This window comes from Maylandia zebra, linkage group LG23 (genome assembly GCF_041146795.1).
Source record: "Maylandia zebra isolate NMK-2024a linkage group LG23, Mzebra_GT3a, whole genome shotgun sequence".
In the NCBI taxonomy this organism is placed as follows: Eukaryota; Metazoa; Chordata; class Actinopteri; order Cichliformes; family Cichlidae; genus Maylandia; species Maylandia zebra.
This window is the reverse complement of record NC_135188.1, coordinates 43077748-43221926: the sequence shown is the minus strand read 5'-3', so window position 1 is coordinate 43221926 and position 144179 is coordinate 43077748. Positions and strand designations below refer to the sequence as shown.

The 144179-nt window shown below is 41.3% G+C and overlaps 5 long non-coding RNA genes and 3 other non-coding genes across 8 annotated transcripts; 3 read left to right on the top strand and 5 right to left on the bottom strand.

Moving 5' to 3' along the window:
- Positions 1-18703: 18703 nt before the first annotated feature.
- On the bottom strand, positions 18704-21074 carry LOC143415016 (uncharacterized). Its single transcript, XR_013095626.1, has 3 exons — positions 21015-21074; positions 19493-19700; positions 18704-18951 (listed from the first exon to the last, which is right to left on the bottom strand). It is a non-coding gene; the product is annotated as an uncharacterized LOC143415016 (long non-coding RNA).
- A 32644-nt stretch (positions 21075-53718) lies between these two features.
- On the bottom strand, positions 53719-55742 carry LOC143414908 (uncharacterized). The gene is made up of 3 exons (XR_013095512.1): positions 55696-55742; positions 55262-55392; positions 53719-53947 (listed from the first exon to the last, which is right to left on the bottom strand). It is a non-coding gene; the product is annotated as an uncharacterized LOC143414908 (long non-coding RNA).
- A 36728-nt stretch (positions 55743-92470) lies between these two features.
- On the top strand, positions 92471-120660 carry LOC143415158 (uncharacterized). Its single transcript, XR_013095784.1, has 4 exons — positions 92471-93260; positions 114377-114480; positions 114623-114701; positions 120411-120660. It is a non-coding gene; the product is annotated as an uncharacterized LOC143415158 (long non-coding RNA).
- On the top strand, positions 94607-94725 carry LOC112430472 (5S ribosomal RNA). Its single transcript, XR_003022074.2, has one exon. It is a non-coding gene; the product is annotated as a 5S ribosomal RNA (ribosomal RNA).
- Positions 105330-112804, bottom strand: LOC143414977 (uncharacterized). Its single transcript, XR_013095586.1, has 2 exons — positions 111111-112804; positions 105330-107954 (listed from the first exon to the last, which is right to left on the bottom strand). It is a non-coding gene; the product is annotated as an uncharacterized LOC143414977 (long non-coding RNA).
- A 7481-nt stretch (positions 120661-128141) lies between the features above and the next one.
- Positions 128142-128260, bottom strand: LOC112430471 (5S ribosomal RNA). The gene has a single exon (XR_003022073.1). It is a non-coding gene; the product is annotated as a 5S ribosomal RNA (ribosomal RNA).
- A 319-nt stretch (positions 128261-128579) lies between these two features.
- LOC111501064 (5S ribosomal RNA) lies at positions 128580-128698 on the top strand. Its single transcript, XR_002721367.1, has one exon. It is a non-coding gene; the product is annotated as a 5S ribosomal RNA (ribosomal RNA).
- A 5006-nt stretch (positions 128699-133704) lies between these two features.
- Positions 133705-138655, bottom strand: LOC112431101 (uncharacterized). The gene is made up of 3 exons (XR_003022345.2): positions 138543-138655; positions 135366-135423; positions 133705-135171 (listed from the first exon to the last, which is right to left on the bottom strand). It is a non-coding gene; the product is annotated as an uncharacterized LOC112431101 (long non-coding RNA).
- Positions 138656-144179: the final 5524 nt, after the last annotated feature.

The window sequence follows — 144179 nt, the reverse complement described above, 5'->3', positions numbered from 1 at the left end:
TCCTTCCCCTTCATTCATATTCTACTGTTACATACACTATGTTGCCAAAAGATTCTGTTCCTCTGCTTTCACACACACATATAAACTTGAATTACATCCTATTTTTAATCCATATGATGTCGACCTCCCTGTAAATGCTTTCCACAGCGTTTAGGAGTGTATGGGGAATTTATGAGGTCAGCCACTGATCTCACACATTAACTTGCAGTCTCTGCTCTATTTATGAGCAGTTCTTTCAGGTTGAGATCAGGACTCTGTGCAGGCCAAACTCGCTCATCCATGTCTTTATGGATCTTGTTTTGTGCACTGGTGTGCAGTGACATTGGAACAGGAAGGGGCCATCCCCAAACTGTTCCCACAGACTATGGAGCATGAACGTATCATAAGTGTTTTGGTGTGTAGAAGCATTAAGAGTATCTTTTACTGGAACTAAGGGGCCGAGTCTTAAATTGCTGTTGAATCTAAATGTCTTATAGTGAGACACATTAGAATTTTGATTTTGTCTTTTCACAAACTGATCGCCAGCCAGAAATCTTTACATCACACAATGAAACAATTTGCAAGAACTTAAACGTCGACTCGGACATGAAATCATCATAAATGTAAACGCTGGAAGCTTTCCTCACATCTCCTCGTGTATTGTGGCTTGGTCTGTAATAACAAATCTGTACTGCACATCTGAAAACGAATAAAACTCAACTCAAGAACCTCACGACCTTTGCTGCACTAAAAGGCATCCAGCATGAGATTACCTTATTTTTGCTTCACTGATGAGTGAATGAGTGGTTGTTGGTTGGTTGGTTGGTTGGTTGGTTGGTTGGTTGGTTGGTTGGTTAACCTGCAGCGGTTCAGGCACAAGTGGGTCGTGTGGAGCAGCAGGTGAAAGGCTCTGAAGCTGGCGAAAGATTACAATAAATCAAATACATGACTGAATAGGCAACATCTGATAGTCAGTGTGAATGAAAATGAAAGATTATCTAACATAAAGACTGGTCTCAAACTGTACATGCATGTAGCTTATGCAGGATTTGTGTGCTCACAGAACCCAGATAATGTCAGCATGTTTTTAAGCCCGTGTCTGGATTGTAAAAGTAGGTAAAGTGTGGCAGGAGCGAGGGTTGTTATACTTCCTTGGAGGTGTAGAACATGAGCCTGTTGAGAATTAAATATTTTTATTGCACAAACAAAACATTCTTACCAAATGAGGAGCGAAGACTCGAGATGAGCAGAGTGTAGCTGAGACACGCTGTTACGTTCAAGTCAGTCAAACTGGAACAAAGAACACTTGGTTCTTGTCACTTTCATTTTTATACATTTCAGCAGCACCGCCTTATGTAATCATTTAAATTATCACCTACATCACCAGTGCACCAGTTCTAAGAAAATGTACCACTTCTCTGTTTGTGTTTCAGAAACTTAATGCAACATGACCACAGCATCATGCAAATGTAGTTTGTCACTCATAGCTGGCTTTTCTACTGTTTTACGAAAAAAAAAATTTTCTTGCATATTTGCAGGCCAAACAATCAGGGTGAACGATCAGGCTTGACGCCTCCATTTCTACCTGTTCGTGTTTCCAAAGTAGAATCACTGTGGCGATCGCTTTAAAGGCTGCATGGCTTTCATTGTTACATTGTGTTCATACCTAAATACTAAGAGAAAGTTCATATGTGTGTCCTCATTAGGACCGGGATTTGTGTTGGTGTGTGGGACTGTTTCCTAAGGTTTATACTGTTACTGGTTATAATGTGACAATGTGTTTCAGCTATTTTACAGAGTAACACAAAAGTAGAATAAAATAGAATAATCCTTTAATTGTCCCACAAGGGGAAATTTGGTTGTAACAGCAGCCAAAAAGACAAATATACAAACAAACAGTACACAGGACACAGAACAGAAACATACACAATTTTTCTTACATATTTACATTAAGGACAATGGTTACTATAAACAGAGAGTACTGTACAGTTATTAAATTAAATAAAAATAATTACAGGTAAGAGGCAAACCAGGTTGTAGTGCGAATTGGTTAATTAACTAACTTATTGCAGTTACAGCATTGATGTAAACATCTATGTTTGTTGGGAGCAGTTCTGATTGTACAGTCTGACAGCTGCAGGGAGGAAGGACCTGCGGAAACGCTCCTTCATGCATCTAGGATGCAGCAGTCTCTCACTGAAGGAGCTCTGCAGTTCAGCAACATCTACATGCATGGGGTGGGAGACTCTGTCCATCAGAGATGTTATTTTGGCCAGAGTCCTTCTGTCTCCCACCACCTGCACTGGGTCCAGGGTGCATCCCAGAACAGAGCTGGCCTTCCTAATGAGTTTATCCAACCTCTTCCTCTCAGCTGCCGATAAACTGCTGCTCCAACATACCACACTGTAAAAAATGACAGATGTAATGTGTAAATAATGCATTGCAATACTTTTAAGAACACTGTTCTGTGTAATGCATTACTTTTTTGACTAGGTTCATGTTTCCCCAGTATTGAACTCTATAAGAACGGGCGATGCCTCCAACATGCACAAACATTTGACCCACAGCATGCAATTCATCTGCATGAATGTAATGCCTTTAATATGCTGCTTAGAGATGGTTGTAGATCTCAACGTGGAGCCAATTACAACCCAATAAGAATCAATAAGAGAATCATATTGATAAGTGATATTGAGAATGCCATCCCTACCTGCTTGTGTGTCACCCTACTTGCTCATAGGGGTTCATATAATTGTTGGGTCTTCTGTTGTCCTTGTATTACTGTAGGGTTTTATCGTACAATATAAAGCACATTTGTGATTTGGTTCTATAAAAATAAAGTTTAATTAAAAATAATATTTTTTCCGCTGTGCCTTGGCTCAGCCGGTTTCTCTTTTTGGTAATAACCTCTCCATCTCTGGAGAAAAACCCTTTCACGTGGTACTAAGTAGGCAGGGGTTTAAGGGTATCCCACAGAAAGCCTGTAAAGATTTGGATAGATGCACCTCTGCTTAGATTATATAGATTAGGTGTTGTTGTACCCCAGTTGCTTGGCACACACACAAAAAGAGGTGAAAAAGGTGAATCTCCAACATGAGCAGAAGAATTTTGCAGGGATCCAATAGCACATACAGTGGTCCCTCACTGTTTCGCTGATTTTTTCTTTTTTGTTGCATTTTTTATTTATTTTTTTAAGTGCATTGTATTCTGCGTCCTGACTGGCTGTAGACAATTAGACCATTGTCAATCAATCTCGTGTTGTGTCTCCTGTACAGTACAGAATGCGTTCAGCTGGTCAAATTTACATAAAGCTTCGATCGCTAGCAGTGTGACTCTGACGTGCTGTACTGTATGTTTGTAAGTTTTCTCCCCAACAAACACAACAATGTCGACAAAACATCGTCACCGGCGGGTGCCTTTGGTTTCCTTCTATAACACTGGACTTATTTTTCTACAAGACTTTGAGAGTGTTCAAACAAGAGAGAAAAGTGTGAAAATGTTCATGCCTGCCTGGGAAAAGTGTATAAAGTGTGTAGTGAGGGGTTTTACAGCCTTAAAACATCTATAATAATTGTAAAAAATAAAGTTGGCTACTTCATGGATTTCATCTATCAGTGACTCCTGCGATAAACCAGGGACCACTGTATATGGTCATTAATCACACCAGCACTCAAACCACTTTCTGAAACAGCAAGACTCTAATAATTTTCTTATCAGAGACATTACTCACTCTTAAATAAGCAAGCCTTGATACGTGCTTCATAAAAAACGTACTGGATTTCTCCACAAATGTTCAGTATGTCCCATCATTATTTATTTTCCTGTGTGCAGATCCCGTGGAGAAAACAATGTTGTGGTGAGCTGTTCAGGATTAATTCTAAAGTGTGTGAAGTGTGAAGTGGTTTGGATCTGTCAATGCCCTGTGGAATATCGCTCGCTATCATAATGAACAATAAGCTCATTTTTAACTTTGTTTCTTGAAAGGATATATTTTGCAAACTCTTGAGTCATGAGTTCTGTAGCTGCGTCTTTGGCTCAGTGAATTTGAATATCTTACTTTCACAGCTGTCTGTTGCTTATCTCTGCTCAGATATAGCGTTCTCATTTCTGGTTTTTTAATCAGTATAAAATGGTTTGTAAGGAACTTACAAAGCAGTTTCACCACTGAGCACCATATATGGTTAGTCTTTCTTTTACAGGCATTTATCAGAAATGCATCATCACTACCAGTATGAAGACAATGACTGCAGCGCTATTTGATCAGAATATGTTGTCTTTATATTGCTTGTTTTATGCTAGCATCTTCTTGCAATTGGGGCCTTCATTTGTTTCTCTATTTGGCTCCAGGAAGGAAACTATAAAATACTACAAGGTCAAATATCAACCATGGCTTTCGCTCTAGCATCCACATCACATAGACTATCTAGTCTTTTTATGCGGTACATGATCCCAGTTGTAGCAGAGTAACAAGCACATTACACATTTTAAGATTACTTTGATGCTTTTTTTTCTGATTTTGAAGTTTTCTCAGGTGTATGTTCAGGACAATTACTGGAAGCCACATTTCCTTACCCTTACCTCTAATGAATCTCTGTAGCCAATAAAGGCCCAAATACAGCTGCCCTCAGTTCTTATAACATACCAAAAGTTTGTCATGGCCTGAGGCATCTCATAGTAACGTGAAAGGTATCTTTCCGCATCCTTATGAGATGCTCCAGATTCCCATTTGAAAACAACCGAACGCTGCTCGCAGCAGTAACACACACTTGGAGCAGAGGCTCCTAACATTAACTCTATCCATAACTTTAACCTTAACCCTATCAGGTCTTGTTTTACAAAGCGATTCATGATCAGAACAATAAACACATTTACACATACCGATGATTTGTCACATAGCATCGTTACCTGTTGGGATGAGAAAATTCCCACCTAGATTGAGTGAGATGAAATAGAAATCGGCTCTCCTCTAACTGACTTTATAGAAATAATTACATCAGCTGCATTTATAACTGTTATTAAATAACAGCAGCACACGAGAACTAAAGTGTAATCCCAGCACATTTCGCTTCACTTGCACTGATTCTTTAGAGATGACGACCGTGGTGGGTAATTAAGGGCAAACAATATACAAGTGGCGTGAAAAATGGAGGCTGCATTACCTTTCCAAAGCTTCCTTTCCCGATGGCCCGCAGTATCTGGAAGTGGTCAAAGTTTACTGTGGAGAAAATGAGAAGCAGTTAGTGAGAACGTGTCAGTTTGAGCTGAGCTATAAAACAGGGAACATGACATGTACAGCACTGTGCAAAAGTCTTGAGCCATCCCTCATTTGCTTCCAGGGATCCGGACTTCCCTGTAATCTTTAAAGTGGTATTAAGGAATAGCTCTCCAGGCTTTTTAAAGTGTTTCTGATTTTTAATCCAGGGCTTGTATTTGACCACTTTTTGTCTGTTAAGACCCTTCACACTAATCTCTGAAACATTCAAACATAAACAGACACCTAAGTCACGGAAAGGACCACAAAACTTAACAAAGAACCAATTTTAAATTGTATCTGTACACATTTACTTGCAGCCTACTGCAAAAAAACAAAAGCCCACATCATTTGTTCTCACTTCTTTAGTTGAAGAATGCAGTTAATAACACCGTTAACACAGACTGACCTGGCAAAACACGAAAAAATAAGGGGGTGGTTCAAGACTTTTGATCGGTACTGTATGACAAATGCAAATGTGCACTTCACAATGTATCGCTGCACTTCGGCAGTACTGTGAAGATTAAATGTTTTTTCCTTCCCGATGCATGTGAAAGGTTAAGACTTACATCTCCAAATGTACTGGAACTGATTTGAACCAGAGGACTCAGCCACACTGTTACTATGTACTGCATAAACACGTTTACCGATGAAGGTAAAGCAGACGCTGTCCTGACTGTGTGGCTAAATTTTGTGCTGAAAGCATCAAATCAATTGAATATGATTAACTTGCTATGAGAGGTTTTTACTCCAAGTGTGACTTTTTCTGGCTTCATACACCTTTCAGGGTCAAATTCAAGCACTTTGTAAGCACGTTTAATGTCCATTTTCAACATTTTCCAGCACATTACCATAAAAAGGATGCATATTTCACTTCGCATCACCTGAGTAAGACCACGTGAAAGGCCAAATGAATAAGTCTTCTCATCAGATATTGATGCTTCTTTCTTATGTGACACAAAAAACAGGAGGAGACAGATCTTTGCTTGTGTTGTTTTTTAAGTTCATTCATTCAAAACTAACTGTAAGACGCTTAACTACATTGCAGTCTGTGTTATTGTTGTAGACCTAATTATCACCTTTAAAGTGTTTGTGCTAATAACATCATGTAGAGTAAGACAGGCATAGAGAACAGCACTGACTGGGAGAGGCTTTGAACACATGACATACTCAGATCAATTCAACACTTTAGACTTTAAAAATGCACAAGCGTCTTTCAAAAACCCATTTATTTAATCTATCATCATTGATATTATTATGTACAGTTAGAATGTACTGTTCATCTCCCTTAAATAAACAGGCAGCCTTAAAGTGTGAAATAGTCACTTGTCTACTGTCTCAGTGGCTGATAGTGCCCCACAGGCCTCAATGTCAGCTCGAAGCCATTATGTTTCAATTGTTTAATGATAAACAGATTTTGAATGAAAGCCAGGAAACTTCGCTAGCACAAAAAAGTGCCTATTCTTTCTTCCCATATGGTTCAGTCATATTACCGTCATTTCCCCCTAAGCTGTTCCCAAAGACACCAGGTTAATACTTGAAAAGGCTGCAGCGATACACAAAAATATCATCAATATTCTGTTTACTTGGTGACAACGTCGCTTTTAGCCTTCAATCAGAAAGCCTGACGTTGGCTAGTTAAGCATCGGGCTAACGTTTAACGCTTTCACTTGAGGGAAGTAACTCGTATTACTGCTACTGCTGTGTAATCTTGGTTCAATTCACAGCATATTCTACAAGTTACCCTGCAATAACTAACTGTTAGAATAGCGCCACCGTATTGTATCGCACTGAGTGCACTTCAATCCTTTGTCCCGCGAGTTTGCTAGCTAGCAAAATAATAATACCAATTTTAAACAAATAACATGTGTAACGTACACACTCGAGAAAATTATTTACTAGTACTTACGCAAACTCCCCCGTTGTGAAAACGTACAAATCCTTCTTGTATTTTTCGTTTTCCAGCAAACACTCATTAAAACGGCCTCCAGGCACATTAGCGCACTCACCCCCGACTGATCAGGGAGGGGGTGGGGGGTCACACACTGAAACAGACTAACGTGCAGAGGTACAGCCCAGGCAGAGAAATGTTGCTTTTAGACTTTGCGACTCGTTTTATTTCTCTATCTGATAAGAAAACTATTCAATCAGATAGTTCTTTGTGGTGAATGAAATACGGTTACAGTTTCAAGAAGTTTTAAGCACCAAATCCGAAATCCAAGCACTGCAATATTAAAATCCAATTCAATTTCTTGTTTGCTCCGAAATCTACGACATGACTATATACAGAAAAGCTTGACGTGGTATGCAAAAAAAAATTCCGAAGACAATACAAATACAAATACATGAACAAAAAATGTTTTAACTGTCAGTTATGTCATTTTAAAATTTTCCAAAACTAACATTTTCTTTGATTGACTGATATTAAATTGATTAGGGTCAAGTTTAGTGTGAACAATATTACACAAACAAGCACGTGTGTGCGCATGCGCACATATTAGAATCCCTTCGATCGCTTCTCATATGTGCGCATGCGCACATATTAGAATCGCTTCGATCGCTTGTGACGTGGTAACTTTGCTTTGATCCTTTCTGACGTCATAACTTTGCTTTGATCCAAAACCTATAAATAGAAGCGCTCACCTGTTACTTTATGCTTAACGGACGTTGACCTGCAGCAACTAAAACCCTTTTGAGAAGCTTTGAGAGCAATTTACGAGAGAAACCAAAACAAGTTCAGTTTTGTTTCTCACCAATTCACAGCGCAAACAGACACATTACACCATGTCAGCCAACCCAGCCTTCGGCTCAGATGAGCTTGGAATATCTAAAGGGACCATTTTGGGAGATCACCACATGGTGGAGGCTTTCCTTGGAGAAGGAAGCTTTGGTGTTGTAACAAAATGTCACGATACAAAAAACAACAAAACTGTTGCTGTTAAAGTCAACAAGAGCGACCCTGAAATTCTGCTCCAGGCAAAACTGGAAATTTTCATCCTGGAGCAGCTACGACGCTTGGATCCAGACAGGTGCAACATCGTCGAATGGAACGGCTATTTCCTCGATGGAGAGCGCATTTGCCTGAATTTTGAACTCCTCGATCAAAGCCTGTCAGACTACATAGGGGACCGGAATAACCAAGGTCTCCCAATGAGAGAAATCAGGCCAATTTTGCATCAGCTTGCAAATGCTCTATTCCACCTGGGTTCTGTGGGAATAGTGCATGCTGACCTCAAACCTGTCAACATCATGGTTGTGAACCGCAGTGAGTCTCAAGTCAGAGTCAAACTTATAGACTTTGGCATCGCATGTAACACCTCTGCAGTGATTCCTGGTGACTGTGTGGGGACAATTGGTTATTGTGCACCTGAGATTATGCTTGGCACTCCATATGATGAAGCAATTGACATGTGGTCTCTAGGGCTGGTAGCTGTGGAGCTTGCTACAGGGGTGCCTCTCTATCCTGGGGAAGACGATTATGACGTTTTGAAATTCATAATTGAAACCCAGGGTCAGCTACCAGATCATCTCCTAGAGTCTGGCTTGTACACTGACAGCTATTTCATCGAGGATAACCACAAGGAACAGCGCTGGACATTTAAGACCCCAGAACAATTTCAATACGAGACAGATTATCGATCCAAGGAAACTCGATCGATAAAACTTAAGTGTCTCGATGACCTCGAACAACTGCTGAAAGTTAGGCGAGGACCGGAAAATGGCCAAACATTATTTGTAAGGCTAATCAAAGAAATGTTGGCCTTGGATGCAAATCAGCGCATAACACCCTCGGAGGTTCTGAAGCATCCCTTTTTCAACCCTGGCCTCTCAAGGAGAACCCCCTGCACTGACATGAATAGTACAGGGGGAGAACTCCTTGTGCTCTCTCAGCAGCCTTCAAGCTGGAAAAGTCATGGATTGCAAAAATTCAGCTGCAGTTTCCAAAACTCAGTTGAATTTCCTCAAAAAGGAGACATCAACACCTCAGCCAACCCATCTGCCTCTGAAGATGATCTTCAAATAACGGAAGGGACCATTTTAGGAGATCACCACGTGGTAGAGGCTTTCCTTGGAGAAGGAGGCTTTGGTTTGGTAACCAGATGTCGCGATACAAAAAACAACAAAACCGTTGCTATTAAAGTCAACAAGAGCGACCCTGAAATTCTGCTCCAGGCAAAACTGGAAATTTTCATCCTGGAGCAGCTACGACGCTTGGATCCAGACAGGTGCAACATTGTGGAATGGAACGACTATTTCCTCGATGGACAGCGCATTTGCTTGAATTTCGAATTGCTCGACCAAAGCCTGTGGGACTACATTGGGGACCGGAATAACCGAGGTCTCCCAATGAGAGAACTCAGGCCAATTTTGCATCAGCTTGCAAATGCTCTGTTCCACCTGGGTTCTGTGGGAATAGTGCATGCTGACCTCAAACCTGGAAACATCATGGTGCTGAACCACAGTGAGTCTCCCGTCAAAGTCAAACTCATAGACTTTGGCCTCGCATGTCCTGCTTCTGCAGTGATTCCTGGTGACTGTGTGGGGACAATTGGTTATTGTGCACCTGAGGTTATGCTTGGCACTCCATACCACGAAGCAATCGACATGTGGTCTCTGGGGCTGGTAGCTGTGGAGCTTGCTACAGGGGTGCCTCTCTATCCTGGGGAAGACGATTATGATGTTTTAAAATTCATAATTGAAACCCAGGGTCAGCTACCAGATCATCTCCTAGAGTCTGGCTTGTACACTGACTGCTACTTCATCGAGGATAACTACAACAAACAGCGCTGGACATTTAAGACCCAAGAACAATTTCAATACGAGACACATTATCGATCAAAGGAAACTCGATATATAAAACTTAAGTGTCTCGATGACCTCGAAAAACTGCTGAAAGTTAGGCGAGGACCGGAAAATGGCCAAACATTATTTGTAAGGCTAATCAAAGAAATGTTGGCCTTGGATGCAAATCTGCGCATAACACCCTCGGAGGTTCTGAAGCATCCCTTTTTCCACCCTGGCCTCTCAAGGAGAACCCCCTGCACTGACATGAATAGTACAGGGGGACAAAACCTTGTGTTCTCTCAGCAGCAATCATCGTTTGGGTGGCCAGAATTCTAGGGGAGCTAGAAATTCTTGTGGAAAAAAAGCCCAAAACAATAACATCAACAAAAAAAAGCAATGAATGTGGTCTTAAACTTGGGCACAATTTGGCTTGAAATCCATCAACTAATCTCTCAATATTCAAAGCGGAGCAGCAGACAACTTACCATCACATCAGTCCTTCAATCAGACCTACAACAAACGTCTTCAGTCTCTCACCCCAACCGGTCGCAGCAGATGGCCGCCCCGACCTGAGCCTGGTTCTGCCGGAGGTTTCTTCCTGTAAAAAGGGAGTTTTTCCTTCCCACTGTCGCCAAAGTGCTTGCTCATAGGGGGTCATATGATTGTTGGGTTCTCTGTATGTATTATTGTAGGGTCTACCTTACAATAATACATACAGCCTTGAAGTGACTGGTGATGTGATTTGCTGCTGAATCAATTCGGAACTAATTGGAAATCTGGATATTAATTAAATAAACCTGCTTTGAGCATCAATTAATTGTTGTTTGAAATTCTTTATAAATATATAAATATAGTGCCACTCTTCTACTGTTTAAATTGCAACTGTTTAAAACTGACTAATTTATTCATACACTTGAGCATAAACACATGCACAGTAAATGGCCTGTATTTGTACAGCGCTTTACTTAGTCCCCAAGGACCCCAAAGAGCTTTACACTACATTCAGTCATTCACACATTCACACACTGGTGATGGCAGCTACATTGTAGCCACAGCTGCCCTGGGGCGCACTGACAGAGGCGAGGCTGCCGGACACTGGCGCCACCGGGCCCTCTGACCACCACCAGTAGGCAACGGGTGAAGTGTCTTGCCCCGGGACACAACGACCGAGACTGTCGGAGGCGGGGCTCAATCTGGCAACCTTCCAATTACAGGATGAACTGCGAACTCTTGAGCCACGATTGACCTATATACACATATACTTTACAGTACTAGTCAGTGCTTACATACTAGTTCTTTTCCCTACTTTTTCATGCTTACTGGTACAAATGCCTGTTACTAGAGTTAAATGCTATCAATGTATTCTCACAGTTATGGAACTGTACAAATGCATACAAAATAACGCTCACGTAAACATAACTGTGCACTAGTTTGCCCTTATTGCTGCAGTTTGTTTCAAGTTGTTCTCTCTCTCTCTCTCTCTCTCTCTCTCACACACACACACACACACACACACACACACACACACACACACACACACACTCACTATGTAACGTTTCAGCAAAAAAATACCGCCCCTCCCCCCCACAGTGACACCACCACCACTAGTCTGCACAGCTGACATAAGGCAGCATGGATCCATCCTTTCATGCTATTTATGCCAAATTCTGACCCGACCATCTGCATGTCAGAGCAGAAATCAAGACTCATCAGACCAGGCAACATTTATCCAATCTTCTCATGTCAAATTTTGAGAACTGTAGCTTCAATTTCCTGTTCTTAGCTGACCAAAACGCTCTTCTGCATTCTTTGGTTGCAACAAATGGTTGTATGAGCTACGTTTGCCTTCCTATCAGACATTTTTCTCTGACCGTTGACATCAATAAGGCAGTTTTTCCAAGAGAACTGCCTTTCACTGGATATTTTCTCTTTTTTGTCACCGAAAAGGGTGTCTGTGTTACTTCTTGTCTTATATATATTGTCTCTGTTTTCCTCTGTCCTTTGTCAGAGTGCCTGTTCACCTACCCCCTGTGTCTCCATATTCCCAGTGTTCAAGGTTTCCGAGTGTTTTCCCAGTTTAGGTTTTCATGGTTGGTTCTGTTTGCTACTCAGCCAGAATAAACAGCTCGCTCTTTTTAAAAGTAGGCTCCAGAATGGATGATTGCATGTTCGCATGTCTTTATGCAACACTGAGTGTGCTGAACTAAAGGTAGGCCTAGTTTCATTTTCATGGTCATTATTATCAAGACAATGATTACGCCTTATTCTGATTATTTCTCCCTTTTGGAGGTGTAACGTTTACATGAGGGGTGTAGGAACATTTCCCCCTAAATATTTTTAGATACATTTTTGTTGAAGTCACAGTTTTTGTCGTATTGATGATGCAGCTAGAATAAGTGCTTTTAAATAAAAGAATAACCATTCAAAGTGCTCAGTGGTGAAACTGTAACTCTTTCAGAGTTTGACAGCTGGACAAGTGATGCCGTATTTAAAGAAACATGAGATGAGTGCAGCATATTATCTGAACAGAGATCATTCAATGAGCAAGAATAAACACTGAAAGAGAAACACTTCACTGTTGATTATCATATGAAGTCTAATGAAAGCTGTTAATCTGTTAATATCCTGTTAATCTGCAAATACAGAACATGCGACTTTAAAGCATCCAGCAAAGTGATAACTGTCCTCTGCCCACTAAGTAGTGACTCTACAAAAGATTATTTTCAATATCATCTTTATATTATATTTAGTTATTCTCCAGCGCAACAATGTAAGGAGCTCTGTGATTGGTTAGGAAAGGACAGACTGGCCACCTGGATTTTTCTTCACTGCACATTGATCCATAGCTTTGCTCTGTAAAGGCTAACAAAGTGCTTTTGCTTTACAAAGACATTCAGCGTCGGTATTCACTCTTTTAAAATGCCACTGAACACTGGAGTGAAATGGAGCCCTGATCCTCAGAGTTTTATTGTTGCTAACATTTCTTATAGATAGCACAGATAGTGCCCCACTGCAGTAATCACTCATGTCTAGATATTCCTGTTAAAACGGAGTTTTTCCTCCCCACTGTTGCATAGCAAACCTAGCAAACACAAACTATTGTATAAAACGATCTAATTTAAACGAACAATCATATTGAAGCTTCAGACAGCCGTCATATGACAGTGAAACACTGCCATCTGCTGGACTCGAATAACAAAGACGCTGCTTTGACGGGTGAGGGAGTTTCAACAAGTCTGCAACGACTCAAGCATCAAACTACAGAACTATTGTAGCGGACATGGTGCTCTAATGACTGCTTCATTAACGCAGGTCAGAAAGGATCAAACATATCAATAAATTGTGAAATACAAAAAATTACTGTTTCACTGCACACACAAACCTTCTCTTATTAGCACAACACTGCCCAGGCCTCAGAGTGTATTCCATATAGACTATTAAACCTTAGCATGTTATTTTAATGTCTTACAGGTAAAACAGCCAAAAAGTAAAGTTAACTGTAATTTAAAATATTCAGCTGCAAAAATGCTTTTAGCAAATAATTTTTTATGACTGCTGCTAAAATTCAATACTAGATTTTTGCTGGTCTGATTAAAAGGTTAAATGTAGAAGTTTTGGGATAATATATTAATACTTCCAAAACAATAAAGTTGTTGTAGAGAATCTATGTTCATTATTGTTGCTCATCATGGAAAGACAAAGACATTACACCCTCCTACTCTCTGCACACAGTGGTCTGAGGGATCTTCCAGGATCGGGGATTTTATTTATTTTGTTCTTTTTCGGTCTTACTGGTTAGTAGGTGGTGATTTTCTACCTGTTGATCTCACATTTGGAACATGATTTGCTCTGGAGCAGATTAGGTTCAAAGCATGAGTTGACCTGGCATTATGTCTTGGATTACAAAAAAATCCCACATTAAATCTTGAAGTTAACCGGATAAGACAGCGTTGTGTTTCACAGTAAAGGCCTCAGAGAGTTGTTGCTAACCAAATTCCATCTTGTATGGCTACTCAGCATCTTATGATGTTTTGTAACCTGCCACTACAAAGAAGCAGTGAAACAGTTTCTGTTTTAGCGCACATACACTGTGTGCTGAACAGTATAAGGGCAATAAAGTGATGGTACAGAAATCTGCATCTGGTCAGAAGGAAAAGCACGCACACTTGGAAGACTTGGCCAGATTTTTATAAAATTATTGGCTGACAGTGGACAGATGAAAGGATGTGGATGGTCACACCCTCGTGCAGTAAAGACGGCGTTCGGTTCATTGAATACACAAAACCAAACACACAAAAGACACAATAAGACAGCTGATCAGTTTGCTTCACTGACTCATCTTTTTTTTTTTTTTTTTGCCTGTCCCGTTTGGATCTTTAGCCATCAGAATTGTTGTCTGAAGGCCAAGAAAGATGCCAAGCGGCTTTACTTTACCAATTGGATCATCACGGTCTTGCGTTTGGGCCATTTGATTGACCTTTATTATAATTATATATTTATTTGATTTGATTTTTGGTTGTTACAGATGGGACAGACATGACTGGGGGATAGGACAGGGAGAAAGAATGAAAGAAAGAGAGGGGGAGAAAAAAAAATAGAGGGGAGAAGAGACGGTGAGAAAGGGGGGAAGAAAAAAAGAAAAACAAACAAAACACCTGGATCACCTGTATGGAGATAAGAAAAAACAGAAGAGAAAACAAACAAGAAAGAGCAACATAATAAATATAGCACCATCACAATAAAACAGCTAACAGTAGATAACAGTAGATACCAAATATTAGATGTTATGTTACAGCACGCAAGATCGACAGCGCACAATGTGCTTTCAGGCAGCAGCCAAGAAAGGTGTAGTTTGTGTCTGTGAACACCTGTGTGCACACCTGTGTACACACCTGTGTGGATCAGCACGCTTGTATTCAAAAGGTTTCTCCATGTAACGATCTGCTAGGGAGTGTGGGGAGCCATAGCCCCGTCCCCCAGGGCATGAAGCAGGTATGGAGGAGATCCAGGCCCCAGACATCCAGAGGCCCCAGAGTACGAGGACCCGAGGAGGACCACCAGGGGGCCAACGTGCCACCCTCCTGGGAAGAGCTGAGGAGAGCCCCAAACGAGAGGTCACCCAGCAGCCACGGAGCAGAGGCCAGAGGGGGTTGCAGTGATGTGCCCGCGGGCTCTGCCAGCAGCCAGCTGTGCCAGAGAAGACCGGGTATCAGGCCGAGAGGCCTGAGGGCACCCGACCCCCCGTAAGGGGCCTAGCTGGGCCACAGGTGCCAGGCCCCGCCAATCGGCCACCAGGAGTGAGTCGGTACATACATGAGCGCCCCGCCCCAGACACCAAAACGAATAACAATAATGGATTGCATTTATATAGAGTTTTTCTAGGCACCCAAAGCGCTTTACAATTCCACTATTCATTCACTCTCACATTCATAAGACTGGTGGAGGCAAGCTACAGTTGTAGCCACAGCTGCCCTGGGGCAGACTGACAGAAGCGAGGCTTCCCAAATCCCTGAGCCACAGTCGCCCCCAGAACCACCAACACACCAACACCAGCCACCGGCAGGGAGCGTGCCGAGGGGGGAGAGGTCTCCACACCTCGGAGAGCCCGAGATGTCCCCAGAGAGGTGGAGTCTTACACCCAAGCTCCCCCGCTGACCCCAGTAGGCACCCCCACACTCTGGAACCCACCGGGGCAAGAGGGCCCAGGCCCATCCGGACCGGGACCCACAGCAGCAGCACCACCCGGCCCCACAGAGTCCGGGACAGCCCACCCGACCCCACTGCAGAGAAAAATGCACCCACCCCGTCATCCAATCTTCTCCCAGACTACACAAGACAATAGACACCCAGGTTGAGTCATTCTCCACCTCTCCAATATCTTTCCCCCACCTGCAGAGTCTGCTCCTGTAGAGAGGAGACCTCCTGCAAAGATGTAACAGCCTCCCCACCAGTTAGAGAGCCCTCCATTCAGGCCGATGCACCAGAGGTCCCCCGCTCCGGGGCTGAGCCCCCATGCACCACCCCGGCGACACAACAACCAGGACCCAAGGCCCCAAGGCCCAGCCAGAGCCCCAGCCTGGGGGCGGAGCACCCCCAGACCCCCAAGCCTCCACGCCCATCCCGGACCCACCCAGGGGCAGCCAGGCTACCAGGCCAGTAACCAACGTCCACCAGCACAGACCCTCCCCCATCTCCGCTGTAAGCAGCCACAAGGAAAACACCATCTAAGAGCCACCAGAACCCCTTACCAGGTCATGGCCACAGGGAAAACGTCCCTAGGGAATCCCTAGATGCCCTAAGGCCGTCCCGACCCCCATATCAACCACAATAGCGAAGGCAGAACTAAACCATGACCCCCCACCCCCACTAGGTGATGAAGCCAATCAAAGTAGTCCAGAGGGATTGATCAAATGTGATGGCAGAGGCTGTATCAAGACTAATGTGATCTATTAGATGGTTTTTATATTGGTTAGAATTAAGATTATTTTTATTTTTCCAGTTAATGAGGACCATTTTCTTGGCAATGCATAGGGCCGTAAAAACAACGTGGGCTGTGTTTATTTCTGTAGTGACCTCATCCAAGTTGCCCAGCAAGCATACTAAAGGGGAGGCTGGAATGTTACATTTCAGACACTTTGATAAGTCGTCACATATCTTGCGCCAAAACTTCTGAACTGGTGGACAGAACCAAAGAGCGTGGATATAATTGTCCGGTGTATTTGCTGTGCAGTGTGAGCAGTTGTTGGAAGACGTATAGCCGATCTTGAACATCCTATGACCAGTATAGTGCACTCTGTGTAATATTTTGTATTGTATTAATGGCAAACTGGGATTTCTGATCCATTGAAAGGTTTTTAAGCATATCTGAGACCAAAGGATTTGGTCTAAGCTGATTGATAAATCTGCTTCCCATTTTGCAATCGGAAGGGATATTGATTCATCTACTTTAGAAAGTGTGCTGTATATTTTAGACAATAATTTTGGGGGGGGGGGGGGTTAGATTAAAAAATTGTACCACACTTGGTGGTGTTTGTAATTCAGCTTCACTGGAATTAAATTTCTTTTTTTTACTATGGATTTAATTTGTTGATATTCCAAAAGTATTTTCTTGTTGATCCCATATTGTGTAACTAGTCTGTCAAATAAAATAAAGTCTGTTCCTTCCAATATATGTTCCAAGTTTTTAATTCCTTTATAACTCCAAACTGGAAAGTTTATCATGTTATTGTTTTGTAATATGTCCGGATAGTTCCAGATAGGTGTACGTTTGCATGGGATTAATGAAGACGCCGTCAATTTTAGAAACTCCCACCATGCTGTCAGAGAAGAGCTGATATTGATGCTTTTAAAGCATTCATGTCGTTTGATGTTTGAGCTGATAAATGGTAGGTCTGAAATCTCTAGGTTATTACATAGTGCCTGTTCTACATCTATCCAGGTTTCATCTAAGAAGATGTGTTTAAACCATCTAGAGATGAACTGAAGCCTGTTGGCTAAAAAGTAGTGATTAAAGTTAGGCAGATCTAATCCTCCTTTATCCTTGGTCCTTTGTAGTGTTTTTAAGCTGATACGTGGGGATTTATCTTTCCAAAGGAATTTAGAAATATACGAGTCTAGAGATCTGAACCAATCTTGTGATGGCTTATTTAGGATCATTGAAAATAAATAGTTTATTTTTGGCAAGACCATCATTTTTATAGCGGCGACCCTTCCCATGAGTGATATGGGTAGAGAAATCCATCTAGCCAGGTCGCCTTCTACTGTCTTTAAAAGTGGGATGTGGTTTAATTTAGTTAATTCTGCAAGCTCGGGAGAGATATTACTAACTCATCTACACAAGTCGTGTTGTAGAAGGTACAGTATTTATTGTTGTATTTATTATGTACCAGCTCAGGTAGTATAAAGAAAAATGACGTGTAACCAGATGGTTTTTTTAGTAACTTTTTTTATTGCTCAAACACAAGAAACATGCTTTGAAAAACAAAATTGCTGGGCAGCACACAGCCCTGGAATGCTGCTAAAAACAAAGAAAGAAATTAAAAAGTGGCTAACGCGTGTTCAGGTTGTTTACTAAGCTCCAAAAGAAATGACAGAGTCAAAGGTAAAAAGACAAAAAAGTGACAGTCTTCCTCCTGCTGTGACTGACAGAGAAACTGTCACGGTCCTGGGTCTCCTGACCCAGCGTTTTTAGTTCTTTGTGATTTTTGTATTATTGTACTTGTGTGTGATTTATTCTATGGCTTCTAGTTTTGATCCCTTGCCCTTCATGTCTCTCTGTGTCCCCTCTGTTCTGTGTAATTGTGTGTCTTTGCATGTTTGAGTTTCTTGTTTTCTGTCACTCTGCATTGTGCATTATGTTCTCATGGTTGGTTTTTTGTTACTCTCTCTAGTCTAGTCTCTTGTGTTCCCAGCTGAGTATTTCCCTGTGTATTTTGGTTCTTAGACCTCTGCCTTATGGTTTATGTCTCTGTATTTCTTAGTTGCTGTCTCCACTGTGTCAAGTTCGCGTCTCTGTGTGATACTTCCTGTTTTACTTTGATGGTCCGTGTCTCATGTGAATGCGTCCTGCTTTGCTTGTCTCGTCAGTCCTGATTTCTCCCAGCTGTGCCCTCCTCCTGTGTCTCATTCCCCTCGTTACTTCCCAGTGTATTTAAACCCTGTGTTTCTCTGAGTCAGTGTCGTGTCGTCCCTCATGCTGTGTGGATCTCCCTGTGTGTCTCTCTGTGAGTTTTCCAAGTTCCCAGTTTAGATTAGTTTGTATGTTTTTTTCCCTGCCAGCAAATAAAGCTGAGTTTTGAGTTCACCTCCCTGAGTCTGTGAGTCCTGCACTTTGGGTCCAACTCCTGCCTGCCGCACAGCGATTCATGACAGAAACAGCTCATGTGTGTTCAGTGAAATGTGTGTGATCATGAGACTAGTCATTGACATCGTCCAGACTGTAAAAGTATCACAGAAACACAGTCACCTTTGGCACTGCGTCACAAGCCAGCCATGGCTGATGACAGAATCACTGAACAAGTGGCAGCATGTTACTGTTACGACATGTTAATGCTTTGGACCACAAACTCAAAGCAACACGAGCTTCAGGAATCGTTCGATGTTCTGTGATTACTTTGCAGTTTTAGAGAGATTCAAATTCATTGTGTGTTTAGCTACAGGTTAACAGTCTTCACAGCTAAGTTTTGCTTCCACCAAAGAGAAAAGAAAAAATAATATTAGGGGCTTTCCTGAACATACTTAACACTAGTTGTTAGCCGTCTAAGACCAGAATGTCTCTTGCAAAGTGTACAGGTAAATTATTTTCACAATCAACTGCAACATATCTGTTAGTGAGGAGATTACCAGTATACTGGCATCTGGGTTTTCTGGCTCCCACATTCCTTAGTTCACACTTAACAACTTTGAACATCTTGTGACTTTTTGTCATTTGAAGTGTTTCATCAAATATTCCCTCAACACAAATGTTTTTGATCTCACTTGGATTATCAAGGATGAACGTGTTGGTATCTTTACAGCTGTTGTCAACATTGTAGATCTGTTTCCTTCTTATAACCGTATCACAATCCATTGCAGTCATCTTGGCGTTTATGTGCTGTCTTCTAAACTGGCCATAGCGGGTTTCTTCAAGCGTTGAACTCTCAGAGGCAATGAGCAGCAAACAGATAAACAGGATCCTCATTATTACCTGGTGAAGAAAAAACGGAAACAATATTCTGATTGAGAATTTTATCCAGAAAAAGCACAAATTATTGCAACAAATATGTAATAAATTTGAGTCTACATGCTAACTTGTGGTTCCTAAAGTAGAATGGGAAGTGATAGGTTTGTAGCATAAACCACAGTTTACTACACAGCAAAAATCAAGACACAAGTAGGCAAAGTTCTTTGTGTTACTCATGCATGAGGGAGACCTGCCTGGAGCCAAGTGTCTCTCTGAAGAGGAGTGAACGCACCCCCCTCTTCATGCTACACAGAGTTGTTACAGACCTCCTAGGATGAGACATTCTTTCAATCTACAAATGAATATATACTTCTAAGCATATATAAATATATATTTCTAAGCATAAATGACAATCCAACAATACAAATCTAACAGGAAGCAGAGGCTTCAACTATCACCCAGCCCTCTCCTGTTGAGCCTGCTCCTATTCTGGCTTCAAGCCCAGCAAGAAGCGTCGGATCAGCTGCTGAATGATTGCTTAGTTACTTTGCTTTTGTCTTTGGGTGCTCAGGGACTTCTCATACACTCCTTCCCCTTCATTCATATTCTACTGTTACATACACTATGTTGCCAAAAGATTCTGTTCCTCTGCTTTCACACACACATATAAACTTGAATTACATCCTATTTTTAATCCATATGATGTCGACCTCCCTGTAAATGCTTTCCACAGCGTTTAGGAGTGTATGGGGAATTTATGAGGTCAGCCACTGATCTCACACATTAACTTGCAGTCTCTGCTCTATTTATGAGCAGTTCTGTCAGGTTGAGATCAGGACTCTGTGCAGGCCAAACTCGCTCATCCAGGTCTTTATGGATCTTGTTTTGTGCACTGGTGTGCAGTGACGTTGGAACAGGAAGGGGCCATCCCCAAACTGTTCCCACAGACTATGGAGCATGAACGTATCATAAGTGTTTTGGTGTGTAGAAGCATTAAGAGTATCTTTTACTGGAACTAAGGGGCCGAGTCTTAAATTGCTGTTGAATCTAAATGTCTTATAGTGAGACACATTAGAATTTTGATTTTGTCTTTTCACAAACTGATCGCCAGCCAGAAATCTTTACATCACACAATGAAACAATTTGCAAGAACTTAAACGTCGACTCGGACATGAAATCATCATAAATGTAAACGCTGGAAGCTTTCCTCACATCTCCTCATGTATTGTGGCTTGGTCTGTAATAACAAATCTGCACTGCACATCTGAAAACGAATAAAACTCAACTCAAGAACCTCACGACCTTTGCTGCACTAAAAGGCATCCAGCATGAGATTACCTTATTTTTGCTTCACTGATGAGTGAATGAGTGGTTGTTGGTTGGTTGGTTGGTTGGTTGGTTGGTTGGTTGGTTGTTGGTTGGTTGGTTGGTTAACCTGCAGCGGTTCAGGCACAAGTGGGTCGTGTGGAGCAGCAGGTGAAAGGCTCTGAAGCTGGCGAAAGATTACAATAAATCAAATACATGACTGAATAGGCAACATCTGATAGTCAGTGTGAATGAAAATGAAAGATTATCTAACATAAAGACTGGTCTCAAACTGTACATGCATGTAGCTTATGCAGGATTTGTGTGCTCACAGAACCCAGATAATGTCAGCATGTTTTTAAGCCCGTGTCTGGATTGTAAAAGTAGGTAAAGTGTGGCAGGAGCGAGGGTTGTTATACTTCCTTGGAGGTGTAGAACATGAGCCTGTTGAGAATTAAATATTTTTATTGTACAAACAAAACATTCTTACCAAATGAGGAGCGAAGACTCGAGATGAGCAGAGTGTAGCTGAGACACGCTGTTACGTTCAAGTCAGTCAAACTGGAACAAAGAACACTTGGTTCTTGTCACTTTCATTTTTATACATTTCAGCAGCACCGCCTTATGTAATCATTTAAATTATCACCTACATCACCAGTGCACCAGTTCTAAGAAAATGTACCACTTCTCTGCTTGTGTTTCAGAAACTTAATGCAACATGACCACAGCATCACGCAAATGTAGTTTGTCACTCATAGCTGGCTTTTCTACTGTTTTATGAAAAAAAAAGTTTTCTTGCATATTTGCAGGCCAAACAATCAGGTTGAACGATCAGGCTTGACGCCTCCATTTCTACCTGTTCGTGTTTCCAAAGTAGAATCACTGTGGCGATCGCTTTAAAGGCTGCATGGCTTTCATTGTTACATTGTGTTCATACCTAAATACTAAGAGAAAGTTCATATGTGTGTCCTCATTAGGACCGGGATTTGTGTTGGTGTGTGGGACTGTTTCCTAAGGTTTATACTGTTACTGGTTATAATGTGACAATGTGTTTCAGCTATTTTACAGAGTAACACAAAAGTAGAATAAAATAGAATAATCCTTTAATTGTCCCACAAGGGGAAATTTGGTTGTAACAGCAGCCAAAAAGACAAATATACAAACAAACAGGACACAGGACACAGAACAGAAACATACACAATTTTTCTTACATATTTACATTAAGGACAATGGTTACTATAAACAGAGAGTACTGTACAGTTATTAAATTAAATAAAAATAATTACAGGTAAGAGGCAAACCAGGTTGTAGTGCGAATTGGTTAATTAACTAACTTATTGCAGTTACAGCATTGATGTAAACATCTATGTTTGTTGGGAGCAGTTCTGATTGTACAGTCTGACAGCTGCAGGGAGGAAGGACCTGCGGAAACGCTCCTTCATGCATCTAGGATGCAGCAGTCTCTCACTGAAGGAGCTCTGCAGTTCAGCAACATCTACATGCATGGGGTGGGAGACTCTGTCCATCAGAGATGTTATTTTGGCCAGAGTCCTTCTGTCTCCCACCACCTGCACTGGGTCCAGGGTGCATCCCAGAACAGAGCTGGCCTTCCTGATGAGTTTATCCAACCTCTTCCTCTCAGCTGCCGATGAGTAAATGCATTATTTACTCATTACTCAGATGTAATGAGTAAATAATGCATTGCAATACTTTTAAGAACACTGTTCTGTGTAATGCATTACTTTTTTGACTAGGTTCATGTTTCCCCAGTATTGAACTCTATAAGAACGGGCGATGCCTCCAACATGCACAAACATTTGACCCACAGCATGCAATTCATCTGCATGAATGTAATGCCTTTAATATGCTGCTTAGAGATGGTTGTAGATCTCAACGTGGAGCCAGTTACAACCCAATAAGAATCAATAAGAGAATCATATTGATAAGTGATATTGAGAATGCCATCCCTACCTGCTTGTGTGTCACCCTACTTGCTCATAGGGGTTCATATAATTGTTGGGTCTTCTGTTGTCCTTGTATTACTGTAGGGTTTTATCGTACAATATAAAGCACATTTGTGATTTGGTTCTATAAAAATAAAGTTTAATTAAAAATAATATTTTTTCCGCTGTGCCTTGGCTCAGCCGGTTTCTCTTTTTGGTAATAACCTCTCCATCTCTGGAGAAAAACCCTTTCACGTGGTACTAAGTAGGCAGGGGTTTAAGGGTATCCCACAGAAAGCCTGTAAAGATTTGGATAGATGCACCTCTGCTTAGATTATATAGATTAGGTGTTGTTGTACCCCAGTTGTTTGGCACAACACACAAAAAGAGGTGAAAAAGGTGAATCTCCAACATGAGCAGAAGAATTTTGCAGGGATCCAATAGCACATACAGTGGTCCCTCACTGTTTCGCTGATTTTTTCTTTTTTGTTGCATTTTTTATTTATTTTTTTAAGTGCATTGTATTCTGCGTCCTGACTGGCTGTAGACAATTAGACCATTGTCAATCAATCTCGTGTTGTGTCTCCTGTACAGTACAGAATGCGTTCAGCTGGTCAAATTTACATAAAGCTTCGATCGCTAGCAGTGTGACTCTGACGTGCTGTACTGTATGTTTGTGAGTTTTCTCCCCAACAAACACAACAATGTCGACAAAACATCGTCACCGGCGGGTGCCTTTGGTTTCCTTCTATAACACTGGACTTATTTTTCTACAAGACTTTGAGAGTGTTCAAACAAGAGAGAAAAGTGTGAAAATGTTCATGCCTGCCTGGGAAAAGTGTATAAAGTGTGTAGTGAGGGGTTTTACAGCCTTAAAACATCTATAATAATTGTAAAAAATAAAGTTGGCTACTTCATGGATTTCATCTATCAGTGACTCCTGCGATAAACCAGGGACCACTGTATATGGTCATTAATCACACCAGCACTCAAACCACTTTCTGAAACAGCAAGACTCTAATAATTTTCTTATCAGAGACATTACTCACTCTTAAATAAGCAAGCCTTGATACGTGCTTCATAAAAAACGTACTGGATTTCTCCACAAATGTTCAGTATGTCCCATCATTATTTATTTTCCTGTGTGCAGATCCCGTGGAGAAAACAATGTTGTGGTGAGCTGTTCAGGATTAATTCTAAAGTGTGTGAAGTGTGAAGTGGTTTGGATCTGTCAATGCCCTGTGGAATATCGCTCGCTATCATAATGAACAATAAGCTCATTTTTAACTTTGTTTCTTGAAAGGATATATTTTGCAAACTCTTGAGTCATGAGTTCTGTAGCTGCGTCTTTGGCTCAGTGAATTTGAATATCTTACTTTCACAGCTGTCTGTTGCTTATCTCTGCTCAGATATAGCGTTCTCATTTCTGGTTTTTTAATCAGTATAAAATGGTTTGTAAGGAACTTACAAAGCAGTTTCACCACTGAGCACCATATATGGTTAGTCTTTCTTTTACAGGCATTTATCAGAAATGCATCATCACTACCAGTATGAAGACAATGACTGCAGCGCTATTTGATCAGAATATGTTGTCTTTATATTGCTTGTTTTATGCTAGCATCTTCTTGCAATTGGGGCCTTCATTTGTTTCTCTATTTGGCTCCAGGAAGGAAACTATAAAATACTACAAGGTCAAATATCAACCATGGCTTTCGCTCTAGCATCCACATCACATAGACTATCTAGTCTTTTTATGCGGTACATGATCCCAGTTGTAGCAGAGTAACAAGCACATTACACATTTTAAGATTACTTTGATGCTTTTTTTTCTGATTTTGAAGTTTTCTCAGGTGTATGTTCAGGACAATTACTGGAAGCCACATTTCCTTACCCTTACCTCTAATGAATCTCTGTAGCCAATAAAGGCCCAAATACAGCTGCCCTCAGTTCTTATAACATACCAAAAGTTTGTCATGGCCTGAGGCATCTCATAGTAACGTGAAAGGTATCTTTCCGCATCCTTATGAGATGCTCCAGATTCCCATTTGAAAACAACCGAACGCTGCTCGCAGCAGTAACACACACTTGGAGCAGAGGCTCCTAACATTAACTCTATCCATAACTTTAACCTTAACCCTATCAGGTAGTGTTTTTCAAAGCGATTCATGATTAGAACAAAAAACACATTTACATGTATAGATTCATTCCAAATGGCTCTCATGCCTCCAAACGCATACTGATGATTTGTCACAGCATCGTTACCTGTTGGGATGAGAACGTGTTGTTTCCAAAGCACCATAAATTGGGGTGTCTGTAGCTCAGGTAGGAAACCTACTAATCAGAAAGTTACTGGTTCAATCCCCCTCTGCTCCAGCCTGCATGCCAAATATCCTTGGGCAAGATGCAAACCCCAAGTTGCTCTCCGATGCATCCATCGGGAGGATGAATGTGTATTAATGTTAGATAGAAAGCACTTACAGAGAAAAAAAAGAAGTGATTGGGTGAATGAGGCAAGTTGTAGAGAGTAGAAAGGTTTTATATAAGAATCAGTTCATTTTTATATTTCAGATTTACTTTCAGTTTTCTACTTTTTACATGTAAGATTGATGTACATGTATCACACCTAACTCGGTGACAGCAAATTTGAACAACTGTAATCATTTTTTTCCGGCATCTGAAATATTAGTTTAGTTTGGGGTTGTTGTTGTTTTTGTTTCCTTTTGGCTCCTGATATTAGTCAACTACTATTTGTCAATGTTGAATAATGATAAATGAATTATCTACAGTTGCCTCAAAGCGGTGTATAATGCAATTTCACCAGCTGAGACCGCATCCTCTTTTTAGGTTTGATAGCATTTTTAGTAGATAATGGCAGATGGCTTGAGCATGAATTTAAGCTGCAGTTTGGGGAAGGTCACAGAGGGGACAGCCAGCGACTCCTAAGCTGTGCAGATCCCTGAGTGCTAATGAGAAGTAAACGAATTGGAAAAAGGAGGGAGTGCGGGGCTCAAAAGCAAGAACATACAGCCTGTAGTGCTGAGTGAAAACAAATATGTTCAAATTATACATTTTCACAATTTATTATCAAATGGTCAGAATTTCAAAGTAGTTTTACATGACGCCATGGACCTCCATCTCTCTGGCTCAAAGACAAAGGCCAAGAGCAAGAAAAAAACAAGAGGATGCAATGACAGAAGAAGCTGTGTCAACACACAGCTTCGATGGAAATGATGATGCAGCTTCAATAAGTGGTGCAAAAGTGAACATGAACGGTGCTCTGAGCTGAAACTGCTTTGCAGCTCCCAAAAAAGTTGATTCTGAAAACGTTACATCCAGATGAAGAGAATCAAAGTTTTCGTTACATGGATGATTGAGCAGCGTTTGATTAAATGAACAATAACTGCTCTTATTTGAATAAAGGAAAAAAATGAGTACAACATAATATCTGAACAGAGATATATCGGACCATGAAAGAACTTTCTGCAGCCATTAACAAACACCAGAATAAACACCCCGAGGCTGCTTTTATTGTTGCTGGCGACTTCAACCACACCAACTTAAAGACAGTCCTCCCCAGATTCCACCAACATGTCTCCTGCCACACCAGAGGAGACAAGACTTTAGACCATGTGTATTCCAACCTGGCTGGAGCCGTTTCTGGTCACCACCCAGAAACGGATCACCATGTACCCCAACCAGAAGCCTTGGATGAACCGGGGTGTTCGTCTCCTGCTGAAGGCCCGCAACACCGCCTTTAGGTCAGGAGATGCACACGCCTACAGCACAGCCAGGGCTAATCTAAAGAAGGGCATCAAAAAAGCCAAACACCATTATAAAAAGAAGGTAGAAGAACACTTCTCCAACTCCAACCCCCGACACATGTGGCAAGGACTCCAGACCATTACAGACTACAGGACCACCAAACCCTCCCCCGCATCCTCTGATGTCTCCTTCCTCAACGAGCTCAACAACTTTTATGCTCGTTTTGAGCGAGGGAACCCCACAACCACAACCAAAGCAGACATGACGCCAGACCACCAACCTCTGACTCTCTCCCCCACCGATGTAGGAGCGGTGCTGAGCAGGATCAATGTCCACAAGGCTGCAGGTCCCGATGGCATCCCCGGGTGTGTTCTCAGAGCGTGTTCTGGGGAGCTTGCAGGAGTGCTCACAGACATATTCAATCTGTCCTTGGCCCACGCTGTGGTACCGGCCTGCTTCAAATCCACCTCCATCGTCCCGATACCCAAAAACTCCAACCCATCTTACCTCAATGACTACCGCCCAGTAGCACTCACCCCCATCATCACTAAGTGCTTAGAGCAGCTGGTCCTAGCACACTTCAAATCCTGTCTCCCCCCCACCCTGGACCCCCACCAATTCGCATACCGCCAGAACAGGAGCACAGAGGATGCAGTCTCCATCGCACTGCACTCTGTCCTCTCACACCTGGACAACAACAACACCTACGCCAGAATGCTGTTTATAGACTTCAGTTCAGCATTCAATACAATCCACCCCTCACAACTCATCAAGAAACTGACAGACCTGGGCATCAGTTCCCTCATCTGCAAATGGTTACTGGACTTCCTGACCAACCGCCCCCAACATGTCCGGCTGGATAACCACTGCTCATCTACCATCACAATGAACACCGGTGTACCACAAGGCTGTGTGATGAGCCCTTTCCTCTACTCCCTCTTCACCCACGACTGCAGATCTGCTGATGGTTCCAACACCATCATTAAGTTTGCAGATGACACCACGGTGATTGGCCTCATCAGTGACAACGATGAGGCCGCCTACAGGGAGGAAGTGGATCGTCTGGCTGAGTGGTGCGACAGAAACAACCTGCTGCTTAACACCGAGAAGACCAAGGAGCTCATCGTGGACTACAGGAGGAATGCTGACCCACATCCACCCATCCACATTAAGGGGACGGCTGTGGAGCGTGTGAGCAGCTTCAAGTTCCTGGGAGTCCACATCTCCGAGGATCTCACCTGGACGACCAACTGCTCCAAGCTGGTCAAGAAGGCTCATCAGCGCCTCTTCTTCTTGAGGACTCTGAGGAAGAACCACCTGTCCTCAGACATCCTGGTGAACTTCTATCGCTGCACCATCGAGAGCATCCTGACCAACTGTATAACAGTCTGGTACGGGAACTGCTCTGCCTCGGACCGGAAGGCGTTGCAGAGGGTCGTGAAAACTGCCCAGCGCATCGCCGGAGCACCACTTCCTGCCATAAAAGACATCTACAGGAAGCGGTGTCTGAAAAGGGCTGGGAAAATCATCAAAGACCCCAGTCACCCATCACATGGACTCTTCACCCTCCTGCCCTCTGGGAGGCGCTACAGGAGCCTCCGGACTAAGACCACCAGGTACCGGAACAGCTTCTTCCCCACAGCTGTCAGACTCCTGAACTCTGCCTCCTGACATCTGACCCACGTTAACATATGGACTGAACATACACACACCCACAATGGACAACTGTACCCTCAAACACACAATAATAACATGGACTGAACCACCACTCACAACCACTAGCACTTTATATAGCCTCTGTAGAAACTATCTACACCCTCACTTATCTTAACTGCACTACTGTATAGCTCTGTGTAAATAATCATTCTGTACATTCGATAATCTTTAACCCTACAACTGTTTACAACTTGCATAGTTCCCATTTCTGTATAGCTGTATATCTCAGATTTCTGTAAAGTTATTTATTTCATATTCTGTATAGTTTTTCATATTTATATCCTGTTCATAGCCTGTACATAGCTCGTACTCACTACAGCCTGTACATACTTATAGTTATAGCATATTCACAACATACTTCATACCGTGTACATTATAACATACCATAATAGACCCATTTCTGTAATATACTTACATATCTATACTATTGCTAATATATATTGTAATATATCTATATCACTAAAGCACTTCTGGATGGATGCAAACTGCATTTCGTTGCCCTGTACCTGTGCATGTGCAATGACAATAAAGTTGAATTCTATTCTATTCTATTCTATTCTATATAACATGTGCTAAATTAACATTCACTGAGCCAGCCACTTGTTTGCATGAGATCTGAGACACTGGAAGCAGCAAAACAGCTTGTAACATGTTGTTATGTTTGATTCAGGTGGACTAAAGAGTCTAATATGGGTAAACTATTAATGATATCAATAAATGAAAGACTGCAGTCCACTTTAGCTAACTAAAGATCCAGAGGAGGCAGAGCATTAACAAGAACACTGTCAGTGTCTGTGTGTCATGGTTCTGGGTCTTTGTCCCAGTGTTTTGTGTTGGTGGACTTTTGAATGTTGCTTCATCATTATTGTTGTGTTCTTATACTGACTGAAGTTTCCTAGTTTACTTTTCCTGCATTCGTGAATTTTCTGATTATTGTTTTTTCTGTGTCTCCTGTGGATGTCAGTCTTGTTGTCACGTAATGTCTGTCATAGAGTTCGTCTCTGTGTTCTGTCCTCGGCGTCCCCTTAGTGTCCCCAGCCCGTCTTGTGTCTCCCTCTCTTTGTGTCTTAGTGCTGTCTCTGGGTTTTGTCTCCTTTACCTGTTTCCAGTGTCCCTCTCTTTGTGTGTTGTCCTTGTCTCCTCAGTCCGTCGTGTGTTCCCATGTTTGTTTATTTCCATCCTAGTGTCAAGCTCATGTGTCCTTATCTCAGTCTCTGTGTTCGTGCTACTTCTTGTCTTATTTTGATAATCCTAGTCTGTGTTCCCATGTTTGTCCACTCCCTGATCACCCCTCAGTGTATATACTGTATCTGTTTTCCTCTGTCCTTTGTCAGAGTGTCTGTTCACCTACGCCCTGTGTCTTCATATTCCCAGTGTTCAAGGTTTCCGAGTGTTTTCCCAGTTTAGGTTTTCATGGTTGGTTCTGTTTGCTACTCAGCCAGAATAAACAGCTCGCTCTTTTTAAAAGTAGGCTCCAGAATGGATGATTGCATGTTCGCATGTCTTTATGCAACACTGAGTGTGCTGAACTAAAGGTAGGCCTAGTTTCATTTTCATGGTCATTATTATCAAGACAATGATTACGCCTTATTCTGATTATTTCTCCCTTTTGGAGGTGTAACGTTTACATGAGGGGTGTAGGAACATTTCCCCCTAAATATTTTTAGATAAACTTTTGCTAAAGTCACAGTTTTTGTCGTATTGATGATGCAGCTAGAATAAGTGCTTTTAAATAAAAGAATAACCATTCAAAGTGCTCAGTGGTGAAACTGTAACTCTTTCAGAGTTTGACAGCTGGACAAGTGATGCCGTATTTAAAGAAACATGAGATGAGTGCAGCATATTATCTGAACAGAGATCATTCAATGAGCAAGAATAAACACTGAAAGAGAAACACTTCACTGTTGATTATCATATGAAGTCTAATGAAAGCTGTTAATCTGTTAATATCCTGTTAATCTGCAAATACAGAACATGCGACTTTAAAGCATCCAGCAAAGTGATAACTGTCCTCTGCCCACTAAGTAGTGACTCTACAAAAGATTATTTTCAATATCATCTTTATATTATATTTAGTTATTCTCCAGTGCAACAATGTAAGGAGCTCTGTGATTGGTTAGGAAAGGACAGACTGGCCACCTGGATTTTTCTTCACTGCACATTGATCCATAGCTTTGCTCTGTAAAGGCTAACAAAGTGCTTTTGCTTTACAAAGACATTCAGCGTCGGTATTCACTCTTTTAAAATGCCACTGAACACTGGAGTGAAATGGAGCCCTGATCCTCAGAGTTTTATTGTTGCTAACATTTCTTATAGATAGCACAGATAGTGCCCCACTGCAGTAATCACTCATGTCTAGATATTCCTGTCAAAAAGGAGTTTTTCCTCCCCACTGTAACATGGCAAACATAGCAAACGGATAAACCAGCTGAAGCTTCAGACAGCCGTCAGACAGTGAAACACTGCCATCTGCTGGACTCCAATAACAAAGACGCTGCTTTGACGGGTGAGGGAGTTTCAACAAGTCTGCAACGACTCAAGCATCAAACTACAGAACTATTATAGCGGACATGGTGCTCTAATGACTGCTTCATTAACGCAGGTCAGAAAGGATCAAACATATCAATAAATTATAAAACACAAAACGTCTCTTATTGCCCAGGGCTCAGGAAGTGAGTGTGTTCCTTATAGCCTATTAAACCTTAGCAGGTTATTTTGATGTGTTACAGATGAAACAGCTATCCAGTAACATTCAGCTACAAAAATGCTTTTTTATAATTACTTTTTTACAGCTTCGCACTTTTACACAAGTTTTATCATCAGTGTCACAATGGCTGCTGCTAAAATTGAGTACAAGATATTTGTTGGCCTGATTAAAGGTCTTGATGCGTGCTCAATCATCCAGGGAAGTAAATCTCCAAAAGTTGATCCTGTTCTTCTGGACGTAGCGTTTTCAGTCAGAGAAACCAGCCGACTGAAGGAACAATGGGCTGGGAGGTCAGTTCCTTAATCATGATTATGCAAATTCTCATGACCATTGATCAACAACCACTGATCAATGGTCTTGAGTACCATTCACAGAGAGTTGGAGAACGGCTGCAATCACAGCATTGTAAGATGGTGACAGATGTACCCTTAGGCCCCCTCCTTGATTCAGAGAGGGTCTTTCCCTTTTCACGTAAATGGCCTCCTTGACTCCGCCCTCAAACCAGCGTTCATTGCAGTTATTGTTGACAATCACATTGTATCGTGTAACCATCCAGCTCACATATTCAATGTAAATGATTTGTTGAACTCAAGACATGATGAATGTTCCTGCATTAAAACACATCCAGCCTAGTGTTCTCACTCTCCCTAAATGGATCTGTTACATTAGTGATATGTGGGAGTTGTGTTTCAGTCTTTTCCACATGAGGACATTTACATTTAGTTTTTGCTTTACTGATGAGTGGCTGGTTAACCTGCAGTGGTTGAAGTATGTGTCGGTCGTCTGGAAGAGTAGGTGTAGAAGACGTCTTTAATGAATGTAATGCTCTGAAGGTGTCAGCGATTACTGTGAATTCATTATAAAAGTGGATTTCAGTGAATAAAGACAGGCCCTCATGGTGAAGCTCAGGAGTCCATAAAGTGTAACAGGAGAGCTGTGTCATACTTTCAGATATTTTACATGAGCCAGTCTTTCAAAAATTACATAAATAAATAATTCATTCATTCATCCACAGAAAACACAATGCTCATATCTGAAAGTAAACTCTGATATATATCCCCGACCAGAGTTAGTACTAAATAAAGGATCGCCCCAAAATGACTAAATATATAAAGACACTCTCCAGAAGAAGTTAAAGGGATTTTATTTATTGTACAAGCAATATCTTCATAAGAATTACAAATTCTGCAGACATATTACCTTCTTACTGAACCTGAATAACTCACACACAGACGTGTCTGCTGCTTATCTTTGTTCAAACATGATGTTTTATCTTCTCTTCAAAACACATTACTCATCTTTCTGGCATCGTGTTACATGAAAACACCTGCATTCTACCTGTGTCATTGTACCACAAAGACAATGATTGCAACACTGTGCTTGCAAAATAGAAGAAATAAGACGACCAGCAAATACATAAAAGATGGTAAAAGTGATTCCATCTTTGTGTCTCCTCCCATTGTTTCCCCAGTCTGTCTAGTTCCCATATTCCCAGGACACCGCTGGACAACAAGTGGGTATTCCAAGACTGAGAGACAGCCAGAGTTGGCAAAAGATCAGACATTCTTAAGTAGAAGTAAAAATACTATTGTTCCAGTGAAAGTTAAAGTACCGATTCAACTTCATTACTCAGCTAAAGTAAAAAAGTACAGGCTCGAAGCGCTTACAGAGAAAAGCATACAACAGAATGCTGTTCGCGGCAGTAACACACACTTGGAGGAGAGGCTCCAGCCGTCCATTCCAGCCCTATCCCTAACATTAACTCTAACCATAACTTTAACCTTGACCCTATCAGGTCTTGTTTTACAAAGCGATTCATGATTAGAACAAAAAACACATTTACACATACTGATGATTTGTCACATAGCATCGTTACCTGTTGGGATGAGAACGTGTTGTTTCCAGAGCACCACAAATTGGGGTGTCTGTAGCTCAGGTAGAGCAGGAAACCTACTAATCAGAAAGTTGCTGGTTCAATCCCCGCCTGCTCCAGCCTGCATGCCAAATATCCTTGGGCAAGACGCTAACCCCAAGTTGCTCTCCGATGCATCCATCGGGAGGATGAATGCGTATTAATGTTAGATAGAAAGCACTTACAGAGAAAAAGCATAGAAAAAAGTGAGTGCATGAATGAGGCAAGTTGTAGCGAGTAGAAACGTTTTATACAAGAACCAGTTCATTTACCGTTATATTTTAGTTTTATTTTCAGTTCTGTACTTTTTACATGTAATATTGATTCATTAGATTGACTACATGTATTAGACCTAACTTGCTGACAGCAAATTTAAACGACCGTAATAATTTATTTTCAGCGTCTGAAATATTTATTTAGTTTGTTTTTTGTTTTCTTTTTGGCTCCTGATATTAGTCAACTACTATTTGTCAATGTTGAACTAATAATGAATCTAAGAAAAGGTATTTGTGTCAGGGCTCTGTGTGCGGGCAGGTGGAGATGTGGATCCAAGTGCAGGACTCTCAGACGGAAACATAACTGAAAACTAGAGATGGCACAATACCACTTTTTTATGTCCGATACCGATATCATAAATTTGGATATCTGCCGATACCGATATGAATCCGATATAGTGTTTTTTAATCAACAAAACTGTTTTTTTTTTTTTTTAAATATCTTGCTGCATTTTGTATAAGTTCATACTCAAGTTTAAAACAACAACTACACTAAAGCTATTCTGTTATACCTGTATGCAAAAAAAAAATATTTCATAGTTTCGAAATACTGATCAATCTAATAAACTTAGACCTACACCATCCTCCCTATTCTGGTATTTTAAAGAGTACTTAGCATAAATATTAAGCAACCTAACTAATAGGGTTCCAACTCCCAGCAACAACAAAAATAAATAAATAAAAAATAGGGAACCACCCCTCACGCTCCACCTCATGATGCTTAATCGACGTAATCAACCTTAATTTGATGCAGTGTGAAAAAAAATGCACAGAAATCAATTATTTTTCAAGAAATATTAAATAGATTCAACATCTTTCTTCAACAAAATTGCAGACTGCACAGATGGTACCTTCCCAAAGGAAAGAGTACTATAGCTTACTAGGGTATATTAGACTTAATAGTTACTATATACAGTAATTGACTTCTATTCATTTTACATCAAATTAAAACTTTGGGTGTCAGATAATTATTTATTAAAGCTAGACATTTTAAATGAGAATAAGAAAGAAAAGTATGTCTTTGTGCCCCCTTTTCCCTGTTAATGCCCTATCGGCCCCCCTGGCTAAACTTTGCTAGATCCGCCCCTGCACAGTTACCAGCGTCAGCTACGTAGAAAAAGATCCTCGAGTAGAAAGTAAGATTAAATACATTCTAACAACAGCTGATCAAGCTTAAACGTGCTGCTGTTGTTCAGCCGCTGGTTTCCTCTTTCTGGTGCAAAGTGGGCCAAAAGCAAACCAGAGAGACGGACTCGCGACAGAAAAGCCGATCAGCTGATCATTTAAGCAGTTTCATGATTGAAGTAGCAGCAAGAAGAGGCAGTCGCTTGTTAAGCTTAACGCAGGAATGCTTTACAAACATTCAGAGATGGACTTACACACTTGCTTTACTTCTCTCGGGGATAACTTTGTCGGAGATGAAATGCCGGGTTGCTAGCGAAGCTCCAAATGCTATCCAGACCACCGACAGGTCCCGCATGCCACAGCCGCTCACGTGATGCATACTGCTCCGACGTGCTAACGTTCTGAGGTGAGTTACGGCGTGTTGCAAGTTTTGTGAGGTGCTTTCGTGATATTTAATGGATCGGATTACATTTTTTATTTTTCTCCGATATCCGATCCAGTAATTTAGGTCAGTATCGGACCGATACCGATACGTAATATCGGATCGGTCCATCTCTACTGAAAACCACAGCTTTATTGCTGGCACCAACAAAACAGAAACCAAACATGAAAACACTAACTGGAACAAACAGGCAGGATCTGAGGGTCACGACACCGAGCATGGGAAAACACAGGGCTTAAATACACAGGGTAGTAATGAGGGAATGGGCAACAGAAGGGAGACACAGCTGGGGGAGATCAGGGCTAACGAGACGGGGGAGCTAAGCTGCACACACTAACATAAGACAAAGACTTTCACAATAAAACAGGAAACAAGAATTACTAAACCAGATGCAGACATGACACAGAGAGACTAGACACTGAACAGAAACTGTAATACACATGAGAACCCAAAACCTAAGAACTGATCCCTCACCAAGAATAACAGAAACAGATCTATAATGATAATAATAAACAAAGCACCAGAACATCAGAAAACAATCCGTAATGCAAAAATAAACCAAAACATAATAAACTCAAAATACTGGGTCCAACGGACCCAGAATGGTGACAATTTGTCACGGTTGGCCAGCGTCAACCGTGGGGATGTGAGGAAGGAGGAGCCAGGCACGGAGCTCTGAATGCAAGCAGTGCGTTTATTTACAGTGAATGGAAAATAACAATAAATCCGCAGTGCGTTCCCGACTCCCGTGAAATGTCGTCTTCCCAGTGCTAGTGTTCCTTGTCTCCGCTCCTCAGTGTCTGAGCACCCCGTGCTCGCTGCCCTCTCGTCTCCACGCTTCTCCTGGGGAGATAACAAACAGGCAGCCGTAAGACACATACAATGCGGCAGACTATCCGTACTGACTGGCCGAGAGACTAACGTGAAGTCACGCAATGATCCAGCGTCAGAGAGAGCGCCGCCGCATTCTTAAGTAGCTCCTCCGACAAGGCTTGATCAGCTGTGTGATGGCCTTCAGGTGTGGCCAACCACCTGGCAGGGCCACACCTAGTGCTGGGCGATATGACCCAAAATTCATATCTCGATATTTTTTAGCTGGATGGCGATATAAGATATATATCTCAATACTTTTTTTAAAGCCATAAAGTAAGAACAAAAAGAGAGTTCTTAGTCAAAGCTGTGTCCCAGATGTCACACAGGCACTTTTATTTACATACAGCATAGATGTACATGAAAAAAACAACTCAAAAATAAATTATGAGCATTTATTAAATAATAATGCTCCATAAATAAAAGAAAACTATGTTGTTTTTGTGCATAACAAAGAGCTCACAATTGTGCAGTCAAAATGTAAACTAAAAGACGCTGATCATAATAATATGACAGATTTCACAGCTGCTCTGTTCCCAACTTCTACTGTGTGACTGACAGCCTGGAGTTTGAAATCCGCTTCGTAACCGTGTCTCTTACAGGTGCCATTTATGGTCCTTATACACACACAATACGGTAATATTACGTTGAAGTACAGTACGTATCACTCCGCCAGGCTACAGACTAGGGCTGGGCGATATATCGAGTTTTTAAAAAATATCGATATATTTTTATACGAGATATAAGACGTGACCATATCTTTTATATCGATATATACGTTATAACTATAGCTATAAGTTTGCCTCTCTTTCGTCCACTTTTGTCTCTACACAACGTTACTCCGCCTCGCCTCTCCTTCACTGAACACAACCCCCCCTCCTCCCCCATAGCTTCACCTGCAGGCAGCGACAAGATGAAGACAGCAAATCTCCGTTAACGAGTTACTGCGCATCGCTCCGTGCGTGGGGCTGGACGGCGTCAACGTGTTAGTGAGCTAACCACGCTAACGCCATGCACAGCCTAAAATCCTTTCATTTTCTCAAAAGTTGACAGCGCGCCTTATGTATGAATTCTGGTTGTGCTTGATGACCGCAAACCGATTTTATGTGGAACACGGCGCTCAGCAATCTGTCAAAAAATGTTTTAGTACGACTTTGGTAAGCTACGGAGCTGCACCGCTTGATGGATTGTAGGAGCATTACGGCTACCGAGGAGCTTCGCGGAGTGATACGTACTGTGCTTCAACGTAATAAAACCGTATTGTGTGTGTAAAAGGACCATAAAAACCACCTGAAGCGGATTTCAAACTCCAGGCTGTCAGTCACGCAGTAGAAGTTGGGAACAGAGCAGCTTTGAAATCTGTCTATGTTATTATGCTCAGCGTCTTTTAGTTTACATTTTGACTGCACAATTGTGAGCTTTTTGTTATGGACAAAAACAACATAGTTTTCTTTTATTTATGGAGCATTATTATTTAATAAATGCTCATAATTTATTTTTGAGTAGTTTTTTTCATGTACATCTATGCTCTATGTTATAAAAGTGCCTGTGTGACATCTGGGACACAGCTTTGACTAAGAACTCTCTTTTTGTTCTTACTTTATGGCTTTAAAAAAATATCAAGATATGAATTTTGGGTCATATCGCCCAGCCCTACTCCGGACTACGGTAGCCGTAATGCTCCGACAATACATCAAGCGGTGCAGCTCCGTAGCTTACCAAAGTCGAACTAAAACATTTTTGGACAGATTGCTGAGCGCCGTGTTCCACATGAAATCGGTTTGCGGTCATCAAGCACAACCAGAATTCATACATAAGGCGCGCTGTCAACTTTTGAGAAAATGAAAGGATTTTAGGCTGTGCATGGCGTTAGCGTGTTTAGCTCATTAGCGTGGTTAGCTCGTTAGCACGTTGACGCCGTCCAGCCCCACGCACGGGGCGATGTGCAGTAACTCGTTAACGGAGATTTGCCATGTCCATCTTGTCGCTGCCTGCAGGTGAAGCGATGGGGAAGGAGGGGGAGTTATAATCAGTGAAGGAGAGGCGAGGCGGAGGAACGTTGCGCAAAGACAAAAGTGGATGAAAGAGAGGCAAACTTGTGGCTCCACAACTATAATTATAACGTAACATAGACTATATCGATATAAAAGATATTGTCACATCTTATATCTCGTATAAAAATATATCAATATTTTTAAAAAACTGATATGTGTGATTGTTTTGTGCATTTTATGTTCAATATAGGTATTTGTTGTGCCTGAAAATGAACAAATAAATTAAATGAAATATATCGCCCAGCCCTAGCCACACCCACCAGGCCTGAAAACAGGTGCTCTCAGAAACACCGGCACACACACACACACACACACACACACACACACACACACACACACACACACACACACACACACACACACACACACACACACACCAATGTAAGGAACAAACACCCAGGGTGCATAAAAAATGATGCTTTAAGAGACTGATGGGATCGGGCAGCAGGGAAAACATCCACAAAATGCTACTTTCAGTTTTTAAGTAGAGTCATTACATGCTTGTTAAAAGCAAACTCTCATATAGTTTTTAATGTGCTTCTTTCATTACAATGACTAGATAAAGAATGTGGCACTGTCTCTATTTAACACTGGCTACCCCAAAATGTTTCCAAACCTACAACCGTAACTTTCACTGAGAGATTTTTAGATACGGTTATTGAAGCTGTGGGGTTAATTTTTTAAGTAACACGAGACGAGAGGCAGCAGCATACACACAGAGCATCAGTGATAGAAAGCTAGGCTAACATAGGGTAGCTACCTGTTCAAGGAGAAACATGTATAGGCCCATCTCAAGTGCCAGTGAACATCTAAATGATTCAGGGAAGACTTTGGAGAAAGTGCTGTGGGGAGATGAAACGAAATTATGTGGCTTTAACTGACCTTTTGAAATAGGAGTGTGATGCAAAAAATAGCATCCCTGCAGTCAAGCAGAGAGATGGAAACATTATGATGTGGGCTACAGGACGACTTAGTCGGGGTTCCAAACAGTCAGGAAATGTGACATCGTCAGACTGCAGGCCACGGATTGGCTTTTGTCTTTCACTAAAATCAAAACTGCAGTTTTTTTAAAACCCTGCAACAAGGCAAATAGCTGCACAACACCGTGGTTTCCAAGTGTGACAAAAAGCCACAGATACATCATCGCTGCGACGTCTTCCTTTGTTGTGGCATTCGTGTTGCTCATAAATGACAACATGGACATCGGGCCGCTTTGCTGTAATGACCCCACGCACATTAGGTGGTACTTGATTGTAATGGAAAATGAGTCACAGCAAGCTGATCTGAGTATGTACTAATGGAGAAGTGCTATAAGATCACGGAGTGGTCTAGTCAGTCTCCAGACATCAGTACTGTAGAAAATCTGTGGAGGGAGCTGAAGTTTCAACTTTCCAAGTGGCAGTCAAGAAACTTACAGGATTTAGAGAGTTTCTGTAAGGAGCAAAGGGTTAATGTTTGTGTGTCCTCACTGTAAAGACTGCAGGTTACTGGAGCGTGTCGTGTCATGTTTCCTGTTGCTCTGAGGTGCATCCAACAAATACACAAATCATTTACCACTAATAATAACACCTCCCCCACTTAAGTGTGTTCAACAGGAAGCTAAAGACTGGTGCTGTTAAAGTGTTCAAAAAACAGCAGGAGCTCGGTGTGAGGCCACAGTGGGCCAAAAAACACAAGATGACCTCCAGCAAGGACAAAATGTATCTGGACGTCTCTGTGAGCATCTGTCTCACTGTGTAAGTGTAGCACAGTGTCTGTGTGTGCATGGCTGGGCAAGAGAAACAGCACAACTGAAAGCCAGCACTCAGACGAGGACCCGGTGCATCGTCTGTCTCATCTCAGCCAGTTTACTTACAAACTCTTTAAGTTTGAATTTTAAAGCCAACAATGTGCACAGGGCAGTGATATTTCAAATGAAGGTAAACTATTCCAATCTCTGCAGCCCCAATTGTGTATCACACACACACTAAGTTCTCCTCCTGCCTTCAGCCCAACCGTTGAGCGCGATGACAAATAGAGCCGCAGAATTTTGCTGCTGTGTAATTAAATTGAGACGTGGGGTCAAAATTCCCACCTAGATTGAGTGAGATGAAATAGAAATCGGCTCTCCTCTAACTGACTTTATAGAAATAATTACATCAGCTGCATTTATAACTGTTATTAAATAACAGCAGCACACGAGAACTAAAGTGTAATCCCAGCACATTTCGCTTCGCTTGCACTGATTCTTTAGAGATGACGACCGTGGTGGGTAATTAAGGGCAAACAATATACAAGTGGCGTGAAAAATGGAGGCTGCATTACCTTTCCAAAGCTTCCTTTCCCGATGGCCCGCAGTATCTGGAAGTGGTCAAAGTTTACTGTGGAGAAAATGAGAAGCAGTTAGTGAGAACGTGTCAGTTTGAGCTGAGCTATAAAACAGGGAACATGACATGTACAGCACTGTGCAAAAGTCTTGAGCCATCCCTCATTTGCTTCCAGGGATCCGGACTTCCCTGTAATCTTTAAAGTGGTATTAAGGAATAGCTCTCCAGGCTTTTTAAAGTGTTTCTGATTTTTAATCCAGGGCTTGTATTTGACCACTTTTTGTCTGTTAAGACCCTTCACACTAATCTCTGAAACATTCAAACATAAACAGACACCTAAGTCACGGAAAGGACCAGAAAACTTAACAAAGAACCAATTTTAAATTGTATCTGTACACATTTACTTGCAGCCTATTGCAAAAAAACAAAAGCCCACATCATTTGTTCTCACTTCTTTAGTTGAAGAATGCAGTTAATAACACCGTTAACACAGACTGACCTGGCAAAACACGAAAAAATAAGGGGGTGGTTCAAGACTTTTGCTCGGTACTGTATGACAAATGCAAATGTGCACTTCACAATGTATCGCTGCACTTCGGCAGTACTGTGAAGATTAAATGTTTTTTCCTTCCCGATGCATGTGAAAGGTTAAGACTTACATCTCCAAATGTACTGGAACTGATTTGAACCAGAGGACTCAGCCACACTGTTACTATGTACTGCATAAACACGTTTACCGATGAAGGTAAATCAGACGCTGTCCTGACTGTGTGGCTAAATTTTGTGCTGAAAGCATCAAATCAATTGAATATGATTAACTTGCTATGAGAGGTTTTTACTCCAAGTGTGACTTTTTCTGGCTTCATACACCTTTCAGGGTCAAATTCAAGCACTTTGTAAGCACGTTTAATGTCCATTTTCAACATTTTCCAGCACATTACCATAAAAAGGATGCATATTTCACTTCGCATCACCTGAGTAAGACCACGTGAAAGGCCAAATGAATAAGTCTTCTCATCAGATATTGATGCTTCTTTCTTATGTGACACAAAAAACAGGAGGAGACAGATCTTTGCTTGTGTTGTTTTTTAAGTTCATTCATTCAAAACTAACTGTAAGACGCTTAACTACATTGCAGTCTGTGTTATTGTTGTAGACCTAATTATCACCTTTAAAGTGTTTGTGCTAATAACATCATGTAGAGTAAGACAGGCATAGAGAACAGCACTGACTGGGAGAGGCTTTGAACACATGACATACTCAGATCAATTCAACACTTTAGACTTTAAAAATGCACAAGCGTCTTTCAAAAACCCATTTATTTAATCTATCATCATTGATATTATTATGTACAGTTAGAATGTACTGTTCATCTCCCTTAAATAAACAGGCAGCCTTAAAGTGTGAAATAGTCACTTGTCTACTGTCTCAGTGGCTGATAGTGCCCCACAGGCCTCAATGTCAGCTCGAAGCCATTATGTTTCAATTGTTTAATGATAAACAGATTTTGAATGAAAGCCAGGAAACTTCGCTAGCACAAAAAGTGCCTATTCTTTCTTCCCATATGGTTCAGTCATATTACCGTCATTTCCCCCTAAGCTGTTCCCAAAGACACCAGGTTAATACTTGAAAAGGCTGCAGCGATACACAAAAATATCATCAATATTCTGTTTACTTGGTGACAACGTCGCTTTTAGCCTTCAATCAGAAAGCCTGACGTTGGCTAGTTAAGCATCGGGCTAACGTTTAACGCTTTCACTTGAGGGAAGTAACTCGTATTACTGCTACTGCTGTGTAATCTTGGTTCAATTCACAGCATATTCTACAAGTTACCCTGCAATAACTAACTGTTAGAATAGCGCCACCGTATTGTATCGCACTGAGTGCACTTCAATCCTTTGTCCCGCGAGTTTGCTAGCTAGCAAAATAATAATACCAATTTTAAACAAATAACATGTGTAACGTACACACTCGAGAAAATTATTTACTAGTACTTACGCAACTCCCCCGTTGTGAAAACGTACAAATCCTTCTTGTATTTTTCGTTTTCCAGCAAACACTCATTAAAACGGCCTCCAGGCACATTAGCGCACTCACCCCCGACTGATCAGGGAGGGGGTGGGGGGTCACACACTGAAACAGACTAACGTGCAGAGGTACAGCCCAGGCAGACAAATGTTGCTTTTAGACTTTGCGACTCGTTTTATTTCTCTATCTGATAAGAAAACTATTCAATCAGATAGTTCTTTGTGGTGAATGAAATACGGTTACAGTTTCAAGAAGTTTTAAGCACCAAATCCGAAATCCAAGCACTGCAATATTAAAATCCAATTCAATTTCTTGTTTGCTCCGAAATCTACGACATGACTATATACAGAAAAGCTTGACATGGTATGCAAAAAAAAATTCCGAAGACAATACAAATACAAATACATGAACAAAAAATGTTTTAACTGTCAGTTATGTCATTTTAAAATTTTCCAAAACTAACATTTTCTTTGATTGACTGATATTAAATGGATTAGGGTCAAGTTTAGTGTGAACAATATTACACAAACAAGCACGTGTGTGCGCATGCGCACATATTAGAATCCCTTCGATCGCTTCTCATATGTGCGCATGCGCACATATTAGAATCGCTTCGATCGCTTGTGACGTGATAACTTTGCTTTGATCCTTTCTGACGTCATAACTTTGCTTTGATCCAAAACCTATAAATAGAAGCGCTCACCTGTTACTTTATGCTTAACGGACGTTGACCTGCAGCAACTAAAACCCTTTTGAGAAGCTTTGAGAGCAATTTACGAGAGAAACCAAAACAAGTTCAGTTTTGTTTCTCACCAATTCACAGCGCAAACAGACACATTACACCATGTCAGCCAACCCAGCCTTCGGCTCAGATGAGCTTGGAATATCTAAAGGGACCATTTTGGGAGATCACCACATGGTGGAGGCTTTCCTTGGAGAAGGAAGCTTTGGTGTTGTAACCAGATGTCGCGATACAAAAAACAACAAAACTGTTGCTGTTAAAGTCAACAAGAGCGACCCTGAAATTCTGCTCCAGGCAAAACTGGAAATTTTCATCCTGGAGCAGCTACGACGCTTGGATCCAGACAGGTGCAACATCGTCGAATGGAACGGCTATTTCCTCGATGGAGAGCGCATTTGCCTGAATTTTGAACTCCTCGACCAAAGCCTGTCAGACTACATAGGGGACCGGAATAACCGAGGTCTCCCAATGAGAGAAATCAGGCCAATTTTGAATCAGCTCGCAAATGCTCTATTCCACCTGGGTTCTGTGGGAATAGTGCATGCTGACCTCAAACCTGTCAACATCATGGTTGTGAACCGCAGTGAGTCTCAAGTCAGAGTCAAACTTATAGACTTTGGCATCGCATGTAACACCTCTGCAGTGATTCCTGGTGACTGTGTGGGGACAATTGGTTATTGTGCACCTGAGATTATGCTTGGCACTCCATATGATGAAGCAATTGACATGTGGTCTCTAGGGCTGATAGCTGTGGAGCTTGCTACAGGGGTGCCTCTCTATCCTGGGGAAGACGATTATGACGTTTTGAAATTCATAATTGAAACCCAGGGTCAGCTACCAGATCATCTCCTAGAGTCTGGCTTGTACACTGACAGCTATTTCATCGAGGATAACCACAAGGAACAGCGCTGGACATTTAAGACCCCAGAACAATTTCAATACGAGACAGATTATCGATCCAAGGAAACTCGATCGATAAAACTTAAGTGTCTCGATGACCTCGAACAACTGCTGAAAGTTAGGCGAGGACTGGAAAATGGCCAAACATTATTTGTAAGGCTAATCAAAGAAATGTTGGCCTTGGATGCAAATCAGCGCATAACACCCTCGGAGGTTCTGAAGCATCCCTTTTTCAACCCTGGCCTCTCAAGGAGAACCCCCTGCACTGACATGAATAGTACAGGGGGAGAACTCCTTGTGCTCTCTCAGCAGCCTTCAAGCTGGAAAAGTCATGGATCGCAAAAATTCAGCTGCAGTTTCCAAAACTCAGTTGAATTTCCTCAAAAAGGAGACATCAACACCTCAGCCAACCCATCTGCCTCTGAAGATGATCTTCAAATAACGGAAGGGACCATTTTAGGAGATCACCACGTGGTAGAGGCTTTCCTTGGAGAAGGAGGCTTTGGTTTGGTAACCAGATGTCGCGATACAAAAAACAACAAAACCGTTGCTATTAAAGTCAACAAGAGCGACCCTGAAATTCTGCTCCAGGCAAAACTGGAAATTTTCATCCTGGAGCAGCTACGACGCTTGGATCCAGACAGGTGCAACATTGTGGAATGGAACGACTATTTCCTCGATGGACAGCGCATTTGCTTGAATTTCGAATTGCTTGACCAAAGCCTGTGGGACTACATTGGGGACCGGAATAACCGAGGTCTCCCAATGAGAGAACTCAGGCCAATTTTGCATCAGCTTGCAAATGCTCTGTTCCACCTGGGTTCTGTGGGAATAGTGCATGCTGACCTCAAACCTGGAAACATCATGGTGCTGAACCACAGTGAGTCTCCCGTCAAAGTCAAACTCATAGACTTTGGCCTCGCATGTCCTGCTTCTGCAGTGATTCCTGGTGACCGTGTGGGGACAATTGGTTATTGTGCACCTGAGGTTATGCTTGGCATTCCATACCACGAAGCAATCGACATGTGGTCTCTGGGGCTGGTAGCTGTGGAGCTTGCTACAGGGGTGCCTCTCTATCCTGGGGAAGACGATTATGATGTTTTAAAATTCATAATTGAAACCCAGGGTCAGCTACCAGATCATCTCCTAGAGTCTGGCTTGTACACTGACTGCTACTTCATTGAGGATAACTACAACAAACAGCGCTGGACATTTAAGACCCAAGAACAATTTCAATACGAGACACATTATCGATCAAAGGAAACTCGATATATAAAACTTAAGTGTCTCGATGACCTCGAAAAACTGCTGAAAGTTAGGCGAGGACCGGAAAATGGCCAAACATTATTTGTAAGGCTAATCAAAGAAATGTTGGCCTTGGATGCAAATCTGCGCATAACACCCTCGGAGGTTCTGAAGCATCCCTTTTTCCACCCTGGCCTCTCAAGGAGAACCCCCTGCACTGACATGAATAGTACAGGGGGACAAAACCTTGTGTTCTCTCAGCAGCAATCATCGTTTGGGTGGCCAGAATTCTAGGGGAGCTAGAAATTCTTGTGGAAAAAAAGCCCAAAACAATAACATCAACAAAAAAAAGCAATGAATGTGGTCTTAAACTTGGGCACAATTTGGCTTGAAATCCATCAACTAATCTCTCAATATTCAAAGCGGAGCAGCAGACAACTTACCATCACATCAGTCCTTCAATCAGACCTACAACAAACGTCTTCAGTCTCTCACCCCAACCGGTCGCAGCAGATGGCCGCCCCGACCTGAGCCTGGTTCTGCCGGAGGTTTCTTCCTGTAAAAAGGGAGTTTTTCCTTCCCACTGTCGCCAAAGTGCTTGCTCATAGGGGGTCATATGATTGTTGGGTTCTCTGTATGTATTATTGTAGGGTCTACCTTACAATAATACATACAGCCTTGAAGTGACTGGTGATGTGATTTGCTGCTGAATCAATTCGGAACTAATTGGAAATCTGGATATTAATTAAATAATCCTGCTTTGAGCATCAATTAATTGTTGTTTGAAATTCTTTATAAATATATAAATATAGTGCCACTCTTCTACTGTTTAAATTGCAACTGTTTAAAACTGACTAATTTATTCATACACTTGAGCATAAACACATGCACAGTAAATGGCCTGTACTTGTACAGCGCTTTACTTAGTCCCCAAGGACCCCAAAGAGCTTTACACTACATTCAGTCATTCACACATTCACACACTGGTGATGGCAGCTACATTGTAGCCACAGCTGCCCTGGGGCGCACTGACAGAGGCGAGGCTGCCGGACACTGGCGCCACCGGGCCCTCTGACCACCACCAGTAGGCAACGGGTGAAGTGTCTTGCCCCGGGACACAACGACCGAGACTGTCGGAGGCGGGGCTCAATCTGGCAACCTTCCAATTACAGGATGAACTGCGAACTCTTGAGCCACGATTGACCTATATACACATATACTTTACAGTACTAGTCAGTGCTTACATACTAGTTCTTTTCCCTACTTTTTCATGCTTACTGGTACAAATGCCTGTTACTAGAGTTAAATGCTATCAATGTATTCTCACAGTTATGGAACTGTACAAATGCATACAAAATAACGCTCACGTAAACATAACTGTGCACTAGTTTGCCCTTATTGCTGCAGTTTGTTTCAAGTTGTTCTCTCTCTCTCTCTCTCTCTCTCACTCACACACACACACACACACACACACACACACACACACACACACACACACACACACACACACTCACTATGTAACGTTTCAGCAAAAAAATACCGCCCCTTCCCCCCACAGTGACACCACCACCACTAGTCTGCACAGCTGACATAAGGCAGCATGGATCCATCCTTTCATGCTATTTATGCCAAATTCTGACCCGACCATCTGCATGTCAGAGCAGAAATCAAGACTCATCAGACCAGGCAACATTTATCCAATCTTCTCATGTCAAATTTTGAGAACTGTAGCTTCAATTTCCTGTTCTTAGCTGACCAAAACGCTCTTCTGCATTCTTTGGTTGCAACAAATGGTTGTATGAGCTACGGTTGCCTTCCTATCAGACATTTTTCTCTGACCGTTGACATCAATAAGGCAGTTTTTCCAAGAGAACTGCCTTTCACTGGATATTTTCTCTTTTTTGTCACCGAAAAGGGTGTCTGTGTTACTTCTTGTCTTATATATATTGTCTCTGTTTTCCTCTGTCCTTTGTCAGAGTGTCTGTTCACCTACCCCCTGTGTCTCCATATTCCCAGTGTTCAAGGTTTCCAAGTGTTTTCCCAGTTTAGGTTGTCATGGTTGGTTCTGTTTGCTACTCAGCCAGAATAAACAGCTCGCTCTTTTTAAAAGTAGGCTCCAGAATGGATGATGGCATGTTCGCATGTCTTTATGCAACACTGAGTGTGCTGAACTAAAGGTAGGCCTAGTTTCATTTTCATGGTCATTATTATCAAGACAATGATTACGCCTTATTCTGATTATTTCTCCCTTTTGGAGGTGTAACGTTTACATGAGGGGTGTAGGAACATTTCCCCCTAAATATGTTTAGATAAACTTTTGCTAAAGTCACAGTTTTTGTCGTATTGATGATGCAGCTAGAATAAGTGCTTTTAAATAAAAGAATAACCATTCAAAGTGCTCAGTGGTGAAACTGTAACTCTTTCAGAGTTTGACAGCTGGACAAGTGATGCCGTATTTTAAGAAACATGAGATGAGTGCAGCATATTATCTGAACAGAGACCATTCAATGAGCAAGAATAAACACTGAAAGAGAAACACTTCACTGTTGATTATCATATGAAGTCTAATGAAAGCTGTTAATCTGTTAATATCCTGTTAATCTGCAAATACAGAACATGCGACTTTAAAGCATCCAGCAAAGTGATAACTGTCCTCTGCCCACTAAGTAGTGACTCTACAAAAGATTATTTTCAATATCATCTTTATATTATATTTAGTTATTCTCCAGCGCAACAATGTAAGGAGCTCTGTGATTGGTTAGGAAAGGACAGACTGGCCACCTGGATTTTTCTTCACTGCACATTGATCCATAGCTTTGCTCTGTAAAGGCTAACAAAGTGCTTTTGCTTTACAAAGACATTCAGCGTCGGTATTCACTCTTTTAAAATGCCACTGAACACTGGAGTGAAATGGAGCCCTGATCCTCAGAGTTTTATTGTTGCTAACATTTCTTATAGATAGCACAGATAGTGCCCCACTGCAGTAATCACTCATGTCTAGATATTCCTGTTAAAACGGAGTTTTTCCTCCCCACTGTTGCATAGCAAACCTAGCAAACACAAACTATTGTATAAAACGATCTAATTTAAACGAACAATCATATTGAAGCTTCAGACAGCCGTCATATGACAGTGAAACACTGCCATCTGCTGGACTCGAATAACAAAGACGCTGCTTTGACGGGTGAGGGAGTTTCAACAAGTCTGCAACGACTCAAGCATCAAACTACAGAACTATTGTAGCGGACATGGTGCTCTAATGACTGCTTCATTAACGCAGGTCAGAAAGGATCAAACATATCAATAAATTGTGAAATACAAAAAATTACTGTTTCACTGCACACACAAACCTTCTCTTATTAGCACAACACTGCCCAGGCCTCAGAGTGTATTCCATATAGACTATTAAACCTTAGCATGTTATTTTAATGTCTTACAGGTAAAACAGCCAAAAAGTAAAGTTAACTGTAATTTAAAATATTCAGCTGCAAAAATGCTTTTAGCAAATAATTTTTTATGACTGCTGCTAAAATTCAATACTAGATTTTTGCTGGTCTGATTAAAAGGTTAAATGTAGAAGTTTTGGGATAATATATTAATACTTCCAAAACAATAAAGTTGTTGTAGAGAATCTATGTTCATTATTGTTGCTCATCATGGAAAGACAAAGACATTACACCCTCCTACTCTCTGCACACAGTGGTCTGAGGGATCTTCCAGGATCGGGGATTTTATTTATTTTGTTCTTTTTCGGTCTTACTGGTTAGTAGGTGGTGATTTTCTACCTGTTGATCTCACATTTGGAACATGATTTGCTCTGGAGCAGATTAGGTTCAAAGCATGAGTTGACCTGGCATTATGTCTTGGATTACAAAAAAATCCCACATTAAATCTTGAAGTTAACCGGATAAGACAGCGTTGTGTTTCACAGTAAAGGCCTCAGAGAGTTGTTGCTAACCAAATTCCATCTTGTATGGCTACTCAGCATCTTATGATGTTTTGTAACCTGCCACTACAAAGAAGCAGTGAAACAGTTTCTGTTTTAGCGCACATACACTGTGTGCTGAACAGTATAAGGGCAATAAAGTGATGGTACAGAAATCTGCATCTGGTCAGAAGGAAAAGCTTGGAAGACTTGGCCAGATTTTTATAAAATTATTGGCTGACAGTGGACAGATGAAAGGATGTGGATGGTCACACCCTCGTGCAGTAAAGACGGCGTTCGGTTCATTGAATACACAAAACCAAACACACAAAAGACACAATAAGACAGCTGATCAGTTTGCTTCACTGACTCATCTTTTTTTTTTTTTTTTTGCCTGTCCCGTTTGGATCTTTAGCCATCAGAATTGTTGTCTGAAGGCCAAGAAAGATGCCAAGCGGCTTTACTTTACCAATTGGATCATCACGGTCTTGCGTTTGGGCCATTTGATTGACCTTTATTATAATTATATATTTATTTGATTTGATTTTTGGTTGTTACAGATGGGACAGACATGACTGGGGGATAGGACAGGGAGAAAGAATGAAAGAAAGAGAGGGGGAGAAAAAAAAATAGAGGGGAGAAGAGACGGTGAGAAAGGGGGGAAGAAAAAAAGAAAAACAAACAAAACACCTGGATCACCTGTATGGAGATAAGAAAAAACAGAAGAGAAAACAAACAAGAAAGAGCAACATAATAAATATAGCACCATCACAATAAAACAGCTAACAGTAGATAACAGTAGATACCAAATATTAGATGTTATGTTACAGCACGCAAGATCGACAGCGCACAATGTGCTTTCAGGCAGCAGCCAAGAAAGGTGTAGTTTGTGTCTGTGAACACCTGTGTGCACACCTGTGTACACACCTGTGTGGATCAGCACACTTGTATTCAAAAGGTTTCTCCATGTAACGATCTGCTAGGGAGTGTGGGGAGCCATAGCCCTGTCCCCCAGGGCATGAAGCAGGTATAGAGGAGATCCAGGCCCCAGACATCCAGAGGCCCCAGAGTACGAGGACCCGAGGAGGACCACCAGGGGGCCAACGTGCCACCCTCCTGGGAAGAGCTGAGGAGAGCCCCAAACGAGAGGTCACCCAGCAGCCACGGAGCAGAGGCCAGAGGGGGTTGCAGTGATGTGCCCGCGGGCTCTGCCAGCAGCCAGCTGTGCCAGAGAAGACCGGGTATCAGGCCGAGAGGCCTGAGGGCACCCGACCCCCCGTAAGGGGCCTAGCTGGGCCACAGGTGCCAGGCCCCGCCAATCGGCCACCAGGAGTGAGTCGGTACATACATGAGCGCCCCGCCCCAGACACCAAAACGAATAACAATAATGGATTGCATTTATATAGAGTTTTTCTAGGCACCCAAAGCGCTTTACAATTCCACTATTCATTCACTCTCACATTCATAAGACTGGTGGAGGCAAGCTACAGTTGTAGCCACAGCTGCCCTGGGGCAGACTGACAGAAGCGAGGCTTCCCAAATCCCTGAGCCACAGTCGCCCCCAGAACCACCAACACACCAACACCAGCCACCGGCAGGGAGCGTGCCGAGGGGGGAGAGGTCTCCACACCTCGGAGAGCCCGAGATGTCCCCAGAGAGGTGGAGTCTTACACCCAAGCTCCCCCGCTGACCCCAGTAGGCACCCCCACACTCTGGAACCCACCGGGGCAAGAGGGCCCAGGCCCATCCGGACCGGGACCCACAGCAGCAGCACCACCCGGCCCCACAGAGTCCGGGACAGCCCACCCGACCCCACTGCAGAGAAAAATGCACCCACCCCGTCATCCAATCTTCTCCCAGACTACACAAGACAATAGACACCCAGGTTGAGTCATTCTCCACCTCTCCAATATCTTTCCCCCACCTGCAGAGTCTGCTCCTGTAGAGAGGAGACCTCCTGCAAAGATGTAACAGCCTCCCCACCAGTTAGAGAGCCCTCCATTCAGGCCGATGCACCAGAGGTCCCCCGCTCCGGGGCTGAGCCCCCATGCACCACCCCGGCGACACAACAACCAGGACCCAAGGCCCCAAGGCCCAGCCAGAGCCCCAGCCTGGGGGCGGAGCACCCCCAGACCCCCAAGCCTCCACGCCCATCCCGGACCCACCCAGGGGCAGCCAGGCTACCAGGCCAGTAACCAACGTCCACCAGCACAGACCCTCCCCCATCTCCGCTGTAAGCAGCCACAAGGAAAACACCATCTAAGAGCCACCAGAGCCCCTTACCAGGTCATGGCCACAGGGAAAACGTCCCTAGGGAATCCCTAGATGCCCTAAGGCCGTCCCGACCCCCATATCAACCACAATAGCGAAGGCAGAACTAAACCATGACCCCCCACCCCCACTAGGTGATGAAGCCAATCAAAGTAGTCCAGAGGGATTGATCAAATGTGATGGCAGAGGCTGTATCAAGACTAATGTGATCTATTAGATGGTTTTTATATTGGTTAGAATTAAGATTATTTTTATTTTTCCAGTTAATGAGGACCATTTTCTTGGCAATGCATAGGGCCGTAAAAACAACGTGGGCTGTGTTTATTTCTGTAGTGACCTCATCCAAGTTGCCCAGCAAGCATACTAAAGGGGAGGCTGGAATGTTACATTTCAGACACTTTGATAAGTCGTCACATATCTTGCGCCAAAACTTCTGAACTGGTGGACAGAACCAAAGAGCGTGGATATAATTGTCCGGTGTATTTGCTGTGCAGTGTGAGCAGTTGTTGGAAGACGTATAGCCGATCTTGAACATCCTATGACCAGTATAGTGCACTCTGTGTAATATTTTGTATTGTATTAATGGCAAACTGGGATTTCTGATCCATTGAAAGGTTTTTAAGCATATCTGAGACCAAAGGATTTGGTCTAAGCTGATTGATAAATCTGCTTCCCATTTTGCAATCGGAAGGGATATTGATTCATCTACTTTAGAAAGTGTGCTGTATATTTTAGACAATAATTTTTTTTTTTGGGGGGGGGGGGGGGGGGGGGGGGGGGGTAGATTAAAAAATTGTACCACACTTGGTGGTGTTTGTAATTCAGCTTCACTGGAATTAAATTTCTTTTTTTTACTATGGATTTAATTTGTTGATATTCCAAAAGTATTTTCTTGTTGATCCCATATTGTGTAACTAGTCTGTCAAATAAAATAAAGTCTGTTCCTTCCAATATATGTTCCAAGTTTTTAATTCCTTTATAACTCCAAACTGGAAAGTTTATCATGTTATTGTTTTGTAATATGTCCGGATAGTTCCAGATAGGTGTACGTTTGCATGGGATTAATGAAGACGCCGTCAATTTTAGAAACTCCCACCATGCTGTCAGAGAAGAGCTGATATTGATGCTTTTAAAGCATTCATGTCGTTTGATGTTTGAGCTGATAAATGGTAGGTCTGAAATCTCTAGGTTATTACATAGTGCCTGTTCTACATCTATCCAGGTTTCATCTAAGAAGATGTGTTTAAACCATCTAGAGATGAACTGAAGCCTGTTGGCTAAAAAGTAGTGATTAAAGTTAGGCAGATCTAATCCTCCTTTATCCTTGGTCCTTTGTAGTGTTTTTAAGCTGATACGTGGGGATTTATCTTTCCAAAGGAATTTAGAAATATACGAGTCTAGAGATCTGAACCAATCTTGTGATGGCTTATTTAGGATCATTGAAAATAAATAGTTTATTTTTGGCAAGACCATCATTTTTATAGCGGCGACCCTTCCCATGAGTGATATGGGTAGAGAAATCCATCTAGCCAGGTCGCCTTCTACTGTCTTTAAAAGTGGGATGTGGTTTAATTTAGTTAATTCTGCAAGCTCGGGAGAGATATTACTAACTCATCTACACAAGTCGTGTTGTAGAAGGTACAGTATTTATTGTTGTATTTATTATGTACCAGCTCAGGTAAAGAAAAATGACGTGTAACCAGATGGTTTTTTTAGTAACTTTTTTTATTGCTCAAACACAAGAAACATGCTTTGAAAAACAAAATTGCTGGGCAGCACACAGCCCTGGAATGCTGCTAAAAACAAAGAAAGAAATTAAAAAGTGGCTAACGCGTGTTCAGGTTGTTTACTAAGCTCCAAAAGAAATGACAGAGTCAAAGGTAAAAAGACAAAAAAGTGACAGTCTTCCTCCTGCTGTGACTGACAGAGAAACAGCTCATGTGTGTTCAGTGAAATGTGTGTGATCATGAGACTAGTCATTGACATCGTCCAGACTGTAAAAGTATCACAGAAACACAGTCACCTTTGGCACTGCGTCACAAGCCAGCCATGGCTGATGACAGAATCACTGAACAAGTGGCAGCATGTTACTGTTACGACATGTTAATGCTTTGGACCACAAACTCAAAGCAACACGAGCTTCAGGAATCGTTCGATGTTCTGTGATTACTTTGCAGTTTTAGAGAGATTCAAATTCATTGTGTGTTTAGCTACAGGTTAACAGTCTTCACAGCTAAGTTTTGCTTCCACCAAAGAGAAAAGAAAAAATAATATTAGGGGCTTTCCTGAACATACTTAACACTAGTTGTTAGCCGTCTAAGACCAGAATGTCTCTTGCAAAGTGTACAGGTAAATTATTTTCACAATCAACTGCAACATATCTGTTAGTGAGGAGATTACCAGTATACTGGCATCTGGGTTTTCTGGCTCCCACATTCCTTAGTTCACACTTAACAACTTTGAACATCTTGTGACTTTTTGTCATTTGAAGTGTTTCATCAAATATTCCCTCAACACAAATGTTTTTGATCTCACTTGGATTATCAAGGATGAACGTGTTGGTATCTTTACAGCTGTTGTCAACATTGTAGATCTGTTTCCTTCTTATAACCGTATCACAATCCATTGCAGTCATCTTGGCGTTTATGTGCTGTCTTCTAAACTGGCCATAGCGGGTTTCTTCAAGCGTTGAACTCTCAGTGGCAATGAGCAGCAAACAGATAAACAGGATCCTCATTATTACCTGGTGAAGAAAAAACAGAAACAATATTCTGATTGAGAATTTTATCCAGAAAAAGCACAAATTATTGCAACAAATATGTAATAAATTTGAGTCTACATGCTAACTTGTGGTTCCTAAAGTAGAATGGGAAGTGATAGGTTTGTAGCATAAACCACAGTTTACTACACAGCAAAAATCAAGACACAAGTAGGCAAAGTTCTTTGTGTTACTCATGCATGAGGGAGACCTGCCTGGAGCCAAGTGTCTCTCTGAAGAGGAGTGAACGCACCCCCCTCTTCATGCTACACAGAGTTGTTACAGACCTCCTAGGATGAGACATTCTTTCAATCTACAAATGAATATATACTTCTAAGCATATATAAATATATATTTCTAAGCATAAATGACAATCCAACAATACAAATCTAACAGGAAGCAGAGGCTTCAACTATCACCCAGCCCTCTCCTGTTGAGCCTGCTCCTATTCTGGCTTCAAGCCCAGCAAGAAGCGTCGGATCAGCTGCTGAATGATTGCTTAGTTACTTTGCTTTTGTCTTTGGGTGCTCAGGGACTTCTCATACACTCCTTCCCCTTCATTCATATTCTACTGTTACATACACTATGTTGCCAAAAGATTCTGTTCCTCTGCTTTCACACACACATATAAACTTGAATTACATCCTATTTTTAATCCATATGATGTCGACCTCCCTGTAAATGCTTTCCACAGCGTTTAGGAGTGTATGGGGAATTTATGAGGTCAGCCACTGATCTCACACATTAACTTGCAGTCTCTGCTCTATTTATGAGCAGTTCTTTCAGGTTGAGATCAGGACTCTGTGCAGGCCAAACTCGCTCATCCATGTCTTTATGGATCTTGTTTTGTGCACTGGTGTGCAGTGACGTTGGAACAGGAAGGGGCCATCCCCAAACTGTTCCCACAGACTATGGAGCATGAACGTATCATAAGTGTTTTGGTGTGTAGAAGCATTAAGAGTATCTTTTACTGGAACTAAGGGGCCGAGTCTTAAATTGCTGTTGAATCTAAATGTCTTATAGTGAGACACATTAGAATTTTGATTTTGTCTTTTCACAAACTGATCGCCAGCCAGAAATCTTTACATCACACAATGAAACAATTTGCAAGAACTTAAACGTCGACTCGGACATGAAATCATCATAAATGTAAACGCTGGAAGCTTTCCTCACATCTCCTCGTGTATTGTGGCTTGGTCTGTAATAACAAATCTGCACTGCACATCTGAAAACGAATAAAACTCAACTCAAGAACCTCACGACCTTTGCTGCACTAAAAGGCATCCAGCATGAGATTACCTTATTTTTGCTTCACTGATGAGTGAATGAGTGGTTGTTGGTTGGTTGGTTGGTTGGTTGGTTGGTTGGTTAACCTGCAGCGGTTCAGGCACAAGTGGGTCGTGTGGAGCAGCAGGTGAAAGGCTCTGAAGCTGGCGAAAGATTACAATAAATCAAATACATGACTGAATAGGCAACATCTGATAGTCAGTGTGAATGAAAATGAAAGATTATCTAACATAAAGACTGGTCTCAAACTGTACATGCATGTAGCTTATGCAGGATTTGTGTGCTCACAGAACCCAGATAATGTCAGCATGTTTTTAAGCCCGTGTCTGGATTGTAAAAGTAGGTAAAGTGTGGCAGGAGCGAGGGTTGTTATACTTCCTTGGAGGTGTAGAACATGAGCCTGTTGAGAATTAAATATTTTTATTGTACAAACAAAACATTCTTACCAAATGAGGAGCGAAGACTCGAGATGAGCAGAGTGTAGCTGAGACACACTGTTACGTTCAAGTCAGTCAAACTGGAACAAAGAACACTTGGTTCTTGTCACTTTCATTTTTATACATTTCAGCAGCACCGCCTTATGTAATCATTTAAATTATCACCTACATCACCAGTGCACCAGTTCTAAGAAAATGTACCACTTCTCTGTTTGTGTTTCAGAAACTTAATGCAACATGACCACAGCATCACGCAAATGTAGTTTGTCACTCATAGCTGGCTTTTCTACTGTTTTATGAAAAAAAAAGTTTTCTTGCATATTTGCAGGCCAAACAATCAGGTTGAACGATCAGGCTTGACGCCTCCATTTCTACCTGTTCGTGTTTCCAAAGTAGAATCACTGTGGCGATCGCTTTAAAGGCTGGCTTTCATTGTTACATTGTGTTCATACCTAAATACTAAGAGAAAGTTCATATGTGTGTCCTCATTAGGACCGAGATTTGTGTTGGTGTGTGGGACTGTTTCCTAAGGTTTATACTGTTACTGGTTATAATGTGACAATGTGTTTCAGCTATTTTACAGAGTAACACAAAAGTAGAATAAAATAGAATAATCCTTTAATTGTCCCACAAGGGGAAATTTGGTTGTAACAGCAGCCAAAAAGACAAATATACAAACAAACAGTACACAGGACACAGAACAGAAACATACACAATTTTTCTTACATATTTACATTAAGGACAATGGTTACTATAAACAGAGAGTACTGTACAGTTATTAAATTAAATAAAAATAATTACAGGTAAGAGGCAAACCAGGTTGTAGTGCGAATTGGTTAATTAACTAACTTATTGCAGTTACAGCATTGATGTAAACATCTATGTTTGTTGGGAGCAGTTCTGATTGTACAGTCTGACAGCTGCAGGGAGGAAGGACCTGCGGAAACGCTCCTTCATGCATCTAGGATGCAGCAGTCTGTCACTGAAGGAGCTCTGCAGTTCAGCAACATCTACATGCATGGGGTGGGAGACTCTGTCCATCAGAGATGTTATTTTGGCCAGAGTCCTTCTGTCTCCCACCACCTGCACTGGGTCCAGGGTGCATCCCAGAACAGAGCTGGCCTTCCTGATGAGTTTATCCAACCTCTTCCTCTCAGCTGCCGATAAACTGCTGCTCCAACATACCACACTGTAAAAAATGACAGATGTAATGAGTAAATAATGCATTGCAATACTTTTAAGAACACTGTTCTGTGTAATGCATTACTTTTTTGACTAGGTTCATGTTTCCCCAGTATTGAACTCTATAAGAACGGGCGATGCCTCCAACATGCACAAACATTTGACCCACAGCATGCAATTCATCTGCATGAATGTAATGCCTTTAATATGCTGCTTAGAGATGGTTGTAGATCTCAACGTGGAGCCAATTACAACCCAATAAGAATCAATAAGAGAATCATATTGATAAGTGATATTGAGAATGCCATCCCTACCTGCTTGTGTGTCACCCTACTTGCTCATAGGGGTTCATATAATTGTTGGGTCTTCTGTTGTCCTTGTATTACTGTAGGGTTTTATCGTACAATATAAAGCACATTTGTGATTTGGTTCTATAAAAATAAAGTTTAATTAAAAATAATATTTTTTCCGCTGTGCCTTGGCTCAGCCGGTTTCTCTTTTTGGTAATAACCTCTCCATCTCTGGAGAAAAACCCTTTCACGTGGTACTAAGTAGGCAGGGGTTTAAGGGTATCCCACAGAAAGCCTGTAAAGATTTGGATAGATGCACCTCTGCTTAGATTATATAGATTAGGTGTTGTTGTACCCCAGTTGCTTGGCACACACACAAAAAGAGGTGAAAAAGGTGAATCTCCAACATGAGCAGAAGAATTTTGCAGGGATCCAATAGCACATACAGTGGTCCCTCACTGTTTCGCTGATTTTTTCTTTTTTGTTGCATTTTTTATTTATTTTTTTAAGTGCATTGTATTCTGCGTCCTGACTGGCTGTAGACAATTAGACCATTGTCAATCAATCTCGTGTTGTGTCTCCTGTACAGTACAGAATGCGTTCAGCTGGTCAAATTTACATAAAGCTTCGATCGCTAGCAGTGTGACTCTGACGTGCTGTACTGTATGTTTGTAAGTTTTCTCCCCAACAAACACAACAATGTCGACAAAACATCGTCACCGGCGGGTGCCTTTGGTTTCCTTCTATAACACTGGACTTATTTTTCTACAAGACTTTGAGAGTGTTCAAACAAGAGAGAAAAGTGTGAAAATGTTCATGCCTGCCTGGGAAAAGTGTATAAAGTGTGTAGTGAGGGGTTTTACAGCCTTAAAACATCTATAATAATTGTAAAAAATAAAGTTGGCTACTTCATGGATTTCATCTATCAGTGACTCCTGCGATAAACGAGGGACCACTGTATATGGTCATTAATCACACCAGCACTCAAACCACTTTCTGAAACAGCAAGACTCTAATAATTTTCTTATCAGAGACATTACTCACTCTTAAATAAGCAAGCCTTGATACGTGCTTCATAAAAAACGTACTGGATTTCTCCACAAATGTTCAGTATGTCCCATCATTATTTATTTTCCTGTGTGCAGATCCCGTGGAGAAAACAATGTTGTGGTGAGCTGTTCAGGATTAATTCTAAAGTGTGTGAAGTGTGAAGTGGTTTGGATCTGTCAATGCCCTGTGGAATATCGCTCGCTATCATAATGAACAATAAGCTCATTTTTAACTTTGTTTCTTGAAAGGATATATTTTGCAAACTCTTGAGTCATGAGTTCTGTAGCTGCGTCTTTGGCTCAGTGAATTTGAATATCTTACTTTCACAGCTGTCTGTTGCTTATCTCTGCTCAGATATAGCGTTCTCATTTCTGGTTTTTTAATCAGTATAAAATGGTTTGTAAGGAACTTACAAAGCAGTTTCACCACTGAGCACCATATATGGTTAGTCTTTCTTTTACAGGCATTTATCAGAAATGCATCATCACTACCAGTATGAAGACAATGACTGCAGTGCTGTTTGATCAGAATATGTTGTCTTTATATTGCTTGTTTTATGCTAGCATCTTCTTGCAATTGGGGCCTTCATTTGTTTCTCTATTTGGCTCCAGGAAGGAAACTATAAAATACTACAAGGTCAAATATCAACCATGGCTTTCGCTCTAGCATCCACATCACATAGACTATCTAGTCTTTTTATGCGGTACATGATCCCAGTTGTAGCAGAGTAACAAGCACATTACACATTTTAAGATTACTTTGATGCTTTTTTTTCTGATTTTGAAGTTTTCTCAGGTGTATGTTCAGGACAATTACTGGAAGCCACATTTCCTTACCCTTACCTCTAATGAATCTCTGTAGCCAATAAAGGCCCAAATACAGCTGCCCTCAGTTCTTATAACATACCAAAAGTTTGTCATGGCCTGAGGCATCTCATAGTAACGTGAAAGGTATCTTTCCGCATCCTTATGAGATGCTCCAGATTCCCATTTGAAAACAACCGAACGCTGCTCGCAGCAGTAACACACACTTGGAGCAGAGGCTCCTAACATTAACTCTATCCATAACTTTAACCTTAACCCTATCAGGTAGTGTTTTTCAAAGCGATTCATGATTAGAACAAAAAACACATTTACATGTATAGATTCATTCCAAACGGCTCTCATGCCTCCAAACGCATACTGATGACTTGTCACATAGCATCGTTACCTGTTGGGATGAGAACGTGTTGTTTCCAAAGCACCATAAATTGGGGTGTCTGTAGCTCAGGTAGGAAACCTACTAATCAGAAAGTTACTGGTTCAATCCCCCTCTGCTCCAGCCTGCATGCCAAATATCCTTGGGCAAGATGCAAACCCCAAGTTGCTCTCCGATGCATCCATCGGGAGGATGAATGCGTATTAATGTTAGATAGAAAGCACTTACAGAGAAAAAAAAGAAGTGATTGGGTGAATGAGGCAAGTTGTAGAGAGTAGAAAGGTTTTATATAAGAACCAGTTCATTTTTATATTTCAGATTTACTTTCAGTTTCCTACTTTTTACATGTAAGATTGATGTACATGTATCACACCTAACTCGGTGACAGCAAATTTGAACAACTGTAATCATTTTTTTCCGGCATCTGAAATATTAGTTTAGTTTGGGGTTGTTGTTGTTTTTGTTTCCTTTTGGCTCCTGATATTAGTCAACTACTATTTGTCAATGTTGAATAATGATAAATGAATTATCTACAGTTGCCTCAAAGCGGTGTATAATGCAATTTCACCAGCTGAGACCGCATCCTTTTTTTAGGTTTGATAGCATTTTTAGTAGATAATGGCAGATGGCTTGAGCATGAATTTAAGCTGCAGTTTGGGGAAGGTCACAGAGGGGACAACCAGCGACTCCTAAGCTGTGCAGATCCCTGAGTGCTAATGAGAAGTAAACGAATTGGAAAAAGGAGGGAGTGCGGGGCTCAAAAGCAAGAACATACAGCTTGTAGTGCTGAGTGAAAACAAATATGTTCAAATTATACATTTTCACAATTTATTATCAAATGGTCAGAATTTCAAAGTAGTTTTACATGACGCCATGGACCTCCATCTCTCTGGCTCAAAGACAAAGGCCAAGAGCAAGAAAAAAACAAGAGGATGCAATGACAGAAGAAGCTGTGTCAACACACAGCTTCGATGGAAATGATGATGCAGCTTCAATAAGTGGTGCAAAAGTTAACATGAACGGTGCTCTGAGCTGAAACTGCTTTGCAGCTCCCAAAAAAGTTGATTCTGAAAACGTTACATCCAGATGAAGAGAATCAAAGTTTTCGTTACATGGATGATTGAGCAGCGTTTGATTAAATGAACAATAACTGCTCTTATTTGAATAAAGGAAAAAATGAGTACAACATAATATCTGAACAGAGATATATCGGACCATGAAAGAACTTTCTGCAGCCATTAACAAACACCAGAATAAACACCCCGAGGCTGCTTTTATTGTTGCTGGCGACTTCAACCACACCAACTTAAAGACAGTCCTCCCCAGATTCCACCAACATGTCTCCTGCCACACCAGAGGAGACAAGACTTTAGACCATGTGTATTCCAACCTGGCTGGAGCCGTTTCTGGTCACCACCCAGAAACGGATCACCATGTACCCCAACCAGAAGCCTTGGATGAACCGGGATGTTCGTCTCCTCCTGAAGGCCCGCAACACCGCCTTTAGGTCAGGAGATGCACACGCCTACAGCACAGCCAGGGCTAATCTAAAGAAGGGCATCAAAAAAGCCAAACACCATTATAAAAAGAAGGTAGAAGAACACTTCTCCAACTCCAACCCCCGACGCATGTGGCAAGGACTCCAGACCATTACAGACTACAGGACCACCAAACCCTCCCCCGCATCCTCTGATGTCTCCTTCCTCAACGAGCTCAACAACTTTTATGCTCGTTTTGAGCGAGGGAACCCCACAACCACAACCAAAGCAGACATGACGCCAGACCACCAACCTCTGACTCTCTCCCCCACCGATGTAGGAGCGGTGCTGAGCAGGATCAATGTCCACAAGGCTGCAGGTCCCGATGGCATCCCCGGGCGTGTTCTCAGAGCGTGTTCTGGGGAGCTTGCAGGAGTGCTCACAGACATATTCAATCTGTCCTTGGCCCACGCTGTGGTACCGGCCTGCTTCAAATCCACCTCCATCGTCCCGATACCCAAAAACTCCAACCCATCTTGCCTCAATGACTACCGCCCAGTAGCACTCACCCCCATCATCACTAAGTGCTTAGAGCAGCTGGTCCTAGCACACTTCAAATCCTGTCTCCCCCCCACCCTGGACCCCCACCAATTCGCATACCGCCAGAACAGGAGCACAGAGGATGCAGTCTCCATCGCACTGCACTCTGTCCTCTCACACCTGGACAACAACAACACCTACGCCAGAATGCTGTTTATAGACTTCAGTTCAGCATTCAATACAATCCACCCCTCACAACTCATCAAGAAACTGACAGACCTGGGCATCAGTTCCCTCATCTGCAAATGGTTACTGGACTTCCTGACCAACCGCCCCCAACATGTCCGGCTGGATAACCACTGCTCATCTACCATCACAATGAACACCGGTGTACCACAAGGCTGTGTGATGAGCCCTTTCCTCTACTCCCTCTTCACCCACGACTGCAGACCTGCTGATGGTTCCAACACCATCATTAAGTTTGCAGATGACACCACGGTGATTGGCCTCATCAGTGACAACGATGAGGCCGCCTACAGGGAGGAGGTGGATCGTCTGGCTGAGTGGTGCAACACAAACAACCTGCTGCTTAACACCGAGAAGACCAAGGAGCTCATCGTGGACTACAGGAGGAATGCTGACCCACATCCACCCATCCACATTAAGGGGACGGCTGTGGAGCGTGTGAGCAGCTTCAAGTTCCTGGGAGTCCACATCTCCGAGGATCTCACCTGGACGACCAACTGCTCCAAGCTGGTCAAGAAGGCTCATCAGCGCCTCTTCTTCTTGAGGACTCTGAGGAAGAACCACCTGTCCTCAGACATCCTGGTGAACTTCTATCGTTGCACCATCGAGAGCATCCTGACCAACTGTATAACAGTCTGGTACGGGAACTGCTCTGCCTCGGACCGGAAGGCGTTGCAGAGGGTCGTGAAAACTGCCCAGCGCATCGCCGGAGCACCACTTCCTGCCATAAAAGACATCTACAGGAAGCGGTGTCTGAAAAGGGCTGGGAAAATCATCAAAGACCCCAGTCACCCATCACATGGACTCTTCACCCTCCTGCCCTCTGGGAGGCGCTACAGGAGCCTCCGGACTAAGACCACCAGGTACCGGAACAGCTTCTTCCCCACAGCTGTCAGACTCCTGAACTCTGCCTCCTGACATCTGACCCACGTTAACATATGGACTGAACATACACACACCCACAATGGACAACTGTACCCTCAAACACACAATAATAACATGGACTGAACCACCACTCACAACCACTAGCACTTTATATAGCCTCTGTAGAAACTATCTACACCCTCACTTATCTTAACTGCACTACTGTATAGCTCTGTGTAAATAATCATTCTGTACATTCGATAATCTTTAATCCTACAACTGTTTACAACTTGCATAGTTCCCATTTCTGTATAGCTGTATATCTCAGATTTCTGTAAAGTTATTTATTTCATATTCTGTATAGTTTTTCATATTTATATCCTGTTCATAGCCTGTACATAGCTCGTACTCACTACAGCCTGTACATACTTATAGTTATAGAATATTCACAACATACTTCATACCGTGTACATTATAACATACCATAATAGACCCATTTCTGTAATATACTTACATATCTATACTATTGCTAATATATATTGTAATATATCTATATCACTAAAGCACTTCTGGATGGATGCAAACTGCATTTCGTTGCCCTGTACCTGTGCATGTGCAATGACAATAAAGTTGAATTCTATTCTATTCTATTCTATATAACATGTGCTAAATTAACATTCACTGAGCCAGCCACTTGTTTGCATGAGATCTGAGACACTGGAAGCAGCAAAACAGCTTGTAACATGTTGTTATGTTTGATTCAGGTGGACTAAAGAGTCTAATATGGGTAAACTATTAATGATATCAATAAATGAAAGACTGCAGTCCACTTTAGCTAACTAAAGATCCAGAGGAGGCAGAGCATTAACAAGAACACTGTCAGTGTCTGTGTGTCATGGTTCTGGGTCTTTGTCCCAGTGTTTTGTGTTGGTGGACTTTTGAATGTTGCTTCATCATTATTGTTGTGTTCTTATACTGACTGAAGTTTCCTAGTTTACTTTTCCTGCATTCGTGAATTTTCTGATTATTGTTTTTTCTGTGTCTCCTGTGGATGTCAGTCTTGTTGTCACATAATGTCTGTCATAGAGTTCGTCTCTGTGTTCTGTCCTCGGCGTCCCCTTAGTGTCCCCAGCCCGTCTTGTGTCTCCCTCTCTTTGTGTCTTAGAGCTGTCTCTGGGTTTTGTCTCCTTTACCTGTTTCCAGTGTCCCTCTCTTTGTGTGTTGTCCTTGTCTCCTCAGTCCGTCGTGTGTTCCCATGTTTGTTTATTTCCATCCTAGTGTCAAGCTCATGTGTCCTTATCTCAGTCTCTGTGTTCGTGCTACTTCTTGTCTTATTTTGATAATCCTAGTCTGTGTTCCCATGTTTGTCCACTCCCGGATCACCCCTCAGTGTATATACTGTATCTGTTTTCCTCTGTCCTTTGTCAGAGTGCCTGTTCACCTACCCCCTGTGTCTCCATATTCCCAGTGTTCAAGGTTTCCGAGTGTTTTCCCAGTTTAGGTTGTCATGGTTGGTTCTGTTTGCTACTCAGCCAGAATAAACAGCTCGCTCTTTTTAAAAGTAGGCTCCAGAATGGATGATGGCATGTTCGCATGTCTTTATGCAACACTGAGTGTGCTGAACTAAAGGTAGGCCTAGTTTCATTTTCATGGTCATTATTATCAAGACAATGATTACGCCTTATTCTGATTATTTCTCCCTTTTGGAGGTGTAACGTTTACATGAGGGGTGTAGGAACATTTCCCCCTAAATATTTTTAGATACATTTTTGTTGAAGTCACAGTTTTTGTCGTATTGATGATGCAGCTAGAATAAGTGCTTTTAAATAAAAGAATAACCATTCAAAGTGCTCAGTGGTGAAACTGTAACTCTTTCAGAGTTTGACAGCTGGACAAGTGTGAGGAGAAGTTGCTCTTTGTTGATGGTGGTCGATGCATTTAAAAACAGCCCAAAACGATAGTCCCATAGTCAGGGGGTCGCTGTGGTTTAGGACAATTCCTGAATATTGATAATCTAGATTGGCAAAGCTTGCTGCGCATGTCACTTGAGTCATATTCATAGGTTTGCCATATAATATAGCATGCTGCGTTGTAGTAGGCATGTGTGAGCATATATATCTGTATCAGGCGTTGTTCATCCAGGGATGGATGTGGTCCTGTGTCACTTCGACCAGGTGTGAATTGTCATATGTCCATGTCCTTCTATACAAGTTGGCTTCTTGATCCATTAAGTGCATCAGAGTCCATGCTGTAAGCAGCAGGGCCAAGGTGGTAAACAGAATAATCTTCATGATGACCAGACACACCGATTTCTCTGGTGAGTAGACTACAGGTGAGAAGTAGAAGGCGGGATATACCCAATCAGCCCTCCCTTCACCTGTAGATCACCAAAGAGTCGGGGTGGTGGTGTCTTTTAGGTTATGCTGTCACTCACTTCCACTTTTTTGCAATGGCTCTGGTGGATCCAAAAGGGCCTCTCAGCGATTTTGCAAACTGTTGGCGTCATTAGGAGTACTTGGTATGGACCTTATCGCCTGGGTTTAATCTGCAAGAGACTCTTTGTTGTGCTCTGGTGGACATCTCTAAACACCATCATGAGTTCAGAATCAGAATCAGAAACTTTATTGTCATTGTCACGAGAACAACGAAATGAAGAATGGTCCCCGATCATTGCATCATCCCTAGCAATATCAAAATATAAATAAAACAATAAAATTCAATAAATAAAATAGATAGAATACTTAAAATACTAATAAGATGTAACAGTAAAACATTCACATACATTCCCACACACATGCTTCAGACCGTGCATAGATTAACACAAGAGTGGCGTGATGGACATTTTTTTTGTAGTATTCAGATGTGTTATTGCAGTTGGATAACAACTGTGTTTGAGTCTATTAGTCCTTGCTCTGATTGCCCTGTACCGTCTGCCTGAGGGCAACAGTTCGAACAGGGAGTGGCCAGGATGTGAGGTGTCTTTTATGATGTTTTGGGCCTTTTTAAAACAGTGGGCGTTGTGTAGAACGTCCAGTGTGGGGAGAGGGCAGCCAGTGATCTTTTGGGCGGTGTTAATGATCCCTTGGAGTGCTTTCCTCTGAGCCCCTGTGCAGCTAGTGTACCAAATACATATGCAGTAAGTTAGAACACTCTCAATGGTGGCTCTGTAGAAGGACACCAGCAGTCTCTGTGTGATGTTATTCCTCCTGAGAATTCTCAGGAAGTACAGTCTCTGTTGGGCCTTTTTCAGGCTTCAATTTCAACCCAATTATACTCCTCTGGGCTTCACCTTCCCACTGGCCCCTGTACCCTTCTCAAAGTGTCCTTTGTTGTCTTAAATCTCCAGCAAACACAATCTGTTTCTTCTCCGTTTCCTTTCAGTATTTTCCTTGTAGATTAAGTCCCAGCCAGGCAAAATATCACATTCAATGCCTTTAAACAGTTATGTCACACTGTTCTTACCAGCCTGCTGTTAATTCTTCAGGTTCACGATGCTCTGTTGGTCTTCATCAGGAGATTGACTGTCCTTTGAGCTTCTTCTCAGGATCGGGATAAGTGGGAGGTCAAGCTGTAAAATTTTAAGCCAAACTTTGGCTTGTTTTTTCCCAATTATGTTAAATCTATGGTTTTGCTGCTATGCTCAAAATTCTAGGTTGAGGAAAGTCCACCTTTATCTATTTGTGGCCTATATTAACACACTAAACCATACCATTAATATCATTTTCATGTCTTTTCTTAAAGCCTCCATTGCTTCATCTGGCTAGAGTCTGTCTCTTCTGTTTTTCTCTCTGGGTGCTCACTCCTTCTATAGGCATGCAAAGGTCCTGTCACACACACACTTCCTGTTACTCTCTTTTGTGTTTCTACAGGCTAATCAAACTCATTTTGCATTTACAATCTACAAACCCTTTGTAATTCTACTAACTTTTGATCTAACATGTAGCGTTATTTACACAATAATTTCATATTTTAATAAAATCCATGTATATGCATATCCATGTCCAAGAATAAACACTGAAAGAGAAACACTTCACTGTTGAGGTGTTGAGTTGCACAAACCACCTGCAACTCAACACCTCAAAGACCAAGGAACTGGTTGTGGACTTCGGGAGGTCCAGAGAAGGTCCACTGCCAGTTCAGATAGAGGGGGAGGAGGTGGTCAACAAGTACAAGTACCTCGGGCTGTGGGTGGACAATAAACTGGACTGGTCATGCAACACAGAGCACCTGTATAAAAAAGCCCAAAGCCGACTGTACTTCCTCAGGAGGCTGAGGTCTTTTAACATCTGCAGGAAGCTCCTGAGGATGTTTTACCAGTAAGTGGTTGCTGGAGTACTTTTCTATGCTGTGGTGTGCTGGGGGAGCAGCACAGCAAAGAAGGACTCACGCAGGCTGGAGAAACTGATCAGGAAGGCTAGCTCTGTGGTCGGCATGAAGCTGGACACTCTGGTGACAGTGGCAGAGAAAAGGACACTAAAAAAACTGCTGGACATTATGAACAATGCTGCTCTGCACACGGCCATTAACAACCAGAAGAGTCTGTTCAGTGACAGGTTGCTTCTCCCCAAGACAAGAACTAACAGACTTAAAAACTCCTTTGTCCCACACGCCATCAGACTGTTTAACTCCACTCTGGAGGGGAGAGGGAGGGGAAACAGGAGGACAAAGGAGGGGGGAACAACTAAGCTGTAGTGCCTCTTCACCTCACTGTGCAATACCTTTGTGCAATACTTTTGTTAATAGTCAATGGTGCAAATAGACCTCAATACTTGAAATGTGCAATTCACTTGTATTTTTATTTTTTATTCCTATTTATTCTATTTATCCCCTTCGTATATTTTATTTTTATTTTTATTTGTCTCTGTATTTATATATGTGTGTGTATGTATGTATATATATAACATTCTGTAACTGTAACTTCTGTCGGTGCTGTGCTTTTGGAAACCGAATTTCCCAGAGGAACCCACCCAAGAGATTAATAAAGTTCTATCTTATCTGATTATCATATGAAGTCTAATGAAAGCTGTTAATCTGTTAATATCCTGTTAATCTGCATACAGCAAATACAGAACATGCGACTTTAAAGCATCCAGCAAAGTGATAACTGTCCTCTGCCCACTAAGTAGTGACTCTACAAAAGATTATTTTCAATATCATCTTTATATTATATTTAGTTATTCTCCAGCGCAACAATGTAAGGAGCTCTGTGATTGGTTAGGAAAGGACAGACTGGCCACCTGGATTTTTCTTCACTGCACATTGATCCATAGCTTTGCTCTGTAAAGGCTAACAAAGTGCTTTTGCTTTACAAAGACATTCAGCGTCGGTATTCACTCTTTTAAAATGCCACTGAACACTGGAGTGAAATGGAGCCCTGATCCTCAGAGTTTTATTGTTGCTAACATTTCTTATAGATAGCACAGATAGTGCCCCACTGCAGTAATCACTCATGTCTAGATATTCCTGTCAAAAAGGAGTTTTTCCTCCCCACTGTAACATGGCAAACATAGCAAACGGATAATCCAGCTGAAGCTTCAGACAGCCGTCAGACAGTGAAACACTGCCATCTGCTGGACTCGAATAACACAGACGCTGCTTTGACGGGTGAGGGAGTTTCAACAAGTCTGCAACGACTCAAGCATCAAACTACAGAACTATTGTAGCGGACATGGTGCTCTAATGACTGCTTCATTAACGCAGGTCAGAAAGGATCAAACATATCAATAAATTATAAAACACAAAACGTCTCTTATTGCCCAGGGCTCAGGAAGTGAGTGTGTTCCTTATAGCCTATTAAACCTTAGCAGGTTATTTTGATGTGTTACAGATGAAACAGCTATCCAGTAACATTCAGCTACAAAAATGCTTTTTTATAATTACTTTTTTACAGCTTCGTATTGTAAGATGGTGACAGATGTACCCTTAGGCCCCCTCCTTGATTCAGAGAGGGTCTTTCCCTTTTCACGTAAATGGCCTCCTTGACTCCGCCCTCAAACCAGCGTTCATTGCAGTTATTGTTGACAATCACATTGTATCGTGTAACCATCCAGCTCACATATTCAATGTAAATGATTTGTTGAACTCAAGACATGATGAATGTTCCTGCATTAAAACACATCCAGCCTAGTGTTCTCACTCTCCCTAAATGGATCTGTTACATTAGTGATATGTGGGAGTTGTGTTTCAGTCTTTTCCACATGAGGACATTTACATTTAGTTTTTGCTTTACTGATGAGTGGCTGGTTAACCTGCAGTGGTTGAAGTATGTGTCGGTCGTCTGGAAGAGTAGGTGTAGAAGACGTCTTTAATGAATGTAATGCTCTGAAGGTGTCAGTGATTACTGTGAATTCATTATAAAAGTGGATTTCAGTGAATAAAGACAGGCCCTCATGGTGAAGCTCAGGAGTCCATAAAGTGTAACAGGAGAGCTGTGTCATACTTTCAGAGATTTTACATGAGCCAGTCTTTCAAAAAATACATAAATAAATAATTCATTCATTCATCCACAGGAAACACAATGCTCATATCTGAAAGTAAACTCTGATATATATCCCCGACTAGAGTTAGTACTAAATAAAGGATCGCCCCAAAATGACTAAATATATAAAGACACTCTCCAGAAGAAGAAGTTAAAGGGATTTTATTTATTGTACAAGCAATATCTTCATAAGAATTACAAATTCTGCAGACATATTACCTTCTTACTGAACCTGAATAACTCACACACAGACGTGTCTGCTGCTTATCTTTGTTCAAACATGATGTTTTATCTTCTCTTCAAAACACATTACTCATCTTTCTGGCATCGTGTTACATGAAAACACCTGCATTCTACCTGTGTCATTGTACCACAAAGACAATGATTGCAACACTGTGCTTGCAAAATAGAAGAAATAAGACGACCAGCAAATACATCAAAGATGGTAAAAGTGATTCCACCTTTGTGTCTCCTCCCATTGTTTCCCCAGTCTGTCTAGTTCCCATATTCCCAGGACACCGCTGGACAACAAGTGGGTATTCCAAGACTGAGAGACAGCCAGAGTTGGCAAAAGATCAGACATTCTTAAGTAGAAGTAAAAATACTATTGTTCCAGTGAAAGTTAAAGTACTGATTCAACTTCATTACTCAGCTAAAGCAAAAAAGTACAGGCTCGAAGCGCTTACAGAGAAAAGCATACAACAGAATGCTGATGGCGGCAGTAACACACACTTGGAGGAGAGGCTCCAGCCGTCCATTCCAGCCCTATCCCTAACATTAACTCTAACCATAACTTTAACCTTAACCCTATCAGGTCTTGTTTTACAAAGCGATTCATGATCAGAATAAAAAACACATTTACACATACCGATGATTTGTCACATAGCATCGTTACCTGTTGGGATGAGAACGTGTTGTTTCCAGAGCACCACAAATTGGGGTGTCTGTAGCTCAGGTAGAGCAGGAAACCTACTAATCAGAAAGTTGCTGGTTCAATGCCCCTCTGCTCCAGCCTGCATGCCAAATATCCTTGGGCAAGATGCTAACCCCAAGTTGCTCTCCGATGCATCCATCGGGAGGATGAATGCGTATTAATGTTAGATAGAAAGCACTTACAGAGAAAAAGCACAGAAAAAAGTGAGTGCATGAATGAGGCAAGTTGTAGAGAGTAGAAAGGTTTTATACAAGAACCAGTTCATTTACCGTTATATTTTAGTTTCATTTTCAGTTCTGTACTTTTTACATGTAATATTGATTCATTAGATTGACTACATGTATTAGACCTAACTTGCTGACAGCAAATTTAAACAACCGTAATAATTTATTTTCAGCATCTGAAATATTTATTTAGTTTGTTTTTTGTTTTCTTTTTGGCTCCTGATATTAGTCAACTACTATTTGTCAATGTTGTCAATCTGCCGATACCGATATGAATCCGATATAGTGTTTTTTAATCAACAAAACTGTTTTTTAAATATCTTGCTGCATTTTGTATAAGTTCATACTCAAGTTTAAAACAACAACTACGCTAAAGCTATTCTGTTATACCTGTATGCAAAAAAAAAAATATTTCATAGTTCCGAAATACTGATCAATCTAATAAACTTAGACCTACACCATCCTCCCTATTCTGGTATTTTAAAGAGTACTTAGCATAAATATTAAGCAACCTAACTAATAGGGTTCCAACTCCCAGCAACAACAAAAATAAATAAATAAAAAATAGGGAACCACCCCTCACGCTCCACCTCATGATGCTTAATCGACGTAATCAACCTTAATTTGATGCAGTGTGAAAAAAAATGCACAGAAATCAATTATTTTTCAAGAAATATTAAATAGATTCAACATCTTTCTTCAACAAAATTGCAGACTGCACAGATGGTACCTTCCCAAAGGAAAAAGTACTATAGCTTACTAGGGTATATTAGACTTAATAGTTACTATATACAGTAATTGACTTCTATTCATTTTACATCAAATTAAAACTTTGGGTGTCAGATAATTATTTATTAAAAGCTAGACATTTTAAATGAGAATAAGAAAGAAAAGTATGTCTTTGTGCCCCCTTTTCCGTGTTCATGCCCTATCGGCCCCCCTGGCTAAACTTTGCTAGATCCGCCCCTGCAAAGTTACCAGCCGTCAGCTACGTAGAAAAAGATCCTCGAGTAGAAAGTAAGATTAAATACATTCTAACAACAGCTGATCAAGCTTAAACGTGCTGCTGTTGTTCAGCCGCTGGTTTCCTCTTTCTGGTGCAAAGTGGGCCAAAAGCAAACCAGAGAGACGGACTCGCGACAGAAAAGCCGATCAGCTGATCATTTAAGCAGTTTCATGATTGAAGTAGCAGCAAGAAGAGGCAGTCGCTTGTTAAGCTTAACGCAGGAATGCTTTACAAACATTCAGAGATGGACTTACACACTTGCTTTACTTCTCTCGGGGATAACTTTGTCGGAGATGAAATGCCGGGTTGCTAGCGAAGCTCCAAATGCTATCCAGACCACCGACAGGTCCCGCATGCCACAGCCGCTCACGTGATGCATACTGCTCCGACGTGCTAACGTTCTGAGGTGAGTTACGGCGTGTTGCAAGTTTTGTGAGGTGCTTTCGTGATATTTAATGGATCGGATTACATTTTTTATTTTTCTCCGATATCCGATCCAGTAATTTAGGTCAGTATCGGACCGATACCGATACGTAATATCGGATCGGTCCATCTCTACTGAAAACCACAGCTTTATTGCTGGCACCAACAAAACAGAAACCAAACATGAAAACACTAACTGGAACAAACAGGCAGGATCTGAGGGTCACGACACCGAGCATGGGAAAACACAGGGCTTAAATACACAGGGTAGTAATGAGGGAATGGGCAACAGAAGGGAGACACAGCTGGGGGAGATCAGGGCTAACGAGACGGGGGAGCTAAGCTGCACACACTAACATAAGACAAAGACTTTCACAATAAAACAGGAAACAAGAATTACTAAACCAGATGCAGACATGACACTGAGAGAGACTAGACACTGAACAGAAACTGTAATACACATGAGAACCCAAAAACTAAGAACTGATCCCTCACCAAGAATAACAGAAACAGATCTATAATGATAATAATAAACAAAGCACCAGAACATCAGAAAACAATCCATAATGCAAAAATAAACCAAAACATAATAAACTCAAAATACTGGGTCCAACGGACCCAGAATGGTGACAATTTGTCACGGTTGGCCAGCGTCAACCGTGGGGATGTGAGGAAGGAGGAGCCAGGCACGGAGCTCTGAATGCAAGCAGTGTGTTTATTTACAGTGAATGGAAAATAACAATAAATCCGCAGTGCGTTCCCGACTCCCGTGAAATGTCGTCTTCCCAGTGCTAGTGTTCCTTGTCTCCGCTCCTCAGTGTCTGAGCACCCCGTGCTCGCTGCCCTCTCGTCTCCACGCTTCTCCTGGGGAGATAACAAACAGGCAGCCGTAAGACACATACAATGCGGCAGACTATCCGTACTGACTGGCCGAGAGACTAACGTGAAGTCACGCAATGATCCAGCGTCAGAGAGAGCGCCGCCGCATTCTTAAGTAGCTCCTCCGACAAGGCTTGATCAGCTGTGTGATGGTCTTCAGGTGTGGCCAACCACCTGGCAGGGCCACACCTAGTGCTGGGCGATATGACCCAAAATTCATATCTCGATATTTTTTAGCTGGATGGCGATATAAGATATATATCTCAATACTTTTTTTAAAGCCATAAAGTAAGAACAAAAAGAGAGTTCTTAGTCACACTGTGTCCCAGATGTCACACAGGCACTTTTATTTACATACAGCATAGATGTACATGAAAAAAACTACTCAAAAATAAATTATGAGCATTTATTAAATAATAATGCTCCATAAATAAAAGAAAACTATGTTGTTTTTGTGCATAACAAAGAGCTCACAATTGTGCAGTCAAAATGTAAACTAAAAGACGCTGATCATAATAATATGACAGATTTCACAGCTGCTCTGTTCCCAACTTCTACTGTGTGACTGACAGCCTGGAGTTTGAAATCCGCTTCGTAACCGTGTCTCTTACAGGTGCCATTTATGGTCCTTATACACACACAATACGGTAATATTACGTTGAAGTACAGTACGTATCACTCCGCCAGGCTACAGACTAGGGCTGGGCGATATATCGAGTTTTTAAAAAATATCGATATATTTTTATACGAGATATAAGACGTGACCATATCTTTTATATCGATATATACGTTATAACTATAGCTATAAGTTTGCCTCTCTTTCGTCCACTTTTGTCTCTACACAACGTTACTCCGCCTCACCTCTCCTTCACTGAACACAACCCCCCCTCCTCCCCCATAGCTTCACCTGCAGGCAGCGACAAGATGAAGACAGCAAATCTCCGTTAACGAGTTACTGCGCATCGCTCCGTGCGTGGGGCTGGACGGCGTCAACGTGTTAGCGAGCTAACCACACTAACGCCATGCACAGCCTAAAATCCTTTCATTTTCTCAAAAGTTGACAGCGCGCCTTATGTATGAATTCTGGTTGTGCTTGATGACCGCAAACCAATTTTATGTGGAACACGGCGCTCAGCAATCTGTCAAAAAATGTTTTAGTACGACTTTGGTAAGCTACGGAGCTGCACCGCTTGATGGATTGTAGGAGCATTACGGCTACCGAGGAGCCTCGCGGAGTGATACGTACTGTGCATCAACGTAATAAAACCGTATTGTGTGTGTAAAAGGACCATAAAAACCACCTGAAGCGGATTTCAAACTCCAGGCTGTCAGTCACGCAGTAGAAGTTGGGAACAGAGCAGCTTTGAAATCTGTCTGTTATTGTGCTCAGCGTCTTTTAGTTTACATTTTGACTGCACAATTGTGAGCTTTTTGTTATGGACAAAAACAACATAGTTTTCTTTTATTTATGGAGCATTATTATTTAATAAATGCTCATAATTTATTTTTGAGTAGTTTTTTTCATGTACATCTATGCTCTATGTTATAAAAGTGCCTGTGTGACATCTGGGACACAGCTTTGACTAAGAACTCTCTTTTTGTTCTTACTTTATGGCTTTAAAAAAATATCAAGATATGAATTTTGGGTCATATCGCCCGGCCCTACTCCGGACTACGGTAGCCGTAATGCTCCGACAATACATCAAGCGGTGCAGCTCCGTAGCTTACCAAAGTCGTACTAAAACATTTTTGGACAGATTGCTGAGCGCCGTGTTCCACATAAAATCGGTTTGCGGTCATCAAGCACAACCAGAATTCATACATAAGGCGCGCTGTCAACTTTTGAGAAAATGAAAGGATTTTAGGCTGTGCATGGCGTTAGCGTGTTTAGCTCATTAGCGTGGTTAGCTCGTTAGCACGTTGACGCCGTCCAGCCCCACGCACGGGGCGATGTGCAGTAACTCGTTAACGGAGATTTGCCATGTCCATCTTGTCGCTGCCTGCAGGTGAAGCGATGGGGAAGGAGGGGGAGTTATAATCAGTGAAGGAGAGGCGAGGCGGAGGAACGTTGCGCAAAGACAAAAGTGGATGAAAGAGAGGCAAACTTGTGGCTCCACAACTATAATTATAACGTAACATAGACTATATCGATATAAAAGATATTGTCACATCTTATATCTCGTATAAAAATATATCGATATTTTTAAAAAACTGATATGTGTGATTGTTTTGTGCATTTTATGTTCAATATAGGTATTTGTTGTGCCTGAAAATGAACAAATAAATGAAATGAATGAAAATGAAATATATCGCCCAGCCCTAGCCACACCCACCAGGCCTGAAAACAGGTGCTCTCAGAAACACCGGCACACACACACACACACACACACACACACCTGCAAGCAGGGAGAACGAGGGACAGCACACCAAAAACACACATGTCCATAACTGCTGGGTCGTTTAGACTCCTGAGCTGTGCACGAGGGGTCGAACACCCACTGGAAGGCCGGGCACTGGTTTTCAACCGTAATATACCTGATGTGCTCAGGTAACCTGTAGCGCCATGAAACCTCTGTCACACCAGGGCGCATAAAAAATGATGCTTTAAGAGACTGATGGGATCGGGCAGCAGGGAAAACATCCACAAAATGCTACCTTCAGTTTGACTCCCTAAGACTACCTAAATTAAGTAGACTCATTACATGCTTGTTAAAAGCAAACTCTCATATAGTTTTTAATGTGCTTCTTTCATTACAATGACTAGATAAAGAATGTGGCCCTGTCTCTATTTAACACTGGCTACCCCAAAATGTTTCCAAACCTACAACCGTAACTTTCAATGAGAGATTTTTAGATACGGTTATTGAAGCTGTGGGATTAATTTTTTAAGTAACACGAGACGAGAGGCAGCAGCATACACACAGAGCATCAGTGATAGAAAGCTAGGCTAACATAGGGTAGCTACCTGTTCAAGGAGAAACATGTATAGGCCCATCTCAAGTGCCAGTGAACATCTAAATGATTCAGGGAAGACTTTGGAGAAAGTGCTGTGGGGAGATGAAACGAAATTATGTGGCTTTAACTGACCTTTTGAAATAGGAGTGTGATGCAAAAAATAGCATCCCTACAGTCAAGCAGAGAGATGGAAACATTATGATGTGGGCTACAGGACGACTTAGTCGGGGTTCCAAGCAGTCAGGAAATGTGACATCGTCAGACTGCAGGCCACGGATTGGCTTTTGTCTTTCACTAAAATCAAAACTGCAGTTTTTTTAAAACCCTGCAACAAGGCAAATAGCTGCACAACACCGTGGTTTCCAAGTGTGACAAAAAGCCACAGATACATCATCGCTGCGACGTCTTCCTTTGTTGTGGCATTCGTGTTGCTCATAAATGACAACATGGACATCGGGCCGCTTTGCTGTAATGACCCCACGCACATTAGGTGGTACTTGATTGTAATAGAAAATGAGTCACAGCAAGCTGATCTGAGTATGTACTAATGGAGAAGTGCTATAAGATCACGGAGTGGTCTAGTCAGTCTCCAGACATCAGTACTGTAGAAAATCTGTGGAGGGAGCTGAAGTTTCAACTTTCCAAGTGGCAGTCAAGAAACTTACAGGATTTAGAGAGTTTCTGTAAGGAGCAGAGGGTTAATGTTTGTGTGTCCTCACTGTAAAGACTGCAGGTTACTGGAGCGTGTCGTGTCATGTTTCCTGTTGCTCTGAGGTAGAGCTGGGCGATATATCGAGTTTTTTAAAAATATCGATATATTTTCATACAAGATATAAGATCGTTTATATCGATATAGTCTATGTTACGTTATAATTATACTTGTGGAGCCGCAGATTTGCCTCTCTTTCGTCCACTTTTGTCTCTACGCAACGTTACTCGGCCTCGCCTCTCCTTCACTGAACACAACTCCCCCTCCCCCATAGCTTCACCTGCAGGCAATGACAAGATGAAAGAGGAAAATCTCCGTTAGCGAGTTACTGCGGATCGCCCCGTGCGTGGGGCTGGACGGTGTCAACGTGTTAGCGAGCTAACCGCGCTAACGAGCTAACCGCGCTAACGACATGCAGCCCGGAGGGGCTGCACGGCCTAAAATCCTTTCATTTTCTCAAAAATCGACAGTGCGCCTTATGTATGAATTCTGGTTGTGCTTACTGACCGCGAACCGATTTTATGTGGAACACGGCGCTCAGCAATCTGTCAAAAATGTTTTAATATGACTTTGCTAAGCTACGGAGCTGCACCACTTGATGGATTGTCGGAGGATTACGGCTACCGAGGAGGAGCCTCGCGGAGTGATAGGTACTGTGCTTCAACGTAATATTACCGTACTGTGTGTGTATAAGGACCACAAATGGCACCTGTTCAGAGACGTGGTGCAGCTGTGAAATCTGTCTCTTTGTTATTACGCTCAGCGTCTATTAGTTTACATTTTGACTGCACAATTGTGAGCTTTTTGTTATGCACAAAAACAACATTGTTTTCTTTTATTTATGGACCATGATTATTTAATAAATGCTGATAATTTATTTTTGAGTAATTTCTTCATGTACATCTATGCTGTATGTAAATAAAAGTGCCCATGTGACATCTGGGACACAGTGTGACTAGAACTCTCTTTTTGTTCTTAACTTAAAACTTAAAACTTTAAAAAAAAAAAAATCGAGATATATATCTTATATCGCCATCCAGCTAAAAAACATCGAGATATGAATTTTGGGTCATATCGCCCAGCCCTACTCTGAGGTGCATCCAACAAATACACAAATCATTTACCACTAATAATAACACCTCCCCCACTGAAGTGTGTTCAACAGGAAGCTAAAAGTTGTTAGCTGTTAAAGTGTTCAAAAAACAGCAGGAGCACTAAGTTCTCCTCCTGCCTTCAGCCCAATGACAAATAGAGCCGCAGAATTTTGCTGCTGTGTAATTAAATTGAGACGTGGGGTCAAAATTCCCACCTAGATTGAGTGAGATGAAATAGAAATCGGCTCTCCTCTAACTGACTTTATAGAAATAATTACATCAGCTGCATTTATAACTGTTATTAAATAACAGCAGCACACGAGAACTAAAGTGTAATCCCAGCACATTTCGCTTCGCTTGCACTGATTCTTTAGAGATGACGACCGTGGTGGGTAATTAAGGGCAAACAATATACAAGTGGCGTGAAAAATGGAGGCTGCATTACCTTTCCAAAGCTTCCTTTCCCGATGGCCCGCAGTATCTGGAAGTGGTCAAAGTTTACTGTGGAGAAAATGAGAAGCAGTTAGTGAGAACGTGTCAGTTTGAGCTGAGCTATAAAACAGGGAACATGACATGTACAGCACTGTGCAAAAGTCTTGAGCCATCCCTCATTTGCTTCCAGGGATCCGGACTTCCCTGTAATCTTTAACGTGGTATTAAGGAATAGCTCTCCAGGCTTTTTAAAGTGTTTCTGATTTTTAATCCAGGGCTTGTATTTGACCACTTTTTGTCTGTTAAGACCCTTCACACTAATCTCTGAAACATTCAAACATAAACAGACACCTAAGTCACGGAAAGGACCAGAAAACTTAACAAAGAACCAATTTTAAATTGTATCTGTACACATTTACTTGCAGCCTATTGCAAAAAAACAAAACCCCACATCATTTGTTCTCACTTCTTTAGTTGAAGAATGCAGTTAATAACACCGTTAACACAGACTGACCTGGCAAAACACGAAAAAATAAGGGGGTGGTTCAAGACTTTTGATCGGTACTGTATGAGAAATGCAAATGTGCACTTCACAATGTATCGCTGCACTTCGGCAGTACTGTGCAGATTAAATGTTTTTTTCCTTCCCGATGCATGTGAAAGGTTAAGACTTACATCTCCAAATGTACTGGAACTGATTTGAACCAGAGGACTCAGCCACACTGTTACTATGTACTGCATAAACACGTTTACCGATGAAGGTAAATCAGACGCTGTCCTGACTGTGTGGCTAAATTTTGTGCTGAAAGCATCAAATCAATTGAATATGATTAACTTGCTATGAGAGGTTTTTACTCCAAGTGTGACTTTTTCTGGCTTCATACACCTTTCAGGGTCAAATTCAAGCACTTTGTAAGCACGTTTAATGTCCATTTTCAACATTTTCCAGCACATTACCATAAAAAGGATGCATATTTCACTTCGCATCACCTGAGTAAGACCACGTGAAAGGCCAAATTAATAAGTCTTCTCATCAGATATTGATGCTTCTTTCTTATGTGACACAAAAAACAGGAGGAGACAGATCTTTGCTTGTGTTGTTTTTTAAGTTCATTCATTCAAAACTAACTGTAAGACGCTTAACTACATTGCAGTCTGTGTTATTGTTGTAGACCTAATTATCACCTTTAAAGTGTTTGTGCTAATAACATCATGTAGAGTAAGACAGGCATAGAGAACAGCACTGACTGGGAGAGGCTTTGAACACATGACATACTCAGATCAATTCAACACTTTAGACTTTAAAAATGCACAAGCGTCTTTCAAAAACCCATTTATTTAATCTATCATCATTGATATTATTATGTACAGTTAGAATGTACTGTTCATCTCCCTTAAATAAACAGGCAGCCTTAAAGTGTGAAATAGTCACTTGTCTACTGTCTCAGTGGCTGATAGTGCCCCACAGGCCTCAATGTCAGCTCGAAGCCATTATGTTTCAATTGTTTAATGATAAACAGATTTTGAATGAAAGCGAGGAAACTTCGCTAGCACAAAAAAGTGCCTATTCTTTCTTCCCATATGGTTCAGTCATATTACCGTCATTTCCCCCTAAGCTGTTCCCAAAGACACCAGGTTAATACTTGAAAAGGCTGCAGCGATACACAAAAATATCATCAATATTCTGTTTACTTGGTGACAACGTCGCTTTTAGCCTTCAATCAGAAAGCCTGACGTTGGCTAGTTAAGCATCGGGCTAACGTTTAACGCTTTCACTTGAGGGAAGTAACTCGTATTACTGCTACTGCTGTGTAATCTTGGTTCAATTCACAGCATATTCTACAAGTTACCCTGCAATAACTAACTGTTAGAATAGCGCCACCGTATTGTATCGCACTGAGTGCACTTCAATCCTTTGTCCCGCGAGTTTGCTAGCTAGCAAAATAATACCAATTTTAAACAAATAACATGTGTAACGTACACACTCGAGAAAATTATTTACTAGTACTTACGCAAACTCCCCCGTTGTGAAAACGTACAAATCCTTCTTGTATTTTTCGTTTTCCAGCAAACACTCATTAAAACGGCCTCCAGGCACATTAGCGCACTCACCCCCGACTGATCAGGGAGGGGGTGGGGGGTCACACACTGAAACAGACTAACGTGCAGAGGTACAGCCCAGGCAGACAAATGTTGCTTTTAGACTTTGCGACTCGTTTTATTTCTCTATCTGATAAGAAAACTATTCAGATAGTTCTTTGTGGTGAATGAAATACGGTTACAGTTTCAAGAAGTTTTAAGCACCAAATCCGAAATCCAAGCACTGCAATATTAAAATCCAATTCAATTTCTTGTTTGCTCCGAAATCTACGACATGACTATATACAGAAAAGCTTGACATGGTATGCAAAAAAAAACCCCGAAGACAATACAAATACAAATACATGAACAAAAAATGTTTTAACTGTCAGTTATGTCATTTTACAATTTTCCAAAACTAACATTTTCTTTGATTGACTGATATTAAATTGATTAGGGTCAAGTTTAGTGTGAACAATATTACACAAGCAAGCACGTGTGCGCATGCGCACATATTAGAATCCCTTCGATCGCTTCTCATATGTGCGCATGCGCACATATTAGAATCGCTTCGATCGCTTGTGACGTGGTAACTTTGCTTTGATCCTTTCTGACGTCATAACTTTGCTTTGATCCGAAAACCTATAAATAGGAGCGCTCACCTGTTACTTTATGCTTAACGGACGTTGACCTGCAGCAACTAAAACCCTTTTGAGAAGATTTGAGAGCAATTTACGAGAGAAACCAAAACAAGTTCAGTTTTGTTTCTCACCAATTCACAGCGCAAACTTTACACCATGTCAGCCAACCCATCCTTCGGCTCAGATGAGCTTGGAATATCTAAAGGGACCATTTTGGGAGATCACCACATGGTGGAGGCTTTTCTTGGAGAAGGAAGCTTTGGTGTTGTAACCAGATGTCGCGATACAAAAAACAACAAAACTGTTGCTGTTAAAGTCAACAAGAGCGACCCTGAAATTCTGCTCCAGGCAAAACTGGAAATTTTCATCCTGGAGCAGCTACGACGCTTGGATCCAGACAGGTGCAACATCGTCGAATGGAACGGCTATTTCCTCGATGGAGAGCGCATTTGCCTGAATTTTGAACTCCTCGACCAAAGCCTGTCAGACTACATTGGGGACCGGAATAACCGAGGTCTCCCAATGAGAGAAATCAGGCCAATTTTGCATCAGCTCGCAAATGCTCTATTCCACCTGGGTTCTGTGGGAATAGTGCATGCTGACCTCAAACCTGTCAACATCATGGTTGTGAACCGCAGTGAGTCTCAAGTCAGAGTCAAACTCATAGACTTTGGCATCGCATGTAACACCTCTGCAGTGATTCCTGGTGACTGTGTGGGGACAATTGGTTATTGTGCACCTGAGATTATGCTTGGCACTCCATATGATGAAGCAATTGACATGTGGTCTCTAGGGCTGGTAGCTGTGGAGCTTGCTACAGGGGTGCCTCTCTATCCTGGGGAAGACGATTATGACGTTTTGAAATTCATAATTGAAACCCAGGGTCAGCTACCAGATCATCTCCTAGAGTCTGGCTTGTACACTGACAGCTATTTCATCGAGGATAACCACAAGGAACAGCGCTGGACATTTAAGACCCCAGAACAATTTCAATACGAGACAGATTATCGATCCAAGGAAACTCGATCGATAAAACTTAAGTGTCTCGATGACCTCGAAAAACTGCTGAAAGTTAGGCGAGGACCGGAAAATGGCCAAACATTATTTGTAAGGCTAATCAAAGAAATGTTGGCCTTGGATGCAAATCAGCGCATAACACCCTCAGAGGTTCTGAAGCATCCCTTTTTCCACCCTGGCCTCTCAAGGAGAACCCCCTGCACTGACATGAATAGTACAGGGGGAGAACTCCTTGTGCTCTCTCAGCAGCCTTCAAGCTGGAAAAGTCATGGATTGCAAAAATTCAGCTGCAGTTTCCAAAACTCAGTTGAATTTCCTCAAAAAGGAGACATCAACACCTCAGCCAACCCATCTGCCTCTGAAGATGATCTTCAAATAACGGAAGGGACCATTTTAGGAGATCACCACGTGGTAGAGGCCTTCCTTGGAGAAGGAGGCTTTGGTTTGGTAACCAGATGTCGCGATACAAAAAACAACAAAACCGTTGCTATTAAAGTCAACAAGAGCGACCCTGAAATTCTGCTCCAGGCAAAACTGGAAATTTTCATCCTGGAGCAGCTACGACGCTTGGATCCAGACAGGTGCAACATTGTGGAATGGAACGACTATTTCCTCGATGGACAGCGCATTTGCTTGAATTTCGAATTGCTCGACCAAAGCCTGTGGGACTACATTGGGGACCGGAATAACCGAGGTCTCCCAATGAGAGAACTCAGGCCAATTTTGCATCAGCTCGCAAATGCTCTGTTCCACCTGGGTTCTGTGGGAATAGTGCATGCTGACCTCAAACCTGGAAACATCATGGTGCTGAACCACAGTGAGTCTCCCGTCAAAGTCAAACTCATAGACTTTGGCCTCTCATGTCCTGCTTCTGCAGTGATTCCTGGTGACCGTGTGGGGACAATTGGTTATTGTGCACCTGAGGTTATGCTTGGCATTCCATACGACGAAGCAATCGACATGTGGTCTCTGGGGCTGGTAGCTGTGGAGCTTGCTACAGGGGTGCCTCTCTATCCTGGGGAAGACGATTATGATGTTTTAAAATTCATAATTGAAACCCAGGGTCAGCTACCAGATCATCTCCTAGAGTCTGGCTTGTACACTGACTGCTACTTCATCGAGGATAACTACAACAAACAGCGCTGGACATTTAAGACCCAAGAACAATTTCAATACGAGACACATTATCGATCAAAGGAAACTCGATATATAAAACTTAAGTGTCTCGATGACCTCGAAAAACTGCTGAAAGTTAGGCGAGGACCGGAAAATGGCCAAACATTATTTGTAAGGCTAATCAAAGAAATGTTGGCCTTGGATGCAAATCTGCGCATAACACCCTCGGAGGTTCTGAAGCATCCCTTTTTCCACCCTGGCCTCTCAAGGAGAACCCCCTGCACTGACATGAATAGTACAGGGGGACAAAACCTTGTGTTCTCTCAGCAGCAATCATCGTTTGGGTGGCCAGAATTCTAGGGGAGCTAGAAATTCTTGTGGAAAAAAAGCCCAAAACAATAACATCAACAAAAAAAAGCAATGAATGTGGTCTTAAACTTGGGCACAATTTGGCTTGAAATCCATCAACTAATCTCTCAATATTCAAAGCGGAGCAGCAGACAACTTACCATCACATCAGTCCTTCAATCAGACCTACAACAAACGTCTTCAGTCTCTCACCCCAACCGGTCGCAGCAGATGGCCGCCCCGACCTGAGCCTGGTTCTGCCGGAGGTTTCTTCCTGTAAAAAGGGAGTTTTTCCTTCCCACTGTCGCCAAAGTGCTTGCTCATAGGGGGTCATATGATTGTTGGGTTCTCTGTATGTATTATTGTAGGGTCTACCTTACAATAATACATACAGCCTTGAAGTGACTGGTGATGTGATTTGCTGCTGAATGAATTCGGAACTAATTGGAAATCTGGATATTAATTAAATAAACCTGCTTTGACCATCAATTAATTGTTGTTTGAAATTCTTTATAAATATATAAATATAGTGCCACTCTTCGACTGTTTAAATTGCAACTGTTTAAAACTGACTAATTTATTCATACACTTGAGCATAAACACACGCACAGTAAATGGCCTGTACTTGTACAGCGCTTTACTTAGTCCCCAAGGACCCCAAAGAGCTTTACACTACATTCAGTCATTCACACATTCACACACTGGTGATGGCAGCTACATTGTAGCCACAGCTGCCCTGGGGCGCACTGACAGAGGCGAGGCTGCCGGACACTGGCGCCACCGGGCCCTCTGACCACCACCAGTAGGCAACGGGTGAAGTGTCTTGCCCCGGGACACAACGACCGAGACTGTCGGAGGCGGGGCTCAATCTGGCAACCTTCCAATTACAGGATGAACTGCGAACTCTTGAGCCACGATTGACCTATATACACATATACTTTACAGTACTAGTCAGTGCTTACATACTAGTTCTTTTCCCTACTTTTTCATGCTTACTGGTACAAATGCCTGTTACTAGAGTTAAATGCTATCAATGTATTCTCACAGTTATGGAACTGTACAAATGCATACAAAATAACGCTCACGTAAACATAACTGTGCACTAGTTTGCCCTTATTGCTGCAGTTTGTTTCAAGTTGTTCTCTCTCTCTCTTTCTCTCTCTCTCTCTCTCACTCACACACACACACACACACACACACACACACACACACACACACACACACACACACACACTCACTATGTAACGTTTCAGCAAAAAAAATACCGCCCCTCCCCCCCACAGTGACACCACCACCACTAGTCTGCACAGCTGACATAAGGCAGCATGGATCCATCCTTTCATGCTATTTATGCCAAATTCTGACCCGACCATCTGCATGTCAGAGCAGAAATCAAGACTCATCAGACCAGGCAACATTTATCCAATCTTCTCATGTCAAATTTTGAGAACTGTAGCTTCAATTTCCTGTTCTTAGCTGACCAAAACGCTCTTCTGCATTCTTTGGTTGCAACAAATGGTTGTATGAGCTACGGTTGCCTTCCTATCAGACATTTTTCTCTGACCGTTGACATCAATAAGGCAGTTTTTCCAAGAGAACTGCCTTTCACTGGATATTTTCTCTTTTTTGTCACCGAAAAGGGTGTCTGTGTTACTTCTTGTCTTATATATATTGTCTCTGTTTTCCTCTGTCCTTTGTCAGAGTGTCTGTTCACCTACCCCCTGTGTCTCCATATTCCCAGTGTTCAAGGTTTCCAAGTGTTTTCCCAGTTTAGGTTGTCATGGTTGGTTCTGTTTGCTACTCAGCCAGAATAAACAGCTCGCTCTTTTTAAAAGTAGGCTCCAGAATGGATGATGGCATGTTCGCATGTCTTTATGCAACACTGAGTGTGCTGAACTAAAGGTAGGCCTAGTTTCATTTTCATGGTCATTATTATCAAGACAATGATTACGCCTTATTCTGATTATTTCTCCCTTTTGGAGGTGTAACGTTTACATGAGGGGTGTAGGAACATTTCCCCCTAAATATTTTTAGATAAACTTTTGCTAAAGTCACAGTTTTTGTCGTATTGATGATGCAGCTAGAATAAGTGCTTTTAAATAAAAGAATAACCATTCAAAGTGCTCAGTGGTGAAACTGTAACTCTTTCAGAGTTTGACAGCTGGACAAGTGATGCCGTATTTAAAGAAACATGAGATGAGTGCAGCATATTATCTGAACAGAGATCATTCAATGAGCAAGAATAAACACTGAAAGAGAAACACTTCACTGTTGATTATCATATGAAGTCTAATGAAAGCTGTTAATCTGTTAATATCCTGTTAATCTGCAAATACAGAACATGCGACTTTAAAGCATCCAGCAAAGTGATAACTGTCCTCTGCCCACTAAGTAGTGACTCTACAAAAGATTATTTTCAATATCATCTTTATATTATATTTAGTTATTCTCCAGCGCAACAATGTAAGGAGCTCTGTGATTGGTTAGGAAAGGACAGACTGGCCACCTGGATTTTTCTTCACTGCACATTGATCCATAGCTTTGCTCTGTAAAGGCTAACAAAGTGCTTTTGCTTTACAAAGACATTCAGCGTCGGTATTCACTCTTTTAAAATGCCACTGAACACTGGAGTGAAATGGAGCCCTGATCCTCAGAGTTTTATTGTTGCTAACATTTCTTATAGATAGCACAGATAGTGCCCCACTGCAGTAATCACTCATGTCTAGATATTCCTGTTAAAACGGAGTTTTTCCTCCCCACTGTTGCATAGCAAACCTAGCAAACACAAACTATTGTATAAAACGATCTAATTTAAACGAACAATCATATTGAAGCTTCAGACAGCCGTCATATGACAGTGAAACACTGCCATCTGCTGGACTCGAATAACAAAGACGCTGCTTTGACGGGTGAGGGAGTTTCAACAAGTCTGCAACGACTCAAGCATCAAACTACAGAACTATTGTAGCGGACATGGTGCTCTAATGACTGCTTCATTAACGCAGGTCAGAAAGGATCAAACATATCAATAAATTGTGAAATACAAAAAATTACTGTTTCACTGCACACACAAACCTTCTCTTATTAGCACAACACTGCCCAGGCCTCAGAGTGTATTCCATATAGACTATTAAACCTTAGCATGTTATTTTAATGTCTTACAGGTAAAACAGCCAAAAAGTAAAGTTAACTGTAATTTAAAATATTCAGCTGCAAAAATGCTTTTAGCAAATAATTTTTTATGACTGCTGCTAAAATTCAATACTAGATTTTTGCTGGTCTGATTAAAAGGTTAAATGTAGAAGTTTTGGGATAATATATTAATACTTCCAAAACAATAAAGTTGTTGTAGAGAATCTATGTTCATTATTGTTGCTCATCATGGAAAGACAAAGACATTACACCCTCCTACTCTCTGCACACAGTGGTCTGAGGGATCTTCCAGGATCGGGGATTTTATTTATTTTGTTCTTTTTCGGTCTTACTGGTTAGTAGGTGGTGATTTTCTACCTGTTGATCTCACATTTGGAACATGATTTGCTCTGGAGCAGATTAGGTTCAAAGCATGAGTTGACCTGGCATTATGTCTTGGATTACAAAAAAATCCCACATTAAATCTTGAAGTTAACCGGATAAGACAGCGTTGTGTTTCACAGTAAAGGCCTCAGAGAGTTGTTGCTAACCAAATTCCATCTTGTATGGCCACTCAGCATCTTATGATGTTTTGTAACCTGCCACTACAAAGAAGCAGTGAAACAGTTTCTGTTTTAGCGCACATACACTGTGTGCTGAACAGTATAAGGGCAATAAAGTGATGGTACAGAAATCTGCATCTGGTCAGAAGGAAAAGCACGCACACTTGGAAGACTTGGCCAGATTTTTATAAAATTATTGGCTGACAGTGGACAGATGAAAGGATGTGGATGGTCACACCCTCGTGCAGTAAAGACGGTGTTCGGTTCATTGAATACACAAAACCAAACACACAAAAGACACAATAAGACAGCTGATCAGTTTGCTTCACTGACTCATCTTTTTTTTTTTTTTTTTGCCTGTCCCGTTTGGATCTTTAGCCATCAGAATTGTTGTCTGAAGGCCAAGAAAGATGCCAAGCGGCTTTACTTTACCAATTGGATCATCACGGTCTTGTGTTTGGGCCATTTGATTGACCTTTATTATAATTATATATTTATTTGATTTGATTTTTGGTTGTTACAGATGGGACAGACATGACTGGGGGATAGGACAGGGAGAAAGAATGAAAGAAAGAGAGGGGGAGAAAAAAAATAGAGGGGAGAAGAGACGGTGAGAAAGGGGGGAAGAAAAAAAGAAAAACAAACAAAACACCTGGATCACCTGTATGGAGATAAGAAAAAACAGAAGAGAAAACAAACAAGAAAGAGCAACATAATAAATATAGCACCATCACAATAAAACAGCTAACAGTAGATAACAGTAGATACCAAATATTAGATGTTATGTTACAGCACGCAAGATCGACAGCGCACAATGTGCTTTCAGGCAGCAGCCAAGAAAGGTGTAGTTTGTGTCTGTGCTGGCTTTCAGTTGTGCTGTTTCTCTTGCCCAGCCATGCACACACAGACACTGTGCTACACTTACACAGTGAGACAGATGCTCACAGAGACGTCCAGATACATTTTGTCCTTGCTGGAGGTCACCTTGTGTGTGTTTTTTGGCCCACTGTGGCCTCACACCGAGCTCCTGCTGTTTTTTGAACACTTTAACAGCTAACAACTTTTAGCTTCCTGTTGAACACACTTAAGTGGTCACTCACTTCCTGTGCCCTGGGCAATAAGAGACGTTTTGTGTTTTATAATTTATTGATATGTTTGATCCTTTCTGACCTGCGTTAATGAAGCAGTCATTAGAGCACCATGTCCGCTATAATAGTTCTGTAGTTTGTAGAGGTGGGAATCACCATACACCCCACGATACGATATTATCACAATACTTAACTCACGATACGATATTATTGCGATTTTTTTTTAATATATTTTTGCAATATTATGGGTATTGCAATACAATATTTTGTGATTTATCACATGTTTTTTCTACTGCAGATTTTGTCCATAAAGGTAAACTTTATCATTATTCATTTTATTTTAATAATAAAGTCTCACACTCAGTCTTTCTCTCATGTCAGTCAGTTTTATTGCTGACAAAGTGAACGGTTTGTATAACAGTCTAGTAACCAACTTAACTGAACGTAACTATCTGGTACAATTATAGCTTATAATAAAATATAATTTTACATTAAATAAAAAATTTTTAAATTTAAATAAAATAAAACATTTCTTAAATTAAAATAAGTAAACTGTCCTGTTTGTTGCTGCCCTAAAAAGTTAAACACATTTGGACAGTGAAGCAATGTCAGCATTCTTGCTCAGAAAAAGGAGCTGATCCACATGCTCTGAAGTCAGAGTGCTCCGTTTTGCTGTGACGATGTCTCCAGCGGTTGAGAAGACTCTTTCAGCCGAGACACTAGTACCTGGGATACAAAGATATCTTTTTGCCAGCGTGGCCAGGAAAGGATAGACTTCCTCATGGGATTTCCACCAGCTTAGTGGGTCTTCTGTGAGTGCCAGTGATGTGACCTCCTGGTATCTTTTCACCTCCTCCTCAGCTGTGGCAGATAATGATTTTGGTGGGGCTCCAACATCACCATAAGTCTGACCAAGCAAGTCTGTTAACCCACGAGACTTCCTCATCTTGGCTGGTATGAGAGGGGGTCTGGGATTTTGTTCAGTCTCGTCGGGTTTCTCATGATGTTCATGGGCTTCTGGCTCACAGATGGGCTGCTGCCTCTTTTCTTCCTGTAGAAAACCCACACACATACAGAGAGAGGGAGAAAATAAATATTTCATATCTTTTAGTATGCAGTAATATGTTAGCAAATTATAATTAATGTATTTAATTGTTAAATAGAATATTACCAATATGACAAAAATATCACCGATCTACTAATATTGTAAGTTATTTAAATTATAACACCAGAATGTTTGCTTACCTGAAGGGTTATAGCCTCAGCAACCACTCTGGCATAGGTTTCCTGTCTTTCCTCCAGTGACAGGAATGGCAGGGTTTTAAAGCGTGGGTCGAGAGCTGATGCTGTGTAGAGGGTGTTCCTCTCGACTGTGCTGGCATATCTCTTCTTAAGATCTTGACTGATACTTTGCTTGATGTTTCTGACCAGTGCTGTGTCACCAATGTTGTCTTGGGTGTCGTGCAACAGCTGTGCTAGCAGCGGTGCTACGAGAGACAGAGTAGGATTCTTTTCCTCAGACATCACAGTAGTCGCGACTTGCATTGACTTCAAGGCCCGGACAATTTCTTCAGTGTTCCCAATATCCGTCTCATTTAGAGTAAAGATATGTGCTACTCTTTCTGACTTCGGGAGACAGCAGCGCTGCACAAATTGCAGGTTGTTGTTCAAGGAAACGCTGGAGCATGTCATAAGCACTGTTCCATCTCGTGCAGACGTCGGTCTTGAGCTTGTGAGTCGGGAGCTGTAACATTTTCTGTTTTTGCTCCAGAGTGTGGTTTGCCACTGTGCTTCTATTGAAAAACCCAGTTATGCGCCGCACTCTCCCCAAGACCCTGGCTACTGCAGGCAGGTTTAAGGCTCGTTGTGATGCCAGATTGAGCGTATGGGCGAAACACTTCACATGCAGGTATCCCGCTAGCTGAGTGGCAATTGTCATATTAGAAGCATTGTCGGTGACAACCACAAGATTTTTGTCGGCAATCCCCCATTCCTGTGCTGCATTTTGCAGGAGATTTGCAATGTTCGCTCCGGTGTGACTTTCATGTAATGTTCGAGTTTGGAGAACGTAAGACAGCAGTTGCCAGTCCGCTGTGAGATAATGAGCTGTTATAGTCACATATGAATCCACAGCCCGCGAGGTCCATGCGTCGCAAGTTAATGCAACCCTTTCTGCTGTGCTCAAACTTTCCTCAACTTTACGCTTCACATCTATGTAGAGATTGGGTACGGCTGTGTCGGCGAAAAAACATCGTGATGGTATCACATACCTGGGTTCCAGCGTCTTGATCATGTAAGAAAAGCCCTCGTTTTCCACAATGTTGTAAGGACGCAGGTCTTTGCAGATGAAGTACGTGATAGATTGTGTTATTTTCTTAGCTCGCTCTGAATTGGGAGATAGCTTTGCTAAGCTAAGAGCGACCAGCGTGGGTTGATTTTTCAGTGGAGCTGATTCAGAGCTAGCTTTCCCGTCCGCGGTTAATGCTATATTTGGATGGTGCCGTGTAAGATGGGCCCTCATGTTCGTAGTATTCCCAGAGTACTTTATTTTCATACGACACACCTTGCAAATCCCGTGTATCATATCCATCTCATTTGTTCCATCCTTGTTAAAAAATCCAAAGTACGTCCAGACGTTTGATTTAAACGCAGATGGCGCTTTTCTGATCTCTTTTTCTTCCTCCATCTTTGTTTGATCAATTTTCCCATGTGCTGACCTAACCTCTGCTGACCTCACTAGAGAAAAAGCTCAACCGCACCATCTGGTGGATTGGAAGTTTTTGGAACAAAATATCGATGTCTGCTGTCCCTGTATCGATACATTATTGGCAAACAAAATATCGCGATACTACGCAGTATCGATTTTTTCCCCCACCCCTAGTAGTTTGATGCTTGAGTCGTTGCAGACTTGTTGAAACTCCCTCACCCGTCAAAGCAGCGTCTTTGTTATTGGAGTCCAGCAGATGGCAGTGTTTCACTGTCTGACGGCTGTCTGAAGCTTCAGCTGGATTATTCGTTTGCTATGTTTGCCATGTTACAGTGGGGAGGAAAAACTCCGTTTTAACAGGAATATCTAGACATGAGTGATTACTGCAGTGGGGCACTATCTGTGCTATCTATAAGAAATGTTAGCAACAATAAAACTCTGAGGATCAGGGCTCCATTTCACTCCAGTGTTCAGTGGCATTTTAAAAGAGTGAATACCGACGCTGAATGTCTTTGTAAAGCAAAAGCACTTTGTTAGCCTTTACAGAGCAAAGCTATGGATCAATGTGCAGTGAAGAAAAATCCAGGTGGCCAGTCTGTCCTTTCCTAACCAATCACAGAGCTCCTTACATTGCACCATGTGGCTAATTTGCGTTTTACTGATATTGCTGGGCTGCTGTCAATCATATCATATATTACAACAGAGCATTGACCTTTAACCTGTTTAATTCATACTGAGTATTTAAAAAAAATGTATTGTCATAATAAATTCTGCCTCACTGAAACACCATTTTGCATTAGCCTCTATCACCTGACTTGTCACTGATGATATCACTGAGCAGGCGAGCGGTAGCGGCGGGGGGGGGGGGTGTAGGTGAAGCTCGTGAAGAACAAAAATTCTGTACGAGCAGATGCAGTGAGTCCAATAACCAGGGGTAACTGGAAATAAGGTGTTGTAGGTTGGCTTCCACAGTGTAAAGAGACGCTTCTCCCTCATGCTCTAACAGTTGGTAAATCAATTTAGAAGCAGAGTCGATAACGGCCTCCTGAAGCTCCCTAGGTGGGGTGACTGCCGCTGGATCCATATCTGGCTGGTCCGTACTGTCACGGCGGGTAAGGAGAGCCGTGTGAAAATAATAAATGAGGATCCAATCGCAGGCAGTAGTGGAGAAGTGAAGGTGGTTTATTGAACACAAAAATAAATATGGACAAACAGCAAATGGAGCAGGAACTAAACTAGACTGGAAACAACTAAACTACAGAGCACAAACCTGGACAAGAACGAGCAGAGGAGATGGACAGCAGGGAGAACACACAGGTGAGACATGGTGGATACACAGACGGACCAGCAACTACAATGACAGAGGACACGACTTAAATACACAGAGAAACACAGGGGAATTACACACAGGTGGTGGACACAGCTGGGAATAATCAACAAGATGAGACAGAGGTAAAACTGAACACACTCACATGAGACGCAGACCTTCACAATAAAACAGGAACAAGAAACCATCACACTAAGACGCAGACTCGACATAGAGAGAGAGACAGAAAATGACACATGGAACTACCGTCTCGCCCCTCCCGGCAGTCTGTATACTTTAAGCTCGGGTAGTTTTTACACAGGATACGGGAGGATTATTGAGAAGAACCTAAGCAAACACGTGACAAGTTTTCAACAGGAATGAATGACAGTAAAAATGTTACCTCACAGATCGTTTTTATGCCATCAGTAATGAGCTGGTTTCAGCTAGACTGGACACACTCAAATGGCAAAGAAGGTTGTGTAGCCTTTGCAGAGAAGATGAAGTGCATTCATGTAAATCAAAATGCATCTTTTAATTGAGGTAGAGGTTTGTCAGAGATATTATTCTCATAATGTACCTTTGTCCCAGCTGATTGCAAAAACCTCTTGTGTACCTCTTTTCAACCACTGGGAGGCGCTACAGCTTCATTCCTTTCACACTAAGGCAGCGGTAGGGAACTCCAGGCCTCGAGGGCGTCCCTGCAGGTTTTAGACGTTCCCTACCCCTCCCCACAGCACTTTCTCCAAAGTCTTCCCTGAATCATTTAGATTTTCACTGGCACTTGAGATGGGCCTATGCATGTTTCTCCTTGAACAGGTAGCTACCCTATGTTAGCCTAGCTTTCTATCACTGATGCTCTGTGTGTATGCTGCTGCCTCTCGTCTCGTGTTACTTAAAAAATTAATCCCACAGCTTCAATAACCGTATCTAAAAATCTCTCAGTGAAAGTTACGGTTGTAGGTTTGGAAACATTTTGGGGTAGCCAGTGTTAAATAGAGACAGGGCCACATTCTTTATCTAGTCATTGTAATGAAAGAAGCACGTTAAAAACTATATGAGAGTTTGCTTTTAACAAGCATGTAATGACTCTACTTAGTTTAGGTAGTCTTAGGGAGTCAAACTGAAAGTAGCATTTTGTGGATGTTTTCCCTGCTGCCCGATCCCATCAGTCTCTTAAAGCATCATTTTTTATGCGCCCTGGTGTGACAGAGGTTTCATGGCGCTACAGGTTACCTGAGCACATCAGGTATATTACGGTTGAAAACGAGTGCCCGGCCTTCCAGTGGGTGTTCGACCCCTCGTGCACAGCTCAGGAGTCTAAACGACCCAGCAGTTATGGACATGTGTGTTTTTGGTGTGCTGTCCCTCGTTCTCCCTGCTTGCAGGTGTGTGTGTGTGTGTGTGTGTGTGTGTGTGTGTGTGTGTGTGTGTGTGTGTGGATGCCGGCGTTTTTGAGAGCACCTGTTTACAGGCACCTTCAGGCCTGGTGGGTGTGGCCCTGCCACCCTTCTCCAAATCTGTGCCCCTACCTGGCCCCCCCAACAAAAATTTTCTAGACACGCTACTGGAAACAACACGTTCTCATCCCAACAGGTAACGATGCTATGTGACAAATCATCGGTATGTGTAAATGTGTTTTTTGTTCTAATCATGAATCGCTTTGTAAAACAAGACCTGATAGGGTTAAGGTTAAAGTTACGGTTAGAGTTAATGTTAGGGATAGGGCTGGAATGGACGGCTGGAGCCTCTCCTCCAAGTGTGTGTTACTGCCGCGAACAGCATTCTGTTGTATGCGTTTCTCTGTAAGCGCTTCGAGCCTGTACTTTTTTGCTTTAACTGAGTAATGAAGTTGAATCAGTACTTTAACTTTCACTGGAACAATAGTATTTTTACTTCTACTTAAGAATGTCTGATCTTTTGCCAACTCTGGCTGTCTCTCAGTCTTGGAATACCCACTTGTTGTCCAGCGGTGTCCTGGGAATATGGGGAACTAGACAGACTGGGGAAACAATGGGAGGAGACACAAAGATGGAATCACTTTTACCATCTTTTATGTATTTGCTGGTCGTTGTGGGCGGGTGGGTGTATGGGGGCGCAGGGTGCCGCCGGTGCGTCGAGCCACCTGGGGGACTCTTCAACTGGTGAGGGAGGTTGTCACATCTTGCAGGAGCTTTCCTCTCTTCAGGAACTCTCTGCAGGAGGGGGAGATACAGGAGAGGTGGAGGAAGATCTCAGCCTGGGCGTCTATTGTCTTATGTAGTCTGGAAGATGAGTGGATGGTGGGGTGGGTGCAGTTTTCTCTGTGGTGGGGTTGGGTGGACTGTCCCGGGCTCTGTGCGGCCGGGCAGCGCTGCTGCACTGGGCCCCAGCCCGGATGGGCCTGGGCCCCCTTTCCCTAGCGGGTCGCAGAGTATGGGGGTGCCTACTGGGGTCAGCGGGGGAGCTGGCCCCAGGGAGGGGTCACTTGCCCCTCCCTTCCTTCCCTCCCCATCTCCAGCTGCCTCCCTCTTCCCGCTCCACCACAACCACCCACACATGCAGGGACTTGGAGTAGGGGTGTGTCACTAGGGTGCAGAGGAGGCATCCCCCCCCTCTGTCCCCTTCTGGCTGCCTCTGCCTCAATTTTATCCCACAACTTAGACATTCACATTACTCACACTCTCATTACACATACATATAGGATCTTGGGGGTGGGCACGCTGCACGGAATCCAAGTTACCATCAGGGTGTACACCTCACCCCTGGCGTCATTGCCCACCTCTCAATTTTAAATACACGTAGACATTGAGGGCTAGCAGGAGGGACCATGCACTTACCTGCTGCTCTCTGGCAGGTAGCTCCATGCCATCCTGGGTTTTAAATGCACCTTAGAACACATCGGGCGTGTTCAGGGTGGTATCACAGCATGTTTAAAAAGGCTGTTTCTGTGCTCTTCTCTCGCTTACGGCCATACCACCCTGAACACGCCCGATCTCGTCTGATCTCGGAAGCTAAGCAGGGTCGGGCCTGGTCAGTACTTGGATGGGAGACCGCCTGGGAATACCAGGTGCTGTAAGCTTTTGCACTTCCACACACAAACTGCAGAGGGCGCTGCTGCTCATGTTTATGCTCACAGGCATGAAAAGTTAGATTTCTGGGTAATAAAATCTTTTTTCTATCTTTTTAACATGAGAATATTATATTTCCATCTTGTCTTAAACAGTAATCAGATTAATGATGAGAAAAGTAGAACAAGGAAAGAATAGGCCATGTATCTCACGTTTAAAAAAATTGATGTTTTCTGAAAAATCTCACACAGATAAACATTTACAGGAAATTACTTTTCCTTCAAAACAAACATCAAAGAGTCTGTGGTTTTCTTTATTGATTGTACTTGAGTAGAAGCTATAAAGGAAAATTTCTATTATTCTCATTTAAAGTGTTTAAGTTCTTAAAAGCATATGCTTAGTTCTGACACTATAATAGACTGTTCAGTGGAAGTTTCTAAACTAGATGAACTTATTTCAGCCCCAGTAGTTGAAGAAGACACCTCCCTATTGCATGAATAATATACCACTGAAATTTATAAAACAGCTTTCAAAAACAAGTTTGAATTTATTTTGGATTTTCTCAAATACACACAGTGCCAAAAGCATACACACAGTCAATTCTTTTCATGTGAGGTGCTGAAGGTTCTGCACCTCATAACTCAACAAGCCCTATTAACTTCTCATTAGTGATCATGGCCGACTACAAGTGTTAGTTTCTCTTCGCAGCGTAAAAAGGATCAGCTTGAAAGCACTTGTTGGATTGACCAATATTTAGAACAACAGAAAGTCCAAGGAACTCACTGTAAACCATTTTAAGCCATTTTTATACACTTACAGATTCGGTTCAAATAATCGTTTGTAATTACAAGTTGTTTGGATATGTTACCACTTGGCCAAGGACTGGAAGAAGACCAAAGAGTCCCCCTTAGATCAGTGGGAATTTGTTATTACTGTGAACTGAGGATCCCAACCCCTTCTGGAAAGACAGCTTTCTGGGCAGACTAGACTATGACTGAGCTATATGGCCACAATGACAACAGTATGTTTGATGTATCAAAGGTGATCCTTTGAAATCTGAGAACACTGTACCAGATGTTAAGCCTGGTGGTGGTAGGATCATGCTCCGGGGCTGATTTGCCGGATGGAATAATGAAGGAGGAGGACTAGTAAAGTGAGTTTACAATCAACCATTGAAACTGATCATCAGAAATAGAAAACTTCTATATTCAGTGCTACTCCAAATCCTCAACCTCGACTTATTAGTAAAAGAAAACAAATTTCATAATATAATATGTTCTGATGACATTCAGTTGGATCTGATTTACACATCAGAGGCTTGGTCAAGTAAATGAACATGAAATATACAGAATAAAAAACTGCATGAGAAAATATTCAATACATGACTTTCCGTGAAGCCGTGCTGTCACAACCATCAGATGACACTGCATCACAGAATTTTCGCTAACCACTTTCTTCTTTTCATGACCACAACTCAGCACCTTATGAGTGTTTGCAGCTTGGTAATGCACCGTGTGCCAAAACTGTGAACAACTGAATCTGTTCTGAGAGCAGAAGAAACTTCTATGAATGCATATGTTATAATGCAATCTTTGTGTAATTTAAGGTTATAAATGGCAGTTTTTGGTTACTTTTGAGTTTACCTTCATTAATTTCACTTTTACAAACTGCTTATTTTGCCTTGTTTGAGTTCATTCTTTTCAGAACAACAGTACAAATAAGAATTTACAGTTATTATTTCATTCTGACTGTGTTTTTGATAAACAAACATACACACACACACACACACACACGTACACACACACACAAAGCTAGACTACACAGTCAAAAAATTCCAGAAATCTCTCAAATCTCAAAATTTGCTGTCAGTGTTGCTGTTCTTTATTTTGCATTCACTCCAAGAACCCCTTTCCATAGCAAATACCACATGCTGTCATATAATTTTGGCTGTCATGCTGCATTCCCCCCCAATAGGAAATTGAAGTTGTGTTTTATTTACATTTTTCCTTAGAAGATGCCGTTTTTACTGTTTCTTCTTGCACTAAAGGTGATTTTCAAAACTGGTATGTAGTTTGGCATCCGCATTTCTGACCCAAACTGAAACGAGACTCAGTGAGGGTTTGATGTCATCTTAAATCAATCACGTGATTTGGATGCTTTGTCTGTAGACTCTAGAGGGTGATACGTTCTCAGTTTATTGCTTCACACCAGACAGCCTCCTGTAATTCAGAAAGCAACTTTAATGCTTCAATACAAATGAAGAAGATAATTATCTTCTTCATTTGTAATAGCAGCCAGATGCTGCTAATGAACTGCACTTGATTAACTGTTTATCAGCAAGTGTGAGCACCTTTACGAAAGCATAATATTTGACAGTTAACACAATTATCATAATCTTCCCAGGAATCATGTCCCAGAAAATTCAAGCCAAGGTCAAACTGTGCAATGGTCAGAAAAAGCTCAAAAATCCAAGATTATATGTCAGACTCTACAGGCCTCAGTTGGCATGTTAAATATTAAAGTCCATGACAGTACAATTAGAAAAAGGTTGAATAAGTGTGGCTTGGTTGGAAGGGTTGCAAAGAGAAAGTCTGCATGGATGCAAGTTTGGTAGTAAAGTTGCAATCTCATACCAGCTGTCAACATATAAACACATAAATAAATGTCAGAAACTTCAATGATGTGAAGAAACAATGTAAAGAAGAGTGAGCCAAACATCCTTGTGAAACACTGATAGTCATACAGAAACAATTTGGTGACACTATTGCTGCTAAAAGGTAAATGACTGAATCCTGGAGTGTTCTTAGTTTTTCAGAGTATGCTATAGATTTCTATGAAAACACTTTTTTCCACATGACTGTATGTTTGTTTGTTTTCTTCTGACTGTGCTATGAGGATTAAGTTATGATTTTCTTAACAGTGCAGCAGCAGCTTGAGAATGCTGCTTGGTTAATGGGAAGTCTTAAAAGACCTGGTCAAATGTCTTACTGGAAATGTTTGATATCTTCAGTCAGCTCAGTGCAGGTTTCCCCAACCTGTGTTTGAATTCAGACTTTACATGACAGCATTGACTTGCTGCTGAATTAAAAAAAAACTAATTCAAGGTGTCCTGCATATATAATACAGTGGTCCCTTGCTATAACGCGGCCTCGCTGTGTCGCAGTTTGGTTTTTGCAATTTTACATGCTTTTTTTTTTTTTTTTTTTTTTTACAGCGCATTGTGTTCTGCGTCTTGATCAGCTGTCAAATTTACTTAAATCTTCGATCGCTAGCAGTGTGACTCTGAAGTGCTGTACTGTATGTTTGTAAGTTTTCTCACCAACAAACACAATAATTTGATTTCATTCTGTAATACTGGACTTATTTTTCTACGAAGGTTTTAACTGTGATTGCAGCCATTCCCCAACTCTCTGTGAATGGTACTCATGGCTGTTGATCAGTCGGCTGGTTTCAGTCATTATGCAAATGTACTGTTTATAAGATTGAGGAAACCTGCAGTCAGCTGAGACTGAAGAAGTCACTTGGATGAGTGACGAAACGTTTCTCCCACAAATTGCTACGTCCAGATGAACAGAATCAACTTTTGGAGGTTCCCTGTGCTTTGTTTGGCCTATTGTCATGGCGGGAGGGGACGTGGCCCCCCCTCACGTGACATCACGCTCCAAAGCCCTATAAGATGTCTGGCTCCGCCTCTGCTCAGTCGGCTAGTGCCTGAGCTCGGATCATAGCAAAATTAGGGGGAATTTAGGACTGTGCGCTATGTGCTTCGAATATTGTGTGTAGTTTTTTGTTTTATATAGTTGTCAGTCAGGCAACTAACTATGAAACAAATTACACTCCAAAAGACCCCGGGCTTCTGAAACAACAACCCGGGCTTAAGCCCAGTAAGCCACCTCCCGCTCCGCTGATGTCGTGAACACAGCAGAACTGAGGCAAGTGAACTAAGAGGTTATTTATTATTAATGACTGAACAGGGACGGCCAGTTTTCTCCCTAATATTATAATGCTAATGTATATCAGAGAGCTGTTAATAGAACTGAGTCTGTTAATAGAATTAAAAGCATATTAAAAACAAAAATGTAACTTTGTTGGAGTCATTTCAAATTGAGAGACATGGTCATCATTAACTAGGGATGCAATGATACACAAAATTCACGGTTCGGTTCGATACTTTGGTGTCACAGTTCGATATTTTTTCAATGCAAAAAGAGAGTTTATTACAGAGAAATGGCTCTTTCCAAAATAAAAGCTATACTATATGCTTCTTCTGGACTATATTCTCAGCAGCATATTAAACATATCAGGTCCCCATAAGGAGAATCATGTGCTAACGGCTGTCTAAATGACTCAGGTAAAGTTTGTAGCATGCGTGCTTGTTGTTTTTGTCTGCTTCCACTTGTCTTTGCACTAGGATGATGTCGGCGTAAATGTGCAGTCATATTCGTTCTGTTCCCACTAGTGCTGTCAGCGTTAACCTTGTTAAAATGACATTAACGCCATAACGCTGCAAATCTCCGTTAACGAGTTACCGTGGATCGACCCGTGCGTGGGGCTGGACGGCGTCAAAATGTTAACACGCTAACTGCGCTAACGCACTAGTTCCCACCAATTGAGCATTGCGTGGCACATCCGACATACTGTTTTACTTTTGTCCATGATGCGCTTACCATCTGGGTCATGCTTCACATGAAAACCGAGATAGTTCCAAATGCCAGATCTCAATGACGGTGGGGGAGGTTCAATTTCGGGTAGCGTGAGGCAGTTGCCATGTTGCAACGAGCTGAGCTTCAGTCTTGCTAGCTTGCGCTGCGCTCAGTGGATCTACACTCGACAGTGCAGCCTAGGCGGAGTAGTCGAACACAGATCCACTGAGTGCTCAACACAGACAGCATCGTCAGAAGAAAAGTTGATAAAATAAATTAAAAATGTTGAATTGTTCGATACATATGCATACCGAACCGAAAACACTGTATCGAATGGTTCAATATCAATACGAGTATTGTTGCACCCCTATCATTAACATCACAGGGTGCTTTTGCATAGAAACACATAAACAAGCACCAAATACAGAGCCATTTATTCTTTTTGTTGTCAAAGACAAAAGTGGACGAAAGAGAGACAAAATTGTGGCTCCACAAGTATAATTATAATGTAAAATAGACAATATTGATGTAAACGATATTGTCACATCTCATATCTCGTATAAAAATATATCGATATATTTAAAAGCTCGATATATCGCCCAGCCCTACTGCTGAAAGTTCTTTGTTAGTTGTCTCTGCTTATTCCCACACATGGAGCAGATAGAAATCCAATGCAGTCCAGATGAACTCCAGCACTAACTCAGACCTCAGCACTAAGACAAAATCTGTAGCTCCTCTCTTCATCAATGATTTTAAAACCAGTGAGTGTTTGTGGTTTTACAAGAGCTTTGCTTTAAGTATAAAAAAATTCTCTGGAGCAGCAACTTGGTTTTTTTTGTAGATTATTTATTGAATGCTGAAAGACAAGCAATGTCTGTGATCTGAGAGAACAGGATGAACAGCCGGTTAGAAAAAAATGTCAGAATGTAATGTTTACTTATGCAAGTGAGACAAGAAAGTCAAAAGTTCTTTCAATAACTCTTGTGATTGTGGTATTATTCCACATTCACTTACAAACAATTCTTCCATATTTCCTTAATAATAATATTCCCATTATTGTTTATGCAAACTTTACAAAGTCTTAAGAATTCCAAATCTGAAGAAATCCAAAGCAACATCATGAAACAATGATAGAAAGATCACAGTGAGTACAGAGCAGCTCTCAAATCAACAGCAGCATTGCAAGTGTACAGGTTGAAGACCACGGCCGATTTCCACACATGCAATTTCAATATGCTTCTTTATCTTTACGCCTTCGTATTTTCTTTTGTCATTTTGCAGTTTGCAGTGCAAAAGCTCCATCTCTTCAGAGCTTCTATAAAGATTGTCATTTTTATAAACACGTTGTTCTTCTTTACAAATATCTTTGACCTTTTTAAAAGTGCTAAAGATGAAGGTGTTTCTTTTTTTTTTATCTTTACCATTAACATCTTTGATCTTCCGGTCTTCTATTAGTTTATCACATGACGCTTCTGTGTTGATGATATGCTGGTTTATAAAGTTGTCAACACGTTTGTCAACACGTTCGTCAACACTTTCTTGTGCTGATCTGCTAGAAGAAACAGACGACATTTTTGTGTCTGGTTCGATGATACGCTGATTTTTGACCTTCTTAACATGTTCGTAATCCACACAGAGCACAGTGACAGAGAGCACCACCAGCAAGAAAATGGAGAGCTTCATATTTCTATTTTGAAGACAAAAAAAGAACACTGATAAGAGTAAGTAAAGTAGTCAGTTTGTTTGTTTCTGAAACGTTTTACCATTTGAACATGCTTACACATTAAAACACATTTAAAATACACATTTAATACAACAAACTGGATGATCCCAGTTGGATGAACCAAAACAACAACTGGTAAAGATGTATTACTTTTACCTCTTTCTTCAGTTAGCAGAGTGATTTGTTGTGCAGTGCAGTGTTTGGTGGGAGTCGGCTCTCTGACGCAGGGATCAATGAAGATCTTCAGGGAAGGAAATTCTCTGAAATGTCAGATTAATTGCTATAAGTTAATAAACGAAATGGTTGAATGAACAGCAGCTGCATGTAAGATCAGTTTGAATGAAGATATTTGTTTAAACAGAAATTATGTAAAGTTGACTGTATATGATACATGCAAGTAAAATATGAAAAATAGTAATGTTAGGAAAGTAAACAGTCAACATGCATCTAAAAGCTGACATGTTTTTTTGGAACAAATGAAGTGAAGCAGCCAAATACTTGTGAGCAATTAGGAGGATCCGCCCACCTGCTGCACCTGAACCAGTTGACTGGCACTCTAATTTCCTAGCTCCAGGTTTTACTTCCACTGTATTATTCTGTCTGGTGTGTTTCTGCCATGTCTGCCACATCTATTGGAGCTCACAATAGAAACTTCAAATATTTAGGTGTTGAGGTCAGTTGGCCTGTTTACGATGTTGACAACAGCAAATAGAACTTTTTTAAAACTTTGTTTTTCTCTACTTGTGTTACAAAAGATTACAGGATAACATATTATATTCATTATAATTATAATTTAAGTTTAAATAAAGTTTTAATTTCTTTATATTTTTTATTATATTAGTAATGAGGTTTGTTTAGCTTTGCACCAAAATAGATTGTAGAAATAGGCTTTAAAATGTACTCAAGTACATTTTAGAGATTTTATTCTCCTCACTTTTGAGTAAAGAAGTTGAATCTCAAAGTTTACTAGACTAATTTTAACCCAAGCACATGTACTTGTACATTTGTACTTAAATGATAAAAATATGTGTTTTACCACATCTGCACTCATGAGAAATTGGACAAACTAACATCTTTTTAAATATAAAAATTGTTTTTAATACTCGGATGAAAAAGTTAATCGCGACCTGAAGTTTTATTACACTCAAGTAAAAGGTTATGCAAAAGTAAAGAGACATAAAATCAAAGTTAAAATATAACAAGTCTAAAGACTGACCTGTGTCAAGCTGAGGATCACTCAAAAAGGACCACGAAAGAAAGCCAAGGGACAAGAGTAAAAAAGATCAGTGATTTCCATGTCAGCCCTTTTTATACTACACAACTGCCTTAGCCATAAATAGATTCAGCGCACATAGCAGCAGCTTAGCAACCACATTTCCTGTCAACTTTGCGTCTTTGAGCCCATATATGGCATATATACATCAACATGAAGCGCTACACAAACATGACTGCAAAAAAAACAATTTATAAGCTGTTTGTCTGCACAGCCAAATATGTAAAGATATGAGTCTCTGTCTGTGTACAGTTTTACACATGTTTGGTTTAATACTTAATAGCACAAGCTCATGAACTGTTAATTAATGCACCAAACATAATAAATATTGCATGAAGTTGATTAATAAAAATGTTCCTTGTAATTATGTTACTTTAATTTTACAGGAAATGTGTACTACCCATTTTTTTGTGAATGTAGTGGCGTAAAGTTCCCATCTGGTCAGCTGGTCAAAATAGAACATGTTTGCAAAAGTGCTCTGATGTTTTTGGAGCTCACAGCTCCGGTGTTCCAGCTAAAATGTTTTTTACGTTAACCGGTTAGATTTGTGTGTTCCGCATTTTGCATCCGCAGATTCTCATTTGCGTGTTGGGAAGCTGGGACGAGCTTCCCAACGTTCTACAAGTTGGGCCTCCATCGCTTGTGTCCAGATCACACACTGCACTGCCATACTACTTTGTTTTTTTCATTTCCATTTCTGTGTTTGTGCGTGTGCAGTGTGACAGGTTGTGTTAAATTGGCTCGTGGCACCGCTTCAACGGTGCGATACCCTCATGAGGGGCGACCAGAATTTCTAACAGGTTTGAAATTCTGGTCGCAATTATATGATTGCTGATCGGGAGCTGGTCATGAGGTGTTAATTGCTTCTCGTTACCCCAACCTACTCGATGCATGACACACGACTAAGGTGAAACTTGGGCCGATTCCCAAAACGGTTGCACGACTGAAAATTCATCTTAAATTGGGCCAAAAATCCCACAATCTGGCCCAATTTTTGCTAACCACTTTGACCAGCTTTAGATCAGAGGGAATTTGTTTTTACTGTGAACTGAGAGGATCCCAACCACAAATAGCCATTTGCTTCTGGAAAGAAAGCTTTATGGGCAGACTAGACTATGACTGAGCTATATGGCCACAATGACAACAGTATGTTTGATGTATCAAAGGTGATCCTTTGAAATCTGAGAACACTGTGCCAGATGTTAAGCCTGGTGGTGGAAGGATCATGCTCCGGGGCTGTTTTGCTACCAGTGGCACTGATCACAAAATGGATGGAATAATGAAGGAGGAGGACTACTAAAGTGAGTTTACAACCCATAATTGCAACTGACCTTCAGAGGTAGAAAACTTCTATATTCAATGTTACGCCAAATCCTCAACTTATTAGTAAAAGAAAACAAATTTCATTATATAATGTCAAGAGATGCATTCTAAGACACTTCTTCAGCTGAGAATCAGAGAGGAGAAACACACAGTTTTACTTGTTGCTTAGCAAAGGCAGCTCTGAGCTCTCGCACGAGAGTGAAGGTTCAGGGACTCGCAACTCTGAGACTGCCCTGGTCTTTATTTATACATCAGTGGGTGTTTGTTCCTTACATTGGAATGTGGAGGTGTGTGTGTGTGTGTGTGTGTGTGTGTGTGTGTGTGTGTGTGTGTCAGAGTGTGACCCCATAAACAACTTCCCTTAACCTGCTGGTCTGGAAAATCCAACAGTTCATCTATAAGTAAAAAAGGTACTTAGACTCAAACTGACATAGCTACGTTTATCCTACCGTAAAACAATAAAAGAAGGTACAACCTTTCCCATGCTCCCAGGATGTGGGTGTGAATGCCAGAGCACTCTGGAATGCACACAAAGCCTTTGCAGACTATTAAGGATCGCACATCCTATCACTACCATTTGCAAACTTATATTATTAAAAGATTATACTGACAATTTTCTATTGACATATAATGTCATGGTCCTGCGGCCATGACTGAGTGACTTTGTGTTTGTGTCCCTTATTGTTATTATTCTCTTTATTATTCATGGGCTGTTTTGGGATGGTTTGTGTTTTGGGATTTTAGATACTGGGTTCTGGGTTTGTGCTCCCTCTGTTGGTCCCTGGTGTTAGTGTTCCCCTGTCTCGTCAGGTTAATCAGGTCCAGCTGTTTCCCCCACCTGTGTGTGATTTCCCAGTGTCTCTTTGTGTACTTATAGTGTGTGATTTCCTCTGCTCCTCGTCGCGTCGTCTGTGTTCATACCTGGTGTAATCCCCTGCGTGCTCTCCCTGCTGTTCTCCCCTCATGCTCAGGTTTGCTATTTCTTTGTGTAGTTTCTCCCAGTTAGTTCATCCTTAGTTCTGTTTTACCATCCCCACTTTATATTTGATATTGTCAATAAATCACCCTCACACCTGAATAAGTGCTGCGTTTTGAGTCCTCCTTCCACTTTCCACACGGCCACTGCCCCGGACCGTGACATATAATATGTTCTGATGACATTCAGTTGGATCTGATTTACACATCAGAGGCTTGGTCAAGTGAATGAACATGAAATTTAGAGAAGAAAAAACTGCATGAGAAAATATTCAAAATGTGACTTTCCGTGAAGCCGTGCTGTCACACTGTGGTTAGACTGAGGGTTTGTCAACCGTCAGATGACAATGCATCACAGAATTTTTGCTAACCACTTTGTTCTTTTCATGACCACAACTCAACACCTTGCAACCTGGTAATGCACCGTGTGCCAAAACTGTGAACAACTGAATCTATTCTGAGAGCAGAAGAAACTTCTATGAATGCAATAACTCTAGATGTTATTGAAGGAAATTGCCTTCCCGGGTTTCCTCCGTGGCGTGAGCGATAAGCAGAGTTCTGTCCTTTCCTTATAAGATTCCTAATTATTTAAAGTAACACTCAGGTATGCCATTCAGCTGGGTTAGTTACGACGTCGGGAGCAGCTTGGGAGAACAAGGAAACACAGACTGCTTCAGGTTGTCTTCCCAAATCGACTCAAAGGTTTATTTGATACACAGCAGTTTATATAGATGAAAAAAGGTTCGTGTGTCAGCTTTCCCAGTTCAAACCGGTACAGACCAAATAAGGAAACGTCTTCCTGCCTTCTGAGCAAAGTATCCCTTGTGTAGTTTATCAGTTCAGCTACAATTTATGATCATCCCAGCAAAATACACTCCTAGACATAGAATACAGAGTTCTTTCATCAGTGAATTCTGAAACAAACCACCTAGCCTTTAACGAGCCTTTTCCAGGAGATAAAGAAAAAGGGAGGATGGGAGCAAAGAAGTGGTCTCATCTCTGTGGTGTTTTTGACCTTCTGGTACCAGCTTGTGAGTCTTACACATTAATTCTTGGGTCACAGAGAAAGAGAAAAACAACTAGTAGATTGGCCTTATTGAGTAACAGTTTTCCTGTATAAAACAATATCCTGTAAATGCTTACCGTGGTATCAAAATATCTAACAGTTCCCCTCTTTTATTATTTTTTTAAAAATAATAACTCAAATAGAAAGGAAAAATCACAAATGTAATAACATAATATAAAAAGCAAATCATAAAATGTAATAGTTCACAACCTAATGTTCAATATACACATCAGGAACATCATTGATGACATCTGACACATAATCTGGGTCAATTTGTGCCAATTGCAAATACATTGAAGTGGCTGTACTAGTGGCTATACGGGTTATCATTGAACGTACACAGGGTACCACACAACAGACAATAATCATCAAAAACATGCTGCAACGGTTACAAAGGCTACAATTAGTTCCTTCCATTTTCCAAACGTGTCCTGTAGCCACTTATGTAGCCACTGACCGTGACCTGTATTGGCAATTAGTTCTATCTGCAATGCTTCAAGTTTATTCATAGCTTGTGTGAATGAACCGTTAGGGGCGGTATTATTGGGAATGAAAGTACAGCATACATCAACGGTTACTAGACCACAGGTACCGGTCCAATTAACAGGTAAAGCTAATCTAAGGGTATTATTGCACAACCAATAAGCACGTGGGATTGGTCTAGTTAGGCGCGTGACCATGTGTGATTTAACTAACTCCCCCCAGTCAGTATCATTTAATACACCGTCTGGGGGAACAATGATCGATTCTCTGCTCGAACTTGAACTGTGTGTGTGTTCCTCCAGATATGATACAACTTCAGCCATAGAGACAGCTAGCCATGTCTCATTACAGCGTGCACCTGGGGAGTCAGAGAAGAATGTATAGTTATCCTTTGTATAATCTATGTGTGTGTCTGGGCCAGTTAACTTTAGTCTGCGCAGACATATCATACTAGTATTAAAATGGAGAGGGATCTGTCCTAAGGGCAGTGAGGGCTTTAACCTATTCTTAGGGCGTTTCATTGGGGCGCAGGTCCCTGCGGTGTCATTAGATAACTTCAATAATTCGCCTAATGGAGTCTCAGGGTTAGTTGGTGTGTGTGTGTGTCTAAGTAGGCAGTCGAGAGGGCTCAGAGTCAACTGTAAAGTGTCTTTAAAGAGAGCATTATCTCCGCCGATTTTCTCTAGTCCCTCAGTGAGGGGGAAACCGGATATGGGGTATCCTACTATTACCTGTTCTGGATTAGCCTTTGAACAGACATAACAGTTACTGTTTCCTAAATCACGAGCGGCTGTTCTGGCATTTTCATACCAGGCGTTAGCTCCTGTTCTAGAGGGTGCATAAAATGGTTTATTAGTGGCGTCTATGTTGTCATTTACTGATTTTAGGGAACGTGAGGAGTGCATTAAGTAGGTGTCTTGCAAAATGGAGCATGAGGTATAGTCAGCAAAATATGACCTGCAGAAATGTGAACATGGTTGCAGTTTACAATACAAAATAGCAAAGAGAAATCCTAAGGTTAATGCGATAGATATGATAAATAACCTAAATATATAAGACAATATATAAGAAAAACAGTTCTTCAGTTGTCTCCTGGCCTGGTCCCAGGTTCGAGAGACATTGAATAAGCGTCGTATGATGACAATGGGCATTTCATTTTCTCCATTATCAGGATGGAATGAGTCTGGCTTTATCAGGTTAGACATCATGTGGTACTTTTGGCTTTCTGTTCCTGCTGGATGTTTGAGTACCTTGTTGTTGTTCTTTCAGACGTTGTGTGTTAATCAGTGATTGTGTGTGTGTATGTAACTTTTGGATCCGGGCGCTGGCTCGCCTGAGATGTCATCTACCCGTGTGTGTTTATTTGCTCTAGTTCCGGGCGCTGGCTCGCCGGAGATGTCGTCTGCTTGATCCGACGCCTGAGATGGTCCGATTGGGCTGGTCTTAACCCTGCTGGCATGAATCCACTGAGGTTGTCCGTCTGTGAGGATGCTGGTTCTTCGTCACTGCCAGTAAAGCCTGGGGGCTGGAAAACGCGGCCTCCCAGAGTGTCCTTGGTTTTAGTGGCTTCTCCAACATGCGTCTCCTTGTCTCCACTGGTGGAACTGTGGAGGGGAAAAGCTGAGAGAGACAAACTTTCTGATAGTTATTATTCAGTTTTTCTACCAGGTTGTGAACATCAGTGGACAATGCAATATACATCACCTTCTACTAGCGGTGCCCCTCTGGAAGCTGACCATGGTCTTGGAAATAGTCTTATTTCAAATGGAGATAATTTGGTTACTGCAGATTGAGTCATTCTAATCTCACACAGGACTTGAGTAAGTAATTTGACCCAGGTCATTAAAGTTTTAGCACACTTTTGAATTACTTCTAATGTGAATGAAGATCCTCTATCACTGTTAATCTGGTGAGGTATTCCGAATCTGGGTATTATTTCATTGCTCAACTTTTGACAGACTACTTGTGCAGTTTCTTTTGAGGTTGGATAAGCTTCTACTCATTTACTAAATTGATCCACTATTACCAGTAAGTACTTGATACTTCCTTGCGCTGGCATTTGTGTAAAATCAATTTGTAATGTATGAAATGGAAAATCTGGTTGTGGTAAATGCTGATGTTTTGCTTTTGATTTTCCTACATTAGTTCGTGCACATGTTAGGCAGGTTGCTAATATGCTTTTTACTGCATGTGATGTTTTCTCAATTACAAATCTTGATTTTATTGCCCCTATTACCCCTCTTTGTCCGACATGACTCACACCGTGAAAATGTCGGACAAGGACTGGCATCAGGGAATATGGGAGGGCAATCAAACCCTTAAGATTTTGTATAGGCCATCTCTGTCATCTAAGGTACAGTCATTATTCTATGCAGAGGCTTGCTCTTGTATGAATTTTAAATCAACATTTGTGTCTAAATAGTCTGGGAGTGTAACAAGTGGCAGCTGTAGGGGCAAAGATAATACTTCCTGTGGCGGTGGGAGCTGTGATGCAGCTGCAGCCTTGGCTGTCACGTCTGCTAAGGCATTACCTGTTGCTTCGTCTGTGTCAGCTGTACTGTGTCCTTTCGTTTTTACAACTGCAACGGCCGATGGCAGCTGTATAGCCTGCAAAAGTCTTTTAACAAAATCAGAATTTAGCAATTTATTTTCCATCAGCAGATCTAAATCCTCTCTGTCTCCACAATGTGCCAAAGTCATGCACAACGCCAAATGCATAGCGGCTGTCTGTGTAAATCGTCACATGCTTATCCAAATGTAGCTCACAGGCGCGTATTAAAGCCATGAGCTCTGCTTTTTGTGCTGAGTGAAATGGTAATGAGTGAGCCTCTAGTATGATGTCAGGCAATGTCACCACTGAATAGCCACAAAGAAATGAGTTGTCATTCGGCCTTGAACAGGACCCGTCCACATAAACCGTGGCTGAGTCTGAGATAGGTGTTTGCTCTAAATCTGGACATGGTGCTGTGGATTCCTGTATACGTGTCATGCAGTCATGAACGTCAAGCCTGTCTGAGCCATCCTGTCGGTCAGAAGAACACAGCATAGGATCAATAAATGTGAGATTTGCATATGTTGTTTAGTTATGTTTGCTAGAATGGTCGTGACCTGGTGATTGGTGTGTAGAATAGTGTCATGTGAGAGTGTAAGCTTCTCGCAGTCCCTTATCATGATAGAGCAAGCTGCTACTGCCCTCAGGCAGGCCGGCATTCCTGAACAATTCAGGCAGCACCTTTGAGTGGCGGAGGTCAGCACTCCCTTTAATGCATTGAAAGAGACAGTCATTTCTGTGGATCACAGTATTCGAGGAGGCTTGTCTTTTTTACAACAGTCACGCAGAATGTGGTCATGAAAAGAACAGTCTGGTATCCACTGTCTGCAATAGTTCACCATGCCTAGGAAGGACAACATTTCCTTCTGTGTAGTGGGACGAGGGACGGAGGTCACAGCTTTGACCCTGTCTGCAGTCATGGAACGTTTTCCGTGAGACAGTGTGAATCCCAAATATTGAACAGAAGTCTGACAGTACTGCATTTTCTTTGCTGATGCTTTGTGGCCAGTCTTTTGGAGGTGCTGGACAAGCATGTGTGTAGCAGTTTGACATAGTTTTTCACTTTCAGCACAGAGGAGGAGGTCATCCACATGTGGATCAGGGTGCAGCCCTGGAGGAGTGAAGCACCATTGAGAAAGCAGCAGAGCTGTCTATCATGCCTTGGGGCAAACGAGTCCAAGTGTACTGCTTATTTCTATGTGTGAATGCAAATAACGGCTGTGTGTCTTCATGAGAAAAAGGAGCGGAGCATAAATCCACCACGGGAAAATGTGTATGCAATGCATGTCAATATGCTGTGAACATCTGAAACGAGAGGTGGCAGAGGAATGTTGACTGCATTAATTTGCCTCAAGTCTTGTATGAAACGCCATACGCCAGGTTTGTTAGGCTTTGGCACAGGATTGACAGGAGTGTGGGCTTTATTACTCCTGTAGTCAATAAATCTCCTATCATGACATCTAGGGCTGCGGCTTTTTCCGTGGAAAGGGGACATTGCCTGACATATACTGGCTTGTTGTTTGTTTTTTTTTTAGGTGTACGTGATAAAGTCAATAAATCCTATCTCATTCTCACTTTTTGACCATAATGTCATATTCTGGTATTCAGCTGGCAATGTAACTGCAGAAATAGTACAGTGGATAGGGTAGGTTAGATCTATGTGACGACATGGTGTAGTTATGTCATAAACTATGTCTGAGTTATGTGACAAAATCACTGTTTGACCTTCACTTGTGTGAGCAGTTATCATGTTGTTGAACAGTGTGAGAGAAACAAAAGTGTGGCTCCCAGATATGGGATTACCTGTTAGTGGCGTCTGTACACGTTTTTTTGGCACAGTGTGTGACATAGAGTACCGGACAAAAAGGATGTTGAGTTCATTCTCTGCTGAGGGTCCAGCTGACACAGAGGATGTTCCTTCTCCATCATGTCGGTACATAGGGCAGAGAAAACATAAGCTGTTATCAGTGTCAGCAAACATTTCACCCTTTATGTTAAATTAAATACACAAATTCATTTTTGCTTTGGGTGTCTGCGGCTGCTGGAAAACTGAGCTAAATTTGCACCTCTAGCTTGTCCAACAGTGCATAAAGCGTTTTATGAATACTAGGATAGATTCATCAGGCTTCTGTTTACACATAGTTACTGCATTTAAGTCACTTTTGTCTCTGGACATTGTTAGCAGGAATTTCTTTAGATTCTTAAAGAAATCGGCGACTTTGTCATTATTTACCCTCCTTTTGTCCATAGCGGTAACATTTGATGCATCACGTCGCGGCATTCTATCATATATTTTCTACAGGACTTTTTAAGCAGACTACTTTTCTTATCACAAATGATATTCAACATTTCTACTGACCTGTTTTCTGGCGATAATCGTTCGGGATAAGGCTCCGGAAATAAATTAGAATGCATTGAACTTCTTAAGTTGTAAACAAAGTCAGTCACATAAGCACTCCCGCATGTTCTGGATACGTGATCATGGACGTCTTTACCGATTCGCGGACGTAGGTTACACGTAACCGGAAATGGGAGTTATACTGAGCCGTTATTTGAGACTTTATTTTGTATTTTATTAATTTTTGGTTTTACAGGTACTTTAGATTTTTTATCGGACCTGTCTGTGGTCTTTGAATAATTCTGACCCATGTTCAGTGATTTCCAGAGGGGTTTACACGCTAGGAGGATTTATGTTAGTATTTTCGCTGCGGCACAGCTGAGGTCACTTTAAATTTATTGCTAGCAATTTTTTGTTTGTGTGAGCAACTCTCACTTAGCGAGCAACTTCTCGCTTAACGAGCAACTTCTCGTAAAACAACAGGCAACTTCCTGTGTCTTTCTGCTTTTAATTTACTGCTTTTAACCCTTGTATGGTAATCGGGTCTGTGAGACCCGTTCAACTTCTCCCTGTGTCACTCTTTGGTGAGCAACTTCTCACTTAACGAGAAGTATTTAAGACAACAGGCAACTTCCTGTGTCACTCTTTGGTGAGCAACTTCTCACTTAACGAGAAGTATTTAAGACAACAGGCAACTTCCTGTGTCACTCTTTCTGAGTGAGCAACTTAAACAAAATTAAAATATTCAAGACAACAGGCAACTTCCTGTGTCCACCAACACCACACAAGGGTTAATTTACTTTATTCGGGGACTGAGGAAGTCAGTCAGTGTATCTCTCTGGATCACTAAGTGAAACTTCGTCAGCATATCCCGTTTCTTTATTCGGGGACTGAGGAAGTCAGTCAGTGTATCTCTCTGGATCACTAAGTGAAACTTCGTCAGCATATCCCGTTTTTTTTATGGATCGATCACTGAGAGAGGTATAATAGGTCTTTATATAAATATGAAAGACGCATATTTACCTTCTGTCAGTGATCCCACTTCTGACACCAAGATTGAAGGAAATTGCCTTCCCGGGTTTCCTCCGTGGCGTGAGCGATAAGCAGAGTTCTGTCCTTTCCTTATAAGATTCCTAATTATTTAAAGTAACACTCAGGTATGCCATTCAGCTGGGTTAGTTACGACGTCGGGAGCAGCTTGGGAGAACAAGGAAACACAGACTGCTTCAGGTTGTCTTCCCAAATCGACTCAAAGGTTTATTTGATACACAGCAGTTTATATAGATGAAAAAAGGTTCGTGTGTCAGCTTTCCCAGTTCAAACCGGTACAGACCAAATAAGGAAACGTCTTCCTGCCTTCTGAGCAAAGTATCCCTTGTGTAGTTTATCAGTTCAGCTACAATTTATGATCATCCCAGCAAAATACACTCCTAGACATAGAATACAGAGTTCTTTCATCAGTGAATTCTGAAACAAACCACCTAGCCTTTAACGAGCCTTTTCCAGGAGATAAAGAAAAAGGGAGGATGGGAGCAAAGAAGTGGTCTCATCTCTGTGGTGTTTTTGACCTTCTGGTACCAGCTTGTGAGTCTTACACATTAATTCTTGGGTCACAGAGAAAGAGAAAAACAACTAGTAGATTGGCCTTATTGAGTAACAGTTTTCCTGTATAAAACAATATCCTGTAAATGCTTACCGTGGTATCAAAATATCTAACAGTTATCACGCTAACTACATATGTTATAATGCAATCTTTGTGTAATTTAAAACTCCGAAGTCAAGGTTATAAATGGCAGTTTTTGATTACTTTAGAGTTTATTTATATATTTCACTTTTACAAACTGCTTATCTTGCCTTGTTTGGTGTCTTTTTTTTTTTTTTAGCACAGCCGCAGCATATATTTGCCTCCACTCCAATAACTTCCCCTTTCCTCAGCAACCAAATGCCACACTCTGGCATATAATTTTGTGAATGCCTGACATGCTGCATTTTTTCCCAATAGGAAGAGTCATGTTTTATTTCAAAGTTTTTTGGGGTTTTTTCTATCCTTAGATAAAACAGTTTTTATTATTTCTTCCTGCACTCAAGCTGATGACAGTATTTGCGAAAATGCATGGGCTACATTATCTTTCACAACTCTGGTTTTACTTGATCCATCAGCACAATTTAAACACTTTTATGTAGTTTGAAGTCTGCACTTCTTACCCAAATTGAAACAAGACTCAGTAAATGTTTGAAGTAATCTTAACTTGATCATGTGATTTGGATGCTCCAGCTTGTCTGTAGACTCTCGAGGGTAATATGTTCCCCCTTTATTAATTCTAACCAACTTCACTGCAATTCACAAATTGTTTTACCAGCAAGTGAGCGCACCTCTATGAAATCATACATTTTGGCAGTTTGCTGGTCTGGAGTATTCAGCTATGTGTCATAATCACAATGTCATAATCTTCCCAGCAAATTCACCCCAGGGTCAAACTGTGCAGTGCTCAGAAAAAGCTCAAAAATCCAGGAGCTACATCTCCGACTCTACAGGCCTCAGTTAGCATGTTAAATGTTAAAGTCCATGACAGTACAATTAGAAAAGAGTTGAATAAGTGCAGCTTGTTTGGAAGGGTTACAAGGAGACAGTCTCTGCTCTCTAAAAAGAGCATGACGGCATGGCTGCAAATTTGTTAACAAAGTTGCAAAGAATACCAGCACAAACACCTCACACCAGCTGTCAACACGTGGTGAAGGGGTGATGATTTGAGCTTGTTTTGCAGCTACAGAACCTGGGCCCTTGCAGTCATTGAGTTTTCCATGAACTCCCCTGTTTACCAAGTACTCTATAGTCAAAAATGTGTTTGGGTCACACAGCAGGGTAACGTTCCCAGAATGACTGAAAAAGACAAGATTCAAGGTGTTGCAATAACCCGCTCACAGTCCAGACCTCAACTTAAAATTCAGTGCAGGGAACTTAAGATAGCTGTACTTAAACAAATGTCAGAAACTTCAATGATCTGAAGAAACAATGTAAAGAAGAGTGAGCCAAACGTCCTTGTGAAACACTGATAGTCATACAGAAACAATTTGGTGACGCTGTTGCTGCTAAAAGGTGGCTCTATAAATGACTGAATCCTGGAGTGTTCTTAGTTTTTCAGAGTATGCTATAGATTTCTATGAAAACACTCTTTTTCACATGACTGTATGTTTGTTTGTTTTCTTGTGACTGTGCTATGAGGATTAAGTTATGATTTTCTTAACAGTGCAGCGGAATTTGAATTAAGACTTTACATGTTGTCCAGTCAATTAGGCAGATGTAAATGAACAACAGCTAGATGCTGGAGGCTCTGACATCACACCTGATGGAGACCCTGGAGAGCTGGTCCTTGCTGATCTTCGGCCCCAGGTGAGCTCACTGCTGAACCCCTTTCAGTTCACCTACTACACCAACATTACGGTAGATGATGCTCTCATCCACCTCTGACATCAATCCCTTGCCTGGAAATTGTTTGGAGCACTGTGAGAATCATGTCCTTTGATTTCTCCAGTGCTTTAACACCATTATGCCGACAATCCTGAAGGACAGGCTGGGTTACACAGGTGTGGACCATCACCACATGGATCCTGGTGAGTCTTACCTCATGAGTCGTTCGTGAACGAAACGGCTGTTAGGACCGGATCTTTGAAGTGAACGACGCGAGCCGGCTCCTTATTGGGAGCCATGTTTTTTCTTTTTCTTTCTCTCACCCTCTCTCTCGCACTTTTTTCCACTTCGCTTCCCATGTGAGCCTTGTGCTTTGCGCTAGGATGAGGGGGGAGGGGCGGTAGTTACACTCAGTAGCACAGGAACAGAGCGGGAGGGAGAGAGAGAGAGAGAGCCAGGGACAACAAGGTCACATTAGAAAGGTATAGTAATCATCCACAACTATTTTCAGTTGCAGATGATAAAGGATTCAGAAAGTTTATTCATGCAGGCCTACAGTGGGGCAAAAAAGTATTCAGTCAGCCACCGATTGTGCAAGTTCCCCCACTTAAAATGATGACAGAGGTCAGTAATTTGCACCAGAGGTACACTTCAACTGTGAGAGACAGAATGTGAAAAAAAAATTCATGAATTCACATGGTAGGATTTGTAAAGAATTTATTCGTAAATCAGGGTGGAAAATAAGTATTTGGTCACCTCAAACAAGGAAAATCTCTGGCTCTCACAGACCTGTAACGTCGTCTGTAAGAAGCTTTTCTGTCCCCCACTCGTTACCTGTATGAATGGCACCTGTTTGAACTCATCATCTGTATAAAAGACACCTGTCCACAGCCTCAAACAGTCAGACTCCAAACGCCGCCATGGCCAAGACCAAAGAGCTTTCGAAGGACGCCAGGAAAAGTATTGTAGACCTGCACCAGACTGGGAAGAGTGAATCTACAATAGGCAAGCAGCTTGGTGTGAAAAAAATCAACTGTGGGAGCAATCATCAGAAAATGGAAGACATACAAGACCACTGATAATCTCCCTCGATCTGGGGCTCCATGCAAGATCTCATCCCGTGGGGTCAAAATGATCATGAGAATGGTGAGCAAAGGTCCCAGAACCACACGGGGGGACCTGGTGAATGACCTGCAGAGAGCTGGGACCAAAGTAACAAAGGTCACCATCAGTAATTCAATTCAATTCAATTCAATTTTATTTATATAGCGCCAAATCACAACAAAAGTCGCCTCAAGGCGCTTCATAGATACAGAGAAAAACCCAACAATCATATGACCCCCTATGAGCAAGCACTTTGGGGACAGTGGGAAGGAAAAACTCCCTTTTAACAGGAAGAAACCTCCGGCAGAACCAGGCTCAGGGAGGGGCGGCCATCTGCTGCGACCGGTTGGGGTGAGAGAAGGAAGACAGGATAAAAGACATGCTGTGGAAGAGAGACAGAGGTTAATAACAGATATGATTCAATGCAGAGAGGTCTGTTAATACATAGTGAGTGAGAAAGGTGACTGGAAAGGAAAAACTCAATGCATCATGGGAATCCCCCGGCAGCCTATGTCTATTGCAGCATAACTAAGGGAGGATTCAGGGTCACCTGGTCCAGCCCTAACTATATGCTTTAGCAAAAAGGAAAGTTTTAAGCCTAATCTTAAAAGTAGAGATAGTGTCTGTCTCCTGAATCCAAACTGGAAGCTGGTTCCACAGAAGAGGGGCCTGGAAACTGAAGGCTCTGCCTCCCATTCTACTTTTAAATACTCTAGGAACAACAAGTAGGCCTGCAGAGCGAGAGCGAAGTGCTCTAATAGGGTGATATGGTACTACAAGGTCATTAAGATAAGATGGGGCCTGATTATTTAAGACCTTGTATGTGAGGAGCAGGATTTTGAATTCAATTCTGGATTTAACAGGAAGCCAATGAAGGGAAGCCAAAACAGGAGAAATATGCTCTCTCTCTTTCTAGTCCCTGTCAGTACTCTTGCTGCAACATTTTGGATTAGCTGAAGGCTTTTCAGTGAGTTTTTAGGACATCCTGATAATAATGAATTACAGTAGTCCAGCCTGGAAGTAATAAATGCATGAACTAGTTTTTCAGCATCACTCTGAGACAGGATATTTCTAATTTTAGAAATGTTGCGCAAATGGAAGAAAGCAGTCTTACATATTTGTTTAATATGTGCTTTGAAGGACATGTCCTGGTCAAAAATGACTCCAAGGTTCCTCACAGTGTTACTGGAGGCCAAGGTAATGCCATCCAGAGTAAGAATCTGGTTAGATACCATATTTCTAAGATTTTCAGGGCCGAGTACAATAACCTCAGTTTTATCTGAATTAAGAAGCAGAAAGTTAGCGGCCATCCAGGTCTTTATGTCTTTAAGACATTCCTGCAGTTTAACTAATTGGTGTGTGTTATCTGGCTTCATGGACAGATAGAGCTGGGTGTCATCGGCATAGCAGTGAAAATGTATGCTATGTCTTCTAATGATGCTGCCTAAGGGAAGCATGTATAATGTAAACAGAATTGGTCCTAGCACTGAACCCTGTGGAACTCCATAATTAACCTCAGTGTGTGAAGAGGACTCTCCATTTACATGCACAAATTGGAGTCTATTAGATAGATATGATACAAACCACTGCAGTGCAGTACCTGTAATACCTACAGCATGTTCTAATCGCTCTAATAGGATATTATGGTCAGCAGTATCGAATGCTGCACTAAGGTCTAGCAGGACAAGCACAGAGATGAGTCCACTGTCAGAGGCCATAAGAAGATCATTTGTAACCTTCACTAAAGCTGTTTCTGTGCTGTGATGAGCTCTGAAACCTGACTGAAACTCTTCAAATAAACCATTCCTCTGCAGATGATCTGTTAGCTGTTTGACAACTACTCTTTCAAGGATTTTTGATATGAAAGAAAGGTTGGAGATTGGCCTATAATTAGCTAAGACTGCTGGGTCTAGAGATGGCTTTTTGAGTAAAGGTTTAACTACAGCCAGCTTGAAGGCCTGTGGTACATAGCCGATTATTAGAGATAGGTTGATCATATTTAAGATCGAAGAATTAATTAATGGCAGGACTTCTTTGAGCAGTTTTGTAGGAATGGGGTCTAAAAGACACGTTGAAGGTTTGGAGGAAGTAATTATTGAAGTTAACTCAGAAAGATCAATTGGAGAAAAAGAGTCTAACTTAACATCAATGGTACTAAGAGTAGCTGTAGATAATATTACATCTGTGGGATGATTACTGGTAATTTTTTCTCTAATGATAAAAATTTTATTTGTGAAGAAGTTCATGAAGTCATTACTAGTTAACGTTAAAGGGATTGTTGGCTCACAAGAGCTCTGACTTTTTGTCAGCCTGGCTACAGTGCTGAAGAGAAACCTGGGGTTGTTCTTATTTTCTTCAATCAGTGATGAATAGTAAGATGTTCTGGCTTTGCGGAGGGCTTTCTTATAAAGCAGCAAACTATTTCTCCAGGCTAAATGATGATCCTCTAAATTTGTGACACGCCATTTCCTCTCCACACACTACACCGGCAGGGAATCAAATCCCGCAGTGCCAGACATGTTCCGCTGCTGAAGCCAGTGCATGTCCAGGCCCGTCTGAAGTTTGCCAGAGAGCACATGGATGATACAGCAGAGGATTGGGAGAATGTCATGTGGTCAGATGAAACCAAAGTAGAACTTTTTGGTATAAACTCAACTCGTCGTGTTTGGAGGAAGAAGAATACTGAGTTGCATCCCAAGAACACCATACCTACTGTGAAGCATGGGGGTGGAAACATCATGCTATGGGGCTGTTTTTCTGCCAAGGGGACAGGACGACTGATCCGTGTTAAGGACAGAATGAATGGGGCCATGTATCGTGAGATTTTGAGCCAAAACCTCCTTCCATCAGTGAGAACTTTGAAGATGAAATGAGGCTGGGTCTTCCAACATGACAATGATCCAAAACACACCGCCCGGGCAACAAAGGAATGGCTCCGTAAGAAGCATTTGAAAGTCCTGGAGTGGCCTAGCCAGTCTCCAGACCTCAACCCCATAGAAAATCTGTGGCGGGAGTTGAAAGTCCGTGTTGCTCGGCGGCAGCCCCAAAACATCACTGCTCTCGAGAAGATCTGCATGGAGGAATGGGCCAAAATACCAGCTACTGTGTGTGCAAACCTGGTAAAGACCTATAGTAAACGTTTGACCTCTGTTATTGCCAACAAAGGTTATGTTACAAAGTATTGAGTTGTATTTTTGTTATTGACCAAATACTTATTTTCCACCCTGATTCACGAATAAATTCTTTACAAATCCTACCATGTGAATTCATGGATTTTTTTTTTCACATTCTGTCTCTCACAGTTGAAGTGTACCTCTGGTGCAAATTACTGACCTCTGTCATCATTTTAGGTGGGGGAACTTGCACAATCGGTGGCTGACTAAATACTTTTTTGCCCCACTGTATATGACAGAGAATATGCATGTTCTTTTTGTTTTCATATTGAAATTTATATTTAATTGTGTTGTGGTTTGCAGTGTTTTGTGTTGTTTCACTTTAAATTTGTTTAAAAGGAAAAAGCTGAAAATTTAAATAGTTAAAAGTTGAAATGTAAATAGTTGTTTTTTGTATTATATGATTTATTTATTACATTTTATGTGAAGTGAATAAATAAAAGTATATTTACGGTGACCCCTAGACCCTAGAGACAAAGCACGTACAAACTCCGAAGCACGTACAAAACACAACAGAAGTGCTCCAGGATGCTGGGCGCAGTGTTGAGCTTTTGTTACCTAGTGGCTACACAAGCCAGCAAGTACCAACGACCAGATTTGGTGTGTGGTAGTAACAAGTTTGTACGTGCTTTGTCTCTAGGGGCCACCGTAAATATTTATATATAAACATATATAAATAAAACTACTTTTTTTACATTAGTAATTCCTTTTGTCCATAATTTTATATTGTTGTTAATAATAAATAAATTAAAGCAACAAAACAACCTGAAGAGCCGGTTGGGAGCCAAAAGAGCCGGTTCTCTAAAAAGAGCTGGAAATCCCATCACTATTACCAACCACCCTCAGTACACAAGTGCTCATAATTATGTGTCTGAATGGGAATTCTGCAGTATAGGTACGTCACGGGGAACTATCACAATATAAACAATAGACTTCTCCTACACTTTTGATAAATGATTCCTGGAAAAGTTATTTGATCATTCAGTAATTACTGGTAAATGGGGACGACGGGAAGTACAGAAGACTGACTGAGGACTTTGATGACTGGTGCCAGCAGCTCCGCCTCCAGATTAGCACTGGGAAAACCAAGAAGCTGGTAGGACAAACATTCTCCACCTAAGAAAAGTGAACAGGGAATAAACATTAAGATAGAGGACTCAGAAGCAGTGTGTTCATCTGACCAATAAACAGTAGCAGACACATCTCTACATTAGCTGTTCAGAGGAGACTGTGTGAATCAGGCCTTTATGGCCAAATAGCTAAGAAAACACTACTAAGGAAGATCAACAAGCAGAAGAGATTTGTTTGGGCCAAGAAACACAAGGAATGGACATTAGACTGGTAGACATCCATGCTTTGGTCTGATGGGTCCAAATTTGAGACCTTTGATTCTACCTGCCATGTCTTTGACTGATACAGAGAAGGTGAACTGATGGTCTCTACATGCATGGTTCCCACCATGAAGCATGGAGGAGGTGTGATGGTGTGGGGGTGCTTTGCTGGTGACACTGTTGTGGATTTATTCAAAACTGAAGGCACACCGAACCAGCATGGCTACCACAGCATCCTGCAGCAACATGCCATCCTAACAAGTTTGCATTTAGTTGGACCACCGTCTTTTTTTTTTCTCAACAGGACAATGACCCCAAAGACACCGCCAGGCTGTGTAGGAGCTATCTGACCAAGAAGGAGAGTGCTGGAGTGCTGTGGCAGATGGCCCGGCCTCCACAGTCACCTGACCTAAACCATATTGAGATGGTTTGGGATGAGATGGACCGCAGAGTGAAAGCAATAGAGTCAACAAGTGCTCAGCACCTCTGGAAACTCCATCAAGACTCTTGGAAAACCATTTCAGGTGGTGTGCAAAGCAATAATCACAACAAAGTGTGGCTGTTTTGAAAAATCTAACATATAACATGTTTTGAGTTATTTTTAACATTTTGGTTTGCTACATCATTCCATATGTGTGTCATTCATAGTTCTGATACCTTCAGTGAGAATCTACAATGTAAATAGTCACGAAAATGAAGCACAATTTTGTCTTAACCAGGTAACTTTAGGGTTAGCTCTGGGTTTTATGTCCTACAAAGGTGATTTGCTTTTTACTGGGGTATATTGCCATGGTAACTTGTGCTTTAGACCCAATCTGTCCCAGACTGGAGCCATATCTGAATTCTCTTTTTATATTCTGTCTTTACTCTTAAACTTTGCACCATTCCACTGAATGAGGCACAGACTGTATCTGGAGACAAACTAAAGTGATTCCACGTCTCTTCTGTTAGTCTGTGAGAGAGTAAGCTTTAACATTTGAATGTGTCCAATCTGACGTTTCAGAGCTTTAATGTGTAGCAACTGCCTTATAAATAATTAACTCAATTTAATCTGTTTAATCCTCTCTATGTGCTAAATGTTTGTTTTAATGCAGTGTTAATCTTATTGTTTTAACAGTGCTGCATTTTACATTGTCTCTGATTGCAGCAGGCGGCACTCATCATGTTGTGTGGAAGAAGACTTCAGCTGAACAACAACACATGACATATTACACCCAAGTTAACAAAAACTAAGCCAAATGCGTTTTCGGTATTTTAAAAAAATTAATTATTCTGATTGTTTACCTATTTTTTAGACACCTTTTTTTTATTTATATAAAAATAATTTCAAACAGCTGCCTGCAAATATGCCTCTTTACCATTAAGCCAGGTGTGAATGACAACCTGCAGCTGCAGGCTGTTGTGGTCATTGGTGTCACATTAGGTTTTGAACCACAAACAGAGACGTTTCTTAGAACTGGTGGGCTAGTGATGTAGGTATTGATGTAAATGATTGCTTAAGGTGGTGCTACAGCAATGTATAAAAACTGAAGCTCCCAGAGCCAAATGTTATTCTTCTGTGACTGAGGTGAACTGTAACCTGCTCAGGTAGAATTTAATAACAGCGAGTCTGAACTGCACTTGACTTGATCTCTGCTCATCTCCAGGCTTCACTTCTCGTTCGGTAAGAATTTGTTGGCTTTTGCATACTTCCAAGAAAGAAACTTACTCTCCTGACACACTTATACTCACATTCAGACATGGGCTTCAAAACATGCTGGCATCATCTGGGTTCTGTGAGCATGCAAATCATGCATAAGCAATGTAATTACTGCATGTCGAGACAGATGCCTGTCTTCATTGATTCATGTACAAATCAAGTTTAACTTTAATTCCACTTTCAGGGCATTTGATTCACTGAAGTCATCTTCACCACCTGCTCTTCCAGACGACGGACTTGTGCCCGAACACCTGCAGTTAACCAACCAAACACTGATCAGTAAGGTAAAAAATAAGCTATATATCCTCATTTGGAAGTGTGAATTCAATCTTGATAAATTTCTAATATAGTAATTACATTTAGCAAAAGTGTTGTCTATTTATGATCACATCTATTATAAATATCAGTGCTAACACAGCTGTTTCAGTTTCAAAATAGAAGTTTCGAGAGCTGCGAAAAATTACGTGATGGTCGTAAATCAGTGAAAAGTGGCTCTTAAAATGTAGGAAGCAAGAGAGAAGAGAAAAACGGAGTCGTGCTTTTGGTCTCAGTATGTGACTTTAAAGGGTCACCGAATATGTTTACATATTTTGTCTGGCCAAGAGATGGTCATAAAAAAAAGTACTCACGTCTCTTGGTTTACAGATCTTAGGCCACTCCTCTTTACAGAAACTCTCTACATCCTTTAAGTTTCTTGACTGTGTGACTGTGAGGCCTGGAGACTGACTAAACCACTCTGTGACCTTATAGTCCTCCATTAGTACATACTGAGATCAGCTTGATGTGACTCAACTTGTTTTCCATTGCAATCAAGTACCACCTAATGTGCGTGGGGTCATTACAGCAAAGTGGCCAAATGTCTGTGATGTCGTTCATATGCAACACGAACACCACAACAAAGGAAGATGTTGCAGGGGGACTGTAGACCTGAAGAAGGTCGATGATCTTGTATTGTCCCTGTAGACCTCAGTAAAAAGTCCTTTGAGTGCTCTTTGGTCTCGCCATGATGGTGCAGAAGTTGGAATGGAAGAAACTGATACTGTGGACAGGTGTGCTTTTCACACAAAATAAACTGAGATCAGGAGCATCTGTAGCTGATTAATTGTAATCCAATCTGTGTGCAAGAATTCTGGTTTGGTTATAGGGGATCAAATAGTTCAATCAATAACATGCAAATCAATTAAAAACTTTCATGTAATGTTTTTTTGTCCTGGATTTTGGTTGTTCTGTCTTTCTCCATTAAAATCAAACTACCATAAATTTTAGAGACTGTTCATTTCTTTGTAAGGGAGCAAAATTACAAATTAAGCAGGAGATCAAATGATTATTTCGACCAGTGACAATATTTTTGCTGCTTTCAATTCTTATTCTGGAAAATGTTCCTGTATTTCTTTCTCCAGGAAACAATGAGGATCCTGTTTGCCTGTTTGCTGCTTGTGCTGCTCTTTGACACTGGACGCTCAAAATTAGCTAATCGCCAACTCAAATGGCCGCAGCAAGAAACCCGTTATAAAAGGTTTATACGAAAACATGTAGATGCTAATATGACTGTGGAAAAATGTGATACAGAAATTTTAAAAAAGTGGATCTACGATGTTAACCACGGTTGTAAGTACACAAACACGTTCATCCTTAGTAATGACAAACAGGTCGAAGCCATTTGTAATGGCCAAGGATCACCTTATAAGAATACTATCTTTACAAAGAGTACAGCAAAGTTTAGTATTGTTATATGTAAACTAAATAATGGAGCCAAGAAAAGAAACTGTCAGTATAATGGGAGAGTTCTCAGTAACGTGAGTGTTGTAGTCCGATGTGAAGGAAGGTTACCTGTGCACTATGAAAAGCACATACAGACTTTTGAATCCAATAACGCAACTACAGGAAAAATTTCCATGGACTCTAAATCTGTACCCACAAATATACATTTCTGAGATAACAAAAGAGCAACATTTAGCATCAGCTCTAACTAGAAGTGACTGGAAACATCTTCCATATCATAAGTTTTTACTTGAGCCTGTCTTTTAAGTGCATACGTGTTTTGCAAGTGTTCAACTTGCATTTCCACTCATATTGTACGAAAAACAGTTAAACATTTTTTACTACAAATGCAGGTAAAAAAAAAACTGTATTAAATGTTACTGATAAGAAAAAAAAACAAAGAAGTAAAATTTTGTTATTTGGTTCTTTTATCATCGATACTGATATATTAATAGCAATGACTGCAGAATACAGATGTACAGTTACGTATTAAAATGATGTGAAAGGTGATTTTGGTAACTCTGGGATCCAGCTTGCTTCTAATAAATGATTTATTGTCTGATCACAGAGTAAATGTGTAAAAAAAAAGTTCTTTGAACACTTCAAACATCAAGACTCACAAGTTGACATGTCTTTGCTCAGTGCCCTGTGTGTTTTTATATTTTATAGGATTTTTTGTTGTATTGACAAATTGCAGTTTCAGTGGTTCTTGTATAATTAGAATCCACTATGTACTTATTTTGTCCTCAATTACAATAAACAAACACAGCACAAAAAAGGCAAACACAATAAAAACTATTTGCTGCTTCTGGACCATTTGTTCTAGTATTTTGTTGCTGACGAATAAAACTCAGGCTCAGGAAGTAGAGCGGGTCGTTTACAAATCAGGTTTTTTACAAAGGTTGCTGCTTCACCTCCTGGCTCCTCCACTCTGTATGTCAGAGTACTGTATGTTCTGCATTACAAGGCGCTCTAAAAATCCTTTAATTTTCTAAAGAATCAATAGTGCGCCTTATGTATGAATTCTGATTGTGGTTACTGACCTCAAACTGATTTTATGTGGTACACAGTGCTCAGAAATCTGTCAAAAAATGTTGCACTACGACTTTGGTAAGCTACGACGTCGCACTGCTTGATGGATTGTCGGAGCATTAGGTTATCGTAGTCATGAGCCTCACAGAGTAATCTGGGTCCAAAACTCGGTCCGCTGCAGGTCCCAAAGTCAAATTAACACTGCAGCATCACTGAGAGTTAAAAACTATCTAAATTCTTTCATCTTTAATAAAATCATCAGCGTTGCTGCTTTACCAGGTGTAACAATTAAGTTTAACATCCAGACATCCATGAAAACAGAATTTATTAAATTTAATGGAGTTAGAAGTTAGCAGGAAGTTAGCTCGCTAGTTTCCATCTAAACATAAGCATGTTCTGACTGAGAGATTTCTGAAAAAATTCAAACGTACAGCTCTGCTATCACTTCCAACGTAAACGAAGACAGAAAAAAACAACAACAGTGACTCTTGGTACTGAAGTTGGGCTAGCTGGTATATAATGATGTGCTACCTGATCGCTAGTGACACAACTATGTTAGCATAACATGAACACAGTGAAGCTGAAGGATAAATGCTAACTTTTTTCCACTCCATAAAAAATAACGTGAGGGTTCCTGATGGTTAGGGACAAATGCAATCGCATTTGTCTAGATGCCAACCCGAGGCCTGGAGTTGCCTACCTCTGGACTAAAGTCAACTCACTTTGGTAATGTAAATATAATATGGCCAATATTATAGTTATTATATTAATCATTATTAGTTATTACAGCATTAAACTTGAACTCGGGGTCAAAGATTCAAGTTGCAGTTATTTATATTTCCTATCACCTTAAATCTTCACTCAAAGACAAGTATCTTTGACAGTGTATATATATAGATGTATTATATATATAAGAGACAAATATTGTTCTTTTAATATGTTGGCATTACTAAATTTGACTCAGTGCTTACATATATGTAAAAACAAAATGTACGAGCTGTGATAACTGTGTCTGATAGAATGAAGAGTAGACTGATATATAAAATATTCCTTTATTGGGTGAGAAAATCAGACCATGTCATAACTGCTTTAAGTCATACAGAATAGATATCAGAGCCTTAAACAGGCAGACTTCTGCTAAATGGGTCAAACTGGGCAGAAAGTATACAAACTAGAGATGGCACGATACTACTTTTTTATGTCTGATACCGATATCATAAATTTGGATATCTGCAGATACCGATATGAATCCGATATAGTGTGTTTTTAATCAATAAAACTGTTTTTTTAATATCTTGCTGCTTTTTGTATAAGTTAATACTCAAGTTAAAAAAAACAAAGAAACACTAAAGTTATTCTGTTATACCTGTATGCAAAAAATACACTGCACCCAAAATATTTCATAGTTCAACAATACTGATCAATCTAATAAACTTAAAACTACTCCATCCTCCCTATTCTGGTATTTTAAAGAGTAAGCAACCTAACTAATAGGGGTCTAAAACTCCCAGCAACGCCCCCCCCCCCCCCCCCCCCCCAAAAAAAAAAAGAAAACAGGGAATCACCCTCCACTTCATGATGCTTAATCGACGTAATCAACTTTGATTTGATGCAGTGTGAAATAAAATGCACAGAAATCAATTATTTTTTCAAGAATAATTAAATAGATTCAACATCTTTCTTCAACAGAACTGCAGACTGCACAGATGGTTCCCAAAGGAAAAAGTACTACAGCTTACTAGGGTATATTAGACTTAATAGTTACTATATACAGTAATGGACTTCTATACATTTTACATCAGATTATTTATTAAAAGCGAGACATTTTAAATAAAAGAAAAGTATGTCTCTGTGCCCCCCCCCCCCCCCCCCCCCAAAAAAAAAGAAAACAGGGAATCACCCTCCACTTCATGATGCTTAATCGACGTAATCAACTTTGATTTGATGCAGTGTGAAATAAAATGCACAGAAATCAATTATTTTTTCAAGAATAATTAAATAGATTCAACATCTTTCTTCAACAGAACTGCAGACTGCACAGATGGTTCCCAAAGGAAAAAGTACTACAGCTTACTAGGGTTTATTAGACTTAATAGTTACTATATACAGTAATGGACTTCTATACATTTTACATCAGATTATTTATTAAAAGCGAGACATTTTAAATAAAAGAAAAGTATGTCTCTGTGCCCCCCCCCCCCCCCCCCCCCCCACCTTTTTTTTCCCTGTTAATGTCCTATCGGCCCCCCTGGCTAAACTTTGCTAGACCCGCCCCTGCACAGTTACCAGCCGTCAGCTCCTGGTGTAGAAAGTAATATTAAATAAATTCAAACAACAGCTTATCAAGCTTAAACGTGCTGCTGTTGTTCAGCTGCTGGTTTCCTCTTTCTGGTGCAAAGTGGGCCAAAAACAAACAAGAGAGACGGAATTGAAGTAGCAGCAGGAGAGGGAGGGAGAGAGAAGAGGCAGTCCCTCCATATATTGATTGTTAAGCTTAACGTGGGAATGCTTTACAAACATTCAGAGATGAACTTACACATTTGCTTTACTTCTCTCTGGGATCACTTTCTCGAAGATGAAATGCCGGTTTGTAGCGAGGCTCCAACTGCTCAACCAGACCGCCGACAGGTCTGGCACGCCACAGCAGCTCTATCACGTGACGCATACTGCTCTGACGTGCTATGGTTATGAGCCGAGTTATGCCATGTTGCAAGTTTTGTCAGGTGCTTTTTTGATATTTAATGGATCGGATTACATTTTTTATTTTTCTCCGATATCCGATCCAGTCATTTACGTCAGTATCAGACCGATACGTAATATCAGATCGGTTCATCTCTAATTAATAAACTAATACAAGTAACCACTGGTTGCACTGATGTGATTAGACTCTTGTGAGTCATCAATCTCTCAAATGTCCTTCTCTCTCCTCCAGGGAAACATCTTACCGACCAGAGCTGCAAGCCACTTCCTCCAAATATGATGAAGGTGTGTGATTTTCAGCAACAGGGACACTTTCCAAGTTTCAGGAAATGATTTGTGGTTAAAGTAGCAGGACTGTCGAGCACATTTTTATATTTCAAGATGCCGTTTTTTAAAAAAGGAAAATATGACAGCCAAAAGCTTTGTACCTGTGCAAGTCTGTCAGATCGGTGCATTTATATGAATATGACGCAGTGGTTTTTTTTCCTGTAAAATTCTGTAAACTATAAACCAAAACTGTGTTTCTGCTTTTTATAATTATATTAAATTCAACATGTCACATCTTGTTGTTGTTTTTTCTCTAACTTACTTGTCTCCATGTTATACTCTGCAATAGTACTGTGATTTGTGCGTTTAATCTGTTATTGACAGTGAGGTGCTGCTCTAGGTTTTATAGTAGTTACTGTCAAAAAGAAACATAACTTAAATATTCCTTGATTAGCATGTAGGAAATGATCATTGAGGCGCTTTTGTGCTTCAAGGAAAGCAGGAGGAAACTAGAGACTACAGGAAGGAGTAGTGAGAGTTTTATCGCCCTCTGCAGTTTGTGTGTGTAAGTGCAAAAGCTTACAGCACCTGGTATTCCCAGGCGGTCTCCCATCCAAGTACTGACCAGGCCCGACCCTGCTTAGCTTCCGAGATCAGACGAGATCGGGCGTGTTCAGGGTGGTATGGCCGTAAGCGAGAGAAGAGCACAGAAACAGCCTTTTTAAACATGCTGTGATGACACATGCACACGTTTTCTCTTCTATATAGAAGTTAAAGTCTCCAAACGACAAAAATGTTTGAATTACAAAACACACGGTTCTATAATAATCTAACATATGTTATTATGGAGATGTTACTGTGGGAAAAGTATTTCTGCAGCTCAGTGTTGAAGCTGCAGTTAACAACAAATAGCTGCATGCTTTCGCTGTAACATATAAAGCTTGGCACAATAATATATATCAAACTGTGAGACACTTGCCACTTATAAAATGCCCTTTATATAGCAAAGCTTTCGCTTACGGCCATACCACCCTGAACACGCCCGATCTCGTCTGATCTCGGAAGCTAAGCAGGGTCGGGCCTGGTCAGTACTTGGATGGGAGACCGCCTGGGAATACCAGGTGCTGTAAGCTTTTGCACTTACACACACAAACTGCAGAGGGCGCTGCTGCTCACTCACAGAAAACAGAACCAGAAAAAAAAACTTCATTAAAATGCTTATAAAAATAAGGCATTTCGCTTTTGTGCAAAAGTTGATAATCATCTCACTCTATCTACTTTTCTGGTGTGTATTTTCCAGCAGAGGTTTAGCTCTGTGTCAAGTGTCTGACATTTTGTGGATGTCAGAGAGCATCATTATTATTTCCTAACTTTAGGTTTCAAAACAGGAGGGAGACTGATATTTACTCACAGTAAATATCAGTCTTCCTCCTGTTTTCTATTTTGCAGAGCCTTATTGATGAGCCACAGCTGTTGTTTTATTTTCTCCCCCTGATATCTGTAACTTTATCATTTAAACTGTTGATATGGCTCCAAGCAGCCCCATTAACTTTATAATTGGCTTTTGTTTCCTCCTTTCTCCTCTCTATTATTTACTGCCGATATATTGTGAGTTTATATCAGTAGCATTTGAGCAAAACCTGGTGAGGATTTAGAAGAGCTTCAACATCCCATTAAATTCAAATTCAAATTTTATATGTCGCATACACAGTCATACACAGTACGATATGCAGTGAAATGCTTACACAACTGCTCGTGACCTAAAGAAAAAAGAAAAGGCTATGAATAAGATAGGAAATAAATATGAAAATTTATGGAAATGAAGAAATATAATGTCCAGTGTTGTGCAATCCACATTATGTCTTGTGCAGAGCATATATGCTTAAAGTGATTTAAGTGATGAAGTGAAAACAATGTCCAGAATGTCCAGTGTGTGTGTAAGAACCATATGTGTGGGTCAGTACTGTGTGGTGGTGTGATTGAGAGACCGTATCGCCTGCGGGAAGAAGCTCCTCCTCAGTCTCTCTGTGTTGGTCTTCAGGGAGCGGAATCGCTTTCCTGACCTCAACAGAGAGAACAGTCTGTTGTTGGGATGGCTGAGGTCCTTCACCATCTTCCTGGCCTTGGTCCAGCACCGCCTGCTGTAGATTGAGTGCAGGGAGCTCGGAGCGGATGGTGCGCTCAGCTGACCGCACAACCCTCTGTAGAGCTCGTCTGTCCTGCATGATGCTGTTCCCGAACCAGGTTAAGATGTTTCCCGCCAGGATGCTCTCTATGGTGCATGAGTAAAAGTTCCTGAGCACCTTGGAGGGCAGTTGGAAGTCTCTCAAGCGTCTGAGGTGGTAGAGACGCTGACGGGCCTTTTTCACCACGGTGTTGATGTGACAGGACCATGACAGGTCCCGCGTGATGTGAACTCCGAGGTATTTGAAGCTGTCCACTCTCTCCACTGGGCACTCGTTGATGACGGGGGTCTGGTAGTTCCTCTCCTGCTTAGTGCTGAAGTCCACTATCAGCTCCTTTGTCTTACTGAAGGAGGTTGTTCCTCTGGCACCAGTTCTCCAGATTCCTAATCTCCTTCAGGTAGGCCGTCTCGTTGTTGTCAGAGATGGGCTTTGATCTCATGGTGAAATATTAAAAAGTATACACATTAAAATCTTTTAATATGAGGTTGTACAATGTCTTAAATTGACATGGCTAATGCCTATTAACTTCTCATCAGTGATCATGGATGAATAATGAAGGAGGAGGACTACCGCACTAAAGTGAGTTTACAATCCAACATAGAAACTGACCCCCTGAGATGGAAAACTTTTATATTCAATGATACTCAAAATCCTCATTCTTGACTTATTACCAAAAGAAAAAAAATTATTATATGTTCTGATGACATTCAGTTGGATCTGATTTACACATCAGAGGTTTGTTCAAGTAAATATATTCAAGTCAAGTGAAATAAAGAGCAGAAAACACTTCATGAGAAGCAATGCAAAACGTGACTTTCAGCAAAGGCCTGCTGTCACACTGTGGTTAGACTGAGGGTTTGTCAACAGTCTGATGACACTGCATCAGAGACTTGTCTTTAAACACTTTGTTCTTTTCGTGACCACAACTCAACACCTTGTGAGTGTTTGCAGCCTGGTAATGCACCGTGACCCGAAACTGTGAACAACTGAATCTGTTCTTAGAGCAGAAGAAACTTCTATGAATGCAATAACTCTAGATGTTATCACACTAACTACATGTTATAATGTAACACTTTGTGTCATGTAAAACTCTGAAGTCAAGGTTATAAATGGCTGTTTTTGACAACTTTTGAGTTTACCTTTATATATTTCACTTTTAAAACTTTACAGTCATCATTTCATTGGGACTAAATCTAAGCAGGAATGTTTTTTAATCTCTATAAAAACGTTTTTAATCAGTCAATTTTAATATGAATTGAAAAATATAAATTGTATATTTCAAAACTATGTTTAAGTTGCTGATGCTTTTAACTGGACTTGGAGTATACATGCATAATAAACTGGACTGGGTTAAGAACACAGCTTCACTCTACAGGAAGGGCCAGAGTCGTCTCTATTTTCTGAGGACAATGCTCAGGATTTTTTCCAAATCTGTTGTGGCCAGTGCCATCCTCTATGCTGTTGCATGCTGGGGCAACAGGTTGACGGTCACAGGTGCCAACAGACTCAAACTGATCCGCAAGGCCAGTAATGAGTGGAGATGGAGATGGACTCCTTCAGGGTGTCTGAGAGGCAGATGTCGTCCAAGAAAAGAAGCACATTCAATGAGAGACTGAGATTACCCAAATGCACCACTGAACAACACAGGAAATCATTCCTGCCCGTGGCCATCTCCCTGCACAACTCCTCCATCTAATACAGTTATACCAGCTGGCACATGTTCTACAGTAAAATAACAAATGACATAATTCACAAGTTAGAGTTACAGTTTTTCTCAGTCGCTTTGGTGCGTTTCTCAGATCAGAATTGAAATTCTCATAACTATTAGTTCAACCTCCACAACACTCAGTCATTTGTGCACATCATAGTAGCAATTTCTCCTCTCTCTGAACAAACTGCAAATGATTTTGGACATGAATCAGTTGCTTCCATACATTTCCCTGCTGCTTTCTGACATTTCCATTTGCTTATGTCATGTCAGTCAAAAGTAATCATACCTATGGATGCTGAATAGTCGTTCCCAATAAAACGAATAGTCATACATCCATTGCTTGAGTCATCACACACAAAATTGTTGAACTAGTTATCACATGCCAAATATTGGCCATCTGTCAAGCAAATCCTATACCTTTCTGTATCATTGTTCCTGGAAATGTCTCCGAAATTGAACAATTGATCTCGGGTGAATTACAGCTGTCACTCATGAGGAGGCGTGTGAAAGTTTAGTTGTAACCAATGACAAACAACTTGTTCACTGTCAATAATGGATGAATCCTGTGAATCCCCAATTGGCAAGCATATATAAACTGCGCAGGAGCTAGTGTGTACCATTTCTACACTTCTGTGACACAAAATGGAAGGTCAGCAACGTGGAAGAGGGGTGAGGATGCGGGGAGGAAGGGGAAGGGGAAGAGGGAGAAGAGGCAGATATAGGCGGATTCCTAATGAAATAAGGGCTACAATTGTGGACCATGTTGTCAATCACGGCCTCACCATGGAGGAGGCTGGTCGAAGGGTGCAACCCAATATTGGAAGAACTACTGTCAGTTCAATCATTCAAACATTCCGTAGGGAAAACAGGTATGCAAACAGTAATACACTGTACTGTACTGTGCCATCTCAGACACATCACATGTTACTGTACTGTATTTGCAATTTCACAAAAAGTTCACTCTGCACCACATAGGATTGTAAGACAACCTCGCGGAGGCGGAAGAGGGCCCCTTTTTACCCCACAGCAAGAAGAAGCCATTTGTGCATTGGTCATTGCAAACAATGCAATAAAGCTGAGAGACATACAAAGCGCTGTCATAGAGAATTACACGGTATTTGGCAATATTGAATCTGTTCCAATTTCAACAATTGACAGAGTACTCAAGAAAAATTAAATCCACATGAGCAAATGGCCCTGCTAGCAGCCATGGATGCAGCATGTGACGACATCACAGCAGGGTCCTGCAGAGGATGGATTCGCCACTCCAGGAGATACTTTCCTCGCTGCATTGCGAGGGATAACATCTGTTGTGATGTAGATGAAAATATGTGGCCAGACAGACAGGAACGTCTGGATGTGCCAGAATGATTTACTGTACTGTTACATGTGCTGTTTATTGTTCACATTAGTGCACAGCTCTACCAAATGGGTGATTTTATGTTTACATGTATTCTACAGTGCACAAGTGACTGTAGCATATTTTTCTTTTGCACAATTCTGTAGGATTACAAACACTTCTACACAATGGAAATGTGAAACGTACGTATTCAGTGTCTCAGTTACTCCCAAGACTCCCATAACATCTACAGTGACTTTACTGCACATTTCAGATGGCTGTACAGGTAGGCCATAGTGCTGTCGTCAGCATTTTCAGGTGTCACCAATTGTTTTTGCAATGGGAAACACTGAAATTATAAACTGTCATAGTGGAAACATGACAATGCCATTTGACTATCTTGTTCATAAAGATGGTGTCAAGACTTTTCATTTTGATGGCACTGACAGTTTCATTGACATGGATACTTGCTTTTGAGGTATGGATAATCAATTCTGTGCATGTGACGTGCTTTTGCAGGCTATCCACTAGGTTTTGCAGTTTGCACTAATTGTTTTGGGAAATGCACTAACTGCTGTGCAAATGTTAATGGTGTTCTGAGAAACGCACCAAAGCGACTGAGAATAACTGTAAATGTCAGTCACACACATTTCCCCTCACCTCTTGATATTTGTGATTGTGTGATTCGTGTGTATAGATAGATAGATAGATAGATAGACAGATAGATACACACACACACACACACACACACACACACACACACACACACACACACACACACACACTTGGAGCAACTGTAATCCACATAATTTCCTTAGGGATTATTAAAGTAATCTGATTCTGATTATTCACTTTAAATATGAATACCACACCAGACAGCTCATATTATTCAGAAAGCACCTTTATTGCTTCAATGCAAATTAGAAGGTGATTAACAGCCAGATGCTGCTAATCCACTGCATTTGAATAATTGCTCATCAGCATATGTGAGCAGCTCTATAAAAGCAAACATTTTGTCAGTTTGCTGGTCTGGAGTATTCAGGTGTTTGTTAACACAATGTCATAAATGTTCCCAGGAACTGATGACCCAGAAAATTCACCCCAGGGTCAAACTGTGCAGTTCTCAGAAAAAGCTCAAAAATCCAGAAGCTACATCTCAGACTCTACAGGCCTCAGTAAGCAAGTTAAATGTTAAAGGCCATGACAATTAGAAAAAGTTTGAATAAGTGTGGCTTGTTTGGAAGGGTTGCAAGGAGACAGTCTCTGCTCTCTAAAAACAGCATGACAGCATGGCTGCAAGTTTAGTAGCAAATTTGCAAAGCATAACAGCACAAACACCGCATACCAGCTGTTAGCATGGTGGTGAAGGGGTGATGATTTGAGCTTGTCTTGCAGCTACAGAACCTGGGCCCTTGCAGTCATTGAGTTTTCCATGAAGTCCCTTGTATACCAAGTAGTCTACAGTCAAAACTGAGTTTTGGTAATGCAGCAGGACAAAGATCCCAAGCACATCAGCAGAGCTACAACAGAATCAAGGTGTTGCAATGACCTGGTCACAGTCCACACCTCAACCTGAAAAACAGTGCTGGGAACTTAAGAGAGCTTTACATAAACAAATACCACAAACCTCAATGAACTGACGAAACGATGTAAAGAAACGTCAGCCAAAACAACCGTGTGACAGACTAAGAGTCATACAGAAACAATTTGGTGACACTACTGCTGCTAAAAGGTGGCTCTGCAAGCTACTCACTCATGTACAGTGCTTAGTTTTTCAGAGTACTCTATAGATTCCCATGAAAACACTCTTTTCCACATGACTGTATGTCAGATAAAAGAGATACGATCTGTGAAGAGGATTCTGAGAAGAGAAAACATCTGGGGACCTGTCCCGAAAAGTTCATTTTGTTCATCTGGACGTAGAGTTTTCAGTAGCAGGAACGCTCTGTCACTCATCCGAGTTCGACTTCAGACTTCTTCTGTCTCAGCTCAGTGCAGGTTTCCCCAACCTTTGTTTGAATTTAGACTTTACATATTGTCCAGTTTCAGCAAGGGAACTGAAAAGTGTGCTGAGGATAAATGATCAATTAGGCAGATGTAAATGAACAACAGCTGCAGGCTGGTGGCTCTGACATCACACCTGATGGACACCTAGAAGGCTAGATTCAATTGTTTTGGAGTTTCTGAAGACCGTCTATGACTCTGGGGTGACATCAATCATCTTTTATGGTGTGTTCTGCTGGGACAGCTGGGGCTTCCCTCTTTCCCCTGCTGGGATGGGCACGCACACGTCGCTGAGATGTGTGGTCTCAGGTAACTGGTACTGCTGGAGGCTGCAGGTGACATAGTCATACTATACCAGTGTAATAACTGAAATAACACAAATAGAAATGAATAAATAAACAGATAACATAGTCACATGAACAAGAGGAGCCTATAGAGATTCTAAGTAGCTGATCTTGCAAAAGCAAAATGTGCTCTGCACCACAATGCATTCAGGTCACAATTCTGATTGCAAAAGCTGGCAGATAGGACAGGATATTAAAAATAAAACAAAAACCCACCTCCCACCACATGCAGGTCATCCTAGCAGCACTGAGCAGCTCCTACAGTGACACGCTGCTGCAACAACAGTGTGCGAGGAGAAATTTTAGATATCTTTCCAGCTGCTGTCAGACTCTACAATAGAGTCTTAGTGCCCACTTTAAAATTAGGTGTATACAACATCAGGGGAATAACAACACGTGATATATTACACCGTGCCATTATTTACTTAACAAAAACTAAGCCAAAAGGCCGTTTCTGCACTTTTTTCACAAATGTCAATATTTTTTTATTTACTTATTTTTAAAACATGTGGTTTATTGAATTGAAAAAAAAAATAGCTGCAATTGTTGTAACGCGAGCTATGAAAGACAACCTGCATCTGCAGCTGTGGTCACTGGTCCTCACATCATGTTTGCAGCATGTTCTGAACCACAAACAGAGCAGTGCTAACTGGTGGGCTGGTGATGTAGACACTGATGCTAGTTAATTTAAGGTGGGGCTGCTGAAATGTTTAAAAGCTGAAGCCCCCAAAGTTTTACTTGTCTGTGACACAAATGAGCTCCAACCTGCTCGGGTAGAATTTAACAACAGCTGAGCTGCACTAGACCTGGTCTCTGCTCATCTTGACTCCTCGTTTGGTAAGAACTTTTTATTTGTATATTTAAAATCTTTTATAGACAGCATGTTTATTTTGAATAACTCGATCTCCTGCCACACTTATACTCACATTCACTAACCAGATATGGGCTTTAAAACATGCATCATCTGGGTTCTGTGACCATGAATATCGTGCATAAGAAATGTGCATGCACAGGCAGAGGCCTATCTTTTTTTATTTATGTTCAAATAATGTTCAATTTTAATTCCCCCTTTAGAGCATTTCATTTAATGAAGACATGTTCACCATCCGCTGTTCCAGACGACTGACTCGTGCCTGAACTCCTGCAGGTTAATCAACCAACCACTGATCAGTAAAGCAAAAAGTCCTCAGTTGGAAATGTTTGCTTAAAAGTTTCATATCTTTATAATATAAATAATTATATTTAGCAAGAATGTTGTCATGACTGAGTGCAATGACCGTTTCCCTCTGTAAGGTTCAATGTGTGGATGCAAGTAGAGAAGTTGTCTTTAGATACACCTCATGAATAGGGGTGGGTTTTTATAATCGATTTATCGATTAAAATCGATTCTGGCTTGGATAACGTGAAATCAATCCATTAAAATCCTGAATTGATTTTTTTTAATATAAATTTATTTTGCCCAAAATGCCAGAATCTCTGGTGAAAGATCACAAACTTTCAACAACCACCAAACAGCTAAGACAGTAAATGAGAGCAGGAACACGGATTCTGCACAAAGATGTAAACACACAGCGCGGAGCGCGGATCAGAATCAGTTAGATGTCGCCTTTCTCACAGTCGGGGCTGAAAGCCGACAGCTCGCTGATTCTGATTTGTCGGCGGGTCCGCGCTTTGTGTTCACGCCCTTTTTGCGCTGATCATAAAGCTGTTAGTTTTATCTCTCTCCAAACAACATTGACTGAACCAGCAGCAAACGAAGCAGCAAACTACGCTTCACATAAACATCGTCATGAATTCACTCTGACTTTTGCTGTTTTGCTTCCACCACGATGCACAGCTCTCTCTCTCTGTCTGTCTGTTGTCTTGCTTGTTACACAGAAGTCTACCGTTGTTTACAGGCTGTCAGCTGCTGTTTTACTTACTTCCGAAAAGAAAACCCAATTTCTGCCGTTCAATACTAAACAAATGTAAACTTTTTAAAATTGTGCAAAATGCAAAACGCTTAGCCGTGTCTCTAATAAAACCGCGGTAATGTCAGAGGTAACGTTCATATGTTGATTAATGGTTTTCTTTCATTTTTGATGTACTGCAGAATATTTTTATAAAATCCCAGAACAGTAAAACCACCTTCATGTTTTTCTGTGTTTTATCTTCAGCTACTTTGACACAAAGGCATCTGCTGTGACGCTCACACCTCTGATAACGTCTTGTGTGTGTCAGCTTCCTTTTTATAGATACAATAAAATGTACTGTACTGATCTGAATTATAATATTTCTGACTGTCCAAATTTCCCAGATTCGAATCGAATTGAATCGAATCGTGGATCGAACTGATTCGGTACCTTGTGAATCGGAAGCGGAAGCATCAACTGAGAGTTAAAAAAATCATCAAATTTATTTAAATGACTTGTTGTTAATTTCCACTACTTTACATAAAAACTTCTGTCACATGGTAAATGGCCTGTATTTGTATAGCGCTTTTACTAGTCCCCCCTAGGGACCCCAAAGCGCTTTACACACCCAGTCATTCACACACTGGTGGAGGTAGCTACAGTTGTAGCCACAGCTGCCTTGGGGCAGACTGACAGAAGCGAGGCTGCCATATCGCGCCATCGACCCTTCTAGCCAACACCAGTAGGTGAAGTGTCTTGCCCAAGGACACAACAACCGAGACTGTCCGAGCCGGGGCTCGAACCGGCAACTTTCAGATTACAAGGCGAACTCCCAACTCTTGAGCCACGATCACCCCAAATGAGCTGCTATGCAGGCATATTCAAATATTTCTAAGATTATAAGGTCTTACCAGCAAACTCCACAATTTTATTTGTGTCTTCGTGAAAAAAGTCAAGTTTAATCTTGTGAATGTAAAAAATTATTAGGTAAAGCAGCCCCTTCATAATGTCTACATGCTACCAAATGTATGTAAATGATTACAATTTCCTGTTTTAAAAAAATCAAGTAATACTTTTAAAAATTACACAATATTATTGTTCAACATGTCCTCCGTGGCTCTCTGAAAAGTTTCAAAATATTTACTAAAGTAAAAATTAGACTGGTTTTGATATTGAATTTTTGGAAGCTGTTATATTGATATTGATTTTTTATTTCTATTTTATTTTATCATTTAATGATTTTAAAAGTCATCATTAAAAGGAATAAGAAAGTAATGACACATGTTTTTAGTTAGCTTCATTTACTTTAATTATTATTTTTTAAATGATCCTTGGCGCATATATTCCTTTCAGGCACTCTCCAATAACCTGCGGTCTTTACAGTGAAGACACGCAAACATCAACCTGGAACATAACTGTATGAAAATATATGATCCGTATTCGTCTTAGTTCATAGTTACACTGTTTAAAATAGAATATTAAACCAAACAGCGGTAATTACCTGTCCAGCAGAGATTCGCTAGCTCTTGTTTCATTTCAAGCTCAGTTAAATTATTTCTTTCTGCTTTTCCTCATCAGCGATCTTCCGTCTTTTCTTTTCGACTTGTCTCTCAGTCCGCGCTTCCTGCTCAAGTAAGTCAGCCCCCTCCTCTGGCGCGCATGCTCTGCAGCGCATACCCGACGGGGTCTGCGCAGCGCGTGCACCACAGGTGTGGAGAAGTACTGATTAGTGCTCCAGTTTCAACATAAACGCTTCCAGAAAGCGAAACATGCTCCTTTTCAGACTAAAATATCAACGTTTCAAACCATACTCCAGGGTTTTTAGTTCACCGTTTACGAGGTTTAACAAGAAAATAAAAGACAAATCTGAATGTTTGAAAATGATTTGAAAAAATTCTGTAAAGAATGGATCAGAAATACTAAAATTATCCTTTTACTTAAATTTAGTTGCTTTATTCATTTGTTACATAAGTTAAACAAACTTATGTGGGTTTCTATATAAGTCAATAAAGAAACAAGAACAAACTGAGAGGTTCTGGAAGCGTGGAGTTCAGTTTGCAAATTTATCTAATGCAAAAAACATCTATGAATAAAACTTTTTTTTAATTATTATTATTTTTATTTTTTATTTTGAATAAATGAATAAAACTTTGTTGGCCAGCAACTTTTCAAAAAGACAAAAAAGAGAAAAGCTGGTCATAAAAAGAAGCTATTATCTGGGGGGAAATAATCATTTGATCCTCTGCTGAGTTTGTAAGTTTGTTCACTTATATTAAATAATCAGTCTCTAATTTTTTTTTTAAGTATTTTCATTTTGATGTAATGAGACAGAATATCAACCAAAATTGAATAAAAAATGTATTTGCTAAAATAAATGAATTGATTTATATGTCACTGAGTGAAGTAAGTATTTGATCCCAAACACAACTTAGTACTTGGTGGAGAAACCCTTATTGCCCAGCACTGCGGTAATATGTTTCTTGTAGTTGGTCACTGGGTTTGCTCACATCTCAGGAGGGATTTTTTTCCACTCCTCCTTCCACAAACTCTCTAAATTCTTTAGATTTCTTTGCTGCTGTTTGGTAACTTTAAGCTTCAGCTCCCTCCACAGATTTTCTTCAGGACTGAGGTTTGGAGACTGCCTTAGCTCCACTCCATGTCCTTGTGCTTCTTCTTTAGCCACACCTTTGTTGCATCAGTGGTATGTTTTAGGCCATTGTCATGCTGGAAGACCCATCGATGACACATCTTCAGTCTTTTGCCTGAGAGAAAGTGGTTCTTGTCCAAGATTTTGCAGTACATGGCTCCATCTACTGGCCGCCTCAGTGTGGTGAAGTCGTCTTGTATCCTTGGCAGAAAAACAGCCCCACAGTATAATGTTTCCACTTCTGTGCTTGACAGTGGGGATGATGTTCTGTGGGTTACACTCAGCATTTCTCTTCCTCCAAACAAAGTGGGCTCAGTTCATGCCACAGAACGCTTGTTGGGTTGTCGAGGATCAAAAACTTACTTCACTCAATTATATGCAAATCAGTGAAAAGAAATCATGTATTGTGTTTTTTTTCTGTTGGTGTTCATGTCTCTCTCCAGTAAAATAAAACATCCACAAAAAATAGAGACTGTTCATTTCTTCATAAGGGAACAAATTTACAAATTCAGCAGGGGATCAAATACTTACTTCTGCCACTACAGTGATGACGCTTTTGTTGCATTAAATTCTTGATCTGGAAAATGTTCCTGTTTTTCTCTCTCCAGGAAACAATGAGGATCATGTTTACCTGTTTGCTGCTTGTGCTGCCCTTTGTTACTGGACTCTCAAAACCAGCCAATCTTCAACCCAACCGAATTGAGAAGCGACTGAATGAAACAAATTATGAAAAGTTTCGACGACAGCATGTAGATGCCAAGATGAGCGTGAAAAAATGTGATACAGAAATGAAAAAAAAGAAAATATATGCTGATCGAAACAAATGTAAGGATGTTAACACATTCATCCTCAGTGATTACAAACAGGTCAAAGCCATTTGTAACGGTCAAGGAAGATATGATCAGACGAATGGCACGACAAAGAGTGTAGCAAAGTTTCGCATTGTTAGATGTGACCTAAAGAACAATGCAGCCAGGAAACCCAAGTGTCAGTATAAAGGCACACTTCTCACTAACAGAATAGTTGTGGTCAAATGTGAAGGAAAGTTACCTGTGCACTATTATGGTGATGAAATGACCTTTGAATCCAATAATGCAACTATAGGAAAAATCCCCATGCGCTCTACTTCTGTACCCACAAATATACATTTCTGAGATAACAAAAGAGCAACATTTATCATCAGCTCTAACTAACGTCGCTGGAAACGTCTTCTTCATTATAAGTTTTTATTTGAGTCTGTCTTAGCAATAAGTATATACATTTTTTAACATGTGATCAACCTCTATTTCTTCACATGTTACATGAAATAACATAAAACTATTATTTCCTTCTGATGAGAGAATTTTATATTCATCCCACCAATACCGACATATTAATTGTACTGACTGTAGGATGCTGTGTAGAAATAATCTCTTAGATCCAGCTTGCTTCTAATAAAATATTTTTTATCTGATCACAGGATAAGCATATAATAAAAGTCACTTTTTGGTGTTTGTTGGTTTTTATATATTTATTTTTTAACATTTGTAGCATCACCAGTTACAAGACTCACAAGCTGACAAGTTCTTATTCAGCGCCCTGTCTCTTGTTTCTTTTGTTTTTAATGTCATCCAATTTTTTTGTTTTCATTTTGGCATGCGATTCATTTCTAAGACTTTTCTAAACGTCTAAACGTCGTTGCCATAACGGAGGGGGCTTGAGCATTTGCCCCTTTCCTCTTGGACGTCCCAAGAGCCCTGTTCTTGAGGCATTACTATTTTTTAATCTGTGTACATGTGCTGTCTGTGCCCCTCAACAATAACATTTAACTAATAACCCCAATTTTGCTAAATAAAAGGATCTGGCTTCCACTAGTCACATGATGCCCATTAACTAATTCTCGACTTTGACGGCAGAGGGCATTGGTTACGAGATCACAAAGAACATGCACATTTTTTGCCGCCTGGGTGGTGCGGAGCTGTAAGCGAAACACACAAAGTAATTGGGAGATGCAGACTGGTGCAACAAAAACCAGTAAGTAGGTGTAGAGCGTACACTGTAGTCTATAGCAGCGGTCCCCAACCCCCGGGCCACGGACCGGTACCAGGCCTTGAGTCGTTTGGTACCGGGTCAAGAGAGTTGAAGCTCGTACCGCACAGAAAAAATAAATAACTTACATTATTTCCGTTTTATTTATTATCCGACTCTGAACAGTGTTTTATTTGGAAAAAGACTGAATTCTCTCAGTTACTTCAGTCTATGACTGACTCTTGACGCATGTCAAGATACATTAGTTAATATTAAACCCACAAACTAGCAAAATTAGTAAAAAACAGATGTCTTTGGAGGGTTTCTTTGCAAAGGAAAAAAGGCCCAGTGAGGAGACAGAAGAAGAGTCTATGACAACTACTAAGAAAAAGAAAGCTGCATTTAACAGACAACAAGTGGATATATTGCAACAAGTGATTCCCATGCACCAAGCCCGCTCTGCATAATATATGTGGAGACCAGCTCTCCAATGAGGCAATGAAGCCTTCAAAACTGCTTCGTCACTTGGAGACATTACAGTTTTTTCTGATTGCTTAAACCCTAACTGTGATTCCTGTAGCACAATCTCTAAAACTATTCAGACTTATAGCAAAACCACTCACTGAGTTTGCAAAACTAAAAGCACAAAAACTGCTTTGCACTCAGTTTGCAATTTTGTAACACACACTTTGCAAAACTGTAGGCACAATTCACTGCACAACACTCAATTACCAAATTTCCAACACACTCCTAGCAAAAGTATACACATGTATGGCTATCATTAACACTAACTTGCCAACTGTCTGGCACACTTTCACATGTGAAAACTTTTTTAGATAATTCGTTCACTTTGCAATCAGCCTAAGCACTATAATACAGGTAAGCTGTGTGTGCGGAGTACAATGGAGGGAGCAGAAAGAGTGAGAAGTAGAGGAGGCCGAGGAAGAGGACGTGGAGGTGAAGAAGTAGGATGAAGAGGACGACAAGGACAAGGAGGAGCAAGAGGAAGATGAGGAGGGGGGAGAGGAAGATGAGGAGGGGGGAGAGGAAGGGTAGGAAGAGTAAGAAATAGAATTGCTGATGACATCAGAGCTACAATAGTGGACCATGTCATCAACCGTGGAATGACCCTGAGGGTAGCTGGCCAACGGGTCCAGCCTAACTCGAGCCGCTACACTGTAGCAAGCACCATAAGGACATCTTGAAATAAGAATCGGTTAGTACAGTCACTTCGCACAAAGATTTGTAGCACTGCCATATGCCAATGAGAAACACACCAATACCATTGATGTAAAAATACTGAAATTGTTACTTTACAGAATTGCTAGATGACCAGATGCTGGGGGCAGAGGAAGCATGTTCACTGCAGACCAAGTAACCCATATAGTCATTATGGCGATTGCAAATAATCCTATACTTGGAAATAAACACTTGTGTTTGTTTTGATGTGTTTGAATAAACAGCAGTACTTGAAGTTTGGATCCCTCTATGCTTATGGATCTATGACAGAAGTATGAGCCCAAACTGACATAGCCTACCTTGTGCACAGAGAAAGCAAAAGCCAGATGTGTTTTGTATTCATACCATCAGTGTGCAGTTGGCGCATTGTGTGCTTAGTAGATGATGGCTTGTGTGTACTGTTTGATACGGAAACACCATTTTTACGAAGGTGTGAAGAGTTAATCTAGCTGTGTTTGCTTTTGCAAGAGAACTACAATGTTTTGATGATTGGGTGACAGGTTTTCTTATTTGTGTGAAGAGTTTTGCCAAATTAGCCAATAGTTACAAAAAATGTGCTTAAGCAATCAGAAAAAACTGTAAAAAACAAGCCTTTGGACTAGTTTAAAAGAAAAAAGCAGGAACAACAGGGACAGAAGCCATTACTGAGGGCCTCCACAACAACAAATACAAGTGCACTGAGAGCATCATACTTGGTGGCTAACCGTATTGCTAAGGCTAAAAAGTCATTCACTATTGGTGAAGAATCGATCCTTCCTGCCACTAAAGACATTTGCTGTGAACTTTTCCCCTTAATATTGGTATGATCCCAGCTCAGGCACTGAGCGAGGGGGCGGGGCAGCTGCTGCCTGCGAGTGCGCTGTTGGAGAAGCGCAGCGAGGCAGACAGAGAACTGAAGTTTGACCAGGTTCCAAAGGAAATCATTCGTACTGTACAAATAATGTAAATATGACGGTGCATCACAAAAGATTGATATCAAACTGATCACTTGACCCATATTACGTTACTTGCTCTTCAAGTGAATCAACAAAAGGTGAAATGAAAAGCCGAACAACAACAATGCTGTTTCTTTAGAGAGTCTCAGCTTACATGTGTGTTTATTTCATATTTTCAGTTGTTTCCCTCCACGGCTAAATAAATCGGTTTCAGTTATGCACTGATATACAAGACTGGACATAAGGAGCTTCTTTCAAAGAAAAACTCTGGTAGATGTTATTTTATATATTATGCTTTGTATGTTGTTCA